Genomic DNA, 144,179 nt, shown 5'->3' with positions numbered 1-144,179 from the left:
AACCTGGTCAAAGGGCTTCATTCCTCCTGGACGGCCGCGACTTGGAGGGAATCCCAAACGACAGTGATTCAGAGTCAGGAGACAAAAGCGTGCTTCTCTCTCTCTCTCTCACTCTCTCTCTCTCTCTCACTCTCTCTCTCTCTCTCTCTCTCTCTCTCTCTCTCCATCCCTCCCTCCCTCCCTCCCTCTCTACCTGTCTGTCCTCCCGGCCCGGTGACAGGACACGTCGGCCGGCTCAGTCGGTGAAACAGAACGGAGCTTTATTCTCCCAGAGCCGTAAAAAAAAGGGAGAGAGATTGGAGTGTGTGTGTGTGTGTGTGTGTGTGTGTGCGTGTGTGCGTGTGTGTGTGTGTGCGTGTGTGTGTGCGTGCGTGCCTGCGTGTGTGTGTGTGTGTGTGTGTGTGTGTGTGTGTGTGCGTGTGTGTGTGTGTGTGTGTGCGTGTGTGTGTGTGTGCGTGTGTGTGTGTGTGTGTGCGTGTGTGTGTGCGTGTGTGTGTGTGTGTGTGTGCACTGACACGCACGCACGCACCTCCTTTTCCACGTTTACATGTCAACAGGTGTGGATACACGGACGCGTGTGCACCCTCAACACCATGTACTGTCCTGTATGTACATGTCTGCTGTGGGGTCTCAACGTGGGGTCCGGGGCCCCGGGGCCAATCCTGTTTGGATCCCGGTTTCACTGTAAACTACCCTGGCCAGACTCTAAATATTACACTACTTGACGTATAGAGAGATCCTCCCAGATTTGGTTCTCCCAGGGACTCAGTCGGATCGGAGTGAGGATCCTTGATTTGTAAATGTTTGAAATGTTGTCGAGAATCCTCCCAGAGCAGTTTTTTTTTAAATTTGTTTTTCTCACCAATTTTCAAATTCCGCTTCAAGAGTGGAAATTGGCTCGAGATCCGAATTTTGCAAAGCTGCTCTGAATCATCAGTTGCAGACGGAACAGCAGCTCCGTGTTCACCAGAACCGGTTTCAGTCCAGAAGCGACGGGCGGACTAGTGCTGGTGGACCTTCAGGCTCTTTTTTTTTTTTTTTTTTTTTTTGGGGGATCCGGTCCCTGACGAGTCACTCTTCCATTGCCTTCTTTCCGTTTTTGCCGCCTCTTGGTTGGTTTCGGTGGTGTAGGGGTACCGTGCAGTGAGCGGGGGACGACCTCCTGAACCATGAGCGAGAGGAGGAGGAGTCGGTTTTGGCTGCGAGTCGTGGACGGAATTCGCACCAGAATCATTTCATGGCACAACACCTCGGCTCTTTATTTCAATGGGCTTTAATTGATTCCTCAGTAATTATTTTCAGTTTGTAAGTTGAAGATTCACTCTTTTGTCTTTTGAGTGACTCGAGACTCCTGACTAGGGCTATAAGTCAGCCATCATAATAATAATAATAATAATAATAATAATAATAAGTAAAGTTCTATGTGTTTCTGACCTTTTTGGCATTTAATAGGATAGTGCTTTAGTGCCAAGGGAATTATTTAATGTGTAGTGGAAGCTTTTATTTTGAGAACCACTGCTCTAGTGTAGTCTGTGTGTGTGTGTGTGTGTGTGTGTGTGTGTGTGTGTGTGTGTGTGTGTGTGTGTGTGTGTGTGTGTGTGTGTGTGTGTGTGTGTCCGTGTGTGTGTTTCGCTCCCCACCTGCCGCCTCTCTCAGCGTCCTGGTAGGCTTGCCTGATGTCCCTCAGCGTTTCCATGGTGTTTTGGAAACAGACCGGGCTCTTATCTGCACCACACACACACACACACACACATCCACACACATCCTAGGCTCAGTTATATCGTATCGCTCCAGTGTTTCTTTCAGGTGCACCTTGGAGTCGTTCCCAGGCTTAACTTCTATTTGTCGTAATTTATAAATAATTCCGGGTTAGAAAGTCATTAGAATCAGAATCACACTCACAATTATTTTGCAGAGTGAATTTACATACAGATTGGTTTATCTACCGACAGCATTAAAAAAAAGGGAACAGACGCTGAAATCAAAAATAAAATAATATTAATAAAATTGAATAAAAAAGTAAATACAAATTGCCAAATATACACAAAAGATGGAAATCCCCCCAAGAAATAGTAAAATATATAAAAAATATACAGAGTACACAAGGTGTTATTCTATGCACAGGATACATTATTGGTACTGTATACAGGGTATTAATTAAAGTAGTTATAGAATTGGACAGTCATGCAATTTAAGCCTCAAGACTCGATGCTTTTTAAAATAATTATTCTCACTATTATTATGGTTATTTTCAACAGTCCCTGTGTTAAACCAACACATTTTGTCTATCCACCCGCAGCATCCAACCCATCCCAAATAGAGCGTCCGAGTGGCGCTTTCCGAGGGCGATGCCTTGCTCGAGGGCAGTGTCCTCAACACCAACAGCGGCCGTAAAGTTAAGATTTGCATTTAATAGGAAAACAATGGCGGTTACCTGCTGCGGGTCCTGTTCGCCTGGTCTACTCTCATTCTAGGACGCGCCTTCAACGGCAAGAGTCACACGTGGGCTTTTCCATGTCCCTCTCGCTCTCTTTCCTGTCTGTCTGTCTGTCTGTCTGTCTGTCTGTCTGTCTGTTCTGTCTCTTTTTCCCTCCTCTGTCTCTCCTTCCCTCTCTGACTGGTTGGATTCAGACTGACCTGCTGACGGTTTTTGGGTTTCTCAGCTGTATTGTGTGTGTGTGTGTGTGTGTGTGTGACCCCTCCCTGCCTGCATTCGTCCATCTTTTCTTTCTTCCTTTCTTTTCACCTCCCTCATCCCCCTCTTCCCGCCGCCCCCCCCTCTCTCTCTCTCTCACCCTCTTTTTCTTAAAATTCAATTAATCTTTGTGACAAATAAAATAAATAAAGTCTTAATTTAAGAAAAAATATATTTTGAATTATTTTTATATTCAATTATTTTAAATACATTTTTAAATGTTTTTTTTTTAATTAATTTGGACTTAGTCTTAATTTCCTTTGAAAAAAAAAAAAAAATTTAACCAATATGGTTTTTTTAAGCACAGATAAAGGTTCATAACAATTTGTTTTTGTCAAAATATTTAAGTATATAATTTTTTATTTATTAACTGATTAATACTTAATCAAATAATTATTTATTCCGTCACTCTTTTACACACACACCCCACGGACCCCACGTTGAGACCGAACAGCAGACATACAGACGTACATACAGGACAGTACATGGTGTTGAGGGTGCACACGCGTCCGTGTATCCACACCTGTTGACATGTAAACGTGGAAAAAGAGGTGCGTGCACTGACACGCACGCATGCACGCCCACACACACACACACACACACACACACACACACACACACACACACACACTAGGAGGTTGTGTTGTGTATTTAATGTACTAAATTTTCCCTATAAATTGATATGGGAACAACAAACCCATAACTGGTTTCCTGGTTGGTGATTGTTAAGTTTTTAAATGGTCTTATTATCTCCCACAATCCCGTCATTGAAATCATTTTTCTGACGAGTCGGGCTGGTACCTCGGCCGCTGGCTTCGCAGAGGAGAGAGAGGGGAGTGTTCTCCGAGGGACGCTGCACTTCCTGTCAACAACGCAAAACAAAACACACAGTGGCACGATGAGGAACGGCAGAATGACGTTATTACCCCTGACCCTTAACCTGATGCGGTTTTTACTATTATTCTTTTTTTTTGGACTAGTCCTCCTCCTCCTCCTCCCACAGGTTGGAGAGGGACGAGTGCGGGGAAAAATAATTCAAAGTACGACTCCTTAGAGCTTTAAGTGAATGTAGTAACAGCCGGGTACGGGTAGAGTCGGCTGCGCAACTTTTGCAAAACACAGGAGACAGGTGTCGCTCAGCAGGTCGTCAACAGCCTGCACCAGCTCCGCCCTGTGCAGGCTGCGTCTGCTCCGGGGGCAATTCACGTTGTACGGGAATAAACAGGGGAACTCTGATCCATTGCTTACGTGAGAGTAGAGTTTGTAAACAGGCCGTTGGAGGAGAGAACCTTCCTCGAAATGATGAACTGGATTTAAACACATTTCTTTTTTGTCAGTTGCTTGATTTTGTTACAACATTTTAATTTTGTATTTGAAGCGGCGGAGGCGGCATTGATTTCATAAAAAAAAAAAAATAGGATATTTGACATCGGTGCGCTCCCTGAGTACATGTAAATATTTACTTAATGCGATCGGTGTAAATCCTGAGAACTACTCGCTGTCGTACTGGAAATCACACAGGACTTATTTTGCGACGCGAGACTGAGACGCAGTTCATCCCAAGGCCACTAGGTGGAGGGTCCCGCCGTCCACTGCGTATACGGATTTGGTGTAAAGTTGGCAGGCTGACGACTCAGTCAAACATGGAACCCTCCTCCACACATGCAGTCTCACTCCTCCCCATGGTTTGGTTTGAGGCTGGCAAGTCTGTTTGCTTGTTTGTTTGTTTGTTTGTGTTTGTCTGTTTGTCTTCCTTTCATTGTTTCAGCCTGTTGTACCACTTTATAACGACCTCTCCTCCTTTCCTTTCCTTTCCTTCCTTTCTTTAAATATTTCTGTGTCCATCTGCTAGTCACACGTGACGTTACCTGGAAATCACAGTTTTACAGATTAATTTCCCATAAAATAATAATACGTCGACAGAACTACTCTCACATAAATGAATCCATTCAGACATTTTGGGAGCGTCCTCGCTCACCTCCACGTGGCTGCCGGTCAGAAGGTGCTGATGTTGGGTCAGCGACAGGCCGGGAAGCTGACCCGGCTCAAGGCTCTCCAGGTCCAACGCCGGTCCTGGATCCCCAGGCTCCAGCTCCAGGTCCTGGAAGAAATGTTTGTCCGGCGCCCGGGGCGGATACGGAGCAGCATCTGCATGAGATGAACCAAGACGGGGATATTGTATTATACCGGTCTCTGGCAACTCATCCCCCGTCAACACAACGGGACGAGAGGGGGAAGCTCCGGCAGAGCCACCCTGGGGAGCTCAGAGTCCAGGGTGTGGCTCTGGGAGAGGTGGTCGTCCCGTCCCTCCTTCTTCTTACCTGTTTTCTTCCGGAAATTCACCCGCTCTGAGGACCACGGGCGCCTCAGAGGGCTTTTGAAAGCACGGTTCTTCACAAACGCTCACAGAAAGCCCCTCTCTCTCTCTCTCTTTCTCTCTCTCTCTCCCCCCTCTCGCTCGCCCTCCACACGCCCTCCCTCGCTCACAAGTGCCAGCTTTGTGCGTTTCACTACGAGAAAAACAGGATTATGAATGAGCTGCATTTCCTTGTTTGGGGAGGGAGAGGTGGGTGTTTGGAGGTTTTGTCGACAAAAACACATTACATAAAGCAATTGCATTGAAAGGTGTGCGCTGAAAAGTGTGTATCTATGAGGAGGTGCCGTCAGGATGAAGTTAATGGAAACGAAAGAAAGGAAGAAAATCTGCTTGAGATGGATTTCGGTTTTTAATGGAATATTTTTCACAAAATTCATACAAAACTACCCATGCTACAGTTTGAGAAATTTGGTAAATGTTCAAGTATTCAAGGAAAACGTCAAAGGCCTTGTTGACCTGGCTACTCCAATGAGATTATGCTTATTTAGAAGGAACATGAGAATGTTTAAATCACCGGATTATCCCCTTATCTGATGCATTGTGCCGGGATTAAGATCAATATTTTCCCACAATTTTTAATGAGAAACAACAAAGAAATGTATTAATTTTGATTCAAGATTGAATGTCTTCTGTGGGAAAGTCTTTCTGGTGTGCATGCGCTGCTTCTTGCATGTGTACAATGTGTGTGTGGTCTTGTATTCACGCCGTTCTGTGTGTGTGTGTGTGTGTGTGTGTGTGCATGTGCATGCTTTTTACCTGTGTTTTTTAGGGCCTCCAGCATCATGTAGACAATCTCTTCTTTCAGAGGACTGTTGACGTTCACAGCGTAGTCGAAGGCGGAGCAGCCGCTCCGGTCGTGTGCACAGAGATCACTGGTTGTGGAGGCGGAGAAGTTGTACATTTTTGTTATGAATTCAAGTTAAAGTTTTTGTTGCAAGCGTGATTTGCACGCAAGAACGTTTTATAATGCGGAGGTAATGTTCCAATGTTCCAACACAAATGTAGGTTTTCTTATCAGTAGCAACCAGATTTTGCCGTATTGTTGGCCATCCTGAATAACGCATTTGACACATTATTGGCTATTGGAACTGCACCTTAAGAAACCAAGCTGCGTTTCACTATTTTACTAACCCAAAATGTAACCCTAATAACTTCACAATTTTACTAACTTTACCTAACCCTAACCCTAACCGTTTAACTTCACTAACCCTAACCCTATCCCTAACCCTTTACCAACCCGAAATCTAACACTAACCCTAAACCTACTAACGTCACTAATTAATTAACCCAAGACCTAACCATAACCCTAACCCTTACCCAAACCCCTCACCCAAACCATAACCCTAACCCTAACTCTATCCCTAATCTTAACCCTAACCCTAACCCAAAGATCACTATTTTACTAACCCAAAACCTAACCCTAACCCAAAATCTAACCCTAACCCTAACCTTAACCCTAACCCTAACCCTAACCCCTTACCCTAACCTTAACCCTAACCCTAACCTAACCCTAATCATAACCCTTACCCTAACCTTAACACTAACCCGCAACGCTAACCATAACACTAACTCTAACCCTAGCCTAACCCTAACCCTAACTATAACCATAACCCTAATCCTAATCCTACCCTAACCCTAACTTTACCTAAACCTAACCCTGCTAACATCACTATTTTACTAACCCAAACCCCTAACCCTAACCCTAACCCTAACCCTAACCTAACCCTAATCATAACCCTAACCCTAACCTTAACCCTAACCCTTACCCTAACTTTACATCACCCTAACCCTGCTAACATCACTATTTTACTAAACCAAACCCCTAACACTAACCCTAACCCTAACCCTAACCTAACCCTAATCATAACCCTAACCCTAACCTTAACACTAACCCGCAACGCTGACCATAACACTAACTCTAACCCTCACCTAACCCTAACCCTAACCATAACCATAACCCTAACCCTAATCCTACCCTAACCCTAACTTTACCTAAACCTAACCCTGCTAACATCACTATTTTACTAACCCAAAACCTTACCCTTACCCTAACCCTAACCCTGACCCTAACCCAAACCCTAGTCCTAACGGTAACCGTAACCTTAACCCTAACCCTGACCCTAACCCCTGACACTAACCCTATCCCTACCCTAACCCCAACCCTAACTCTAACCCTAAACCTAACCCTAACCCTAACATTACCTAACGCTAAACCTGCTAACATCACTATTTTACGAACCCAAAACCCTAACCCTAACCCTAACCCTTACCCACACCCAAACCCTAATCATAACCCTTACCCTCACCATAAACCCTAACCCTAACCCCAAACCCTAACCCTAACCCTTACGCTAACCCTAACCCTAACCTAACACTAACCCTAACCCTGACCATAAACTAACCCTCATCCTAACCCTAACCCTAACCCTAACTTTACCTAACCCTAAACCTGCTAATTTCACTATTTTACTAACCCAAACCCTAAACCTAACCCTAACTTTACCTGACCCTAATCCTGCTAACATCACTATTTTACTAATCCAAAAGCTTACCCTAACCCTAACCCTAACACTAACCCTAACCCTAACCCTTATCATAACCCTAACCCTGACCCTCACCCTAACCCTCACTCTAACCATGACGTTACCTAACCATAACCCTACTACGTCACTATTTTACTAACTTTACTTAACCCTAACAACATAACTATTTTACCAACCCAAAACCTAACCCTAACCCTACTAACTTCACTATTAAACTAACCCAAAACCTAACCCTAACACTACTAACTTCACTATTTTACGAACTTTCCCTAACCCTTTCTCTACTATCATCACTATGTTACTAACCCAAAACCTAACCCTAACCTTACCAACTTCACTATTTAACTAACTTTACCTAATCCCAACCCTACTTACGTCACTATTTTACTAACATTACCTAACCCTAACCACACTAACCTCACTATTTTACTAACTTTACATGACGCTAACCCTACTAACTTCACTATTTTACTAACCCAAAACCTAACACTAATCCTAACTATTCCAACTCAATTTCCTACAATAACAGTGTTGATATCCAGTGCAGTTCTAAACACTTTCTTACTATATTTTTTGTGGACGAACAACAAAATTAAACAAGAATGATTGTAAATGGACAATATTTTTGGACACTGTCCACCTGCTCAGACTGATAGAAACGCATGTGTGTGTGTAAAAGTGACAACATTCTATGTGTGTGAGTGTGTTCTTACATAGAGAGCGTCAGAAGCTCCTTCACCACCTCGACAGGTCTGTGTTCCCATGGTAAGGGCGTCAACAAGCCCTCAAACAGGTCGATGTCCCTGATGGCGAGCATCAGCGCAGTCACTCCCTCGCTATTTGTGGCGTTCACGTGCACTTTCACCACACCTGTCTGGGCCTGACACGTACACACACACACACACACACACACACACACACACACACACACACATACACACACACACACACACACACACACATACACACCCACGGAAACAGAAGAGCAGCAAACTTATTTGTTCAGCGTTAGATCCGTCATTACATAAATAGATCTGTCAGACAACTCGACGGCGCCACACGCTTCCACGCCCATATTTGGCGGGCTTACTCAAGCAGCCAGTCCCCCCTGTTTGACCTGCAATGGTGCTGCGATCCCTACACCTCCCCCGCATCCACCCCGGGCCGTAGGATAGAAGAGTACCTTCTATCCTACGGCCAGAAAAATCTAAGAGTTGTCTGTCTGAATAATAATTTAATGCAAGTTATCAACACTGTCTTCAACTTAGATTGTTGAAAGTAAAACTGAGGATATGAGGTGGAAAGCCCCCGCCCCCAGCACACACACACACACACACACACACACACACACACACACACACACACACACACACACACACACACACACATACACACACACACACACACACACTTTCAGACACAGACAGACACAGCATTCATACTCTGCTGCCGTTCAGCCTCAGCTCATTGTCAGTAAAGCACCTGACGTTCGTATCGCGTTCCCAGCTCCACAAAGTCACACAATGACACAGAGATGGCAGCGCCATTGTCCTTCTGTAACACGAAGGGCAGAGTTCCATGGAACGTCATGGCAACCATGCAGCGTTTGAGAATTTCATTTTTATGCCTATTTTGACATTGTTTTATATCTGTAATAAACCCTTGAATAGATCTCTTAAAGCAGCGCTTTTGTAAGATTCTCAACATGAAACAAACAACACAAACAAACATTGCCCTTGAATTCTAATGTATGAAATGTGTTACATACAGTACATACATTTTGATTGATTGGATGGTTGCTTGATTGATTTATTGATTTATGTGTTGATTGATTGGTTGATTGATTGATTGATTTATTTGTTGTTTGAGTGATTGAATGGTTGGTTGAATCGTTGGTCAACTGATTGATTGATTGATTGATTGATCGATCCATCCATCCATCCATCCAGTGTGTGTGTCCTCCTTACAAGCAGGTTCTGCAGGGCACGCAGGTCTCCCCGCCAGGCGGCCTGCAGCATCTGGGCCTGGGCAGAGAGCTGAGGCCTGGTCATCCACCCCAGCAGCGCCCCCTGCAGGTCTGGCGGGCAGGCGTGCAGCGCTGTCCGCTGCTCAGAGTCACACAGGGTCACGTCGGCGCCGCTCTCCAAGAGCTGTTGAATCACCTGGAGACGTGGGGAATACACACTGGGTGAGATCTGGTGAAATAATAACAATAATCAACAACATTTTGTTGTGTACTTTGGGGTTTTTGTGGTTGCCAAAACGTGAATGAACACATTAAAAAAGGAGAGGCAGCACAAGGCTTAGAGTAACTAGTTACTCTTTACAGTACTTTACAGTAAGTATGTTTTCACCTATAATGGTACTTTAGTGAGTAAACATTAATTTCAAAACAGTTCGTAAACTTTAACTTTATTTTATCATAATGTATTGGCCTTTGCTATTTTCAATGCTATAATTATAAATTATATACTCCCATTTGCTCTATATTTACTCATACTTACTCTTATTATATACTCTAAGGTAAGCGTACCCCCAGGGGTATCCGTTGTGATTTACATTTTCCAACAGTCCAGGGCTTGAGACCCGGGACACATTTTTGTAAAAAAAAATAAAATAAAAAAATGTAATTGAGATAAAACAATTTTCCCCTCATCTTGAAAATGACAAATTGACAAATGAGACTCCTGACGAGGTTGAGGTTCCTGACGATTCACTGACCCTGGTTCTAGAGGTTACGCATCTGGAGGGGTACCGGACTGTCAAAAGTTAAGGAACCACTGCTCTATACTGATAAATATATATCTTGTTTTATTATATATTATACTGTATAAATTGTATTTTATTCCCTTTTTATGTCGATTAAACAAGTCTTCCATTTACAGTATATGGAGTCGACCAATAGTCAAGTTTATATTTAATAAAATGTGAAAATGGCAGAGTACAATACTTCAAATAGCTCAAGTAAAAGTATAAATACCAAAATGTCTTTCATTTGTAATCAGGCTTGTTTTTTGGCCGTCCTCAGTTCCCCCAGCGATGACTCAGGTGTGAACTTCTCGTCATGGTGCGAGACAACACACAATAGGAATGACGGCGTCCCTGTTGTATTACACGACCCCAGAACCCCTCCCCCTGTGTCTCCCCGTGGAACCTCCCCAAAGCTGGAAGACACGTGTTGTTCGGAGAAGCGCTTCCCCCGGGACGTCGCGGGGCGGAGTTTCGGTGAAAAAACGCTTTGGTTTTTGGGGAAACAAGCGTCCTGCGAGACGCCGGGCGGCGACCTCATCCTGTTCATCACAAGCACGTGTCTTGCTGTTGTTGTCTCGTGATCAGCCGCACAGGAGCAGCGTGGAAATACACGTCTCCTGGATAATGGTCAACAAGGACAGTTTTTCCTCACCGAAGTTAATCTAAGAGGGAAAAAATTATCAATTTTATTGCAATTTAATGTTGTTTACTCACTGTGTGAACAGCTAGAGGCACAACACAATGTCAAATTATGCTCAGGCAATTAAATAATTCTCAAACACCGCAAGGTTGCCATGGCGTTCCGTGGCTTTACAGGCTTTGCATATCTCTCCCAGTGCCAGAACTCAAACTCAGTACATACACCACACAATAGGCCTAGGGTTGCAGGACGGGTGGAGTGCGAGCTATGTGGGTGGGGAGGTGGAGGATGGCTGTGATCTTGCCCTTCATGCTCCTGCCCTGGCGTGCTCCATGTCCGTCCTACAATTTTAATACCACTTATATGAGCTTAGAACACATACTGTTCACACCCACACAAATCTTAATCCAAGCAGCACTTCACCAGACCAGGCTCTGCGAGGCAGGAGGGGTGTGAGTGAATCGGGTTCGACTTGCTTGGAGGACTCGCACCACAACGCCCTGCAATTTTAACTGCATTCACCAACAGCACATATTGAGGGCTGGGGTTTCCAGTGTGGCGGGGTGCTGGTAGTGTGGTGTGGGAATGTGGTTGGTCGGGGCGGCGACTGGGCGGATCCCCTGCTGGCTGGGTTGGGTCCTGCCGGCTGGAGGCTTGCGCCTGGTGCCGGATGGTCTCTGGCCTACTGCAACTGCTTTGATCCCGCCGCGTGGCTTCTCTGCGGCAGATGCCCTGGGTGTCGGGGGAGTTGCAGGACTCACACATCTGTCTTTCGGGCCACATAGCCAAGTGCATTTGGCTATGTGGGTGGCCGCTCGGGGCTGAGTGGGGCAGCCGGTTTGGGTATGGTGGGCTTCACCTTTGTGCAGGTCATTGGTGGGCATGCCGGCCCAGCGGTTCTGACAGGGTTTCAGTCTGCTGGCACGGGACCTGGCTCAGGGCCTGCAGTCCGTGCATGGTGTCCGCGGTTGTGGAGTGTCTATACGGCTTTGGGACTGCTCCTAAGAAGTAATAGGGTTACAGCCACCCGCATCCTGGGCCCAATCACATAGACGAAAGACCAGTGAGGCTGCTTCCCCCCAGTCTTCAGCCGGACATCCTGGGTGCTGCTGCTGCCAGTCAAGAGAGGGTTGGTCCTGGGGCCGCTCCAGGCCATCTTTGGACGACCCTTCTGTGTCTCTTCCGCATTCCAGAGAGTTCCTGTTCAGGCACCACTGTGGCAGTTCTGCCTGCCACACACCACCCGAGTTGTGTTTTCAGGGCCCTCCGGCACAGAGACACAGGGGATGGAGTATAAGAATACCAGTTTATTGTCACGAGTGGGCCAGGAGGAACAAGCCCGGAGCAGATGGACAACATATCATGACAAGGGTTCAACTCCTGTGTGTGTGTGGGGATGGGGGCTTAACCTGTGGCTTGTTGAATACTCTAACGAGCAACAGGCGTACAGACACCCTGAGCCTGGGCCCAATTACCTAGACCACGACCAGTGTGGCGGCTTAAACCACACCACCCCCACACCACAGATATAATTCCGACCTCATACACCAGAATTAATTGGTCCTGTGCGCTCACCGGTGGATGAACACACACACACACACACACACACACACACACACACACACACACACACAGGCACAAACAGGCACAAACAGGCGGACGCTCGTGTTCCCTTGCTTTCCTTCTTCCTTTTGACACACAGTGATGATGATGCACATTGGTGAGATAGACAGACAGACAGACAGACAGATAGATAGATAGATAGATAGATTGTTGTTCCTTCCACGTCTCAAGGAGAAAGCATAAAAAAAAAAGAAACAACTTCAGACTTTTTACCCAAAGGGAACAGTTAACAGGAATAAATAAACTGCGAGGACGTTCACCCTGTTTAATGTGTTTATCTCATGATGCTTTTGGCAAAATGTGGTTTATTTTCCCGCTTTCGGTCGACTTTGATGTCTGCAGCTTCACGATCACACCCAGAACTTCAGCAGAAGTCCCACACGTTCACCTGTTTTTGTTATTTACCACCTGAAACCACCGTGTGCTGGGATCTAATCCACACACACACACTGTAGTGTGGAGGGCGTGGCAGGCAGTGTCACCGCCTGTCTGCTTGCACTCATATTATATCACATGTTACCAGTTCATTGTTATGAATGATGGATGGATGGATACTATTCTATCATCTTATCTTTTAACTATGCTTCAAAATTCTCCAGCATCAATTAAACAAACTTGACATAAGATAGGATAACACACACACACACACACACATATACACACACACACACACACACGCTTCCTTTACCTCCGTCCTGCCCCCCGTGCAGGCGGTGATGAGGGGGGGGCAGCCGTGCTCAGACCCGTCCAGATCCAGCTCCAGCTCCACCCAGTCCTCCATCTCCTCCATCTCTTCTGAACCCCTCCGCTCGCCCTGCATCTTCTTCCTTTCCTCCCTTCTCCTCTCTCCCTCTCTCTTTCATCCACGTCCTCTCTGTCAGATCTGGAAAACACTCTGAATTTACTGGTGTGTGTGTGAAATCCCTCTGTTGTTGTTGCTGATCGTCTCTAATGATGCTCTAGTCCCTGCGGGTCGAGGGTGTTAGTGTGTGTGTGTGTGTGTGTGTGTGTGTGTGTGTGTGTGTGTGTGTGTGTGTGTGTGTGTGTGTGTGTGTGTGTGTGTGTGTGTGTGTGTGTGACAGCGCTCATTAAGGAAATGATGTGTGTGTGTGCTTGTGTATCCCTCTCTCTCTCTTTCCCTCAATTCAATTCAAAAGGCTTTATTGATCGTTCACATTCCCGAAGCAAATGGAAAACCAAATCACACTTGTAGAGAACTTTATATGTTTCAGTCAAAAATATCTACAAATAAGTGAAGGTTACCAAAAAAATATTATATATATCTATTTAAAAAAAAAAAAATATATATATATATATATATATATATATGTACATATATATAATATATATAAAAAAATATATAAATATATAAAAATATATTGTTATATATGTATTTATATAAACTGTATATTTATCATATATAATATATGTATAATACAATATATATAAAATTATATATATATAATAAAATGAACATGTATAATATATATATATGAAAAATAAACTTTGCTGTTAAAAAAATATCTACAGTATACAGATAAGTGCCTTCTCTATCCCCTCCATTCCTAAACCCATTAGAGCCATTACTCCTCATTAAATCACAACCAGACTTTATTTCAATTTGACTTTCATGACTCTTATGTAAAAAGTAATGAAGCAATGTTTAAGACAGATACTTACATACACCACATACATACAATATATCAGTATTTTTCAAAAAGTCCAAGCAGTTGACGACTCACCATCATCCTGGTAAATCCATCATTCCATCACGCGTGTTTTCTCCCACTCCACACATTCCACACACTCCACACACTCCATACACTCCACACACTGCATACACTCCACACACACACTTGTCCTTCCTTGGGAAGCGTCTGGACTCCTTTCTTCTTGACAGGCTTTGTGTTGTGGATGGACGTTTACACCCGGTTGCCATGGAGACAGTCCAACAGAGCCACAGGTTTCCCTGCACAGTAAGGAGCCACACACACAACTCGTATTAAAACTGTTGCCATCAAACACTACCTGTGCGTGAAGCGGTCCTGTGTGCTTTTTTGTCTTTTAAAAAAAAATTTAAATCACTTTTACGTTTTCTAGTTTCGTCATCTTAAATTCAGTCTAACTTTTGACTTAAAACTGACTTTAAAACCCTGTTCATTGGATCCTATTGTTTTTATATTATATTAAGAATTTCTTTTTTGTATTTGTTATTGTGTTTCGACAAATCTACTCTCTGGCCTCTTGAGCTAATGACCTAATGTAGGCCCCAGTAAAATCCCAAATCATTCAAAATGTCAACAAATGCTTGTCGTCGTGTCGGATTCCCTGCAAAATCTGAAAGTGTATCAGCTATTGTCCAGAGCCACTGGAAAACACACTCAGCTCCTTGAGGCCAGAAGGAATGAATCCGAAACTCTGCAGCTTTTTGTCCACGCTGACCTTTAACATCATAAAAAAAAAAATCCTCTAAATCCAGTTTCTATTGAAAAAAGGCTTAATTTAGCACACACAGGGGAGCGGGAAGCGATCACATTTCTAATACTGAATGGTGTCATTTTACCCTTGAAGACTATTTGGGAGTTGACACAGAACGCTGGCCTGGAGCTGTAATTCTCCCTATGGACACTAGATGTCACTGACCAACAACTAAATCTGGGCAACTGGTTTTTACTGGGCATTTTATTCATTGCTATTTATTTATTTATCCGTTTTATATATAATTATTATTATTATTATTATTATTATTATTATTATTATTATTATTATTATTATTATTATTATTATATTCAAAATATTGGAAATATTCGAAATATTCGAAATATTATATGAATATATTATTTATTATATCTATTTATTTATTATTTAATTACATTTTTAACTTTTTTTTTTCATGTTTTGTATTTCATTTTTCTCTCCATCTTACTTCTTTTCCCTATCTTGACTTGCACTGTTTTTTGCTGCTGCAACACATGAATTTCCCCCTCGGGTTTAATAGTGTTTTATCTGAAATGATCTTCTATTCTATTCTATCTATCTATCTATTTGCGTGTTTATTTATCTATTATTAATTTAGTAATTTATCCATTCATTCATTATTTTATCATATGAGAGTTTAAATATCCTGCTTTGATGTCCATGTAAAGGCATTTTCAGAAATATCTTAAAAATCATATCAGGTTGGATATAATCGAAGAAATGTATGATATTTCTCATGAAACAGGTTGCATTAATTATGATTTCCAATTCATTGTATCGCCCAAACATCCTGTGACGCAACAGCGGCCCATCGCAGGGTCACGCACACCCGTGGGCAATTAAACGTTTTGATCAGGATGGTGTTGGAGGGGGAGGAAACCAGAGCAAACCCACAGGGATTGAGTCGACTTCTGGAATTAGGTTGAATTTTCACCTGGAGCTCTAGTTTGTGTTATTTGTTTGTGTCTTAGTATTGTACTCATTTGCGTTTTCACCATATGATGCGTGGCCGCACCATCTGCAGCCACGCTATGCCCCACGTGTTTACAATTTGATCATATGAACAGCAGGGGTGCATTTTAGCCTTGATTTTATTTTCTATTTTATTCAAACGGTTCAAATAAGGCCTGGTCTCGGTGTTGCACACCATTCTTTTCTTGGAACACAATAATAACCGCAACCTCCGCAATTTCAGTTATTGACAATAATGAAAGAAAATTGGTTGTCCGCCTCAGAACTGCAGAATCCAAAACTCAGCGCTTTAGCGAAGGATCAATCGGAGTCATGTCATTATTCAAATACTGCAGTGCGTGCCTGCGTGTGCGTGTGCGTGTCTGGATCAGTGTGAGACTCTCAATAATGCCTCTATCTCAGTGCACAGTATGCTAATGTGAGTGCTGTAGTTCATTGAATAATACAGCTGTAACAAATATAGAGACGTCATAACCACAAATAAACAAAACAAAAAACAAAATGTATGACTGTGTCATAGCAAGGGAGATTGTTTATGTAAAAATACACATTTAATGTATTTAAGTTTATATTTGTTGTATTTGCGATCTTTTTTAACATCTCCAAATGTGAATTTGAGTATTGCAGTATTCCACCACACGATGTGGAAAGTCTCTCTTTTCACTTTTCAAACTCCACCGTGTGAGTCACCGCCGACGTGACGCAACAAGGTGACTTTTGGTATTTTTCCGGCATTATCGCACGCATTGCTTTCTCTCTCGGCTCTCCCAAGGCCGGGAGAGAGGAGGTTGCATCGACGCTCTTCCTTTTCTCCTCCGTCGCAGCGAAGGAGAAAAGGTCCAATCGAGTTGCACCTTCTCCACAGAGAGATTGGAAAAGGGTTGTTGTTGTCGTCAGGTAAGAAAGGATAAGATACGATTTGTGACTGTGGTTTGTCACCCTGCCCTGGGTCTCGGTAATTGGGCCCAGGATCAGTGCGGCTGTACAACTGTTGCTCGTTAGAGCAATCAACGAGCAATGGGTAAAACCCCCATCCCCCCACACACACACAGGAGAGGAGCCCTTGTCATGACATGTGGTCCTTTTGCTCCGGGCTTGTTCCACCTAGCCCACTCTCTGCAATAAAACCGGTGTCTTTCTACACCATTGTCTGTGTCAGAGGGCCCTGAAGACGGCACTCGGATCTGTCACAGTCACATTCACCTTTAAAGCTTCCACACATGTGCATTTAGGTGGCAGCATGATAACACATCGGTATCTGAGCTTCAGAAAGTGGCTTCTGTCTCCGCGGCCGCCACACCAGGACCCGTTGCACCAAGCTCTCTGTATAATCTCATTTCCAATTCGAGAGGCGGTGTTTTAAGTCGGACTGCTGTGTCTGGGTGACGTTTTTTCCAGTACCACAGGGAGGGCCCCGGGGCGCGGGGGCGCGGCTGTCACAGCCCCAGCCTGGATGCGGCGTGACGGCCACATGTCACTCTGCGAGAACACTGGCTGGAGGTGGAGACCACGCTCCTCATTTAGAGGAAAACACTCTCTGCACAAGTCTGAGTAAAAACAAATACCACCACAAGAATATTATCGATGATACTAGTTCAGATGGATGGAAAGAGGAATGGATGGATGGATGGATGGATGGATACTAATAAAGACTAATAACAAACAATAGATTAAAAATAACTGAAAAGTGGCATCATATGGGGTAAGTGAAATATACAATAAACCTGGATAAAATATGGCAGGATAATGGAAAATAAACTTTAAACATTGAAGCAGTATAAACCTGAGGAATTTAAGCAGGAAAACAGAATAACAACAATGAACCTAAGAACTAAAACATTAACATTAAGCAGTGAACACACCCCTCTGTATGAACACATTCACACCTCTGATTGTTTTACGAATGTATATTTTTTCGTGTTTTGTTTTTTTAAATTACGATCAGAAATCAGATGGGGTTTTCATTCATAACAATGAACTGGTAACATATGATATAATATGAGTGCAAGCAGACAGGCGGTGACACTGCCTGCCACGCCCTCCACACTACAGTGTGTGTGTGTGGATTAGATCCCAGCACACGGTGGTTTCAGGTGGTAAATAACAAAAGCAGGTGAACGTGTGGGACTTCTGCTGAAGTTCTGGGTGTGATCGTGAAGCTGCAGACATCAAAGTCGACCGAAAGCGGGAAAATAAACCACATTTTGCCAAAAGCATCATGAGATAAACACATTAAACAGGGTGAACGTCCTCGCAGTTTATTTATTCCTGTTAACTGTTCCCTTTGGGTAAAAAGTCTGAAGTTGTTTTTTTTTTTTCATGCGTTCTCCTTGAGACGTAGAAGGAACAACAATATGTAACGGTTGAATTTCTTTATTTCTATCTATCTATCATCTATCTATCTGTCTATTTATCAACTATCTATCTGTCTATCTGTCTATCTGTCTGTCTATCTGTCTATCTATCAACTATCTATCTGTCTATCTGTCTATCTGTCTGTCTATCTGTCTATCTATCAACTATCTATCTGTCTATCTGTCTATCTGTCTGTCTATCTGTCTATCTATCTATCTATCTATCATCTATCGATCTGTCTATCTGTCTATCTGTCTGTCTATCTGTCTATCTGTCTGTTTGTCTGTCTGTCTGTCTGTCTGTCTATCTCAGCAATGTGCATAATCATCGCTGTGTGTCAAGAGGAAGAAAGAAGGAAAACAAGGGAACAAGAGAGTATGTGCCTCTGTGTGTGTGTGTGTGTGTGTGTGTGTGTGTGTGTGTGTGTGTGTGTGTGTGTGTGTGTGTGTGTGTGTGTGTGTGTTCATCCACCGGTGAGCGCACAGGACCAATTAATTCTGGTGTATGAGGTCGGAATTATATCTGTGGTGTGGGGGTGGTGTGGTTTAAGCCGCCACACTGGTCGTGGTCTAGGTAATTGGGCCCAGGCTCAGGGTGTCTGTACGCCTGTTGCTCGTTAGAGTATTCAACAAGCCACAGGTTAAGCCCCCATCCCCACACACACACAGGAGTTGAACCCTTGTCATGATATGTTGTCCATCTGCTCCGGGCTTGTTCCTCCTGGCCCACTCGTGACAATAAACTGGTATTCTTATACTCCATCCCCTGTGTCTCTGTGCCGGAGGGCCCTGAAAACACAACTCGGGTGGTGTGTGGCAGGCAGAACTGCCACAGTGGTGCCTGAACAGGAACTCTCTGGAATGCGGAAGAGACACAGAAGGGTCGTCCCATGATGGCCTGGAGCGGCCCCAGGACCAACCCTCTCTTGACTGGCAGCAGCAGCACCCAGGATGTCCGGCTGAAGACTGGGGGGAAGCAGCCTCACTGGTCTTTTGTCTATGTGATTGGGCCAACCACCACGGGTGGTGTACCTAGCTGCTCTGCCCAGCAGCCACACTTCCTTCCACTCACCTTGAGATGTGGAAGGAACAACAAAACGTTACGGTTTTCTATCTATCTATCTATCTATCTATCTATCTATCTATCTATCTATCTATCTATCTATCTATCTATCTATCTATCTATCTATCTATCTATCTATCTATCTATCTATCTATCCACCCATTCATCCATCCATCTATCTATAAAATGCCATAACATTTATAAAGGAGCCTCCATCCAGTGCATATGGAAGCATCTCAATGCAAAACAGGCTCAGCAAATGGTTTATTTAAATACAATGCATAGATTATAGATTTATTTCCATTGGGAATTGTCTGTGCAGTAGCCAAAGGGGACTGAAATGAATGAGACAGAACAGTGAATAAACATGCTGGACTGTTTGGAAGGCTGATCGTGCCTAAAGTTAAGTCTACATTTTTTTTTACTTTCACAAGTAAAAACGATTTGGACGATTGGAAATATAACTTTGGAGATTCACACCGGTGGACTATAGTCCTATTTATTTAAAATTGTAAGAAATTAATAAAAATTCAAACAAGGATAACAGCGGCCGTCATCATCTTTTTGTGAGTTTATTTATTGACAATGTCGGACTGCTCCAAATCTCTTGATGGCGCCCTCGTCCACATTCCGTCCTGCCTCCCCTGAGTAATGAAGGAAAACTCTCAGCTCCTTATTTTGCAATCATGCTGTATGAAAAGGAGAAGGAAGGCAGCTCGCTCGGAGGGGTGGTGTGTGAGCCCAACAAAGCCCAAAGCTGTCCAAACAGGAAAAAGAGGAAATTAACTTGGAAAACAGTGTCCAACTATAATGAAGATCCATCTTTCAAACCTTCATTTAACTTTGCAGGTTAATCAAAAAACAAACTCCTGTTTTCATTGATCGCCTCAGAGCAACTTGGCCCGTGGAGACAGGCTTAATGAAACATCACTTTGTCCAAAAACGACAAAATGAGCTGGGTTGAGTCCAAAAACTAAATGAACTGCCCAGCCGAGCAGCAGGACCTTCTCAGATTTAGATGAGTACACAGTGCTGCAGTGTGTGTGTGTGCGTGTGCGTGTGCGTGTGCGTGTGTGTGTGTGTGTGTGTGTGTATCATGCGTGTGTGCGTGCATGTGTGTGCTGTATACTCTATTCTATAGGGGCCATTGAGCTATTTCATAATGTGAACCTGAAATTAAGGTGGAATATCGATCGATTAGCGGCCATGCTTCTTTTATGGTGACTGTATTATTTTGATCTGGGTTTGGAAGAATTACATATAAATAATCGGAAGTGAATAAAGGGTTATTTTAATTTGTGAGAGTTGTTCGTTATCACACCTCCAATTATATGACTGCTGAACTGTGAAATTTTAATTTATTCAACATAAATTATTAGTAATTAATAATAAATTAATAATTAGATAACATAAGATAAGACCAGATAAGATCAGTTAAGATAAGATAGATAAGATGCTTTATTATTGCCCTGGGTAGGGATGGGGGGTTGAGGTGTTAAGGCAGCTCAGATATTATTATCAGGGGTCCAGCCCTGAAGAGGCTTGTTAATGAAAAACTGTCGTCAGTAGCCTATGGATGTCATGGATCTGCCACAATCACAGACAAGATGAATAATGTGTATCCGGCCAATATGGCGTCGTTTGGGTTTCATCCAGTTCGGTTCAGTATTGTGGAAGGAGTTTGTGATCAGCAATGCCCACCTCACCAAGATGGCGCCACGCACAGCGCGCATGTGCAAGGTGGCAGAGTACACAGATCACGTGACAGATATAGTTGCGATTGCACTTTATCTAAAGGACTCTAAGATACAAACTCTTAACCATACGACTTCACAAAGTGACATGTATTATTTTACCAGAAGACAATTGTACCAAAGCGCAGCCTATTAAACATCATAATTATATACGCTTCTGAGGACAACTGACACGCACAACACTAAGCTCTACTACATAAAAACCCAATAACATCACTGTCCGCATTTATAGACATTCCACAGATATCAATCTATACAAACTTCCTGAATTATAATTACTGGTAACAATAACCATAAAAAAGTACATAATAGGACGAACTTGTCTTAATTGTGTATGTGTTTTGAAATATTTATATTATTTTTGTGTTTTTACAGTAGGTTCCAGATGCCTCAAAGATGTGTTACAATTACAACAAAAATGTGTACACCCAATTCATTTCATTGTATATCCCCTACAATTAAAGTCAGTTAAACTGCTTAGTTTATTTATTTATAGTGTTATAAAATATATTTTTATTGTGAAGACAGTATTCTGTTGATTGACAAAGTGCAATAAAATAATTCTGTTCCCCAAAATTGATTAATAATCGTGATAAATAATCGTGATTATCATTTTAGCCATAATAGTGCAGCCCTACTTCAGAATGAAAACCGCCGTTAGTTGCGGCGTAGGAAACCCACCCCTGCCCGCAAACGCCATCCCATCATAGAATTACACTTTAACCAGGCCAGAATAAACAAACTTCTGCAGTCACGAAACACACCGCAACAGTGAGCCAAAGCACACCCGTCCATTGAACTTTAACGAAGGGCCGGCTACCCTAGACCCCTCGTATTGCTGCCTGCAGATATATTTGTTGTTATTATTATTATGATGATATTATTATTATTTATTTTAATTTTGTGCTATTATTTATGTGTGTATTTATTTATGTATTTATTTATTTACCAAATTATTTATTATTAATGTATTTATTTATTATTTATTTTACATTTTTTCTTTGTGTGTTTGGTTATATATATCTACTTATTATATAAATGTATATATTTATATATATATATATATATAAATACATATATGTATATATATATATATATATATATATATATACACATATATAGATATATATGTATATATATATATACATACATATATATATATACAGATATCAGATATATATATATGTATATATATATATTTATATATATATAAATATATACATTTATATATAAATATATAAATATATATATATGTATATATTTATATATATATAAATGTATATATTTATATATATATATATATAGACAGATATCAGATATATATATATATATATATACATGTATATATATAAATATATACATATATATATATATAAATGTATATATTTATATATATATATAAATGTATATATTTATATATATATAAATATAAATATACATATATATATATATACAGATATCAGATATATATGTATATATATATGTATATATGTATATATATATAAATATATATATATATATACGTATATATATATATATATATATATATATATATATATATATATATATATATATATATATATATATATATATATACATACATATATATACACAGATATCAGATATATATATATATTAAGTTCAAACGTCAATTTTCTTCCCTTCAATCGAATGAGAAAGCTGTAAACTAAAGCGTTAAAGCGTTAAAGCGTTAAAGCGTTAAAGCGTTAAAGCGTTAAAGCGTTAAAGCGTTAAAGCGGTCGTGCGGAACTAAAGTGCTCCCGTCCTCTGTATCTGCCCGGAAGACAAACGTGAATGGACCGAACTCTGGACTTCCGCCGTCTCTGACGCCGGACAGAAGTTGTGACAGCTGATCGCCCGGTGTGTCCGTCGTCTTACACCGAGAACCCCCGTATTTTTAATCCGTCTTCGGAGCGGGGTTTTTTCCCCCCGGCGCGCAGAGCCTCCCGGCGTCCCTGGAGCTTTCGCAAGCCGCTGAAAGAGACGGGTGGCGGGGGTTATGGAGTAGACCGGAGCTGGTTGTGACCGAGCAGGTAATGGAAAGCCCCCCCGAGCACAGGAGCCGCATGCGCCGACCGCACGGGGGTACAACACCCGTCGGACCCACGTCCCCGTAAACGAGCCGTGGCCGGAGACGGTGTATTCGTAGCGGTAGAGAATGTCCCGGCGCTCGCCCCGCAGCAGCACAGTGCCGGACACGTCTTGCTGGGGCTTGTTTTCAACCTCCAACATTCAAAATCCAACGTTCTCTATTCGTCACAGTTATCACGGTGCAGTGGGACGATCCAAGGGCAGACTCCGAAGGCTGTGGAGAATAAAGTTGGGATGAAAACATTAACATTAACAGAACAATCCCCCCCAAAGATGTTTATACTCACAAGAAAAACAAAAAATAGGCACAAATAATAGCCCTAATCAAAATGTATGTCTACAGTGCTGTACACTGATACAGATGAACGTAAACAAACCCAGTGATATTACAGATGTAGACAAATACAGTCGATATATCTAAGTCTATATTAAAACTGTATGTACAGATGGGTAACATGCGGGACCCCCGGTTTTTATACACATACACCTTTTAAATTTATACCTGAATTTCCTTTTAATATCAATAAAGTTTTATCTTCTCTTATATTTTATCTTAATCCTTATGGCCTGTGGAAATAATAATCCTTATCATGGGCTGGCAGGCGTTCCACCTGATGCCTCAGTCTTTTTCGATGTGGAAAGTGTCGCTCATTCCTTCGATGACTAACTTACAGTGACGTCAAAACGGCCACTAGTTGTTCCCTGGAACGGCGTCTTTCTCACTCGCGAGGCCGTCAGAGTTGTTTTATTGGCTGGATTTTACTTCCACATTTTCACTTATTTGAAGCAGCAGGTCCTCGAAATAGTTTCAAAATGACCGGTGAGAGTTTGAATTGATGAGCTATTAATTTCAATCCACACATTTTATGTGATTTCATTAATCCATATCTTTTTTGTCAAAATGAGTCCCTCTGCGTCACAGTCAGCATGCTGTCTTTGACATTATAAAACCCCCCGTCGTACTTCATACCACCCAACTCACTTTATTCCTTTATACCTTCATACTTGCCTGTAGAGAGAAATCCATGAAGATCCTACTGGTTACGCTTATTCCAGTTCCTAATCACATCTTACCACATCTTACCTGTCCTGAAGGAAACTGTTCCAATAACAATTCATAGAATCATCTAGTTCATAACCATAACCCTGTTTCTACCTAATGCAGAACTCTGCATTTTACCAAATATATTCTACTTACCTTTATACCTAACTTCAAAACTTCATTGATTAAGAGAGAGAGAGGGTTTGCCCAAAACCCAGTCTTAGATTTTGTTGAAATTTGTCTGAAAAAGGTCTAAAAGTTGAATCTCTGATACCATGACACCATGTGCACCCTGTTGTCCCTAAAATTATTTTGAAACGTCTCTTTTACATAGAGATTATATGGTATGTATTAGGGGTGTCACGATTCTCCAAATCCATGATTCGATCTGACTTTCGATTTTAAGGTTTCGGTTTGATTTTCGATTTAAACATAATCTTTTCAGCACTGACGGCTATGCCGTTGTTAGACTATCGAGTCTTGATTTGTAGAGAAAAACACTTGTTTCTCAATAACTATAATTGGAATATTAAAAACTATTAATCATAACAAATATATGAGAATATTTAAGACACCTGAACAGTTAAGAGCTTAAGCAAAACTAGACTTGAGAATAATAAACAATAAGTTACTTATTACTGCTTACTATGGTCACCATTACTACTTTTGAGTTTCTCACCAAAATTAGCGCAGAAAAATGGATGCTATTTTTGCCAGAGGGGAACCCTGACAGTAAAAGGCAAATTACTACCGGCAGCTCTGCAGTTCCGCAGCTCCGATCACAGCGATCTTTTCTCCAAACACAGCAAATATAAACTCTAGACGTATTTAATTTACTCAGTTTCCTGCTGCTGCTCTGCTGTGGAGCAGATCGCAGGTCGCTCCTTAAAAAAAATCCCGCCCGTTTTCTCACGGCCCGGCGGCAAAACACCCCCAGTGGTCGGGAACCTCTGCACTAGAGGACATTCCCTCGGTGATGGTCGGGTTTATTTCCCACTTTCATCGCCACTTCTGTTGAATTACTGGACATTCTGGTCAAATGCGCACTCTCCCTTGTACACAACGTGAAACACCGGAGGAGAGGGAGACGTGCCGGTGCATTGCGTCGTCTCCACCGACGCGGACTTGGCACATCGTTACAGGGAATATTTCCCTCTATTGTGCGTTCACTGTGCAACAAAGTGAATGAACGTATATTGAACGTTATTGTTTTTTTTTTTTGTAATATTCAAATCTAGCTGAATTTGGTCCCTGCAGGGCGGGTGCAGTCTGCGTCGAGGGATGCGGTGCAGTGGACCCCTCCGCGCAGCCGACCGCAGCTCTCCCAACTCAGAAACAAAACTTCGTGGAAGTCTGTTTGGAGCCGGGCGAGCCGCAGTCGACACCCGCCAGTGCACACTGCATTTGTTTACCCGCCCCGATATGGGTGGTGCTATGGTGGCGCATATTATATACACTGGAATCATGACGTCCTATTTTGAGGACCAACACAGCTGAATATACATATGTGCCGATACTGATTCCGATACCAGAGCTGTTTTTTTCTTATTATTATTATTCCTGAGGGCTGCAGGTATTTTTCTCTAATCTGTATATCTAATTTAAATAAGATATCCCAAATTTTATTTTGTGATGCAGTCCCACCCAAATATCACGATACACGACATTATCGTCATTTTCAACAGGGGGGGTGGGGACGGAGAAGTTTTCCCATTACACATGTTTTTGTTCAGTACACAGCTTTTTTGTTCCATACGGAGACGTAAAATAAAATAGCCCTACATCTCAAATAAAAACACACTGTTTTGGATCGCCGATCACAGGCAACCCATCGCAGGCGCGTGCGTCACTAGCGCGTGTGTCGTCGGTGCCTTCGGAGCTGCAACTAAATCACTATCCATGCCACCCCCGCCACCACGTCCGAATCCTCCACCTGCTTCCTCACTGTGGCGCTGCTGCGCGCATTCGTCCACGTACTGTACATCCTCTCTACGCGCGCGAGAGAATGAGCTCTGTCCGTCGCTCCAATCAGAGAGATCCTTTCTCCAAACAAGGCAATTAAATATTCTACATGTATTTAATTCACTCTGTTCCCTGCAGCTGCTCCGCTGCGGTCAGCAGGTCGCTCCTGAAAAAATCCCGCCCGCGTTCTCACAGCCCGGTGGCCTTTTTTTTTTTTAATATTCAAAGTCTGTTCTAATGTTGGTCTTGCAGCCCTACAACGCAGCGGAAGGGCTGCTGTGCAGTGAACTCCAACTGCCATTTCCTGTTCGTGCATTGCGTTCTACTTGTCATTATTTTCCGAGTTCAATTCTCAAGGAGGCAGACCATTAAATTAGCAAAATTAAACAGCTGGTTTGTGGTCCAGCGCAAGCTATGGAATGGAATTTGTATTTGTGCATGAACCGACAACGTCAGTCCAATATCCGATGAGTGAATGACGTTACTATCAGCACCTGATACCGATATTGGGTCGGATCGGCCCCATCTCTGCTGAATGGCTGCTTCAATTAGTGACGCTTTGCCCAACTCCAACTGCTGGTTCTTATTCGTGCACGCCTTGAATTGTGCTTTACAGGTTAATTATTTGCCGAGTTGAATTCTCGAGGAGGCAGACCGTGGAATAAAATTTTGGTCGGCGACGTCAGTGCGATATCTGTTGAGTGAATGACGTCAGTATCGGCACCGATATTGGATCGGATTGGTCCCTTCTCTAGATGGAACACATTTCTTGTGGGTGTAACGTACAGTATAAAGACTATCTGACTGTATTTTGAGCTTCAAATTTTCAAAAGAGAGATACATGGTTTTTTTTCCTGCTTAACTGTTCGCCCCAGTGGACTATTTTAAGCACAGTGAGAAGCTGAAAGGCTTTATGTTTGTGTATATTGTATTATTATACACCGATCAGCCACAACATTAAAACCACTGACAGGTGAAGTGAATTACATGGATTATCTCGTTCCAATGGCACCTGTCAAGAGGTGGGATATATGAGGCAGCAAGTGAACAGTCAGTTCTTGAAGTTGATGTGTTGGAAGCAGGAAAAATGGTCAAACGTAAGGATCTGAGCCACTTTGACAAGGAGCACATTGTGATGCTGGACGACTGGGTCAGAGCATCTGCAAAACCACAGGTCTTGTTGGTCAGGTTCCTGCTATGCAGTGGTTTCTACCTACAAAAAAGTGCTCAAAGGAAGGACAACCGGTGAACCGGTGACAGGGTCATGGACGCCCAAGGCTCATTGATGCACGTGGGGAGTGAAGTCTAGCCCGTCTGGTTCGACCCCACAGAAGAGCTACTGTAGCACAAACTGCTGAAAAAGTTAATGCTGCTCTGATAGAAAGGTGTAGAACACACAGTGCATCACAGCTTGATGTGTATGGAGCTGTGTAGCTGCAGACCGGTCAGAGTGTCCATGTTGACCCCTGTCCACCTCCCAAAGCTCCTACAATGGACACGTGAGCATCAGAACTGGACCATGGAGCAATGGAAGAAGGTGGCCTGGTCTGTATAATCACGTTTTCTTCTCCATCGTGTGGATGGGCGGGGTAAGGGTCCGATCTGATGTCGCATCTGTGGGTTGTTCTGGAACAACAAGCCTGATCCTTGGGGGCCCCACCTCACAACCTCCAGGACTTAAAGGATCTGCTGCTGACGTCTTGGTGCCAGATACCACAGGACACCTTCACAGGTCTTGTGGAGTCCATGCCTCCACGGGTCACAGCTGTTTTGTGGCACGAGGGGGAGCTACATAATGTTAGTGCTTATTAGGGGTGGTTTTAATGTTGTGGCTGATTGGTGTGTTATTCATCCATAACATATGGATGAGTTTTCTTCAATCTAGTGGTTTTTGTATTTTTAGAAATGTTTTGGTATCTATTTGATCTGCATTTGTGATTAACATAAATGGCTGGGAGTGCACTGCTTTACGAAAGGCTTCATCACCTGATGTCTGCAGTGACAGCTGGTATCCTCGAGCAGGTGGGGATCGGTCGGACTCGGTGACACACATTTTAGGAACGCACGGATATCTGAAACCCCCCCCCCCCCCCACTCCAGGCTGTCGCGGCCTACTGAGATTACCCCCCCCCCCCAAACAAAGAACAAGGAGGAAATAAGAACGACATTAGAACAGAATATGAGATTGAGAGTGGGATTGAAGCAAGGAGGTCTGGAGGGAGAGCGATGCCAGGAATCTGTGTTTTAATCTGGTTCCAGAATGTTCTGGTCGTTAAAGCTGGACACCTAAGAACTAAATGTTGCTTTGGTGAATTGACTCGGTCGGTGCCTGTTGATATTCGTGTGTGCTCTGCTAATCAGCAGTACGCGCGCCGATTGCCCCCCCCCCCCGCTCCCGAAAATACTGCAAACACGGGAGCTGCATATTAGGCTTTGCATCCATCCAATGCAATCAATGACATTATCACTGATTGCACCAACAGAAAGGCTGACTATTATTTTTTGGAGATGACTTAGTTACGTGCGGTTGACTTCTTTTTTTTTTTTTTTACTTTACTCACTTCTCATATCACAACTGGACATAGTGGTGAATAGTTCTCGTAAACAGTTTTATTTTTCAGGATGTTAATGTTTCATATATTTTTAGAGGCGCCCAGAACTTTATTCTGTTTGAATGAGAGCTTTTACTTTTAAAAATAAAATGTCCTATTTATGAAGTATGTATTATTTGATAGAAAGATTGTTCTCTTTTAAAATGCATTTACAGTAGTCACAATGGCCACAGTTTGAATACATAATTAATACTTTAATAATTCCTACCTTTTAGAAGAAAAAAATAGCGGATTCTCTGTCATATGACATTTATAGATTTAAACACCTTTTCGAGTCAGAATATCGAGTGTACTGTGAGGTTGAACACTGTCTGGTTGCAGATAATTCTATTTTGAACCCTTTTTAGTGCCCTTACATATATACGTATATTCTGTGAATCTATGGGAAGCTGCACTGACAGCCTGCCGGAGCCGCCGGGGCAGAGGCTCTGACTTCAACTTTCCTCTACACAGTCTCCTTTGAATACGTTTGAATGTGTTCAGTATCGCAGACACTTTTGATTGTTTTGGCTTTAAAAGGAGTGATCAGAGCAGTGTTGTTCATTCATCTGTGTTAGTGCAATTAGGCAGAGTTATTTGGTCTTATTTGGACACACACGCACACGCACACACACACCACATGCACAACACACACACACACACACACACACACACCACACGCACAACACACACACACAGGCAATTCATCCCAGTGCTCGCTGCCTGGTCAATGTCAAGCACTTTAGTAATTTTCTGCTGCCATGGCGATCAAGGTGCTGATCAAAGGAAGAGTTGGAGGAGGAGAATAATCAGACTCTAGTATCTCCTCCTAAACTGTGTTCATTCATCCACCTGCTGTGGGACTGATGCCAACATGGAGCGGAAAGGGGTTTAAAGTAGGACCCCCTCGATATGGATCTATCTATTTATTTATTTATTTATTGTCAATGATACCGATTTTAGGGGACAGAAAAGTTAGATAACCAATATTATCTGCCGATCTTTCTTTATTTTTATATTTTTAATTTTGGCAGAAAAGAAATGGTCATTGCTTTATTGAATGTATAAATTTAAAACGTAATAAACATTTTCAATAATAATTTGCTCAAATAAAATCTGTTTGAGCGGTTTATATGATTAACTCAAATTACGGTAACACAAATGATTATTATCATAAACAGCACCGGCACTCTGTCCAGTGTCCTTTATGGAATAGTACGAACATGTTTATTTAACAGATCTAAATTTAAAATAGTGTTGAATTAAAAAAAAAATGTCAAACTAATATTGACTTAATTTCAGATTTAGTTAAGGAAAGGAAAGGTATAAGAACTTTACTTTAACTTGTGGCTTCTAAATTGTTCATGCGTGATATTGGTAGGATATAAACTTTATCGGCACTTAATCGGTGAAAATTCAACCGATGCCGATAGTTCTCCTGAACCCAAATACCGATATTATCAGCCTGCCGATATATCTGTCGGGCGTTAGTTTAAAGCCATGACTGAAGCAACTATTTCACTTTTCGTGTTGTTTAAATACAGCGAAACAACAATTATTTCCATTTACACCCAAATAATTAATCTTACCCAGACATGAGAACAATTAACATGAAGCACTCAGGCTGGGTATCAACAGGATTGTATTTGATTTTGACATAAAGTGTGACGATTCAATTCAACTTCGATCAAATCTTTGAGATAGATCATGATACTATTTCATATCGATAAATTGACATTTTTTTTCATAATTATGTATAAATTGTCAATATATTGACGCACTCAAAGCAATGCTGCCAACTTTTGAGTTATACCATCTAACATATTTCACTGAACAAATTCAGTCCGATACAGAAATTAAATATTTAAATTCATTCCTGACTATAAAAAATATATATACGTATACTTGTTAAGTTACACGTTTTCCATTTTTATTAAATATCACCATAAATTGAAATGCTTATTTTCTGTAATTGGGCTGAATTTGTTCCGTGAAATATTTATGCAGTGTCTGTCACGTGGCACACGGAAAAATTGGTCGCAATTCTCATTATGTGTAAATGTCAATAATATTACGTCACGTATTATCATATCCTGAGCCATACCATCAATATCAAATCGAATTGAATCGTGATTGTTTGAATCACTCGAATAGAAATACTGAAATGATCAATACCTAACCCTACTGGATCGTCTAACTACTCAACAACAATATCAAATACAATAAATTCTCATTGTAACTTAGATAAATGTTAAATGTTATGATAAATGTTAGATATTCAATTGAAAATATTAAAATGTTGAATATTCAGTTGTAAATATTTAAATGTTACATTTTCAATTGAAAATATTAAAATGTTAAATATTCAATTGAAAATATTAAAATGTTGAAAATTCAGTTGTAAATATTTAAATGTTACATTTTCAATTGAAAATATTAAAATGTTAAATGTTTAATTGAAAATATTTAAAGGTTGAATATTTAATTGAAAATATTGAATGTGTATTTCAGGAACTTGAGCACGGGGCAGTGCAGGCAGAGCAGGCGGACCAGAGCAGCGGAGCCATGCTGACACTAGCCAGCAAACTGAAGAGGGACGACGGGGGGAAGGCCGGCCGCGCCCCCGGGGTGTCCGACTCCACCCACAGGGTCTCCATCAGGGACCGCCTCCTCACCAAAGGTACCTTCCTCCAGGCTTTGTATCGTGCTCCTCCCAAGTTACTTGGCTTTTCTAGTTTGACGTCTTGGCGCCTCTCACCCTGTACCAAGCCAAATCCTCCAAGTCTCACATGAAGTGTTTTCCATGGTGATATACTGGGAATTAGACTTGGGATTGGTGCATCAAGCCAAAATGAATGAAAATAAAATGATATAGGGAAAACCAAATAAAATCGATGTACCCAAAGAAAAGACCTTTACTTTGGTCCATGTAGAGCACTGTGCTCAATGTATGATTCATAAAGTAAATGCAAAGCTTCCCAAGTCCCAGCCTCTAAATGTACACACAAGTAACAACGCAAAGTCAACTCGTTTTACCACCGATTTGCTGTTGTCGAGAGTCACCCCTCACGCAATGCACAAAAATGAAAAAAATAAATAAATAATGCGTAGAAGAAGACATCTTAACACGACAGCTGTGCACCTTAGGTCTCGCTTCCTGCGGTTTTGTCTGACCTTGAAAGTGCTTGATAGTGCTGCGTTTGAAATCAAACCTACAACTCATTCAAACATTATCCATATCATTAAATTGGAACGCCCTAATATTATTTTGCGAAAAAAATTCTATATTTGATTCTTATTTTGGTGGCACTTTATAAATAATAACCCTTCATTGTATTTGCATGATGCATGTGCTCCTCCTCTAAATGCTCTTTCCATTGTTGGTGGCGGGGTCCGCCACCTTTCCTGGCCAAGAAAGCAAAGATCAGCTGCGGTGACGCATCAACAGAATAAAAGCCACAAATGAATGTGACGCTCGACCTGGTTTACTATAAACTACGTTAGTCTGCATGTGACACATTTTTTTATTTGTACTTTTTGGGACTGGGGGCGGGGGGGTCGGCCTCAGCAGAAACACTTTGAATACCACACTGCCTTACACTCTACAAAAAGCTGCATTAAACGTCCGGGGAAAGAGAAAATGGATCTCAGTTGAATCCTTCATCTCCCGCCGCTCCTGTGGATGTGGTGGTGCAGCTGGAGCAGTGACACGCCCGACACGTTCTTTATAATGTTTTTGTGGAAGACCAGGCGACACAGAGCCAGGAAGGTGTTTCTCCGGCTGCTCGCCGCGGCTTTGATTGAGTTTCTTTCCGCCCTCCCTTGCCCTTTGTCTCTCTCTCTCTCTCTCTCTTTTTTATGCATGTCCCTCTGTCTGTGTGCGTTTCTTTTTTTTTCGTGTCCTCCTCCCTGCCTCCATTTATTTATGGATCGCTCTCCTTGTCCCTGTCCTGTTTCTCGGCGCCCCGTCTCCTCAACTCATCAATTTTAAAGTCTTCTTCTCATTAAAAATCCCTCTGTTGCCCTTCTCCGTCTGTCTCTTTTTCTAGTGACCTTCAAGTCTGCCCGCTCCCCACAATGTAGCCCCCTGTCCCTTTAGTTCTTCCTTCTTAACCTGTCATCTTTGATTTTATTCTCCTTTTTTGGCCCGTGAAGAGCTGACTTACTCCGTCAGGACCCTCTATACTTCTTGGCCAAATCGCAGCTCATGTCGTGCTTCGTCTGTCTCTGCTCTTCCCGGTTTGGCATCCACAAAAAAACCCCAAAAACCCAAAATATCAATTGAGCCAAGCTTTTTTTGTGGGAGTAAACAAGAAAATTAGCCGGCTTGGGACCAGCGCTCCCGAAACATGGGCTCCACCGGAGGTTGACAGCGTCTGCAAAATTATCCCTTTTTTTGTTTGCGCTATTACGTTGGTGTGTGAATAAAAATCTGTTCCGTTTTCACGGCAACACCGTTTTACACGCCAAAACAACTTTGGCCTCAGAGCCGGGCCCCACTGTCACCCGCTCTCCCTCTGTTGTCACGTCCCCTGAGGTGTGGTTTTAGTTATTTACTTGTTTGTTTCCCTGCGTGGCCTGAGTCACCAAACACCTTGTGACTCTTCGCAGACGTCCACAGTTTATCTTTGGAGTTGGATTGGAACTTAAAGAAGCGGTGGAAATGAATCAAGGAAATAGAAGCTGAAATGGACTTGCTCATGGCTTAGTGTCCATGATGTTATGTTGGGGGCAATGACGCAATTGAAGAACTTGTATATCTAGAGTCATCATCAGGATGGGTTTATTCTGCCGGCTGCATTACCTGGATGAGGAGTTTGTCATGGTGAGGATCGGTACGCTTCTGTAGACGATTTAAGATTTAAAAAAAAAAAAAAAACAGTCCGAAAAAAAAAAATATAATAATAAAAAGAATGTATTAAAAAGTAAAGAAAAAATAAAATGGTCAAAATATACACAAAATAGCCGGAAAATATGCAAAACAGAAATTGTGAAATATATATATATATATATATATATATATATATATATATATATATATATATATATATATATATATATATATATATATATATATATATAAAAATGTACATTCTTTGATGCAACTTGAAAATACTGAAGTCATGAGAAGGAAAATGAACACATTACAGCGCCTAGCCCAACGGGTCAGATCCAAACCTGCGTAGGTTGTTGTTTTCTAAATCCAGAACCCTTGTAAATGCTTTACTCAGCTCTTTACATACAGGACATTTATATCTTCTTTGCTTGCGTCTTGTATTTGGCTGAGTTTGAGTTCCTCTTGTTTTATTGACAATGTTGTGTCTGTCTCTGTGCATGAGCATATCATCAGCAGCAACCTCTGCTGCTGTGTTGTGCGAGAGACAATAAAACCAATAAAACCTTGAATCCAGAATCTTGAATTGGACGGAGCAGACAGAAGTTTGAGTCTCCACTCACTTCCCCTTGACCTCCTTTGGGCGGAGAAGGAGAAGAAGACGACGACCACCGTTTTTGTCAGAAATGTGAAAATGGAAAGGGAGCAAAAAGAAAATGCAGTCATCAGCCTCACGCTGCTTTCATTTCTTTCTTTCTTTCTTTCTTTCTTTCTTTCTTTCTTTCTTTCTTTCTTTCTGCACTTCTTTGCCCTTCTTTTATCCTCTTTTTTTTTTTTTTCCCTCTTTATCGACTTTCACCGGCGCGCTGTATGTAATTGTTCAAGGGAGCCCTCAGTCCATTGATACTTTTGACTCTTATGCAACAGAACAACGCAGCGCAGGAGATAAAAGGAGCCAGGAGCGGTGTTTAGACTCACGACCGCGGAGGGGAACCTTTCATGGGCGGCTTTGGAACCCTCGCTTAGAAACAAAAACAATCCATGAGTTCACTCCCAAACCCAGTCGCCGTTCATAAAGATTTCATTGTATAAGAACTTGCGAGAAAAATCCACCACCGCCCATCTTCATCATCATCATCATCACCACCATCGTCATCATATGACTGGTGTTGAGTTTTTGGTTTCCAGGCCGTCTCTGTGAGGAAGCCCTGTGTTGCACTTCCTTAAATTGATCTTAATAATGTAAATGCAAGTTTCCATTGATATGAAGTGTGTGTGTGTGTGTGTGTGTGTGTGTGTGTGTGTGTGTGTGTGTGTGTGTGTGTGTGCGATTTTTCACTCAGTCTCAAAAACCTTTTTTTTTTTTCTTCTCTCCACCTTTTTCAGAAGTTGCAGAACTGGAAGTCAACCTGCCTAGTAAGTACAGCCATGGCCACGCCTTCTCTCCCAACGAGCCCGGCGGACTCTCTCTCTCTCTCTCTCTCAAGGTCCATCACACTCTGTCCGCCTCCACCCCGGAGACTCTTTCTGGATTTCATTCTACACTTTTTTTTTTACTTTCCTGCCGTTCCCTTGAATCCCAAATCCTCTCGTGGTACAGTGTATGTGCCTCGGGTTATTGCCAGCAGCTCATGTGTTTTTTTGGGGAATGTCGACTCAAGCAGCAGTCCGGTTATCGCAGTGCGGCCATCGTCTTTTCTGTCAGAATGAAAATCCTGTTTAATGATCCCCATGGGGTTCTCTGCCTCACACATGCACCAGATAAGTAGTAACTCAATATGTGACGGAAGAAAAGACAACCTGCGCAATTTGGACGCACATTTTCCCTAAAAGGTAGCATGTTTTCAAGCTGATTAAGTAGTAGAGGGATACTTTTAAAAAGTCCAGAACATGACTGTCCGTCGTCAAAGTTTGTTCACTTTTTCACGACGCTCGAACAAATGATCTGTGACGGGAGAATAAATCGGAGGGGGGGGGGGGGGGGATGCTCTTCAAATGATCACGAGTGAACTCAGCGAGGCGGTTTGGCGCGGACAGATCAGGCCTAATCTTAAAAACAAAATCACGCTTTTTAATCCGGACCAACTGAAACAGACTTTCTCAGTCACGGTGTAAAAGAGTCTCACACTCGGCCTCGATTCATTTGAAAAAGAGTCAGATTCCCAGAAGGAAGGTTGGTGCTGATCTAGGTCTAAGGCTGCGTTCACACTGCAGGCCAAAGAGCCAAATAGGGTTTTTGTTTTGCTATGTGATTTAGATGTGTTTTGTTTTTTTTCACGACCGTGTGAAAAGCACGAATCACATGGAATCTGATCTTTTACATTTGGATTTGGGCCACTTTCATATGTGGTCCCAAATCGGATACACGTCAGATTTTTTTGCAATGCGACCTCAGTCCGAACAGTCAAATTAGAATTTGCACGTCCCTCCAGAGCAGGGGTTCCCAACCCGTTTATTATCGAGAACCGCAACCGCAGCGCGCAAAATGTCCACGGACTGGGGACGCAAATCAAAACAAACAAAAGTAACCCTGTGTTCCGAGAGCAACCACAGAGCGAGGTGCACCACGGCCACGGCACCGTGACCACCCGCCAGCACTGAGCAGAGCGGGGAGGGAATAGCACCGGATCTAAAAGTGTGTGTGTGTGTGTGTGTGTGTGTGTGTGTGTGTGTGTGTGTGTGTGTGTGTGTGTGTGTGTGTGTGTGTGTGTGTGTGTGTGTGTGTGTGTGTGTGTGTGTGTTTTTTTTTTTTTTTCATGCCTTGTTTGCTCAATGAGGTAAACAACCCTAAAACTCAAGTGGACTTCGTAGTGGGGATTGGTTCTGTCAGTGCTTGTTAGAGTGTGTGTGTGTGCGCGCGCGTGCGTGTTTTCCTTATTGAGCAAAACAAAATAAAAGCACGGTGCCTCTGCCTGGATTAAAAGACTTTCATCCCCGGGCTCGAGCAGAGGTTCACGCACCGCCGTGCATTCACCTGCCGCGTTTACTTCCGTGTGACAGCGTTCTGCGTGTCACGTCCGTGTTGCTTCTGCGCCTGCGGGTCAGTTCAGGACAGTGACCCGTTCATGCTGGAATCTGATATCGGCCACATTTAAAAAAAAAAATAATAATAATAAATAATAATGTGAACAGCCAAACAAAACAAAAAAATGATCCGAGCAATTCATCCGAACGGGGGAACTAAGGCTTCCAGTGTGAACGTAACCGAGGCAAAGTCTTAAATTGAACCTTTGGATTAATGGCCGTGGCCTCCAGGTCGACCAGGTCGTTCTGGACTGAGGCCAGCACCAAGACCAGGCGGAGCTGACCTGTCCTTCATCACCTTAGTGCAGGACGTCCCCGTCTAGAACCAGCGCATCCGAACTTCTAGGTTCAGAGATCCTAGATGAATTTACTGAGGATTCTTCGTTAGGCTTAGTCCTGATTTAGATTCCACCCTGTATGCGAAACCGGCGCTCGTGTGTTTTCTTACGGTGGATGTCCAAAAGCTTGTATTGTATTTGAGCTGCAGCATGTGTAATTGACCAACAGAGGGGGGTGAAGTTCCATGCGTGCTTGTCCCACGTGGACTCTGTGAGCCGTGAGGATGACATGTAAACCCACCTCACATACCTTTTGACTCTGTTACGTCATCATATGATGCGTTATTGGTGCCTTAAAGGTGATTTAATTTTTATTTATTTTTGTATGACTTGCGCCGTCTGCGGGGACTGGGAAGGTTAGAACGCATTGTCAGCTGCACACAGTGCACTGCTCAAGGGCACTTCCAGTTGAGCCGAGATCCAAACCGACACAGGGGCTTACACTGTAGTCTGACTCCTCTGGCTGTTTTTATTTTTATTTTTTATTTATTGTTTTATTTATTTATTCTGATTTTCTTCCTCCCCGTTAGGTACATGTAAAGCCAGTTTCCCAGATGAGGACAAACTGCATCATTTTCAACTGGCAGTGTCTCCTGGTAAGAACAAAAAAATTATTTTATATTTTTTATTTATTTTACTTTTTTTCTCCCCCCCTTTGACTGATGAATTCTAGTTCCACCGCGTATAATATATTGTACTGGATTTATATGTGCTGTTCTACATTTACCGTGAGCTGTGTTAGTTAATGAAGTGGCCCCCGGATCACTGGTAATGTGTTGCCAGGCATAGTTTTGTATGGAATATTGTTTGACCTGTCTATTGTGAATATGTGGCTGCAATTATGTACATTTTCTCTCTCTTTTTTTTTTTTTTACATTTTTTAAGCCGTATATGAGCATGTAGACAGCGTCCAAAGGCAATGGTAAAACCGCTCACCACCTTCTTGGCGAAGTGAAAACGGCTGTTTCATGTGCCGTGGCTTAACTTAAGCCTACATTTTGGCCCCGTGACAAATGGGAAAATAGGATTTCAAACACTCAAGCCTTTGCAGAAAAGGAGGCCCCGTGGAAGGTGTTACATGAAATGACTTCTTTGCGCTTTCTCGCCCATTTAATTTGCTTGAAACAATACTTATTTCATGCTTGTCGAGGACCGACTCAAAGACATTTCTTCAGGATTGAGCCTGGTGTCGCTCAAGATGCCGTGGCCGCTCGCCTGTGCTCGGACGCCGTAAACATGCTGAGGCAAACGAAGCACGCACTTGGAATCGGCACTCTCATTATTCCTACTCTTCTAAAAAACAAACAAACAAAACTGTCCCACAAGTTTTACCCTGACATGGCTGCTGGGGGAGGAGGCGCCAGACGGCGTTCTGTCCCATTTTTTAGTTTGTTCTCAACCCCGCGTGAACTTCTCCCACCTCCCTCAGTCCACGGCCTCCGATTTCCCAGCAATTCCTCCACCAGTGTAAAGTTTGTTTGTGTGTGTGTTTCTGCATGTGTGCGTTTTTGTGTACATGTCTGTTTGTGTGCTGACATCCACAGCGTCCGTTCACATTGGAAGGGCTTTTTGGGCTTTTTGGAGGGTTTAATACAGGCAGCACAGACTGCAGAGGTGTGCGTTTTGTTGTGCGCGTGTGTGTGCGCGTGTGTGTTCCCTTGTCCCGGTGCTCTCTATATTAGCCGAGCCTCACAGCAAAGTCATTATTCCCCGGGTTCGGGCTGCTTGCTCAGCACTGCGCCGCAGCGGCCGCCGCCTCCTTTCCAAGCGGGCTAACCTGTCGGAACCCCCGAAGAAAGCAAACACAGCGCTGCATAATTACTCATGTCTCCAGGGGCTAATTTCTCGGTCCCCAGTCGATGCCAGAAATCGGGGGAGTCGCTGTACTAGTTTTTTCACTCTGATCAGCGTTACGGAGAACGTACCGCGCTGACATCCGGGCTGCAGCGCCCACCAACGTGGCAATCAGACATTTTCATTGTGTGCGTATCTAAGATCTCTTCCTGACTTGGGCTTTAATCCTTCTGGTTCACATCAGCCGTCCCTTAGCTGGAGGAGGAATCAGAGCGGCGACGGGAAGGAGCGGGTTTAAAGTGGAACACGCCGATTCCGTCGACGCCAGCGGACGGGCGGTTTTGATCTCGAGCGTGTGCGAAGCGGAGGCCTGAAGTAACTTCCTCCGTTTCGGCGAGATGGCAGGATGTCTGCCTTTCCAGGTGTTAGCTTTTATTTTAAATGATGTCACAGGCCTCACACACAGCGCCGTGTCTGAGCGCTCCCATCTCGCCTCGCCTCGCCTCAAATCAGACGAATTTCCACTGAGCCACCAGCCGGGAACACCTTTTGTTCGCAAAAATTTGCACTTGAAAGCCAAGCTCAGCAATTATAAAGAGGTCTGGTGTCGTGTTCTTTTGGGACATTAGATAGGGAGATTGTCTTCTGTGGGCAAGAATAACTCAATAATTCAAAACCTGGGACTCCCCAGAGAAAATGTAGACTCTCTCTCTCTCTCTCTCTCTCTCTCTCTCTCTATATCCCTCCATCTTTATGTTTTTCTGGGTGACTCCATCTCTCTCTGTCAATTCCTCTTTCTGTCTCTCTTCACAACTGTGTTGCCATCATGAGGCTTCCAAGTCACAAGAACGACTAAGCTTTTTATTGTATTTCTCTCCGGAGCTTTGACTAAAGGAAGTTTACGACGCGTGTAACGGAGCCTTGAAAGTGACTTAATTAAAACGGGTCTTAAATATTTGTAGAATAACATATTTGAGAGTGATAATGTGGCCCAGTCGTCGAAGCAACATGATCTGATAGTTCCTCAGATGAAAGCTTCCTCGAACGCTCATTTCATTCAAGGCGATGATTGCACAAGGAAAGCACTCTTCAAAGCTCAGACTCGGAAGGAGAGCTTGAGCGTTTTATTGTGGAGCGAACGTGCAAAAAACGATTTTGCCTCGGAAGACAATTCACCATAACGGAGCATTTCAACACCCGACGTCAGATTTTCGTATTATGCATTGACACGGACCTTTTTTTCGGAAAACCGCCTCGCACACCGGAGACGGAGCCGGCTTTGGTTCGCCTAGTCCTTCTTGTGTGGGAGGCCATTGTCTTTGTCCTGGTCTCCTCCCATTTTACGACGATCTAGATTTAGTGAAACAATGTCGTCTTGGATCGCCCAGGCGCCCAGGGATTTAAGAAGGAAATTGCGTCGCCGGGGGCTTGGTGGCGGCACGTCGCTCGGCTGGACGAACAGCGTAATTCAAAGGCGCGGAGACGTGGACGCGGAGCCGTCCCTCAAGGCCCCGGAGGTCGCAAGCCTCCGCCCGTGAACAATACCTCCCCCCGTCGTTCAGCGGCACGCCCACCGCGTACGCGTGAGGTAACAGGCCGCCTTCGTAGGGTTTCTTTTAGGTGAGACGGCTGTCACTCACATTATCTGGGAAGAATTATGGGTAATAACAAACAAGCAAGCATAATGCGATCAATAAACAAATACATTAGGGCTCTCTATTGGGCGGGGTCTCACGCTTCGATTTAGTATGATATAGATGGGATGGCGCAGGATACAAACCGACATCCATATATTGACATTTTCACTGTGCCATCTGATGAGCGTTGAGCTTTTTATTTTGTTTCGCTCATAAGTTACCGTAAACAGAACTGGAATATTAGAGTCCAGTAATACCTGTCTTGAAAACTAAAGCCGCGTTTTCCGCCCAAAGTCCCCGGAACTTTTAGTCCCCAGAACTTTTTTCAAAGCTAAACTAACCCTAACCCAACTAAATGGTGCCTTCAGCCTGTTGTTCCTAGATCCTGGGGAAAGTTCCTGCGGTGGAAAGGCGGCTTATTTGTATGGTTTAAGGAGCACGTTTTGTTCAAATTTCATGGTTAAACAAATTGATGACTCATGTGAAGTATTTCCTTCACACTTCTCAGTATCAGAATGGAAAGTTTAAAAGTGAGTTACAGCTAAATTGATGAATGCTTTTTGAATTGCATGGGACACCCATCCTTAGATTGTGTTAAAACATGGTAGTGTTCTGGTGCTGTGACAGGGAGGGCTCGGTCTGGTTGTGTCTGCGGTGTTATGTAGCCGCTGCCGAGATCCACACGTGCGTTCTCGTCTCCGTCGACTCAGAGCTACGAAGCGCAGTTCTCTGGCGTCGTCCCCATCGTGGCCCTGCATCGATGCGTAAAAAAAATAAAATCAATCAACGGAGGTTCCCGGGTTCAGCGAGACAACAATCAAATCCAACGGTTTAAGTATAAAAAAAAAAAAAAAAAAGGAAATAAACACCTCTGCCTCTCCACTGTGTCCCTGTGCGACTTAAAATAATCACCTCACCTTTTCCCGGGATCTTTCATTCCAGGGGTGTGGAGCAACAGGGAGCTTGTGTGGTCGAGCGGAAGTGTTTATGTTGAACCTGAAGAGTTGACGCTGTACCCTACAATCGGGCTTCAGCTGTGCACCAGTCAGGGGTTCAATTTTGAGGTGTAAACCGGAAGAAAGATATGGAAGGGGTTCCCCCTCGCCGATGTTGACGTTTTTCTCAATGCGGGTCTTCCGGAAGGGATCAAACTCACTGATAACTTTGAGGACTCCCATGAAATTCCCATCACCGGAGAGGCCAAAAGCTTCGCTGAACCGCGGTGAAGTGAGCCGTATTTTTCTAATGATTATAATGATAATTAACCTGGAATCTCGAAGCCCAACATGCATCACGATACATAGAGATTTTCCGGAGGTTTGACCTCCCATAAAATGAATTACTCAAATGGGTTTGACAACAATCTAAATGAGGGTCCAGTAACCAAATCCACTCACCCTGGTATAGGTGATCCCTGCACTCCTAAACTATAAAAGCCTTTTCATTCTCTCTGGTGTTATTATTCACATTATTTAGCCATAATCCGTTTCAACCGGGTTCTAATTGACTAACTCAGCCACCGCCTGTCATTTTTTTCATGCAAATATTGTCCTCTCTGACCGTGTGGCCCCGGACCCCTGTGTGTCCCAGAAGAATGGGGGCAACAGCAACGCTTTGGGGCTCACAAAAAAAAAAAAAAAAGAACAAAACAATGTGGAAACTGTTGTTTTTCCCGGGCTGAGATGCTGATGCAAGTTGATGAAGCCACAGACCAGCATACTTTTATGCAACATAAACCGTTTCAATCCACACGGGGATCCTCGTGGGGATCCCCGTTTTTTCAGGGTTAAATCAGAACATGCTGTATATACTGTATTGGCCTTGTTGCACCTTTTGGTCCACCTGAAGCCCCTGGAGGCGGACCTTCACCCCCTCACATTCCTCCCCTTATTTTGCTTCCGCATTCCTTTGCCCCTGTCCTCCTCCTTTCTCTGTCCAGTCCGCTTTCCTCGCCTCCTCCCTCGTGTCCTCTGTCTGCCCTCTTGAGAGAGCGCTGCCCTGTGTCGGCTGGACCAGACTTGCGCCCCCAGTCCTGATGGAATGAGGGTGCCAAGTCACGGGAGGGGGGGGTCACCACTACATTATTGTTGATGCCCTTTTTTTGAATTGGGACATTTTTTTTTAAATCTCCGCTTTGTTTATTGTTTGGGTGACGATGCTGCCACAATGAACGCTTGGCACAAATAGTGCATCCGAAGACCTGCGCTAGCTGCATTGGTGGTATTCGTGCAGAGGCTGTATGCCAGGCTCGGTGCCAGCCTCTGTGAACCCCATTAACACATTCAATCACTCTCATTGTGCATACACGTACTTCATGTTTTCGGAATTTTAAAAGATAACGCAACAACGATTTTTTTCGTGGTTACGAGTCGCAAGACTCGTAACCACGCAGAGAAGGCAACCTGGCTCATGGCCCCCGGGCAATTTGGGTTTGAGATCCCTGCTTAAAACTTGAATAAAGAAACACATTTTACCACCTTTTATTGAAGACTAAAGCTTTTAGATTTTTTTTCTGGGAAGACACAAGCTCCCTTGTGTAAGCTCTTTTTGTTCCGATTCCTTTTATTTATTTGTCGTTTCCCTGCCGGGGGCGTCTCCATCGGAGAGTCGTTATGCATTTATGCCACTGCTCTACACTTGCCTGTTTTATGAACTATCAGTCTTAAATAAATATAAAACTTTAAATAATTGTCGGACAGTAGTAGTAGTTATATTGATTTAAAGTGTTTCATGAAAATGTGAAATTGTAAGGAAGTCCTCGGAGGGGCTGCACCGGTGCTGTGCCAAATCCTGACAGGGGGATTACTTGGTATTTTTAGGTTTATGTGCAGTGACTATAAAACATTCAAATGGTATGTGTAAATCTATGATAAAACTTCCTCTTCCCACACAGTTCATTTATTGCATGAATAACATGTGTATATATATTACAATAATTTAATTCTAAGTTCTCACTGAATCCCAATATTATAATGCAGAAATGATGACGATTGATGTTATATATTTTGCTCTACAAAGTTCCAGCCCCTGCACAGGAAATGCCATGTCCTGCGGAACTGTCTACGGTCCTGCAGGTTCGATGCCGTCTGTGGTTCACTGCCAGTCTTGACCACTTTATCGCGTTATTTCCTATAACCTATAACCTTTTGCTATTTTTTTCGACATCTTTTGAGTTTAATGGGGATTATCGAACTGTTTTGTCAACATTTGTGACTCCTTATTTGTACAATAAATCCTTCAAAGTTTCAACAAGGTGCTTTTGGAGTGCATTTTGAAAAGCACCACACACTACTACCCTTTCCGCTACCTACGGATGCCGTGACAGTAATAATTATTATAATAATAATGTCAAAATATAATTTATAGCGCACTGGAAAGTCTGGGCGTGACCCTAATAAATGTGCTTCAGTTGCACCAGCTCTCTGAAGTTGGTCTCGCAGCGCCGGTGTTTGTCAATTTGACGCTGTTTGCAACGAGGCTCTATTTTTGTAGAAAGGGGCCAATTTTGCGCCAAATGTGTGAATAATACCTCATTCAAATACGTGCAAAAGGCACTGGGGCAGCGTAGTTAGCGGCGCATTTCACCGTTGGCGGGTGCTTTGTGAGTCAGTTGCTCGCTTTTTCTGTTATTTTGCCGGTTTAGCGGCCGCGAAAGCCACCACCAGGCCACCCTACTGCTGGAAGGGCACACGCTCCCACTGGGAATCAGGGTCAGATCCCAGCAGACTCCTCTCCCCTGGGTTTACCACACAACCTCCCCCCCACTGTCCGGATAGCGATCGTACACAGGGGAGCTGAGTGCCGAGGAAAGAAGAAAGACCCTTACAGCTTCCAGTTGGGCTGCCTTGATCTGAAATCTCCTGTTTCAGTCCCTTGTGGCTTGATGACTTCTTTCACACATCGGCCGTGACGCCCCATTGCACCTACAGTTATTGATGTGTGTCAGCGCCGCGTCACAAACAATTTTCCTTCAGCGGTGACCGGGATTGCAGGGGACGTTAGGACGAGACTGATTCGTCTTGGCAATGTTGCCTCTCACTCCCTCCAAGCAATTTGTTCCCTACAAAGACTTAATTTACACCTGGATTTCCTGGAAATTCTTGTACGAATACGAGCGTGTTTTTACTGTGGACGTGTGGCCACAGAGTCATAGTCAATACTTGAGGTACAATGAGGACAGAAGCCGGTGTTTGAGAAGTTGATGCGTCACATTTTGACAGTGGCATGAAAGATGGATAACTTTTTAGATACGGTTCTGTGTCCTCCTGCTGTGCGCTTGTGTAAAAGGTGTCCCATTTTTCTTTCTGCAGGAGGAATATTTGATTACCGCAACATTTGCATTCATCCCACAGGTTTCTGAATGTGCTGAATCCGATTTAAACCCAAAGTTGGATTTACTTTTCGAGTGCACTCCCTGATTAAAGATGTCTGACGTGGCAGGGAGCCAATCATAGTTTAATATAGGATAACTCTCAAATTCAGGAAAAGGAAGGCACAAGGATTGTTGGGTGGAACTCTCACCTGCGTGTTGGACTGCACTTGGCTGCACTATATAACTTGTTTGCGGTATTTTTGGAAAGGTGAATCATCTTCCCGTACGTCACCATTCTTCTGGCTCCTTCAGAATTCTCCTGCTCCTCTTGATACCGCAAACAATCACAGTATGGATGTTGATCTTGCCCTTTTTAATAATGTGTTGCTTGCAGGTGGCTCATGGAGTTAGAGACCTTTTTAATGTGTTAATGTATGTATGTAATGTATAATTAATTTGCACAAAACATTTGCATCAGGTGTGTGTGTGTGTGTGTGTGTGTGTGTGTGTGTGTGTGTGTGTGTGTGTGTGTGTGTGTGTGTGTGTGTGTGTGTGTGTGTGTGTGTGTGTGTGTGTGTGTGTGTGTGTGTGTGTGTGTGTGTGTGTGTGTCCACTGCTTTTGGGACTGACTGTTCCTGTGTACTGAAAGTCATGACTTATTCACAGCCTTGGAACTGGAACTATTAGCTGTGAGACGCCGCGTCAATCTCACTTGGCCGTCTCTCCCTCTCTCTTTCTGTCGCTTTATCGCTCTTTTCTATCTTTCTGTCTTTTCATACATAATTCAAAAGTGTCTGTTTGGCTGGTCTGATTACATTGTCACTCTGTCATTGTGAATGTTGTCAGGTAAGGGTTGAATTGCCGTTTATTTAAGGACAAACCTATCTTACAATACTCTCAGGCAATTTTGGGGAAAACTTAATGGACCATACCAGTGTGAAATTGAATTTTAGCCGTTTGAAAGTCAGCACTGGCATTTTACATTACCACTTAATTTTGTATTTGTTCCATTTGAAAAGGCGGGAATGCCCTTGCTTTCCAGAAATGAAGATTGCAGGATCAGGAGATATTGTTCAGGAAGTTTCTCAATATTCCATTCAAATTTTCCCAAACCAGAAAATAGAAAGGATAATAAAAAAATTAATAAAAAAAGTGAGCTATCATCAGGTAAACGGTTGAATTTCTCTTTGCATTTACAAAAGTCCGAATTATTATGCAACAGTCGGGGAAGGAGAATGCCTTGTCCGCTCCAAATACGGTGATGAAACACTTGCAAAAACTCCACAAAGTCCATGCTGGTATCCCTTTCTGTTTCCTTTCAGAACGGGCTCCGTGAAGTCATAACATGCTGTGAATAAAAACAAACAGGGAGAGAAGGAGAGGCTGTCCTCCAGTTAATCCATTGCAGATGGCATGTTTTTTTTTTGTTTTTTTGTTTTTCAGAGAGGTAGAAATTATTAGATTAGATTACTTTAAGTCAGGGGTCGGGAACCGATGACTCGCGAGCCAATTATGGCTCTTTCGATGACGCTATACGGCTCGCAGACAATTTTGAGCAAAAAATTTTCATCACAATTAACAAGTAATAAATTATTCTTCTGTGTCATTTAAAAGTAAAACAGGTAAGAGAAATCACAATTTTGAAAATAAAATTCAAAATATAAATGTGGCGGACAAAGGGCCGTCGTCAAGCACCGGCTGCGGACCACAGAAAGACTCCCGGGGGGGCTTTCACTCGGCGCCCTGCCCCTCCCGGGTCTCTGCTCAGGCGCCACCTGTGGGAGTCTCTGCCACATTGACCGCCGTATTGACCGTGCTTGGACTGATCACAAGTGGAAATAGCTTATTTTCACTTGTGATCGTGTGCCATTTGTGTACAGGGTGTCATTTTCTAGAGATTCATGAAAGGTTTTGAAAAGCATCTAATTATCCTCGCACACACAACAAACAGGACATGGCTCTCCATTTTCAGATTCTGCGTTTCAGCCCAGCGTGCCGATTTAAAAACGATTAGAGGGGCTGTCTTTTTCCCGTGACCTCGCGTTCAACTTCATTGTCCTATTTTTATTTATTTTTTATTTTTTTCCTGAGTGCAACAAGAGGTCCAAGGTGTCGGTCTTGTTGTTAAAGCCCGTCTGTGAGTTTTAGTGCACCCTATCATCAAACTGACAGGAGAAAATGATACCTTATTCTCCCTTTCAGTCTCGCTGTCTCTCATTCATCTATCTCTCTCCGTCCATCAAAGGACCCAAGTGCTGCTCCAGCTCTACTATAAATACGCAGTCTCCCGGCAGAGGGCTCAAATGCTATTAGACTCATTAAAAAGGCCAATTTAGAGGCCTCGTGTCCTGGATCAAGCCACTAATTGGCCGTAAAGGCTACATATGGAAAGGTGAGAGTGCGAGGGTGTGTGATTGCCTGACGGGCAGAAGTAGTAGATGGATGGAGAGCCACTGAAAAGGTCACGTCAATCGACTGAAAAGTGTGCGTGCGTGCGTGACGGAGAGAGGAAAAAGAGAGTGAGAAAGGTGAGCGTACATGCTTTCTGCATGCGTGCACACACACACACACACACACACACACACACACACACACACACACACACACACACACACACACACACACACACTGCTAGCCCTCTGTATATATGTTCCCGGTCCCAGGTGGATGTAGGGTCCGGGAAGGAAGAAAATTAGCTTGCGTGCTTGTGCATTCACATGTCCGGCATATTTGTCTCATAGGCCGCGTGCGATTGAGTGAAAAGATTAGGCAGCCTCTGTGTTTGCAGGTGGGTCACGGTAGGCCCCCCCCCCCGACGCGGCGCGGCTCCAAGACGGAATTTCAATGTGTCCGCTTGGTCGTCACCTTTGCGTCCGCCCCACAGACGGATGCAACCCGGCTCCGGTGGTCGATTTGGCCCGACTTGTGCAAGCCTTTTAGACTCCTAATTTCCTCCCTTAAACTCGGGTTCTTTGTGTTCCTGTGGTCGCTGGTGACACTAAATCCAGCGGCTCACAGGGGCCGGGTGGAGGCGTTGGAGCCGCCATGTGGGGATGATTGAATATCCAATTTGCTGTTAGGAGACCCTCTGCAGCCCATGGGAACTGTAGTTGTTAAGAGCAAGGCTGGATCGTAGTGTCGGTACTGGTACCCTTTTTTTTTTTTTTTTTTTTTTTTTTTTGATAGAACATAGAGTCACAAAAACATGTATCGATAGCAAGGTGATTGATTGTGTGCTGGAAGCTAGAGAGTCTGTATGGATGCAGCTTACGCGGAGCAATTTTGTCGATGAAGCACGAAAACACACGGGAACTGTGATGGCAGAAAACCAACACGTATGAACTCCGGCTCTTTTGATATTCCCTCCTTTCTGGCGACGCGAGCATTCGAAACATCTCTCTCTCTTCCAAACCCACGCTGCTCTGATACCACAATGTTTGATGGACATGGGAGGTAGAGCAAAAGGAAGAGGGCGAGTGTTGGATTTATTTTGAACCTGGAGGACATGCTGCGCGTCTTTCTTTAACCCTCGTCTCGGCCTGCCCTCGCCTGCTTTCTGAAGCAATCAAAATAATGGTAATTACCGGAGACAAACATCAAGTAAGTGCCGTAAAGCATAACGCACTTTACCCAAGGTTTCGTACCCGAACACCAAAGTGACATAGTGCAAGAACAGGCGTTCGGCTGAGTGGGTGAGAATGAAAGAGGCGCCATTCTCCACATTACAAGTCAGTGTACCATCAAAATGGTTATGAAGCTGTGATTTAAAGGTAAAAAAGTAAAGAGTCACTTTAAATTTCGGTCGCTATTGATATTTGTTATGAAACCATAGCCAATTTTTTTTATTTGCCTAGTCGGAGAGTTGGTGTACTTGATAATACACTTGTAGGGAGTTCTGCTTGCTGAAAGCATTAAAGACAAAAGGGAATATTAAAGTTCCGGTTTCAGATCCTCATGTGGTTATTGGTGCCAGATTCGAGCAATGGAAGGGATTTAGAGATCATGACACATGCTGAATTCCTTTTCTTGATGTCTTTGAAAACCGCACTTTATTAAAACAAGGCTCTGCCAAAGTACCGAGTTATCCCCTTCAGCCTAAATACGATGGATTATAGGAAACAAAAAGAATCAATATTTAATTTTATTTCCTTTCATTTATTTCGTATGTGACATCTGAAGAGTGTCCTCTTCTCAGACGGCTGCGGGAGCTTTATTCTGCCGCTCGCCATCAACGTAGGCCCTGTTTACTCCTGCCATTAACACGCCTCTTCCTGTGTTCCTGTGTCTCTGGCCAAAACAAATAAAAAAATAAAAAAGTTTGTATTTTTGATTTATTTATTTCCGTTAGTTTCCTACTTGTATGGAATTAAATTTTCAAACGTGACCGTCCTGTTCACCGCGTAATGGAATGAACGAAACAAAAAACCTGTGTGCCTGTTACTTTCTGTTGTTACGGGACTGTTTTTGTGTAAATACTTGTGAATAATGAATCCTGCACTTCTGTGACGGGCAGACTTTCCCGACCAGACTTCAATATGACGCCCTACGTACGATGTCAGTTGAGTAGGCGGCCATGTGGCCCAGGACACATTCTCATTTATAGTGCTAAAATAATTTCTTCTTCTGCCTCTTCCTCTCCAGACGAGGGGTATTACCAGAGCGGAAGGTTCCAGTTTGAGATAAACGTCCCTGAAGCCTACAACATGGTGGTGAGTGTCCCCTGTCACCAAATCTCTCTCTCTCTCTCTGACTGTGTGTGTGTGTGTGTGTGTGTGTGTGTGTGTGTGTGTGTGTGTGTGTGTGTGTGTGTGTGTGTGTGTGTGTGTGTGTGTGTGTGTGTGTGTGTGTGTGTGTGTGTGTGTGTGTGTGTGTGTGTGGCTGTTTTTTTTTTTTTGTTTTTTTTCTCTTGCCTTGTTTGCTCAATGAGGTAAACAACCCTAAAAACTCAAGTGGACTTCGTAGTGGTGACTGGTCCTGTCAGTGCTTGTTAGATTGCGTCTGTATGGCTGAACGATTTGGAAAAACAGTCCAATTGCGGGTTTTATTTTAATTTTTTTTTACACATCTTTTTTAGACCAATATTGGGATTGTGATTTAGTATGAGATTTCTTTTTGTGAAAGTTCCCTATCTTCTGTATTATTCACTAAACACAATTACTAAATCATTCTATAGTATGAGCAACACAACATTGGATACAGTCAACACATAAACTGCTCTTTCCTATAGACCAGGCCTACGTGTTGTGATGACATGAGATGAATTGATGCAGGAATTGTAACACTTTATTTATTATTGAATTGTAAAAAGAAAAACCTTCAATCGCAGCAGAATATTGACTGATTGATTTAACTTCAAGGCCTTGTAATTGTTGGAATCTAAAAATTAACATTCAAAAAATATGCAGCGTTTCAGCAGAAATGTGTTATTTTTTATAAAAAATGTTGCACGCATACGTCCACATACACAGAGCGCCGCCATTTGCTCAGGGACTGCTTTATGCTCATTAAATAAAAAAAAGGTAAAAAAATAAATATATACAGTGTGTGTATATATATATATCTATATATATATAGCTATATATATATAAATAATATACAATAACACTAGGATTATATTCTATCTAAATGAATAAAGATCACATTTAAAATTGATTACATTTGTTTTCTCGGAAGTCCTTGAAAATGAAAGAATTGTGCTTAACGGAAGTACTTGAAGGTCCTGGAATCTTTTCTTGTAATTTCACAATGAACCCCGTTCTCAGAATGTATCAATATATCGATTGATAAAGAATTGTATCGTGAGCCATCTCTTAAATATCCAATTGCAGATCCTTACTGTATTTAAATCGAATGGTGAGATCCTGCCCAACACCAAGTCCTAGTAGTGAGGAGTTTCGGCCATGACAGGGCTCCAGACTCAATTTTTCCACTAGTAGCACCGGTCCTCCCTACTTAAAATTTTAGGAGCACCACTCAAATCAATATGCAACGTGCACATTCATATTTTTTCCATCTTAACCGTATTACTCATAAATGAATTGGTGCCATAGCGGAAGCGGGTTTCGGTACCCAGCCCGATAAACATGCCGTGCATTATCATGTTTTGGGTCAGGGTGTGCAAAGAGAGGAGGGGCTGTTCACAGACGGGTCATGGGTGTGACACAGCTCTCCATCTCTTTGTCTCACTCGCACACCATTTTCCTCCTAGTGTTTCACATGATATACGATGATTAAAAAAGAAACAAAAAAACAGTGTCGGCATATTTGCAAGTCGGGCTTGTGCTCCTAGTTATGTTAAATTTAGTAGCACTGTCTCCAAAAATGGTCTCAAAATGTGACTAAATGGTCATACTATGGAGTTCTGCATAACTTTTGTATACTGTAATTTGCAAATACTCCACTTAATACTAAATACTTGTATAAAAAATATTACATGTGGACAAATTTGTTGGTACCCTTACAGCTCATTGAACCAATGCCTCATTGCTCCTTAAAAGTGATGAAATCAAAAGCAATTTTGTCATGTATACCTGCTTTGGTACGTCATAGAGTAACGCAAAGAAACTGTGGAAAAAAGATAAATTATTACTGAAGAGATCAATTATATTCTAAAATGGCCTGGACAGATTTGTTGGTACCCCTTAGAAAACATAAATTATTGGATTATAGTGATATTTAGAACTAACTGTTTTCTTTAATTGGTATCACACGTCTTCAATCTTATAATCAGTCATTCAGCCTATTTAAATAGAGAAAAGTAGTCACTCTGCCGTTTGGTGTCATCGTGTGCACCACACTGAACATGGACCAGAGAAAGGAAAATCGACCCCAGATTGAACAGAAGGATAGTGTGAATGGTAGGAAAAGAGCCAAGGACAACGTCCAAAGAGGCACAGGCTGAACTCCAAGGTCAAGGTACATCAGTGTGTGATCGCACCATCCGTCGCTTTTTGAGTGACAGCGGGCTCCATGGAAGATGACCCAGGAGGACTCCACTTTTGAAAGGAAAACATAAAACAACCAGACTGGAATTTGCTAAAATGCATATTGACGAGCCTCAATGCTTCTGGGAGAAAGTCCTTTGGACAGATGAGTCAAAACTGGAACCTTTTGGCAAGTCACATCAGCTCAAAGTTCACAGACGAAAAAATGAAGCTTTCAAAGAAATTAGCACCATACCTACTGTGAAACATGGAGGAGACACGGGGTGCCTTGAATCTGTGCAGGGCACAATGAATTCTCAAGACTATCAAGGCATTCTGGACTGAAACGTACTGCCCAGTGTCAGAAAGCTCTGTCTCAGTCGCAGGTCATGGGTCCTCCAACAGGATAATGACCCAAAACGCACAGCTAAAAGCACCAAGAGTGGATAAGAACAAAACTGTACTGTTCTGAGGTGGCCTTCTGTGAGCCCTGATCTGAATCCTACCGTACATCTGTGGAAAGAGCTGAAACATGTAGTCTGGAGAAGGCACCCTTCAAACCTTCAAACCTGAGACAGCTGGAGCAGTTTGCTCAGGGAGAGTGGGCCACACTACCCGGTGACAGGTGCAGAAGTCTCATCGAGAGCTCCAGAAATCGCTTGATTGCAGTGATGCCTCTAAATGTTGTGCAACAAAATATTAGGTTCAGGGTCCCATCATTTTTGTCGATTGCCATTTTCATTTGTTTAATTATGTAAAATATCAAAAATCAAAAGCAGATTTCTATTATATATGGAATAAATAATGATGGATGCCAGTTATTTTTGTGAAATTCAAGTTATTTCAGATAAAATTGTGGGTTCTTCTTTTTTCGTCGAAGGGTACCAACAAATCTGTCCAGGTCATTTTAGAATATAATTGATCTCTTTAGCAATAATTTATCTCTCTTCACAGTTTCTTTGCTTTACTCTGACATACCAAAGGCATGCAGGTAAACATGAGAAAATAGATTTTAATTTCATCACTTTACAGGAGGAATATTGTTTCAATGAGCTGTAAGGGTACCAACAAATTTGCCCACGTCTGTACATCTGAGCTCAGTGTGTCCGTGTTCTGTTTGTGATGTTCCTACCCTAATTATTTGTCAGTGTTCATGCACAACGGGAACGGATGTTGTCTTATCCGTGCAGGTCTCGTGTGCTGTCAGCACCGTCGGTGTTTGTGCACGTGGGTGTGATTGCGTCCGTGTGTGTCTCTGTGTATTGAGCCTTTTCTCCCACACAAAACGCCGAAGTACGCAAGCGCACAAAAAAACCCCAGTGCGTGCACACGCCGACACGCGGCAGCTGCTCTTCGACGGGGAGCGCCGTAAACACGGAGCTCGATGCCCTTTGCGAGCCATCGTCGGTGGCTCGTAAAAGCTGTCGCTGCAAATTATACCACAGCCTCAATGAACGGTTCTCTACGTGCCCTCGAATGATCACCACATTTAAATAATCAGCACAGGGATTTGAATGTCGACAAGTCTGGAGCGCCAAAAAAATCGACCATTTCCTACATCCGTACATGGCCATTTCGGGAAGAGTGAATGTAAACATTAAAAAAAAAGATATGCTGTTTTTGTGTTTCTGTGTATAGGGTATAGGTGTGTTAAGTCTTTACAATGTTACAGATACTTTACAATGTTTGTGATCGAATACCTCTATCTCCATCAATAATTTAGATGATATTTTGGGGATGCTCTCAGAAGATATTCACACACAAGAGGAACAAACAACTATAAGTAATGTGGATATTATGACCATTAGCTAGAGCAGTCTATGAAGTTCGGAAACTGTCGTCACTTTCCTCTAATGCAGATTTAAAGACTATATTTACCCGTTTCACCATATTCTGATAACCAAAATCCCAGACCATCTCTCGTTACATATCAAGATATCGATAATGTTGGTTCTCTTACTCTTTCTTATTCCCAACCGCCCCTCCTCACCCGCGTGTCCCTCATCTCGCTGTATCGTCTCCATCCCTCTCCAGCCTCCCAAAGTGAAATGCCTGACCAGAATATGGCATCCCAACATCGCGGAAACCGGAGAAATCTGTCTGAGGTAACGCAACCATGAACCACTTCATGAGATGGCATCAAGCAGCCTGCAGAAAACATCCTAAATGTTTATCTTAAGTTAAATACTTAATGGGATAAACTACCCAAACTAAGGTTTGTACTTAGGTGCATTGTGTTTATACTCTTAACAGCTCTTTTTAGTACGTTTTTATACTTGTTTTAAGTATTTTACAACCGTTTTTTCTCCACTGCTGCTCCCCTTAAATCAATCCCTGTGGACGTGCTATGACTGGTTACCATAGTGACGGAGTAGTGCTGGAATTGGGTATCTAATTTACTGCACAAGGAAAACCATAACCCTCATTACTGTTGTGCTAAATGACATTACCGCTGAAGGAATGAAAAAGTATGAGCAGGTCATGGGGGAAAAACAAATTATCTTTTTAAGACATAAACATGTTGAGTGGCTACATCAAGGGGACTCCATGTTCGTATCTTAAAGTGGTAATCAGTAATATTATTTAGTTAAAAAAAAAAAAATCCCGTATTGATACTTTTTGGCTGGTACTCCCATTCAATGTATTTGCGTTATGCATGTGCCCCTCTACATGCTGTTTCTGTTGTTGGTGGCGGGATCCGCCTTTTCCGGCCCATTATTAACATTAACTATTATAATTTTTCCCTGAATATGTTATTTGCAGCGGTCTAAAAATTAAGTGACAACACTCACGGTTAAGGTTTATTTTGCCGATATAATTTAATAAATTTTCCGAAAGCAATGTTTTGTCTGAGTGGATAAAAGAAAGGCTAAAACTCTCTTTAGATGTTTTATGCGAGTAGGCTCAGGCAGCCATGTTCTCTTTTTCTTGTTTTGGAGCCCACTTGTTTTTGTTTAGTTGTTGTCGCTGCTCACCTATCCTGTCACCCCACTCAGCGGCCCCACTTAATTCACATACTCACACCAGCGCCGGATGGGAAAATGTGACGCTGGTTGAATCATGACATTGTTTTATTTGCCAACAACAAAACACTTGGCTGAACTGTCTTGAATTATCTAACTTGGCTTAATGTGAAAGCTGAAAAAAATATCCCAAATCGTGGATAACGCCTAAAATCTCGCCCCAAAAACCCTCAATATTTGATGGAGTCCAATACTAGCTCATAGCTCTTATAGATCATAGCTACAGCTTTTCTCTGGGGTTGCGGAGTGTGTTTATTTCAATTGACTAGCTCACTATCATTAATGATGTTTTAGAAGCAGTGACTCACTGGCAAACGTCCATTTTGAATAAGAATAACAATACAACTGCGACCTTAAGATTGCAGCTCTATCCTTCACGTTGTGAGTGTTTTTAAACGTGATGTTTACCCTTCCACTCTGAAAGGCAAAACCTTTTTTCTTTTGCCAATTCACAGCAGGATATAACTCAAGACCTGAACAGAAGCCATTTAGACGGATGATCACATGTAGAATTTAAGTTTAATTCATTTATGAGAAACACTTTCTTTGCTTTCCAAGAAATAGATTTAGAAAGTGGCTGTTTTCTTCGAATAATTACATCCAAGAATATACAGTGAAGTATCTCAGAGAACATGAGGATGAATGAATAATGAAGTGTGCTTGTGTTTCTCTGCAGCTTGTTGCGGGAACACTCTATCGACGGCACAGGCTGGGCTCCCACCAGAGCACTCAAGGTAAATACTGGCGTCTATATTTTAAGAACAGCACATTCTACCTTTAGTCTCCTGCTGAGATGCTTAGTTGGCCCAAGGCTTTGCTGGAATAGATTTGGTTTAATCAATATGTTTGACTGTTTCTGCTCAGTACAGTTAAACCATAGTCAGCAGACCCACGATGGTGAGCATCCTAAATAAGTATATAAAATGTCACCCATCGCTCTGAATCAGCCGCAAACCTCTTCACAGTACGATGATCACGCTTAAGTTTTCGTGAAATATCTAATTTGTTCATGCCCTGTCCAAGGCATTGCACTGTTTGAGGCTTTTCGGCAGCAGAGAGATCCTTTTTCTTTCCCATGTTGCTTGAAACCTGTGGCTGCTTAATAATGTGGAACGTCCTTCTTAAGTAGTTTTCCTTGAATTGGGCTCACCTGGCAAACTGATTATCACAGGTGTTTCACTGATCCAAAGAAACCTGAGACACAATACCATCCATGAGTTTAATTGATAAACAAAAAATTAAATGTTTATGACACTTTATTCCAATTTGCATAATAATTTGGAACGCAGCGTAAAGTCCAGTTCACGCTGCTTACACTGACTTGGATCTATTGCACTGGTCAGATTAAGGTCCACGATATGATTTCGATCTTCCGCCACCCGCTTCTCGTAATCCATAACAACACAGAGATGAAAGTTTTCACAGACAAGTGAAACCGAAGGAGCCTCGACGTGTGTATGTTGTGATGTCAGCGTTTCTTCTTCGGTGGTACACATTGGTATACGCCCCCTCCACAACAATGTCTCCGTGTGGGTGTGAAAGTAGTACGATTTAAAGGTTGAACTCTATCAAAACGGTTTCACATTATGACTTCACATCACATGGAATATGGATGAATGATCTTCACCTGGATGCTCGCTTTAAAGGAAACGATCGATTGTTCAGCGCTGTTCAGCGTCTCGGTAAGTGGGGCGTGTCCTCTGAAGAGGCTGAACTCAGTGTTTCTAGTTGCTCACCTCAAAGCGCCGCTGCCTGGCTGCCTGACCCCCGCTCTCCGGTGTCACCTGCTGGCTCCTCCCCCGGACAGCTCGGGGCTCCGTGGCCGCTGCTAGCATGGGACTGTTCTTTGTTGGCACCGGGCGTCCGGCGGGTGGCATGAGTTCACGGTCTCCCTGAATAGACGCCTTTTACTCCGGGTGTTTATTCCCAAAACAGCGTTTTATCCCAAACTCCGGGCTTTTAGCTTAGCTTATTTCCCCACAGATTCTTTGTTTTCGACGGTCCGACCTGGTGTGTGTACAAAGTGTTCGGGAAGGGGCCGCTCCAAGTCATCGAGTCATGATTTAGGCCCGCCCAGACAATCCGGGCCGCAAATATGGTGAGAAACAATTTAACGGTCCAACTCCACAGTTCAGTACTACATCGTTCAGTCTTTCCCCATGTTTTCAGAGATAATTTTATTGTACACATAACATGTACAGTACGCTATAATGTATTTAGAAAAAAAGTCACTGAATTCACGTTACAGGGACTTTAAATGTTCAATAATTTTTTCGTTAAACTATTGGCTGCACGTGAGTAATTTACCTTTTATCAGAGTTCTATGGCTTGGTCGAGTATGAAAAGAACTATAACAGCGCCTCATTTCTGTTGCTTTGAGCAGCATGAAGTTTAAATAAGTTAAAGTATGTGGGTAAAGTAATGTGATCAAATTTTGGAGCGCTGAGCTCAATGCTTAGTTTAACTTCACCATTATCACATCAAATTGGAAGCGCCATATTTATTCCTTTTCTTAAAATGGGAGCCTGTTCTTCAGGGAGGAAAATAAAGATCAGAAAACCGATGAAAGCGCTTGAGTGGACTTTTGATGAAGAAATTATGCAAATATAATTTCATATAGAGGAGCCATGTCTTCAGAGGTGAAGGGTAATGCCTTCTCAAATAGATAGGTAGTTATGTGGCTACGGTCGGTGACTCGGTGACACTCATCAAAGTCTAAGCCTTTTCGGAATAGAGTTTCCATATTAAAATTCCCGTTAGGGTCCTTGTCAAATAAAATTGACAGTTTACTTAAATTTGCGATTCCTCTTAATCTTGCTCTTCACGTCCTCATCATACCAGCTTATGGAGAGCTGAGCTCGTAGCGACGTGGTTTCATCGCCTCACTGTTTTCTCTTTTTTTTTTTTTTGTCCCTTTCTTTCTTGTCTTTCCTTCCCCTCTTTCTTCTTTGCCTCCCTTCCTCTGAGTCCCTGATGAAAGGGACGAACCGGTTATCTCCAGTGCAGCTTTGCAGCTGTTTAATGATAAAAAGGGATCGGTTCACTGGTGTTTTTTGGTCAACTATATCATATTATTTTTGAGGGCTATAATGATTGATCGGAATGACACGACAATTATTTTTTCGTAAAATTAAAAAAAATATATATATATATTTGATTGGGGCTATTTTAGATATGAGATTTGAGATAGATATGATGAGATATGAGATTTTTTTCACATACTTTTCACATGTTAACAAATAACTGACAGTTTGTATGAACCGGACATTATCGATAGAGAAGACTTTTAGGACTCGCCTCTTTTATCTGAGTTGCTAAGCGACCATTTATTGGCAGTGTGTTATACATTTGAATACAGAGGATTTCAAGCCCTGCACTCCAAACTGTAATGTTTAGTGAAGGCACGTGTAGCAGCTTCGGAGAACCAGAGGACGAATATTTCAATTGGCAGCTCAGGAAAGCACCAAAAGCTGCGTTGCGATTCGGTCCGGTAGATCGATCGTATAGGGATCGGTGGCATAGTGGCACCGGGTTTCGGTGCCCAATCAAACGGGATGTTTAACCCTGAAACACCGCCTCTTTAAGATGTCTACAACTGATGTGCTAGGAGCCAACAGGCCTGTTATAATTTCTGATGGAAGACACCACTCACTGCTGCTGAAGAGCATTTGAATTACCTCCTATCCTCCCTCATATGTCAGCCGTTGTCCCTCATCACACCTTGTTTCTGGTGTGGAAGAGAATAACGGCAAGGCCTGTCAGAGTAGAATGTTGTCAAAATGTCCTATATAGCTGTTGAAGGCTGACAATGATGTGAGGCTATCCATGCTGTGAGCAGGCCATCCCTTCCGCACATCTGTGCAAAAAAATAGAAACAGCAGTAAAAGATCTCAAATTGTGAACAATCAACAGGATAAAGATCGGGGCGATTGCAAAAGGTGTGTGGTGAGTAGTAAAGGGGCTAAAACTCTATTGGACCCCAGTACGGTCCTTTAAGGCAAGCTTGCCTTTATCTACGCAATCTGGGAAATGTGAGCTAAAATTCATATGACACCCAGCACTTGAAACCGGTGATCTCTGGCCCATGTACTCGAGTTATCTCTGCATTCTTTCATTTTGACATCCACCTGATTTGGCAATGCAATTGTCCCTCCTGCCCATTTAATAATTGTCGACACTGAACAAGACTTCCTCCCATGACCCAAATCGCTTAATTAAGAGAGCAGATTCAGATGATGGGCGGACAGGGACTGCGAGAGGAAGAAAGCAGCAGCGGTTGAAAGAAATAAAAAAATAAAAAGATAAAGGGAGAACAAAAACGGCGGATTAGAGTAAGTCAGTGGCTCATAGCAGGCTCACGGGTGAAAGATATTAAAGATAAGCCTTGAACTGAGGAAAGAGATGGAGTAGCTGTCAAGAGAAGAAAGCTATTTCTCAGTTAGGTTGTGCATTTTATCTGTGTTTATTCTGTAGAAAATAGGAATGCGTGTGATTAGTCAACTAATCGATTAAACATTGCTACCCTCACTAGTCGCCACCAGAAATCCTAGTCGGTTAATCTCATTAATCACATTTAAATTACATATAGACATCATTTGCACTGAAATGTGCCGTACGGAAGATCGTTTTCCCGGTGTCAGCGTCCCCTCGCGGAGCCCCTGCTCTCATTTCCCGGGGCCGTGGACTCGGTTACTCGCTGCGCCTTCCCCATCCGGGATCCCAGGGCCCCGAAAGATGGTGAACTATGCCTGGGCAGCGGCATTTAAAATGCGATTTGGTTATTGAAGAGTGTGATTAAAGGTTTTAAATGGCCTTTATAATATATGCCACATTTTTTTTCACACCTTTAAACTTGTCAACTAGTCTATGTTTAAACTCCCGTTTAAACGTCAGGGAAATTAGTCGTTTGGAACTTCCCGAGTAGCTGCTTAGTTCCGGCTCAATGGGAACAATGCTGCAGTGAAGGGTTGAAGCTCTCAGGGGCTTTTCCAGAAACCCTGGTCAACGTACTGTTCTTTATTTTATTTATTTTGAATATCGACATAACAAAGTTCTTGATAAAAATGTACAAGACATCACTAAAACAGTCCACAGTGGAACAGTGGGTGGGTCACCAGACTGTGATCTTAATACATGATGGTTCATTGCACATTGTGGTATATGGAGTGGTGGGGATTGAGATGGGATCTTTACCCGTAGGGTATTACATAGTTATGGAACATTATAAGAGGCCTATATGGAGAGGAATCTGCACTCTCGTGGTATTTCAGGAATGGAAACCCTGAGCCTTGATAGGATTGTTATTCTGGTGTCTGGTGTTAATAGATTGAGCCAGTGAGCTATGGATAGTTTTGTTCTATCTTTTCAGTCAACTATTTTTGTTGATTGCTGTTGCTATTGAAATCGATATGAAGGTCCTGGAGGAGAAGTCTCCCAGACGCAGTGTGGACGGGCGTCGGGAGATACTTGGGCGCAAAATCTCTGCCAGTGGGCTCACGACTTCAACTTAACATCCCGGCTAATTTTGGAAAGCGGTGCATCCAAAATTGTAAGTGCCTCTTCAGCACAATTCATTCTCCGAGATGAATGACGATGTGTTCTCCCAACACATGGGGCACAACTCCAAGAAGGATGAGATAATGTTTTATTTGATTGGGCCCTTTGTTGTAGGTCTGTGTTGTTCCAGCGCTTTATTAGATCCACACTTGGTTATTTTTGTGCTGATTAGGTTGTGGTCCCAAAATGAAGAAGATGGGGCACGACACAAACGATGGCTTCGCATGTTAAATGTTTAGAAATAGGGGTGTTGCTTTCCTCCTACTAGGGCTGAGTATTGGTACTCAATACCTTTAAGGTATCAAAAACCTTTAAAGTATCGACAGCGTATGAACCCAAATAACAGAGTAGTATCGAAACTTCTCCTCTCAAACGATACCTCAAACGAATCCTTTTTGTACCCAGATCGAGAAAAAAATGACTTTTTATGGTTTTGCTCGCAGCCAGTCAGCGTTCTTGGATGTTACGCGACGTGTGATTGGCTCACTACCGCAGCAGCAGCTACAACAGTCTGTTAAAGGACATGTTCATAATTTATCAAGTCGCCTTTAAACAACAGTCAAGTGTCTTCAACAGTGAAAGAGGTTTTTCCTCGCTGTCATCATTCTTCCTTTACTGGCTATTTGTTTAAAATGACACTGCCCAAATAATACATTGTACAGTTTTTTTGTACAGTTATTTAATATTTTATGTAGATAATATATTTAATATTTACATTTAATAAATATTTCAATCATTTGAACACTTTCAAAATGTATTAGTGTAAAAATAATTTGGATGGGGCGGGGTGGTGGCATTTTACGAGTGGTGGCATATGCTTCCATTCACATGATGTTATAGTAGAAAAAATAGGTATTGAATGAAGTACTGTGTTAGAATCGGTATCATTTTAAGGTATTGGTACTGGTATCGTCATTTTTCTAAACAATACCCAGCCCTACCCCTTACCCATACTGCTTCGACTGTACACCTCTTTACATCCCCCCCCTCTCTCTTGCCTTCTCTCTTTCTCTCGTTCTTCTCTGTGTTTCTCTCTCTCCCTCCCTCCCTCCTTCGCTGCAGCTATGCAGTGGCCGTCAATGTGCCTTTTCATATTTTCTGCAATTTCTCTAGTTTTCTTACCTACCTAGAGCTTTAGTCACTACATTAAAGGAACATACTGTTGTCAAGTAGCGTTTTACATCTTCAGTATTGTGTTGGGTGGTAAAAAACCTGAAAATCATCTCCTGGTCCTGCTGACAACTACGGTAACAAGGTTTTATCGCTATGTTATTAAAGTTACTTATCTTTACCCTATTTTGTATACGTTAATTACGTTTGAAATGGCAGGAGCGTCATTGCTTTAACATGGACATAACAACATAACAAATACAAAATATGGCTAAATGAAGTACCTGACAAAAAACTGTCATTACGCACACAAAAGGAAGCCCATGTTTTGTTCTCCAATCTTCCATTTACCCAAGTGCATGCTGTATCTCTGAGTAACATATTCTCTGCAGAATCTAGAACACCAGCAGTCCCCTCCCATCACAAACGTGACCTTTGAGCATGCGGCTGAGTGTGTCACGCTGCATCACATGGGACTGTATACAATGCACCGACACGCTGTATATACGGAGCATCTACAAAGCCGACTGCGGCGCTCTTCTGAAGGTCCCTAATCCCACTAATGTATTCTAGCCGAGAGTATATATCCACTACTTTCCAAGGAGGCCCCTCAAAGAAAACCTGCTTCCATTTAATATACGTACGACAGGTATAATGTATTTATTATATCCACAATACCCACGCTGCTTCACTGCGGTTTTGTGTGTAGTGTTAATGCGGTAGTTATAATTGGCAACAGTGGCATACCCACACTTACAGTAAAGAAAACAGTACCGGCCCCTTTAGCTTTTATGTGCTGTCACGTTTGCTGATTTGTGTATACAGAACATAATTCCTCTCGTGAAGAGAACACACATACATTAAACATGTAAGAAAACATGTTAAGTGAGAAAAGGTAACCACCACTTACATCGTCCAACACTTGTATTGCTCAGATTGAATTCATAGCTGTAGAAATGATCCCGGGTGATGGTAGGTGTCTGTGTTTAATTCACATAGAGCCTAGCTGTAGAGTGAGCACATTGTACTGGCCCTCTTCACAGGAGGCTGGGACTGGAACTGTGTTGTTTTTTTGTGCTGTAACTCCTTGCTGACTCCCTGGTCGGCTCTCTTCGCTGCTGCAACCCACACAGCGTACGCGCCACACCACACGCACACTGTTCACACTCACAATTAGACACTAAGTCCTGAGCATGCGTCAACAGGTAAACATTGGCTGACACGGCTTGATTCATTCCCTCACACGCATACACTTAGACCAACATGCAACATGGAGATGCACAAACATTGACTCATCTCATTAAGCCGCACTGAACAGAAGTGGAGTACATCCCCAGTAACTTTTACAGCTAACTATATACAGTTTATCTGTAGGAATAGGCTGGAAGAAATATCCAGCAGGTAAGAATCAAATACAACGTGCTGCGGAGTCGCAAAGGTAAGTATGTTGTACAGCACATTCCATTCACGAGGGAAATTCAAAGGGCTTTACATAAGGCAAAAAATACATTAGAAATAAAGCAAAGAAGAATAAAAGCATGGAAATAAATGGTTAAAACCAGACAAATACATTGAAGTACAATTCAAAACAGATAAGACATATGTTGAAGGTTAAAGTGGTAATTATTCACTGAAAGCAGTTACAAATGTAAACATTTTGAACCTGGATTTAATGGTATTGAGCGTTAAAGCAAGTCTGAGATCTTCTGGAAGTGTATTCCAACAATTTGTGCCTAAATAACTAAAATATGTATATTGTTTATAATGTGAAATACATTTTAAGCCAATTCTGTATTTTCCATAATTGAACACCCATTAGGGTACTGTGGCATACATAAAATATCATATTTTGTCCATGAATTTATATGTAATATCTCATTACGAAGTTTAATAAATGTGAATATCAGAAGTTCAAGTCATTGAACTACATAACGTTTTCGAGAGGGGGAGAATCCCCACGGGTGAGACAAATAAACCTAGAATTCCACAAAAACACGTACATGGAAAAACATGAACAGAGAAATGTCAGATGACAACGTGAATCGACAAAACAAAGTTCATTCAGTCCAGGAAAACTGGAACAGCAATTGGGCACGTGGCCTCTTCCTGTCATAGTTCTGGCAGTAAATGCGGGAGGAAAGGAGAGGGATGCAACCAGGAGGGTGTTGAGGGTGGGTTCAAAGCAGGTGGTGGTGGTGGTGGTGGTGGTGGAGGAAAGCCCCAAGCACCCTGCCCCTCAACCACAGAAGACTCCCCCAGCCCCCAGAGAAGCCGGAAGCCTGTGGACCCACGCACGGCCCCAAAGAGCATATACCAGTCCCCGGGAGCGCGAGGAAACCCTGCACCCCTGGGCGCACACATATAACCCACCCCCACGAAGGCGCAAGGGGCAGCCACAGGCACAGGACCTGGACGTGTGACAGTTTCCTAGTTGTATGCCAATGATATATTTCGACAGATGGCCGTCGCAAGGGGATCAATAAAGACGTGGAAATACTTGTCTTTCCCCCGTTGTGAGATGCTTCACAGAGGTTTTTGGTTCCGTGTTATGGTTTTGCATCTCGCCGACTGTTGCGGTGCAGGAAATCAAAGCTGGCTTTAATCTCCGTAATGTCTTGGAGAAGCGGACCAAGCGTGTCCAGCGTACCCCGCTTCCTGTTAATCTCACGACAAGACACTGACTTCTACAGCGGGGATGATTTGATCGGCTGTGTCGGTGGCTGAGTCTGCCTTCTTCCTCGCTGGGTTGTTACGGTCCCGGATCTCCCTCATCACCTACTCGTTATAATAATAATAATAATAATAATAATCATCAATATAATCCTTGAGGTCCTCCACTTTGGATTTGCATCGTGTGTTTTTTCTTCTTTTCCTTTCTTTTTTTTGCAATTCGCTTTGTTATTGGTCTGAGTTGGAGCAGATTGCCGGTGTTTAGTTTGTGCAGCTGGGCGCCACCGTGTTAGAGCTGTACTCACTTCCGTGTTCTCACGAGATCACAGCATGCTCCTCCCCTAAAAACGAATCGACCGACTGTCAACGGGATCTCCGTATCGACAGTAAAAAGTTTAATTTGGTTACTTAGTTTATTAATTGTATTACTTTTTTTTTTTACGTTCTAAAAACGTTTATGTTTATAGCCTATTCAAAATATTCCAAATAAAATAATAACAATAATAATAATAATAATAATAATAGTGGTACAGTATTATTGTTTTGGAACACTTGGCTGCCCAAAGGAAGGGGTGCAGAGAGGTGCAGTGGAAGGCATATACTGTAGGTGGTCTGGGAAGAGCAGGCACTGGGCTTCGCTGTTCCTCTCTGTTCGTGGTGGATCCTGAGCCGACCTTTCCAGCCTGTTTTCAGGGGATTTAGACAAATATTTTAACAGTCACCTTCGCGAAAAACTCAAACAAGTTTGAAAAGTTTAACTTTGGTCAACGTGATCACAGAACGCACAGCTTGCGTGGGTTGTCCGAGTGTCGGACGTACACATATATTCAGGTGTTTTTTTTTTTTTTAATCTCGTCATCTGTGTAACATTGTTGTGCAGAAGCTGGAACAGGGGGAGCAACGTGCCGTCCAGGTTTAGTATCCTGTTGATCTATAACCTTTTGTTCTTTCACTTCTCTTGGCGGGCACCGTCCTTTTTTCTGCCGTTTCATAATGATGATTATAAAACACTCATGTGAAGAGAGACAGATTATTAAGTAACAAAGAGAGGTCTTCCGTCTCAATGGGAATCGAAGCCGTTGCCTAGGCCGCCGCGTGACACTCCCTTCGCATTAGAGCCCAATAAAAGCACCGCATCCCTTTCTGCTCTTCGGGGCGGCTCCTCGTCTCCCCATTTATTCCCTCGCCCTGTCGCTATCTCCAGCTCTGAAATTGGATTTCATTGCGTTGCTCCTAGCGGGGATAATTAATTAAGGAAGCTGCAATGATAAAGGCAATTATTTATCTTCCATTGTTTTCACCCGTGTGTGTGTGGGTTCTCTGTGCACATGCCTCCTGCAACCTCAGCCCTGAGTGTTGCTCTGTAATTGCTTCATGAGTAACGCTGGCACATTAACAAGACCCTGCAGGCCTTGTTAGAGACTGATTGGAGATTCATGGATGCCGTACGTACGTACGTATGTCCGGATCTAGCTTAAAAAAATCCATCGTTTAAACCTAGAGCACCAACAACAACAACGTCATTGAGGGCGGGAGCGTCGCGGCCCGAAGGGTTCCTCTTTGAATTTGGGCTTTTTCCAAATGTAACTTCACTAAGTTGTTGGTTTAAATATTTGCTGGTCCGAGAAGCGCAACGTGAGCGAGAAACGCGAGCAATACAAGAGGATCAGAAGATGGAGGGAGAGGGGATTTTTATTGTTTTTTTTTTTTTTTTTTAAATCTAACTTTTGAAAGCAGAGAACGACATGATGACTTCTGAGCTACGGAGCTGAGAGTTGATAATGGAAAAGGTTCATTTTAGAAAACGCACGCACAACACATCTTCCTTTTGGGTTCCTTTTGCCAAGCCCCATCGAGAGTTTAACATTTTCTTCTAATGTGCTATTTATGCCAAATTCTCAGCTCCCTTTTCAGTCTCAGGTGTTCTCTGAGATCCATTCACAGTCCCCTTAAACGATAAGCCATGACTTTGTATGAAAGCCTGGTTTCCTCCGCCAAAATGTTGTGGGATTTTTCTCCTCCTTGGAGTGTTGTGTAAGCAGCTCAGCCAGGTAGGCTGTGGGAACCATGGACGCATTTAAAACGTCCAATCATTTCTCGAAACCACGTGTACTCGACACATTATTTGGAGAATTTGGGGTCGTGTCATTTTCAGGAGTGAGTCAACATTTCTTATTATTCTTTTTTTGTTCCCCATCCCCTCCTCTCCTCGGCAGTGATGATCAAATCGGAGCTTTAATCCCCAGTCATGGGATCTCATGGGATCTCATCTTAATTATCCCTGTGTGGTTCTGAGCGTGACGGGAACGCCGTCGTTTCCTATTTTCATTGAAACCTTACAACAACAACTTGTCCTTGTTCCTCACACCGGTGGATAGAATCGCTGGAACAAGTGTTTTTATACGTCGGCATGAATCTCTTTTTTTCCTACCACATTTTTTTCACAGTTTAGAGTTTAAATCTGAAATCTTGTTGCTGTAAAAGAGCATGCCTGCTAAGCCAACCTTACCCTGTATATATAAGGTTGGAATAAAATAAAATAAAAACTGTATTGAATGTGACTATTTTGTTTGTATATTTTCCTCACCCCTGCCTCACTCTTTGTTTTCCAGGACGTGGTCTGGGGTCTGAACTCCTTATTTACCGTAAGTTTAACATTTTTCAACTGTGGAGTGAAACCTTTTGCTTGATTTACCTGAGATTATATTTTGAATGTAATGGACTTCGTGGAATAAATTATTTATCTTTAAATGTATTGATTTTTTTTTTTCCCTTTTTGCGTCTACGTTCAATGCTTGCATGACCAGCATTAGTTCTGTTATGTAATGTCATAAAATGAAAAAATAGAAAAAAAATATATATATATATATTTCAAATTTACAACCAGCGTCCTCTAAACATGATCAACTCTTGACTGCTCACAGTTTTTAAAAACTAAACAGGACACAAGGCGAAACGTCAAGGTCATATGTGTAATTATGTAAATCGAGATCCGGGGTTTTTAAATCTATTACAAGGCACCATTAGTTCCGTTGTTTATTTCCATTAAAAAGGTATACTGTATCTCTAATCTACACCCAGCATCATCTAAAAATAATAATCTTTGGCGGCTCGGTGTCTTGAGAAATATAACATGACACAGGGCAATATGTCGAAGTAAAATGTGTGATTAAGAAAAATGAGATACAGGCTCAGGATGCTATCGCAAGGCGTCGTGTTTAACTTTATATAAAGCCCCGTCCAGCGGCATCAGTCCTAACTCAGATCAGGGCAGCGGAGGCCATTGTTTATCTCTGGTTTACAGCTGTAATGAAGCTGTAATTCTTTCCAGAGGGGAAATTATCCCCCTTTCTCATTATGAAGAACACGTCCCATACCCTCATATAATAAGAGAGAATGAGATTACACCTCGCGGCCGCTGCTTCCCTTCAGCTCGCTGTGCGCCGCTGTCGTCGTGATTCATGCTTGTGGCGAGGGGAGCCACGGCCGGGAAGGGAGGGATGCCCTGAAGTGGGGACCGTGTTATCTGATCGCAAACGCCGCCGGTAATGTTTTATTGACTGAAAGGGAGAGGCACCCTCGTTCACATTTACAGCGGCCTCGGTTTGCCGAGCGCCGCGAATTTAATGCGGCCAAACGACATCGGATCCACACGGAAGCCGTGTCTCTGAGGCGCAAGGGGTGATTAGTCTCATTTACGCTGACCAGGAGACCCGTCAGAAGACACCGTGTAAGTCGTCTCGCTTAACACGGAATGGGACCGACGGCCGACTCAAATGGCCCGTCAAATGGTCTTCATCTTTTGTTCATATTTGGTGCAAAGACTGCCTTGGGAAATAGAGACTGGATTTCAGTGGAACTTACCCTGGTGAAACGAAGGTGAAATAGGAATAAAGACTTCAAATTAAACGCATTAAGCTCGTTGGCGACCTCACGCCTAACCATAACATCAAAGGAGAATTCTTCTTGGGCCCCCGGTCATTACTGGCCGCTGGTTCCGTACTTAAAAACTAAAAAAACAAAAACTAAAAAAACAAAACACACTAGAGGTTAATGACATAAGAGCCATAGTCAGAATAACTATTTGATGGGCAGCGAAAAGGACAAGGTGGCCAACACTCCATGCAGAGCTTCATCCTACAATTTTACACAGTTTTCTTTCGGATCAGGGGAGCTCACTTTAGCTTACGTGGCCCGAATACCTTCTTGTCCGTTTAGAAGACATCTGACTGATTGCACCTTTAAGTCAGGGACAAATGTATTTGTTCCTGACAAACAAACTCGGCGGCTTAAAAGTAAGCAAATGGCTTCACTGACTCCCAGCTAATTGGATGAATGCATACCATTCCCGGGTGCATTTCCAACGTAAGCTTCCTTCCCTTGAAGACAGCGCCGTATCTATGACGATAATGGGGATAATAATGAGCCTCGGTGCCCGGTCGTGCTCTGAAGCCTAACCCTTAATCAGGAAACAAGCTTGTGGGCCATCCATTTTTATCCACTTTAATAACAATTCACGTCCCGCCTCACTTGGCCTGCACGTGGCATCTCTCAGGCAACGGGGCAATTACGCAGTTGTGGTTGGGATGGGAACAAAAACCTAGGGTGACGCCGCCGACGGCCAGATGCCCCAGAGTCCGCGTTTGAGACGAGGAAATGAATCGTTGTGCACAGCATTAACCTCAGGTGCTTTCCACCCGGTGGGGATGTCATTTATCTTATAATGAAACACCCTTTCCTCTTCTACCAATGCTACCTCCCTTGTTCTTCCCTCTCTCTCTCTCTCTCTCTCTCTCTCGTTCTCTCTCTCTTGTTAGTACAACTTGATAAAGTATTTTTCTGAAGTGTCACTGTGCTTCACAAGAACAGAGTGAAATATAACAACAAAGTCTTGCAAAGAGTGAGCCGTAAACCAGGGAAAGTGACTCAGAATGGAACTGACAAATAAGAGTGTTTTTTTGACGCTTTTTTGTTGTTGTAAATTCATAGTGATGACCTCTGTTAATTGGATACATATTTAAAAAATACAATAAGAAAATATAAAGAAATGCAATTCTATAAATTATGGAAAAAATTCAATTATAAAGATTTAATACAAACTACAATCAGAATTTTTCTTTTATACAATTTATACAACTAAATATATGTGATTGATAAATATATTTATGATTAATAAAAAAAGAATTATAAAAAATGTTGTGTAATTAAAATATATATTTTTTTTTTTATTCTACAACTACTAAACTTAATGATTCCTACAGAAGCTTTAACAGGCGCTGACTGTTGATTTGACTACTACTGACAAAATGTACTTATTGTAAGTCACGTTTGTTTGTCAATGACATAATGGACCAAAGTGTCAATGGGGACAGAAGACGAGAAGTGCGCTCACCTTTTGTTTCGGGTCTGGAAGGTGGAGTCGCGAGTTAACCTCAGCGAGCGGCGTCTTTTCTCCAACCCTCCGTCTGTTCTTACCTTCCTCTCTCTCCGTCTCTCATCCAGGACCTTCTAAACTTTGATGACCCACTGAACATTGACGCTGCAGAACATCACCTGAGAGACAAGGTACAGTACAAGTGAGCCGTGCTTTCTCCAGTCCCGCACAGAAGGTGTGAGATCATTTCCTTCAAGGAAATTCCTCTTTCCCTGATTCTGGCGAAAAAGTCCAAACCAGTTTCATCCCTGTGTGTCCAGAACTGAGAACGGTGACGGGCTGCATGCTAACCGTGTTGGCTTAATGCAAGGCTTCATTAAGGGGATCAACTAGTCTGTGAGAAAGGGGAGTCTCGCTTTAATCCTGTTTTTTGGGGGTTTTGTTTTTTTCTCTCTCAATCGAAATTAATATCATTGAAAGCTGTTTTTTGGACATTTACAAGGATTACTTTCTTATTTGATTTTTTTAAGTCACATCCTGGTAAATAGGTACCCGGTCCTAATCTACGCTCAGTGTCCACACTGGTTGCCATTCCCCTCTGAAGGGAACCTGGGAATCATACAAGATCACCAGGTTGTGTATTCTCTGCAGCAGGGCTTGCACTGACCCCCCATGAATTACTCCTTTTTTGGGGGAGAAAAAAAGGATTCCTCTTGGGTTTTGGTGAGGCGTGGTACTATCTACCAAAAGAGAGGATGTCAGGTAGCGATGCTGGGCGGTTTTAGAGAACGGAATGTAAAATGATTATGGGCTCTCAAAACACAAATCGGCGGGATATGCATGCAGGCTGCTGCACAATGCGTGTGCGTGAGTGTCAACTCTTCCTCGGGCAGGAACCGTTATGCCGCGTCCTCGTCCTTAAATGTCTTTAAATAGTCTTGGATTTCAATTGACAAGGTCTTAATTTCAACATTTAATCTCATTGCATTCATCCCACTGATGATATTATCCTGATTCAGGAAATTCGAGGAACCCTAATCACTGAAACGAATACCGCCCTTCATATTAACCTGCGCCTGCAGTGTTCTCCTTTAAATGTAATTACTTGCCTTGCTATTAAATCGAACGGAAAACGGTTCATAGAATCATCTAGTTCAGGACCGTAACCCGGTTTCTACCTAATACTCAGCTGTGTGCTGCTGCTGTGAACCACATATAAAGCACTCAACCTATGCACTTAGCTGAAATACTTGAAATGACTAAGAGATTTTTATTCATCTGAGAAAGCAAAAAAATAATAAAATAAAATCAAAAAGAAAGTACTCTGCCACCTGCAGACACTCTGTTTAGATGTTTTACTTTTTCCTTTTTGAGATCCCTATTATCATCTTCTGCTTTGTTTCGCTCTTTTATTCGGTCTAAGAGCCAAGCAGAACGTCTCGTTATAAAAGGTTCAGTCGAGGGGTAAGTCGCCCCTTTTGGTCTGAATCAAAATGTCTCCGGCGTTCAATTCCGGATGGGTACCATGCAGCCTATTCCAGATTTCCCCCACAGTTATGACTGACGATACACAACTTTCCTCTTCGGTGCGGCTGCAAACCAGCAGGAGGTTTTCTCATTTGGAAGTCAAATCGACTGTTCTAAAACCAACCCTTGAATTTACAAAGTCTCCTTGCCGGAGTGTTTGTTTCTCATGCATGCATGTGTGGGCTAGGTTCAGATAGTAAGTATATGCGTATCTTTTGAACTTTTGGCAGTCTGCTGTTTTTTGTGTTTTTCTTTCTTTCCTTGGTGGATAGTGCCATTTGTTTCATGTTAATTATTCTTTTTCAAACTCAATGCAAAAGTAAAATATGTAAATGCTTCTAGCCTCGTCAACCCGGCAATCTGTCTGGGCAATCACTAAGAAATATCCCAACAGGCGGTTTGTGTTACTGTGCAGGGATGGCTTATCACTGGAAAAGTAGCCTAATCAAATTATCATCAAATTGAGGCTGTTGACTTGGTTTTCTGTCCTCCGTTCAATGAAGGGACGGGGAAAAAAACAAAAACGTCATCTGTACACTTTCTCTCCCGGGGTTACATTGGTGGTGGACGCCCTCCAATTAATAAATAGGAAAGAAATTGAAGGGGTTTCCTTGACGACGTTGTCATGTTTTTCTGTTTGGTCCTTCCGACCATCAATCGAACTCCTCGTGAGGCTTCACTGCACTGCGGTCAAGTGAGCCATCGTCAGCCATCATTTTTGTGCGTGACTATTAGTGTAATTATGGTGCTATCGATATCACTAATTAGATAGAGAGGTAGACTCCTCCAAGCCCAACATGCATCATCCATGCATCCATATCTTTGACCTTTCATCCACCACCCGGCTCCCAAATCCCAGTTGAACGCCCGTTTCTATCGCACATCAGGATTTACTGCTAACCATCGCCAATAGGCAATAACCGCAGATGGCGGGAGCGCCCGGCGCCTTCCAAGCCCTCGTTCTCAGTCCATGATGATTTTTACGTTTAGTATTCCGGAGAAAGACTCCTCCGCAGTCGTCAAGGAACGAGGTATTTGCTTTCCCTCCCTTAGAGTTCTCGTTAACAGCTCAAATTTGAGTGTGGGCGGCAGCATTGAACGGACGGCCGACGCCCAGGTTGTTTGAGGCGTGGTCAGCACAGTTCGGTTCAACTACAGGTTGAAAAGTGAAAAGAGGAGCCGCTCGCTGCGCTGCACGCTCCCCATGTTGGTCTACCGGTGTTTGACGTCACCTTTTATGACACGTTGTCGCCCCCAACCGGCCTGGCGTGCTCTTGTGGGCGTTTTTGAATCGTTTTTGCCTTCTCGCGTGGACAGGGAATACCTTTTTCAGAAATATCCATACAGGTGTGGCGATGACGATGGCTGAGGCCGGCAGCACTGTGGTTTAGTAGCAAGTCTCAATAGGTGACACACTCATGGCCGTTCACCTCTCCTTTTTCGTCTGTTCTCTACGGCTCTTTCCCTTTCTTCTTTCTCTCTCTCCTCCCTCTCTCTCTTCGCCCATGTCTTCATGGCACTTGTCTGCACCTTTCCTTTTACCCCCCCGCATCTGTTTGCTAGCGTGCCAGATGGTTTTTCAGAGTGTTGTTCTCTTGCTTCTTGCTTCTGTTTGACTTTTCGTGGCGCTCCAACTGGACAAACCGGACTCTGCCGGGGGCCTCGTGACCGGAGCAGCCATTAAGAGCTCAAACTGAGTCGAGCAGAATGTTCTCGTGGTGGTTTCTTTATCTTCTGAGCGTATTGTTTGATCTTTAATACTAGCCAGACCCTGCTTCCCAGCATGCCTCGTTATGCATGGGGGCTGTGGCCTGCAGTTGGCAGTATTGGTAACTGTTTGGTGCCTTTTTTTGTGATTGGTGCATCTTTTTGTGTGTGTGTGTGTGTGTGTGTGTGTGTGTGTGTGTGTGTGTGTGTGTGTGTGTGTGTGTGTGTGTGTGTGTGTGTGTGTGTGTGTGTGTGTGTGTGTGTGTGTGTGTGTGTGTGTGTGTGTGTGTGTGTGTGTTACTATACCATTGCAAGGATCGGTTTCTCCAAAATTACTTTTGTTTTTGTGTAGAAGAACACGGACCTCCCTTACCAGTTGTATTTATTCGGACCTCACTTTGGGGTGTGTGTGTGTGTGTGTGTGTGTGTGTGTGTGTGTGTGTGTGTGTGTGTGTGTGTGTGTGTGTGTGTGTGTGTGCCTGACAAGGAAACAGTTAATAATAAAGTCAATGGACATTTTTCATCTTCACAAACCCTTAAACACCCACGCACACACAAACTGACAAAGCAGGAAGACTAATTTACATTTCTGTTATTTAAGTAACCTTTTCTAGTTCTACCTTTCAACAGCAGCAGCTATAGGGCTTCACAATAACCAGCCACAAGGTGTTTTTTTTCTTTTGTTTAGTTTCTTTTGGCTGCTTGTGAATGCCTCATGCTGGCATTTTAAGCATAAATGATTGTGTTGACGTTCATTTTGAGAGCCTTGATACACAGGGCACCTCTTCAACAAGTTTCTCTTGTTTTCTTCTTTGACTTTGCTTCACTGTAACCCGCTCATCTGAGCAGCGTCATTCTCAGTGATGGACTGGACTACTGAAAAATGAGTAGGAATGAGTTAAAAACTATTTTTACAAACCTTTATATTGTGACAAAGGGTCACACAATAGTTGTTGTATTGTTAAAATATTGCACGAGAATCATGATTATAAATACTGTGATGTCACACGTGCTGCTCAATCCTTTGTAATTCTGTATAAAGTATTTCCTTGGAAGATTTTGCAAACAGATTGCATAATAATGAATAAAAGGGAGCAGCATCAACAACATGACCGGTAAATAACTTCCTGTGAAAAGCCACCACTCCTCTCTCTCTCCCCTCCCTCTCTCCCTCCATCCCTTTCCCTCGCTGGAGTGATGATGATTCCCTGCTGTACATATGGACTCGTCTCACTCTGACCTTCTCCCACTGAGTTACAGCCGCAGCAGTCGACTTCCACAACTAGCACTCGTGTGTGCGCATGCATTCATATACACGTGTGTGTGTGTGTGTGTGTGTGTGTGTGTGTGTGTGTGTGTGTGTGTGTGTGTGTGTGTGTGTGTGTGTGTGTGTGTGTGTGTGTGTGTGTGTGTGTGTGTGTGTGTGTGTGTGTGTGGGCTTTTCAAGTGGAGCCTCTCTAGCAGTATATATTTATTTGGGGCTAGAGTGGATGATTGGAGGCATCCTCATGGGCGGTGGAGTGTGTGCGCGCTCGTGTGCATGTGTGTTTGTAGTTAATTGGGCTCGTGGAGAGCGCTGCTGCTGCTTTTGTTAGTTTTGAGTGGGTTTTTTGTGTTTGTTTATGTCCACTAGTATAATAAGGAGAGAGAACCCAGAGAATTGAACAGGCTTAGTGGGAAGAGCTTCCAGCATAATAATTAATTTTTTTTTTTTTTATTCTTTTTTTTTAATTGTATTTCCCTTACAATGAAGGTCCATGGTATATAGGCTTGAATTCCACTGTGGCTACAGTGCCATACACGCTAAACTTTTCTCAACAGTCAAAGCCTCAGGTTTTGGGTAATGTATTTCATAACATTTTATAATAAAGCGAAAAGCAGGAGGCGGGTATTTTAGCAGCTCATCCGGCCGACTGTAATTTTCCAACTATAACGTCCAGTACAGCACAGAGAGGTTCTGACATCAGTTCTGAGTAGGCCAGAATGGGAGATATTATGTTAGTTTCCTATCACAGAGGTCCCCAATGTTCCTTGTACCTTAAAATCTGAAATGGTGTTGAGACACGAGTTCTGAGGAGGCGAGCCGTTATCCACACTGACTGGTAGAGTCAGACTCTTCAAGATTCAAGATTCAAGAGGTTTATTCGTCACATACATATACATACTTTCATACATATATGCAGTGACATGTCAATGTCAACTCTGTGTGGCTTCCGGTCATTTGTGTCACACATGCAGTTTTTAAGTTTATGAAAATGCAACAGCTGAACTAATTGATATGTATTTTTTGGAGTGGTAGTGGTAGAGCGCAGCAGTGAGGAGGTGATCATTTTCCTCTTTGACTGATTTACTAAACTGGGCTGTGTCCGTTCAAACTGAAATGTGTGTTCACTGTTGTTGGGAGTTTTTTGACCTCATCAATTAAAGCGCAAATCCATCGGTTCTCTGTGTTGGGTGGATTACACTACAAGTCCCAGCATTACATCTGAAACTGCAATGGTAATTTTCAACGCCCAGGTTGACCCCTGTCAGATAATCTTACCAACTGCCAAATTTAGAAGCACACTCACACAATTGCAAAGAACACACCACAATCGATGTATAGATGAATTTTTCGGGTTTCGGCCGAAAACATAAAAAATGGAAGATACATTGACTATTCACCAATGGAGCCCACGCAGATTAAAACCATAAGTCGATAGGACTACGGTCAAAAACACAAGAGGAGGCGTCATTGACCATGGTGCAGTTTCCAAACAGGGCAAGATGACAATTGGCGGGTATAAACACACAATCCGTTAATTTCACCAACTGAGGCAAAACCCAAATATTTGCATCTCCTTGAGGATAATCCGGACTGTTTAACGTTGTCCAACAAATATGCCACTATCCACAATGTCTCTGAGGCCTTTGTCATGATTTGGAGCTCATGCTCTGGTCAGCCCCAGCCTCCTTTACATCGTAATGAATGTCCGTAGATCAGCATCGATCCGATCCCAGTCCAATGCGAGACACCCATCTGCTGCCACTGTCTCTTTATCTCTCTCCATCTCTCGCTCTGGATTCTTTCTCCCTCGGTCCCCTCAGAGAAGGATCAGCTTGTCCAATCAATAGTCAATCACCTACTGTATACACACACACGTTAACCTTTTCTGCTCTGTGGCCATAAGCGCAGCAATCTTCCTCGGGCCTGAGCGTTGTTCTCAGGGTCCCACGCGACAAACCGACACATTGACTGTTTGTGATCAATCGCTGCTCTGCCTGCTCATCAGCTATTTTAAACCGAGGCAGCTTAAACTTCTGTTCAAACAAAAGCATGAGCAGAACCTACCTCCTACACTTCCGACACGACAGCCTAGTGCTCGCCGTTTGTACGGCAGCAACGGACCTGCGTGCAATCTAACTTTTTTATGGGTTGTACCTTGTGCCACAGATTCCTGATGTTCCTCTTACCATAGACCCCCTCAAATTGTCACTTTGCCGGGGACCCCCACTCGCAAAACCTGTAACATAACACGTCATAGCATACATTATCATCAAATCAAATCAATTTTATGTATAGCACTTGTATAGAAAAAAAATAGTTTAATTTAGTAAGTTGCCCCAAGGTGCTTTGCACAAAACAGGATTAAAACAAAACAAATTGAAAGTACTAAGATGGCAGGAATCAAATTAACTATTATATTACTTATTATTATATTCAAGTTTTTAACCTGTGCTGTCAGCAGGCTGGACATACAACACAGGGTATTTGTGCCATTGCATCCAAGACAATCTGCAAGCAGAGTTAAAATTCTCAACCTGCAAAGCAACTCTTTATTAATCATTAAGCACTGCTTACAATAACTCAATAACCTGTCCGTGTCATGTTCCGTGTCATGTGTCCTCCAGCGAGCGTACGGGATTGGTCCCCAATTAGTTCTGGTGAATGAGGTCAGAATTAAGTAGTGGAAATGGCCTGGCAGCCTCCCATGGGCCCCGCAGCCGTATAGACACCCCCACCCCGACCGCAAGAACACTCCGAGCACAATGCACTGCAACCACAGAAGACCCTCAACCCACAGAGAACTCACAGAGCAACACCCACAAACAACCCCGAGGTGCACCAACCAGTCCCAGAAAGCACAAAATGCCACATACATACAAACACATAAAACCCACCCCCATGCGCAGGCATAAGATGCAACCGCAAGTGCAGAACCCAGGCGGCCGGAAATATTCGAAATAGAAAACGAAAAGGAACTAATTGAAAATAGAAAACATACAAGATATGTGTTCTTCAAAGGGTGCATACACATAGATACACCGATCAGCCGCAACATTAAAGCCATTGACAGGCTACGTGAATAATATTGCTCATCTCATTACAATGGCACTTGTCAAGGGGTGGGATATATTTGGCAGCAAGTGAAGTGAAGTGAGGTCTTGTGGAGTCCATGCCTCCACGGGTCAGAGCTGTTTTGGCGGCACAAGGGGGAGCTACAAAATATTAGGCAGGTGGTTTTACTGTTGTGGCTGATCGGTATATATTACAAACAGAACATATAAAATGTGCCTGTAGATAAGAGATGGGTACACAAAAGATAAGTGATAAAACAAGAGTGGGATAATTACTCACATGCGCAAAAGACTAAAAGTGTGTTTTAAGTCGACTTTTAAAAGATTCAACGGATTCGGCTGATCTGACATATTGAGGAAAGTCGTTTATAACCCAAATCTCATCACTTCCCTTAAACGTTGCGAGCTAGAGTTATGGATCAAGGCGTTTCCAATCGCTGAGGGATCTGCAATGATGACGGTACGCAGTCCTTTATTTGTAACAGTCACTAGCGACATAGCGATGCGTTGTGTTTATTTAATAAATCAATTTATCATTTTTCTTCAATACCTCTCCCAGACTCCCAGATCCTCTCACAGCTCCCAATCTGAGCTACGTATGACCAGCGAATGAGGGTGCTCGGAATTTTGGTCGAGGCCAATAAACATCACCAGACCTGTCGGATTTAGTAACAATAGCATCAACATATAAATAATCTGACCAAATATAGCTGTGGTCACCTCATTACAGGCACAGGCCGACGAGGACGCTGACTGAGCCGCGTCATGGTGACCTTACCAGAGCCGAGCAGTCAGGGGCCTAACGATCCCTGGATAACGACCGGGGATTCCGTCGTGTCTTCCCTCGTGTGTCCCAAGCTTTGAGTCTGACTTTAATAATGATGATAGAAAAAATAGCCTCAGTTTTATTTTTTTCTTAATCTTTCTTAGTCTTAATATATTTATTTATGCAATTATTTATTGCTTTTTCTTCTAAGGCTTACCACTGATTTAGATTTGTTGTTTTGTTAACAGCTGCCACAAAGGGGAAAAAATGACAGCAAATAAATTAGATGAATGAACAATCAACACAACCTTTACGTTGACATTGTCAAATTGGAGCCACTGAGTCGCACGCTACATTTTAAATTAATCTACAGAGAAGCACTTTGCAGAGTGAGAATGAACAGAGGACACGTTGAACCAAAAACCCAAACCCAGAACAGCACAGCCCTCAATTGCTTCTCTACTCAGGAGTGGCTTCACAAATGGACCCGATGTATAACTGTATGCAACCCCTTTAAAGTTGGGAAAAGTGAAGAGAAATGATTAAAGAGACAAAGAGCAAGAAACTGCCTTGGTCAAGTGTCCTATTCCAGTGTCAACTAAATCCATTACACATGTACTTGACCCAGTTTTTACCTTTTAATGTATCCTCAACAGTTCAATGTTCTATTATTGTTTGCTTAATTAACTTATATTATGATTTTTTTTAGTTTTGGTCTCCCTAATTAGCAGTTGTCCTTCCTTCTAATGGACTTCGTTGACACTGACTTGTACCATCGATCCGGCCAAACATGTACTCCATCCTCAATGGCATACTACATGCTGTGTGTGTGCACTTTCCTTCAGTGTACTTGGGTATGCGAGTAAATATAATTGACACAGCAGAACAACTTTTACTGGCGTCTTGCCCTCACAGTGCATTGTGGGATGTCATCCTGGTGCTTTTCACACATTATTTGGGCATGCTATGGTTTCGGACATTCTAAGCATTTACCTGCCGCGCTAAATATTATGGTACTGTACCATCTTGAATGCGGCAATGGTGTCAGCCTCCCTGTCAGTCTTATTTAGTTTCATCATACACCCCCCTCCATTTGCCATTGCAGCCTAAGGAGGTGTATCAAGAGGCTATTAGCTGAAAGCAGAGTCAGCTCGGCCGCAACGAAAAAACAAATGGCTTGTGTTTCTCTTATTTTATCATGGGGAGCTTAATAAGCAAAGCTGCGGGGGCTGTTTAAAAACCCTTGTTCTGTTCTTTTCTCTCTCTCCCCCCCATTGGCATATTGTCATATTTAGTGCGACTGAAGAGGTTTTGCCAGAGGAGCGTTTTTACCGGACCTGCCGGAGTATTTGTGAGGGAGTGCACATGCATGAACGTGCTTGTGTACATGCTTATGCCTGTGGTCTGTTTCTGCCGTTAACTGCAACAGTAAATGATGGGAGCCTAGTTTTGAAACGTGCTTCCCTCCACGTGTCTTTCTCCTGCCTCCCCTTGCCCTCCCTGTTCCCCCTTTTCACCCTGGTCTCTAGCTCCCGTCCCTCTGCCCTCTCTCCTCTCCGCTTGTTGCCTGCCCGCTCTTTACCTGCACGGTCTTTCACCCTCGTGGGATTATAAAGTAGATGCTTCCGCCCACAGGGTTTTAATTTGCATTGCCATCCCCTGCCTGTACACATGACTGGGTGAGGGTGGAGGTAATTGCCTTGCATGGATGGAAAAGAGCAGTTACGGAGTCAAGAGAGTGTTTGCTACGGTCTTAAAAAGAGAAAAAAACAAAAAGTATTTTTTGACAAACTGCAAAGTTTGCTGACTCTTCAAACAAATTAAGTACCAAAGTGCAAGACTGCAGCCTCAGACATTTTTTAAGTGGTGTGAGTTTTGTCGAGTTTTGTTTTGCCCTTTTTTTGAAAAAAGTACAAGGTGATCGTTTTTAATTATATCTTGTGAATTTGTGTGAGGCTAATGCATTACAGAAATGAGCTTAATAGAAAGTATTTTTTTGTTTTTATGGGGGAGTAGGGGTGGAGGGGTTATTCCATCCTTCATTATTGCTTTCTAATGTGGGTGGAAAACCTTGTATAGCTTGTCCAATCAATTCAAATGAAATAGCGCTGCCATATTCCATCTTTTAATTGGACTTTTTGTGATTCGCAAAGTTTCCATGGGACACCTTCATTGAGTCCTCATATTGCATTTCAGCCAACATTTTACTGTCAACTGTTTCTGCCCTTGCTTTTGTTTGTGTGAGGCGTTCTAATTGGGTCGCGTTTAAAGTGGGCCTATTATGCTCCTCTTCACCAAGTTAATACACTGATCAGCCACAACATTAAAACCATTGTATAATTAATATATATATAAATATTGTGTAGCTCCCCCTTGTGCCGCCAAAACAGCTGTGACATGTCAAAAAGGTTGACACCGTGATCAACAGCTGTCTCTGGACAATAACCGGCTGCCTGAAGCCTACCCCTGTGTCCTACCTGCCAGTCCTTTCAGAAATTGCCCCGGCCGGACTTCGACGAGAGGCCCAGACACACAGCTGGCATATCCTGCATGACACAACCGTTAAATCAGCGCCTCCACACAGACTCAAGTCCCGCCACCCCTACAACAAGGCGGCACAACAGATGCTCCGTTCCATCCCGGAGGACTTGTCAACTAGTGCATGGCTGGTGGCATCATGGTATGCATTCAGGACCCAGGAGATGGTGTTGAAGGAGAACATCTACCACGCCGGCAATGGACCCTGCTGAACCGCATGCGAACCGGAGTTGGCCGCTTCAAGACATCTTTGAAGAAATGGGACTTGGCAGACAGCACAGCATGTGAATGTGGCCAGCCAGAGCAGACTGCCGAACACATAATTACCACCTGTCCTCTGCACAAACCACCATCAGAGATCGGCCTCTTCCAAGTGGGACCAGAGATGAGGGCGTGGCCGCAAGACACTGAGTTGGACATCTGAGGATGATACACGAGAACAAGAAGAGTTGTGACCCGTGGAGGCATGGGCTCCACAAGACCTGTGAAGGTGTCCTGTGGTATCTGGCACCAAGACGTCAGCAGCAGATCCTTTAAGTCCTGGAGGTTGTGAGGTGGGGCCCCCATGGATCAGACTTGTTGCTCCAAAACATCCCACAGATGATCCATCAGATTGAGATCTGGGGAATTTAGAAGCCAAGTCAACACCTTGAACTCTATGTCATGTTCCTCAAACCATTCCTGAACATTTTTTGCAGTGTGGCAGGGTGCATTATCCTGCTGAAAGAGGCCCACTTTTAGTAGGTACTAACCAACACCCCACAAGACCTGTGGTTTTGGAGATGCTCTGACCCAGTCGACGAGCATCACAATGTGTCACCTTGTCAAAGTGGCACAGATCCTTACGCTGCTTCAACACATCAACTTCAACAACTGACTCTTCACTTGCTGCCTAATATATCCCACCCCTTGACAGGTGCCATTGGAACCAGATGATCAATGTTATTCACGTCACCTGTCACTGGTTTCAATGCTGTGGCTGTTGGTGTATATGGTCTCCGAGGTCCCAAAAAGAGGAGCCACCCTTCCAAGGCCACTAGTTCTGTGAGCCAAAGGCTTTTGAGCATGGCTTACAGGTTTTTGTTTTATTTACTGGGTAAACTTTCACTAATTTGACCTTATCAGTTCACTAAAATCTGTTTCTGAACAAATTTGGCGCAATAAATAAGCAATCAAGTTACTGAATCTTCGCTGATATCAAACCAACAAGGCCGACAGTAATTTAAAATTTTCATGCTCCGGTCATGCTCCAGTCGCTGAGGTGGAGTTACTCAGATGGAGGGCAGTTCTAATTCCATTGCAGTGACATACATTGCTGCGATGAAGTACATTATGACAGCAAAGCTGAACGGCTCGTTTTAGGACATTCTGAAACAGATAGATCGCAAAAAACTGACTAGGTTGTCTTATTTCACAGTTTGCATGTTAGTAGGCCCATCGGAGACCCAAATGTATGTGCAAAAGCGCTGAAAACGTGAGTTTTGCATAATATAGTGATGGGTGCTGTTCTCTTCCATGCGCTGCACCCGATACACTACTGTACATACACTCTGCCTCTGCCCTTCTGTTAAATGCATGGAGTGTCTCGTTTGTTTGTAATGGAAATGCTTTCCATTTTTTGCAGTTGCATGGAACAGAAAGCCAACAAGGCTTCTAACAGAACAGATGTGTGGACAGACACGATTACAGGAAGATGAATTTACATAGCAACAGCCAAGCCAAATTGTCCTAGCTGTTTATCAAAAACACTGACTTTGCTTTCTAAAAAAAACAATCCTTGGTGAAGGAAACGGTAGCTGAACAAAATTGTTGACCACTATAATCAACTACTTCTGCACCGCTGCAGGCATTAAAGCATTATGCAAAACTCACTTTTCAGTGCTTGTGCACATATGTTTGTGTCTCTGATGGTTCTACTAACACACACACACACTGTGAAATAAGACAACCCAGTCATTTTTTTGTGTGCTGTCATATTTCAGAAAACACACACACACCCACACACTGACACTGTCATTATAATGGGCACACTACACACCTACACACTTTCTTTGGATGTACTGACTCGACTTTTGACTTTTACCTATTTTTGCACAGAATATTTTTTCTTTTTTGTTTGTACAGGCCACATTTCTATGATATTTATATTTTTACACTCTTTATTTTATACATAATTATATTGGGATTTTTTATTGCTGCTAAAAATGTGCACAATCTCTGCAGGCACTGCCACTTGCATTTCACTGCTTACCTGTATGCGTGTGACAAATAAAAATCTTGAATCTTGAAATATCTCACGAAACAAGCCGTTCAGCTTTGTCGCTGGGTCCTACTTTCTGTAGCACTGAGAGGCATTCTTAATTTAATCGCCCTCCATCTGAGTAACTCCACCCACGGATGGAGCACGACCGGACCAGCTAGCATCGAAGCTAAGAGATAATCATGGGAAGTTCCCTGCTGGCTGCAGAGACCAGCAATGTAAATATTTAAAAATAATAATTCTGTGTTTTTCTTTCTCTCTCTCTCTCTCTCTCTCTCTCTCTCTCTCTCTCTCTCTCTCTGTGTGTGTGTGTGTGTGTGTGTGTGTGTGTGTGTGTGTGTGTGTGTGTGTGTGTGTGTGTGTGTGTGTGTGTGTGTGTGTGTGTGTGTGTGTGTGTGTGTGTGTGTGTGTGTGTGTGTGTGTGTGTGTTCTCCAAACAAAACAGTAGATGTAGTTGTTTTATTTTTTGTTTCCATAATTGAATGAAACAAAAAAGCTCCAAGCCCCCACCGCATCCAACGGTGCTCCAAGCTCGCCGCTGCTCCAGACACCGCGCTGAAAGTCGGAACAAACTTTTGAATGAGGCCTGGTAGATCTAATATGAGTTGGATACGGAGCTGGAGCTGGATTGATTATTCCTCGTCTCAAATGTGTTCAGATGTTGGTGGACTGATGAGGTGAAATCAGTGGAAGTTGCGGAGTAAATACCACGGAAGCCGGAAGCCATGCTCAAACCCCATTGGCTAACAGAACTAGGAGCCTTGGGAGGGTGGCTCCTCCCACGGAAACAGCCCGTTTTCAGACAGGGCGGATTGGACCCATGTTAGAATGGTTCGAATGCATAATTAGAGTGGTATTCTGGTTTTCAGCTAAACAACTTTCGAACATGTTTTCGGGATCCCAGAGACCATTAACTTGCTGAAAATGGAGGCCCACTTTAATAGTAGCAGCATATGGAGCGTAGAACCTTGACATGGACTTCACCATACATATAATTACCATATATATAATCTCAAAGGAGGCGACATTACTCCCCCGAAATAATTTGACCTGAACGTGAAACCTACATCATCCTGGCAGGCTGACAGACGGCTCCCTTAAAAGCTTCACTTGAAAGGACCCGTAACAGCTTTTTGTGAACGTGATGTTCTTCCCCTCTACCTGTCCTCTCTCCCTCAGGCTAATTATCACTGATGTCTTTCCCTCCGAGCAGGGTGCTTATCCAAGGCTGCCTACGGCCCTAGAATTACAGCCTTTGAGGCTCCTCAGGTGACGAGATTCCAGATGCAGTGGAAACCACCTGAGAATGAAAGTCGGGCTCTGAGAAGAAAAACCTCCCTGTTCTGCAAAGGTGGTTAAATATCATTAAAAAAAAAAAAAAAAAAAGGATGGGGGGGGGGATGCCTATTTTGATTACTATACAATTTTATATTAGAAAGATTATTGTCAAGGACAGAAAAGACAGAATTGTAAACACTGAACATGGCGCCACCAACTTAAGTTTGTGATGTCTCTGTATACAAAGTTAAAGGAGACTCTCTGCCACGTTACTGAGATGGCGTCCAAGTGTATACACTTCTCTGGAAGCGCTTTGGAAAAACTCCACCTCAACGTTTAAACCAAAACTACTGTGTTGTCCTTCATCAGGGCAACCAAAGGTGCCACAGCCGATAGTAGCATAAATACAGTACATCCATGAATGCATACATCGCTTTCAAGGCACTGCAAATCAAAAAAGTATAAATGATAGTACTTGAAATGTATTTTTGTTGACACAAACCGCGTCTGCAGAGCCACGCTTTATTATTAAATTATCTTTTATGAATAAAAATCAGTTGCATACAAATATATTGCTTTTATCTTGACAAACACCCTCTACATTCTATCTTGTGACCATGGAGTAAGGAGTATGACTGTTATGCTTAGTTTTCATTTTTAGTTTTTTTGAAGTAAAGCAGATAATTCAGCCTTTACCTCCTGTGTACAGTTGGGCTGAAGGGGTGTGTGTGTGTGTGTGTGTGTGTGTGTGTGTGTGTGTGTGTGTGTGTGTGTGTGTGTGTGTGTGTGTGTGTGTGTGTGTGTGTGTGTGTGTGTGTGTGTGTGTGTGGGTTAGTCAATTTGCTTATTTGCCTGTTTACGTGCTTATGTGCATGGTTAATGTGTTGTAACCTCCCCAAGGCTAAAAGTAATGAGAGGAAAAGTCCCCAAGCTACACAAACTGGAACCCATTGGCCCTCTGTGTGCAGTTATTACAGCTGTTGTCATCACCAGTAAAGTCACTGTTTGTTGATTTTTTTGTTGAGTTGTGTGTGTTGGCAACCTTTTAGAGTGCTTCCATTTCCAAATCCTCCCTCTCTCTCTCTCTCTCTCTCTCTCTCGCTCGTTATACTTCATGCCCTAGTGACTACACATGAACCCCCAGGAATTTAGTGCGTGACAGACGGACTGGAGCTCTGGTATAAATAAAAGCCCTGATGTCAGTGGGAGTCTCGGATGTGAAAGTTCATGTTGCATAGCATGACATGTGGAGTAGGATTAGATTTATTGGCCTGGGCCCCCAAGGGAGAGCAGAGGAAAGGGAATGGGAGGGAGAGGAGGAGAGGAAGAAGAGGGTGTATGAAGAGGCAGGGTGACTAGGGAGAAGGTTTTGAAGGTAATGGCGAACAATGGAGGACGGAAGCAGCGAAACCAGGGGAAAGAGGATTTAGTAGCTAACGCTGAGGACAACGTTTGATATAAGGGTGAATGCTGGATGTATTCCAAGAGCATACTGGATGCTGTAAGGTGAATTCCAACAATAGACTGGACGGTGTAAGGTATATTCCATTAGCAGATTGAATGGTGTAAGATGTATTCCAAGAGCATACTGGATGCTGTAAGGTGTGCTCTGTTCACAGACTGGGTGATATAAGGTGTATTCAAACGGCATACTTGATGGTGTAAGGTGTATTCCTTTAGCAGACTGGGTGGTGTAAGGCAGGCCTATTCAGCTACCTGCCCGCGGGTCGGATACGGCCCATTTGAAAAATTTTATGGCTCGCAAGAGGTTGCCACGCCAGAGTTAGTTTTCCGAGATCCCATTGAACGCTGCATCAGTTCGCTCACATCCGAGTTACACTTTTCCGAGTTCCCTCTGAACGCAGCATCAGATCGCTCAGTCAGTTTGTCAGTCAAAACAATCAATTGTTTTTGATAGTGAACAGGCCCATTTATTGTTAGTCTGATGGCTAATGTTTTTACTATGGTAATCTTGCATTTAGCATTTAATTTTATGGATATGTACCTGTTTTTAAAGCACTTATGTATGCTATGATATTATAAATGGGCCTTCTTACTGTTGGTGTTATGGATACTGTTTGACTATATTCCTTTTTGTTTTCTACATTTGTGGAAATGGACCTGTCAGAAAAAACCTCATCACGACAAAGAAAAGTATAAATGGGTTATAAGGAGCCATTTATAAATGGGTTATGAGCGGGTCATCGAAGGAGCCACTTTTTGTTTTCCTAATGGCACAGAAACCAAAACGACATTTGAGCCACTGGAGTCCCCAGAGCAGCTCCCGCCTCCCACAGGGAGGCAGATATAAATACTGTCTGCAAGACCAACAGGAGGAGCGGAGACCAGAAGGACCTCGAGTGACACTGGGACGTGACGTGACCTTTGCAAGTCGGCCTCGTCAGCCTCCCCTCAGCCCTCCACAGGGGAGACGAGGCCAGACGGCTTCTCTCCGCTGAGCTCCTTGACCTGTGGGAGAGCCGGAACGTGAAGGCGCCGGGAAGAAACGAGCTCCTGTGATGGACGGAGATGACGGCAAGGGGGGAGGGAGGGATGAGACGAAGTGAGGACTGAAAGAGCAGCCCCCCGGGGGGAGGTGGGGCGGAGGGAAGAGAGATGCGAGGGCTCGAGGGACAGTAGGTAAGAGACAAAGAGGAGGAGGTGGAGAAACGACGGCGAGAAGTGGATCTTGACGGATCAGAACAAGGGGAGGGAAGAAATGTATGGAGAGGGATCAGCGTTGACGGGTGATGGACAGGAGATGAAGAGTTGAAAGGGTTGAGGGAGGGAGGGAGGACGTCTGGGAGCTCATGAGGAGCTGGGGTCAGAGCCCAGGGGGACATTGTAGAAGAACGGGATGGAGGGGGACAAAGGAAGTATGGAACTGGGGTGACACATCCGATGCACCTCGCTGCGCCTGAAAACAAAACACCCGAGTTTTTACCTTGCAATGAGTCGAGCCCGACCAGATTCACGGCCGCGTATCTAGCTTCACGGAGCGTGGAATCCGCTGGTGGAGCCGGCTACGATGGTGGAGCGGGGCGCTTTGTGACATCATCATTCAATTTGTTATATACTCATACAGGTCCTTTCAAAATGTAAGACTAACAAAGACATTTTAATGGCACAGTTTAACAAAATGTCAATGATTTAGTCCAGTGTTCCACCATGGCCAATGAAACTGCCGGTTAAAGTCCCACACCGGGAAAGACAGTCTTTGTGACTCAGTCACAGAGCCCTGAAGCCACGCCCCCTCCTGGCTCGCTGTTCACTGTTTATTGAAAGTGTATTAATATTACACTTGTCACGTGTCTCTTGACGCAGGATCTGCGTCAAGACGAGAAGGAGCCCATACTGCGTTCCATGGAAACTCTGAAAATTGTAACTTGTGTTGGTAGGAAGTAATGCTGATTTCCATGGGAACTCTGAAAATTGTAACTTGTGTTGGTAGGAAGTAATGCTGCGTTCCATGGGAACTCTGAAGATTGTAACTCGTGTTGGTACGAACTAATGCTGCGTTCCATGGGAACTCTGAAAATTGTAACTCGTGTTGATACGAATTAATGCTGCGTTCCATGGGAACTCGGAAATTGTAGCTTGTGTTGGTAGAAAGTAATACTGCGTTCTATGGGAACTCAACTGTAATTCATAACTAACGCAACTAACCTAGACCCAACAATGCAGCAATAACAATATTTATTATTATTATTATTATTTTATTATTTTATAAGTTCCTCCACACATCCACATTAAATCTCCTATTTCACACCATGTACAGCTGCTTTATATTCAGATTGAACATTTTCTTTCAGTATTTTAGGCTCGCTGGATGTATAAATGAGTGTGAATCCATCTTATATCAAGTCTTTGAAATGATCATCTGCGGATGCTCTTGCTGGAACCAGGATTTGTGAAACTGTTTTTTCTGCGTCTCGCGGTGTTGGCACCGTCCTGCTCCCACATCACTCCCGAAAATCAATTAACCTTAAATTTATAGCACACCTTCACGACCCGGGAGCAGTTTGACGGAGAAAAGATATTGATTAATCCTGGAAATTAGACAGTAGAGAACCTCCCTCAGGCGACACCTGGTGACTAATGGAGAGTTTTATCGTTTGCCTTGACAGAAATGTCTGGAAAACCTATGAATATGAAACGGTATGATGTCATGCTGTATTTTTTACACCTTACATTTTTATTACTTTTTAATTTTATGGATTAAAAATATAATAAAAATAGATAGATAGATAGATCGGTGGGTACTCAATTCATCCCCAGAAAGAAAATCCAGTGTCGTCGCACCTCACATCACAATAGGAAATGATAATAATCAAGAAATAGAGTAAAAATAGAGAAAAGAAAATGGCGATACACAATAAACCTGGAAGTTCACTAGAGACCGAAAATGTGTGATAAATATACAATGAACAGTAAAGTCAAATAAGATTACGGCAGTATACAAAAAACTGATGATAAACAATAAATATAAACAAAACAACTTATGTAAAAGTAACACAAAACAAGGAAAAGAACCTAAAAAAAAACGAGAAAAATAGTCAATGTACATGAACCCGAACACTAAACTAGAAGAGGGATACATTTGCAGTGTACAATAAAATCAAGAAGTAAACAATAAAATAAACAAAACAATAAGACAGAAAATGAAAAAAAAATGATGACTTCACTTCCAATTAACATGCAGCGGTAAAATCCCCAAATCCCTGTTGGATCAGAACCGTATGTGTATGTATGTGACAAATAATCTCTTGAACTTGAACTTGAACACGAAACTCTGAGAAAAACCGACTAAAGGCTCAAAAGCTCTAAAAGCGGTGACATCACATCGTACTTTCCACATTAAGGTTGTAATCCATCACATCGTCTGTGTTTGGTGGATTTCACTTCAAGCCCCAGAGTTCCATTGGAAACCTCAACGTTTTGTTTTTTTGTTGTTTCTTTTCCCCAACATCAGGGTTGACCCTCGTCTTCACTCCACGATGTCACTTTCTTTCTTTTTTCCGTTGTTTTTGTTTTACCCTTGGTCACTCGGGGTGGCGGTGGATATTTTTGGGTTATTATTTTGTGAATGTTCATCCATATCAACGGTTTTCCTAACAACAACCATCTGCAGTGTGGCTGCCTTTCACTTTTTGTGGATTTCCGATCTGCATTCTTGGTGGGAATTGCAGACCCCACCACCAACATTGTAACAGCAATACATTAAGAGTGGGTTGAACCAGCAATGGTTAAATGAACGGGACAACCCCCCCCCCCTAATGCCCGCCAGCTAAAAAGAAATACATCAAGTACCTGATTTTTTTTAACAAAATAATCTTATGGATTACCACTTTAATTGTAGTCTCAGAGAATCACATTTGTATATTCTGTATGTTTTTATATATTTCACTATCTCTGGGGGTTTTTCAACTATTTGGCAATTTTCTTTTTTATCATATTTAAACTTCACTTTTTATTCTATTTTATTTTTTATTATTATTTCTTTTCTCGGACAGTTAAGCTTTTTTTTTTTTTTTGCTTTAATTGTCCGTATTTTCCTCGTACATGTAAATGCACGCGGTGGAAGAAACTCTGCCCTTGAAAGTGACAAACTAAATCTCCTCTTTTTCCCTCATCACATCTGTTTTCTTTTCTCTCCCTCCCTCCCTCCCTCCAGGAGGATTTCCGGAACAAGGTTCAGGATTACATCAAGCACTACGCCAGATGATAGAAGGATGGAGGCGTCGCGCTCCCTTCCTCGGCCTGCACCAACCGACCGATCCATCAGCTCTGCCTTGCCTCTGACCCCGCCCCCTTCCCTGTCTCCTGGACCAGTCCTGCCCCTGGCCCCTGGCCCCTGGCCCCTGGCCCCCTCGACCTGGCTGCATTAAATGTACCTGCCGCCGGAAAACAAACGTGGATAGAAGAGAGGGCGTTAAAAAAAAAAAAAAAAAACTATGTGTGAAACAGAAGAAGAGGAAGAAATTTATGCTTTAATTGTCCTGATTGGATGAGTCGTGGTCACCATGGTAACTACGTGCAGCGACGACGAGGCTCCCCCACAGCGACGAGGGAGGGATCTGAACCCAAAATATATATTAAAAAAAAAAAAAAAAAAAAAAAAAAAGTCCGAAAGGCATCGGGAAAGACTGAATCTGTCTGTTCGTGTTTCTTCACTTTCCAGTGCCTGCCAAGTACGTGTTGCTCAAGATGCAGAATCCGTGGAACACACACACACACACACACACACACACACACACACACACACACACACACACACACACACACACACACACACACACACACACACACACTCCGTCGTTGCCCTGCACCCCGCCCGACCCCATGAGACAGCACTTGAATGACCAATGACCTGGGTCCGTTACACACACACACACACACACACACAGAGACACGCACACATTCAATCATTCACACACACACACACACACACACACACACACACACACGCTGTAAGGTGATGTTTTTACCATTTAAATGCAAAACCAGCTCAGTGGTTATTTCCTTTCCTTTTTCATTTTAACATTACAAACTAAAAAAGGTCGACAAAAAAAAAATCACTTTTTTGATCGGCGAGAAAGAGAGACAGAGAAGAGGAGGGGGGAGGAGGAGAGGTGGGGAGAGACAGACAGAGAGGGAGGAGAGAAGTGAGAGAGAAAGCAACTTATTTACAGCCAAAATGTTAGTAACCACTCTTTCAAGGCTCTCGCTCTCTCTCTCTCTCTGGCTCGCCCTCCTTCACTGTCATCCCACAAACACACACACACACACACTGAATCGGGCCCTGTGAATGTGAATGTGTATGTGTGCATGAACACAAATCAAAATGTCTAATGTGAAGCTTTTTTATTATTATTATTATTATTATTATTATTCCATGTGTAAATCAGAATTGCAAAAAAATCTGTCTACTTACATATCTCGATGTCATGGCGAAGAAATCTGCTTTCTGAGCAAAATACTGTGTGTGTGTGTGTAAGCTCACGGTCTGCGTGTAATCAATTTTTATTTGCTCACATGTTTATTGTCCATTTGATGATTTATTGGGATAGGTGTGTGTGTGTGTGTGTGTGTGTGTGTGTGTGTGTGTGTGTGTGTGTGTGTGTGTGTGTGTGTGTGTGTGTGTGTGTGTGTGTGTGTGTGTGTGTGTGTGTGTGTGTGTGTGTGTGTGTGTGCAGGTCTGAAGGCAAATTATCTAGCATGTGCACACATCTGTCCTCTGTAGCGGAAGTGTTTGGGAACGTTAACATATTTTATTTTTATTTTTTGACCCGTATGCGTCATGGTGTGATAATATTAATAAACACAAAATCGAACAAAAACAACTCACAATTTTAACGTGGCTTTCCTGAGGGGGAACAAAAGAAAACGCAAGAAGACGCTCACATCGCCCAAATTAAAGTAGCTTTGGACTTTGTGCCGTGTGTGTGTGTGTGTGTCCGCATGCTCTGTGTCTCGCCAACAACTCGATGTGAAGATCAGCTTCGTTACAGTGAAAAGAAATTAGATAAAAAAACACAAAATACAGGAAACTGCTGAAGGACAGGAAGTATAACTGAGTAGCTTTCTGTGCGGCGTGTGTGTGTGTGATTATTTGTTTACTTTAGGGATCACTGCAAACACCGATCGACGCAAAGCCGTCCATGTTGAGTAATTGCCGCTTTTGTCGCCGAGATGTTATTCCGTCGCTTAACGTTATAAAGTGATTTCTGTGCGCGAGCGCTGATGGAGACACGGCAACGAAAACAACTCGTGGAATCTGTCTTTGGTCATTTCGGGTTTTATCCGTGATCTAGTCTACGTCCATTGCTTTTGCAGTTACCTGTGTTTTTATTTTTTGTTTTTTTTGGGGGGAGGGGGGCGGTCTCGGTCTCTGAACTAGCTGTGTCTTCGGGCGGCGGGAGCGGCTTTAATGCTAATTTCTTCTTTTCTTCAACCTTTTCTTTCTAAGATTGTATATCCTTTTTTTTTTTTTTTTTAAGATATATTAAAGAATATGTTAAAAAAAATAAAGAGGAAACGTGTGTGTTCAATGGTTTCTGGTGCAAATGCAGAAGACATGAAGACAAAAGGCTGAGAAAGACTTCTAGGTCGCAGTTAAAGTTATAACGCTCACACCGCTTTGCCTCCGAGAAACGTACCACTCTGCTGCAGCTTCTGGCTGTGCCTCAACGCCGCCCGACGGGGCAATCGTTTAAACCTCGTTCAATGATTTGAGGCTGAGACGGTCAAATGGGAGATTGTTAATGCATTTCACACTCTCCCGTAGCACGGCTTGACTGGAGGGGTGCCTAACAATTTATAACCACCAACCATAGCAAGGGGAGACACGAGTGCATTTTGTGCATGCAAATTAAGTGCAGCACTAATTGACCCAAACAAATTAGGCAAAATGTACGTCACGAAGACGGGAAAGAATTGCAATAAAATAATGGAACGAAAAAGATATTGTGCGGTGTTTTGAGAGCTCGGCGCGCGGGGCTGCGGGTTGTTATGTGAAACAGACCAAATCTCCCCCGACAGCCGTCATCCACTCGCATGCTGTGCCATCTGATTGTTTGGAATGACACGCATTAACCAGCAGCTGTCAGCCGTCCTTGTCTCCCGTCATCCTCCCGGCTGTCAGGAAACACCGCTGCCCTGCGGCTACGCTGCTGCACCGGCGACCCGTGGGCGGGCGCTGAGGGCCAATTAGCGGCCGAGCGGGAGGAAAGGCCCGGGCCCAGCACCACACACCTTCCCCGAGCCAACTCAGCACTCTTTAATTCGGAGCCAGGAGCAGATGACGGGGCTCCTCTTCTGAGAGCGAGTGTGGGGATGGGGGTTTTAACCTGCTGTTGTTAGACCAACCAACGAGCAACAGGTATGCAGCCACCCTGACCCGATCACCTAGATCCAGGTCAGGTGTGGCTGCTCTAACCATCCCGTCCCTGCACCACAACCTTCCTCTCCACTTTTATTTCACCCCCAGTATTTATTTTCAGGTCAACGAGTTGCAAACAAAACCAACGAACGACTCTTTTTCCTATTTTTCCGGTTCTGGCCCCGCTCACAGCCCTTTCCGCCGTTTTGCTCTAACATACTGTACATTTAAAGGGCCCGTTTTTGGGGGAAATTGGCTTCTTGTCTTTCTTGCCCAGATTCACCAACAATTCGAGCCCTTCCCGTTTTGATTCAGCGTTGTTCGGTCGACGGGGTCGTCGAAGGAACAAATCGTCTCGTCCTTCATTTCCTTTTTCAGAGCAGAAATACGCGTCGGCTTTACTGTGAAGAAGCAGCGACTAATAAAAGGAGAGAAGGACGCGTAGATGGAGATTTTTTTATGATTTACTGGAACCTCAAGCAGGTTATGACTCATTGAGGGGGAATAGACTCATTGATGGAAATGAACTGAAAAGGAAGAAACAGGAGTTCTCAGGAAGCCACATCAGCTGGATCCTTTTTTTTGTGTTGTTTGAGCTGTGGTGGCGCCTTCCTTTTCCATCGAATGCATTCCCAGTAAAACCATCACGAGCTGCAAGGCTGACACGCGCCCACTTTGCAGGGTGGGACGCCCGACCAATGGACTAATACAGGTTATTGATCGACGATTACAAACATAAATCAATTTTTTCGGGCTTTGTTCTGACTGGCAACCCAGTGCAGTGGCATTAAGCAGAATGGGTTTTATTTTCACCAGCGACATTGCGTGCGAGACCTGGTGGGTGTTTTGGTTCCAGTCAGTCGGATGGAGAGATGGATTTCCACACCTCCTCCTCCTCCTCCGCAGTAGAGGGGTGGGGGCAACATTTAACCATTTAATTCCGTGCTCCAGATTCGTGACACGATGTTTATGTTCGTCACGAGACGGTGACCGGCGGCGTCCAGTCTGTGGCTCGGCAGGAAGAAGGACCGGAGACATTTTGGCCCGAAATCGTTTTACCTTCTGAAGCCACGTGGGTCATGTTGTAATCATTCCCTCAACATGCCAGCCAGTCAGTGAATGTATCAGGCAACGGTCAAAGGTCAAACATTCAAGGGAGATAGAGATCAGGATGATCCTGCAGCCATCCATCCCTCCCGGACCCCGCGCACCTCCAGGACCAGGATGCGGGCGGGATTCTCACCCAGGGCACCCACCGCCTTTGTGAGACTCAGTTTCTACCGTTTGGCACTGGGGGCTCACCAACGGGTCCTCTGCCCTCCCGTCTCTCTCTCTCTGTCTCTCTCTCTCTCTCTCTCTGTCTCTCTCTCTCACACACACACACACACCCCACTGACTCTCTCTCACTTAACCACGCAAACACATCTTGTGCAATAACGCATAATGCAATTACATACTGTAATAAGACAGTAAGCCCATAGTAATAATTTATTTTATAATTTAACCTATAACATAACTATTATATATATATATTATATATTATATATTATTATATTATATATTATTATATATTATTATGTATATTATATATACTATATATTATACGAACAATTAATCCTGTGCATGGTATCGCATCTGTTTATGTGAATGTCTTTAATATCTCACATTCTGTTTTCTAATTTGTAGATATTTGTATATATTTGACATTTTTTATTTTGATCCTGAATATCTGATGAGATGAGATGAGATATCAGACACTGGAGATGTTTCTGGGATCGTGAAAGTTTGAGCAAAATCCGAATGTACAGTTTAGATTCAAACTTTTTTTCATTTATTTATTTTATTTATTTTGTTAAATGAAAAGTCAGTCAGTCGAAGCCGTGGGATGGGATGGCTTGAAAGGCCAATCACAGCTAGGGAAAAAGCTGAAGTGCTGCTGAGTTTCTGACACTGTGGTGAAACCTGATGGATTCTGGAAAATCAGTGGTACCCACCGCTGCTTTAAAAGTGCTTTGGCAGAATACAGCAAATGCAGCTTAAGGCCGGCTTTACACCGAATCCGACCAACGACAAAGTAAAAGTCCATTAATTCCTGTGGAGAGCAGGATTCAAAGGATGCAAAAAGCTGTGATGCTCTGTGATAAGCCCCGCCTCTCTGCAATAAGCGTTTAAAGGGGACCTATTATGCTCCTTTTAACACAAGTTGATAAACAGTAGGTCTTTGAGCTCCCCAAAACATGTCCTTAAGTTTGTTGTTAAAAAATACCACTCCGATTATGCATTCTAGCCATTCTAAGATGCCTCTATAAGCCTCCTGTTCTAAAACTGGTTGTTTAAGTGGGAGGAGCCACCCTCCCGAGGCCCGAGGTCCGTGAGCCAATGGGGTTTGTGCATGGCTTCTGGGCCTCATTGTATTTATTCCATAACGTTCACTGATTTCACCTCGTCAGTCCACCAAAGTCTGTTACTTCATCAATTTGAGGCGAGAAATAATCAATCCAGTTGCTGAATCTTCACTCATATTAGATCTACGAGGCCTCATTTACAAGCTTGTTCCCACTTTCGTTGCCGTGCTTCAAGCCTGTGGGAGACACAGATTTTTTGTTTCATGTAAACGTCGGAAATACAACAAAATAAAATAAGTTCATCTACAATAAAAACACTATTTCTAGTGGTTTTGTTTGGAGAAACCCACGGCGGATGGGATGGAGCAGATGACCATCTCAAGAAATCGTCGCGCAAAGTAGAAAAAACCTTTGGAAACGGAGCGTTCAGAGCGGTCGGAAACCTGAGCGTTTTGTTCACAGCGATGACTTTGTCTTTCGTCTACCTCGTTATTTGACACTTCGGCCACGTCTAATATGAACACCCCACTGTGTAACATTATACTGTATATGTGACGGAAAATGTGGAAAAGCACAACAGGTCCCCTATAAATCTAAGTGAATGAAATAATGACTCAGTTAGAATCAAAGTAAATAAAATAACCTTAATAACGTGACCATTGGATGTCACGCTATTTACTATCTACGGATTTAACTCCTTCATGGAACACGGTACATGTCCAGCGGAACCACTGTTACTGTGAAAAAACAGCTCTCCCATTTTCTCCGACATGTTGGCTGTCCGATGCGTTTTTGGATTCGGGTTAGGGTTAGGGTTAGGGTTATAGTTTGGATATAGTTTGAATAAGTTCCCCGGGAGAAACACTTTTTATCCCTTTATATTACTTTCACCACCAGTGTGAGTTCCGTCGAATCTGACACATTTCTAACCTTGACTGAAAGCGCTCCTGGGCACGTGCGGTGCCGCTCACATTCCTGCGGAATAAAGAGCTGCAAAAGTACGACAGAGAGAGGGATGCTTCAGCCGCCGAGGGTCTAAAAGCTTCGATTGATAAGAGCCAACGACTGCACACGAGGAGGGAAAGTGAGAGTGTGTGTGTGTGTGTGCGTGTGCGTGCATGTATGTGCGTGCATGTATGTGCGTGCGTGTGTGTGTGTGTGTGTGTGCACGTGCTTCCGAGCACTGCCCACTCGGCCGCTCTGCCTGTGGGAAGCTCGTTCTGTCAGATTAGCCCGGCGGGTGGTGAACGCCGAAGCTTTTAGCTGCAGAGCTTAAAACAAAGACACAAAGGATCGGGAAACAATGGACCCATCTCTGCTCACGGAGCCTCGTTCACTCAGGATTCAACCACAAAATACATCTTCATCAATTGAACAGTTCATAATTCACACTTGTTTTATTGCGTTTTAATAAACTATTGTTCTCTCATTATAAGATAAATGATATATACTGTGTATAGATATATTATCATTGTGCTGCCCAAGAACAATGATGTCAAGTCGGGTTTCACACACGGACACACAAAATGTCCTCAATCAAAGGGTTAAAAACTCGACTCAACCGCTGAACTGTCTGTCTGTCTGTCTGTCTGTCTGTCTGTCTGTCTGTCTGTCTGTCTGCGTGTGTGCGTGCGTGTTGCTGTCACAAATAATGGGAACAGCATCTTGTTTCGTTTTTATTTTACTTTCTGTGAACCACTTTGAGTCACCTGTATGAATTGTGCTATACAAATATAGTTTATTATTATTATTATAATTATTATTAGGGGTCCAGCCTGTAGTTATTTTGGCTCTTGAATTGTTGTTATTGTTCGGGCAAATATTCTCATAATTTTAAAGTATAAAACTATGTGGAACGCCAACTTGGACAGGACACACAAACACAGGTCACGTCTTGTTTGAACGGCGCCGTCACAAACACCTCGTGGTTGAAGCTTCATCCAAATCGATCCACGTACGGAGCAGATATCGGCAAAGAAACGACCAAATTTTGATCAATATTACAGACGGGCCAGTACATCTGACATCTGATGATTATTGTTATTATTATTATTATTATTACTACTACTACCTTGTTTAATTTTGATTTCAAACATTGAGCATTTAGGAGATGATGCATATTCTATGAACACGAAGGCCGCTGCTTGACCAGAACCCAGAGTTTAAAAACCAGTCGTGCCATCTCCGTGTCTGGTGGGACGAGCTGGATCTCCACTGCTCACGCCCACTGGGGCCGGAATGTCAGATCCAAAAATGTTCTGCCCCCCGAGCCCAACCTTCCCCCGTCTGAGTTCCTGCGGCAAAGTCTGGGAATCTTCTCCAATTGCTGGAGTTTGGGGCGAGTGGGGCGTTCAAACGGATTCAAACCAGAGGGGCCGCGCCTTTAAAGGCAAATCATTCCGGGATTTCTCCTCCACTTAATCCTGCTTGTTTTATCCATCCCCATTCCACCATCTCCCCCTTGCATCTCTCTCTCCCATCTCTCTCTCTCTCTCTCTCTCCCTCTCTCTCTCTCTCCTGCCCTCTCTCCCTCCATTGCTCTCTCTCTCTCTCTCTCTCTCTCGCTCTCTCTCCCTCCCTCCTTCCCTCCATCTCTCTCTCTCTCGCTCTCTCTTTCTCTCTCGCTCCCATCTCCCCCCCCCCTCTTTTGCTCTCATCTCTCGCTCTCTGGAGGAGGCTCATTTGAGGCTTTTGGCCAAAGAGTAAGGGACCGGATTGATGGAAAACACTTAAAGGATTTGGGGAAGGTTTGCGTCTCATCCCGGGGCCTCATTAAAACGTGGGTTCACTCGGGGCTTTGCGGTTGAGAAGCGTGGGGCTCTGCTGCAGCTCCTCCCTGTGCCTCAGTGCAGCCCGGTGGGGCAAACGCTTCAGCCTTGAACTCAGGCTGGATCTCCTTTTTCGGGGAAAAAAAAAAAAACAGAAACTTGAATTCCGTGTTCTTTGAACATTCTTTAAGTAACAGCAATATCACATTTTGTTCCAAGCGACTTCTCGCAAATGCCACAGCACATCCGGAGCGTAACGTTGGCTACAGCAGGTTGTCAGTAGGAAGCGCCACAACTTCCCGTTTCTAGTGTCTTACATTAAACATAATGGAAAACTCGCATTATAAACGCACGATTGAATAACAGTAAAATTATATTAAATTTTTAATTATTTTATGTAATTGATCCAGTACATCCAGAGCATAACATTGGCGACAGCATGTTGTCAGTAGGAAGCGACGCAACTTCCTGTTACTAGTCTCTTAAGCTAACGCAAAATCACCAAAAAAGAGTCAATGAAAGCCTGGAAAAACATGATCAAATGCAAAGTTGAGGACAATTTATTTTCCAGTACAACTTACAAAAACTGTGTCTATTGCGACGCCTCTTGATTCGACTTCTTTCTTAAAGGCTTAAACGTTTGCCCCATTGGACTGCAGTGAAGCACAGTGAGGAGCTGCAGCCGGGTGGTAGGTGTGTTCACTCGTAAAAGCGTTGTTGCTATGAACAGTAAAATAAAGATTTGAGCAGATTTAAAAAAACAAAACAATCAGAACGTGCGGCCAACACAAGCACCCGGTCCAATAAATCGACTTTAGTCATTTACGTCCTGGTCTCCCGGGCAGAACGCTCGTCTGATCCTCCACTGGGAAATACTAATAACCAGGCAGCCATACCCGAGAACCACTTGGGAACCGAGGCAAAAAGTAAATTTGGACGCACGGATTGAAGACTAAAATGAATTAAAAAATGTTTCCACGTCAACGGAAGACATCTGTCACGGGCATTAAGGAGTCGGATTGGCGGGTTCCCCAGAGAATCCCTCTTCCAACTTGGGGAGAAGGGTGGGACGGTCCCCGGTTCTTCCCAGTCGCCGTCAGTTAGAACGACGGTGACCGATCACACTGACAGCTCCACTGATTGGTGAAATGATGTCTGTTATACTTTTACTGTTGAGGTGAGGGTCAGATGGTCAGTGGAAATTGATCATAATGCTGATATGTCCTTTTAAATGTTAAACATGCTGTAAACGTGTGCCATAACTCCCACTGTGGTACAGTACTCACTTTCAGACTTCTAAGAAACGTTCATGATGTAAATTTCCCTCACATTGTTTTTTTAGTTCCATATTTTCCCGTCCAGGGAATGTAAAGCTCTCTGGACATTCTGACCGACAATAATAATCAGTTGTTATAAAGACCGGAACTAAAAGTGTTTAAATATGAATTTCACACATGCTCTTTTGTATGAAAAGCACAATAATGTATTATTATTATTATTATTATTATTATTATTATTATTATTATACCTACCAACAATCCCCCTCGAGCAACTATAACTACTGACTATTCCGTCCAAGGCTCCGCTGACATGCAGAAATGCCAGCCTAAACTTGATAATGTTCATTCTGATAGATTTCCTTATTAAATCCAGCCTGGGATCCAAAGGAATCTGCAGCGCATGCTTCATTCGTTCTGGCAGACACGTCTACCCCCTCCACCCTCCCATTCAAAAGGATTTCCACCCGACCTTGACACGGTCACAACCCTTTATCAAGTTCACGTTCAAGAGGTTATTTGTCACATACATATACATAAGGTTATCTATTATGGGGCGGGTGTGATACCATGACACTGCACAGGAGAGCTTGACATGACAGTATTAAACCAACTGGACGGTTTATTTATAAAAAGATTTGGTTGATAAGAAACATGTGTTTGCTTCTGACATTATTTGGTAAAAGTTGGTTGTAGGTCTATCCCACGCTCTGATCGGTTGTAGGCCTATCCCACGCTCTGATCGGTTGTAGGTCTATCCAACGCTCTGATCGGTTGTAGGTCTATCCCACGCTCTGATCGGTTGTAGGTCTATCCAATGCTCTGATCGGTTGTAGGTCTCTCCAATGCTCTGATCGGTTGTAGGTCTCTCCAATGCTCTGATTGGTTGTAGGTCTATCCCACGCTCTGATCGGTTGTAGGCCTATCCCACGCTCTGATCGGTTGTAGGCCTATCCCACGCTCTGATCGGTTGTAGGTCTATCCAACGCTCTGATCGGTTGTAGGTCTATCCCACGCTCTGATCGGTTGTAGGTCTCTCCAATGCTCTGATCGGTTGTAGGTCTATCCCACGCTCTGATCGGTTGTAGGTCTATCCAATGCTCTGATTGGTTATTATTACATTACATTATTACATTTACCAGACGCTTTTATCCAAAGCGACTTACAATTGTTCAATCACCGACGGACGCAGCCATCAGGAGCAATTAGGGGTTAAGTGTCTTGCTCAAGGACACTACAGCATGCTAGCAGGAGGAGCCTGGGATCCAACCAGCAACCTTTAGATCACTAGACCACCAGCTCTACCTCCTGAGATACCATCCCCACATTGGTTGTAGGTCTATCCAATGCTCTGATTGGTTGTAGGTCTCTCCAATGCTCTGATTGGTTGTAGGTCTCTCCAATGCTCTGATCGGTTATAGGTCTATCCAACGCTCTGATCGGTTGTAGGTCTATCCAACGCTCTGATTGGTTATAGGTCTATCCAACGCTCTGATCGGTTGTAGGTCTATCCAACGCTCTGATTGGTTGTAGGTCTCTCCAATGCTCTGATCGGTTGTAGGTCTTTCCAACACTCTGATTGGTTGTAGGCCTCCAGAGACATTTTAGTCTGTGCCTCTTGGAAACTGAAAATGAACAGAGAGATTCCAGACTAATACACATTTTTAAATTGGTCTGGTCATGCAGGGGATATTAAATCCTTAAAACATATCAACAACAAAAATAATTAGGAATTATTGGATAACAAATGAAAATATGTTGACTCCCCTAAATCGAGAAGTATTTTTATGAATATATTTATAAAATCTATTTATTTATTCATGTTTGTTTGTTTTAATTATTATTTTTTCAAACCGTTTGTTTTTGACTTTCTATTGTTAATATGGTAAATTATATTTTTTTTATTTTGCAGTGTTATGGGCATCATGTTACTTTATATGCCATGTTTATGTTCAATAAAGCTTAAATAATATTACCAGAAAAGTTTGGTGATGTGATGAAGTGATGAAATGCAGCTGCTTCAGTTTTCGAGTGGAATCTTGATCTGGACACAGTTTGTTCACCTGCTGCGACGTTTTGGTTTATTAATACACTTTATTATTATTATTATTATTATTATTATTATTTAATCTGTTCACGTGTTCATAGTATTTACACTTTTTACATCGTCTGTTGACCTGTTCTACATTCTGCATCCAGCCCAGACGAGGTACAACCCGGTGAGTCAAATGTTTGTTTTTTTATTCTGTAACCATAGACCAGGGGTTCCCAAACTGTGGTCCGTGGCTCCATAAGTGTCCCAGCACTAATTGCAGGGAGTCTGCAGCAAAATAAAATTCTTGAAATAATTTCCACATAAATTGTACAACCCCACCTCACTAATGATGGTGAGGCTGAAGAATTGCACTTTTCCTCCGCAAGGTTTAAGTTGAATATTAAACCACAAGGTCGTATATGAGCTGCAGGTGAAGTGTGACGTCACGGCAACATGGCGGACTTCCCTTTTCATGGGTTATTTATTTTAACACGTGTAGCGTGGTTTTCAACTACTCTGCAGATTCGATATGATGTCAACACGGGGACTACCAGCACAAATGACAGATTTCTCAACTCCCGTGGAGCGCAGCATCACTTCCTGCTGTCCTGCAGGCAGCAGCCTTTACCGACCGTATAACACAACTGGTGGAAGAGATCATGACGTACAGTTTGGTCAAAGAGGTCATGGCAGCCACGACTAATAAAAAAATCGATGAAAAATGCTGACCCAATAAAATATGATATATTTTACATAAAAATTGTAAAATTTCACAATAATATTGTAAAATATATCACATTTTATTGAGTCGGTGCTGCCATGGACATATATCCACCGGACATTAGTTCCACTTGATTTGTCCACTTGAGAGGCAGAACAGAGAAAGAAAAAGCTCAAGAAAAAGTCGGGCTGAGTACCGACCCACTTCAGTACAATGGTATTTGTATGTAGTATAATGTATAATAATGCAGAATTATTGTCCAAAAGGTATTATAAATGTGCATGGGCAAAAAATATATGTAGTGTCAAGTATTATAATGTCAATAGAATAATCCAGAATTCCGGTGATAATTTTTTTTTTGCTGTCTGCTTCCTTGTTTTTTGGAAACCATCTGCCGCCGTTTCTACTTTTTTCCCTTTTCTCTCACCGCTGGCCACGCCCGCTTTTCTTCGTGTTCTGACACCGCAGACCACTGTGCCTACTTTTCTTCTACTTTGACCGCATGCCTGAACCTCGCCTTTGGGCGTTGTGATAGCTGGCGGCGTTTGAACGACGCCGCGTTCCGTGCAACCAGCACAAGCTGAAAGAAAACAACATTTTTTGCGACGAGTTTGCTCGCGTTCGTCCGCCGGCGGTGGAGGAGCGGGAAATGCGAAGCGTGGGTGTGCGATTAAATTTAAAGCTTTCTAAATTGCTCCTGTTTGGTTTCACTTTCACAGGCTTGTGTGACTACGTGACGGGAATGGACAGCATCTTAAATGTCGTATTGGTTTATATAAACGACTTTAATTCACATGCCACTTTAAATGCACATATCTGTATATACATAGGCATATTCCTTCTATCTATTCCATCTTATTTCAATTCATTTTTATTGTATTTTATTCTATATATTTTTATCTTATTCTATACGTATTCCACTTACTGTATTACGTTTTAGGAGTCAGTTAGTCGGTCTATTAGAAAGGAATTTTCTACTTTTTATTTTATTTTATTTTTTTATTTTTTCCTAGGACATATTGTGTGCTATCACCGGGTGCGTTGCATTACATTTCACTGCATATATGTATGGAAGTATGTATATGTATGTGACAAGTAAAAATCTTGAATCTTGAATCTTGAATCTTACAGTCACGTGTTGCTGGACGGGCTCTGGAGTTGACGGCTCGCTCTCCGGTCCTTGATCATCATTCATCGCCTTGATCAGGCTCGGTTGTTATGAGCAGCTTGCCCATTCGCCCGGAAACCGACTGAAAAGATTTGTTGTAAATATTTAGTCTGACGCTACTGTAATAGATTCTCATCAAGAGGAGACGTTTCGAGTTGGCGTAACCCCTGCATGCCTCCAAAAACCCATTACCACTTGAGGAATTCAGCACACAAAAAAAAATCCTTGAATGCCACTATAATTGTGTAAATGTTCATTAAAAAAAACCCCCAAAAAAAACACTTTATCGTGACGTTTAATCTCATTCACGGATGAGTCCCTTTAATGAGGCTCTGATTCACCTGTTCAACTTTTTAATTTCCCACAAATCAAATGGCAACCACATTAAAACAAGGTCCTGAACACATGCAGGCACGGTCAGGACAAACGTGGAGTTGTCTCTCAAGAGGGGTACGCACCACAAGAGAATGGCTTTTCAATTTTTTTATTTTTATTATTATTATTTTTTTGGACGGTTTTAAGGATTATCGTGCCAGATTATCCTGTGGTGTGATGGATATTACCAGCGGGTTTCGTTTTTTTTCATCTTATTTTATTTATTACTTCCCATCCGCTCGCAAGTCCGTCCTGGACCTATCGCAAAAATGTACGTATGGATATAAATAAATAAAGTAAATCAAATAAATAGTCTAATATTCAATGTTTGGTATCCCATATCAGGTGGTGCAGGGGGGGGGATGCAGGCTATGGATTGCCCCATGGGAAAGACCGGGAGCCGATTTGGGAGCCAAGCCGACGGAGATGGAAGAAGTTAGAAATACAACAGAAACCGTGACGGTGACTCAGTCACTTCATCCATTGTTTTTGTTGTTTTTTCCTTTGTATTTTCCGTAAAAGCATCGTGCGTGCGATGGCATCGCTGCTTCTGGCCAGTCACTGTCTGCCATGTTTTACTCAGTCATGTTTGTTGGCGAGATTTAGTTTTGAGGTCCTTTCCATAAATGTGTATTTTTCTGAAAATGCATTTCTCCCTCCTCTGTTAAAAAAAATAAAAATCGTACACGTGAGAAGACAAAAACAAATTAAAACCCAACATAAGCACCCCAGGACAGCTGGGGGGGATAACATCCCATAATACTTGACATCAGACGCCACAGAAGAACATCAGGAGCAGGCAGCGTACTGAGACTCTCCCCCAACGCCGCAATGTTAGTGTTCGCAAACAAGCAAGCAAGTCCACATCCGGGCATTTGGACTGGACTTGGCTTGATGCGGACTTTGAATTGGAACGGTACATGGGCTGCGACTGATGACTTTCACAAGTACAGACAAGAACACAAGTACACAAGTACCGACAAGAACACAAGTACAGACAAGTACACAAGTACCGACAAGAACACAAGTACCGACAAGAACACAAGTACAGACAAGAACACAAGTAAAGACAAGTACACAAGTACAGACAAGAACACAAGTAGTAGAGACAAGAACACAAGTAGTACAGACAAGAACACAAGTACAGACAAGAACACAAGTGCAGAAAAGAACACAAGTACAGACAAGTACACAAGTACAGACAAGAACACAAGTACCGACAAGAACACAAGTACAGACAAGTACACAAGTACCGACAAGAACACAAGTACAGACAAGAACACAAGTAGTACAGACAAGAACACAAGTACAGACAAGAACACAAGTGCAGACAAGAACACAAGTACAGACAAGAACACAAGTAGTACAGACAAGAACACAAGTACAGACAAGTACACAAGTACCGACAAGAACACAAGTACAGACAAGAACACAAGTAGTACAGACAAGAACACAAGTACAGACAAGAACACAAGTACAGACAAGAACACAAGTAGTACAGACAAGAACACAAGTACAGACAAGAACACAAGTGCAGACGAGAACGCAGATTGATAAAGGGCCACTGGGTATTCAACATTAACTTCTTAATGATAAGTTACGGCAAAAACGTGTCTGTTGCCCCTGGTAACACCACGGACACGACACAACGGGCGTCCGCGTCGCTTGTAGGTTCCTGACGCGTATAAGTTGTGGTCGTGGCGCCAGCATTTTCAAGAAGCTCCAATTAAATAAATTAAATAATAATAATAATAAATTCCCCACCCTCGACGTGATGCGGAGCGGACGGCGAAGCGCGGCCCTCAGACGCCGCGAGGGAGGGGAAACACGGCCGGAGCCGTGGCGTGAAGGGTTTGTGCAGCTGCCGCCAAATCAAATCGTCCCGTGGGAACGGTCTCACCTGCGGCGCGGCTGATTGCAATCATGTCCCGTTTTAAGGAGAAAAGCGAGATTCAAGAGCGAGCGAGCGAGCGAGCGCCGGTCGGGGGCGGGGGAGGAGGCTCCTCCAATTAGCCGGCGACGGGCGCCGAAAAAAGAAGTGTCTGTCTTGTGAGGGAGTGGGTAGAGAGGCGCTGCTCGCAAGCCAAGTGTGTAGGAAGTGTCTCGTTCGTCCTCTTTTTTAAAACGTTTACAGACGATTGCAATGACAAACACAGCCCAGAGGTGTCACCGCTATCAGCAGGGCTGCGTGTCTGTGTGTGTGTGTGTGTGTGTCTGTGTGTGTGTGTGTGTGTGTGTGTGTGTGCGTGGTAGTGCCATCTCATCCTCCAAGCCACAGTAAACATTTTCATCAGGCCAGTCTCACGCTCCGCGGCTGGATCTCCCACAGTTGTCTGTCTCCAGAGAGAGATCAGGAGAGAGAGAGAGAGGGAGGTAGGACGAGGGAGGACGAGGGAGGACGAGGGAGGACGAGGGAGGGAGCTAGAAACTCCCCTGGCTACAGCACTAACAAAGGAAAGGCCAAGAACATGCCACCGGCAGAAACATCAACCTACTTAATCACACACACACACACACACACACACACACAATGGTTTCTCCATTTTCTCTGGATCGTCATCGGAGGCCTTTAGGAGCTCAGACCTTGGTGGGTGCAGCTCTCTGCCCCCACTCACCTCGGAGGAGTCTCTCCGTCAGGTCTCCGTCCTCTTTGATGCAGGCTGTGGGAGAGGATTTATTTCCCAGAACATCCTTTGTTTTATGTTGTTTACAGAATTGAGCCTCGCTCCCCCTCACCTTGCTCTTCCTCACCTCCCTCTTCCTCACCTCGCTCCCTCTCACCTCACTCTTCCTCACCCCTCTCTTCCTCACCTCGCTCTTCCTCACCTCGCTCTTCCTCACCCCACTCTTCCTCACCTCGCTCTTCCTCACCCCTCTCTTCCTCACCTCACTCTTCCTCACCCCTCTTTTTTTCACCTTGCTCTTCCTCACTTCACTCTTCCTCACCTCGCTCTTCCTCACCCCACTCTTCCTCACCCCACTCTTCCTCACCCCTCTCTTCCTCACTTCACTCTTCCTCACCCCTCTCTTCCTCACCTCGCTCCCTCTCACCTCACCCCTCTCTTCCTCACCCCACTCTTCCTCACCCCTCTCTTCCTCACCTCGCTCTTCCTCACCCCTCTCTTCCTCACCTCGCTCCCTCTCACCTCACCCCTCTCTTCCTCACCTCGCTCTTCCTCACCCCTCTCTTCCTCACCTTGCCCCCTCTCACCCCACTCTTCCTCACCCCTCTCTTCCTCACCTCGCTCTTCCTCACCCCTCTCTTCCTCACCTCGCTCTTCCTCACCCCACTCTTCCTCACCCCTCTCTTCCTCACCTCGCTCTTCCTCACCCCTCTCTTCCTCACCTTGCCCCCTCCCACCTCACCCCTCTCTTCCTCACCTCGCTCTTCCTCACCCCCCTCTTCTTCACCCCGCTCTTCCTCACCTCGCTCCGTCTCACCCCTCTTTTCCTCACCCCTCTCTTCCTCACCTCACTCTTCCTCACCTCGCTCTTCCTCACCTCACTCTTCCTCACCTCGCTCTTCCTCACCTCGCTCTGCCCCATCCCTTGGTCTTCACCTGCTGTGTGTCATGTAACATCAGATGGTAATTCTATGTTCATTGTTACCATGTGATATAAACGGCATATCCCTTTTGGCATTTCACTTCTAGACACATTTCCTTTCAAAATATAATGATAATTATAATAATTAATAATAATAGTAATAGTAATAATTTAAAAAAATCATTAATAATAAAGATATATATTATTAATAACAACATAAGTCTGATGAAATGAATAATTTTATACACAAAACATGTGTTATTATGGAAATAACTGAACAGCTGGTTTGTTGCAAAGTGTTATGTTGTCAAGTGTAATGTTGTAAAGTATCACAATGTAAAGTGTCATGTTGTCATGTTGTGACGTTGTCAAGTGTTGTGTTGTCAAGCGCCATGTTGTCAAGTGTCGTGTTGTAAAGTGATATGTTGTAAAGTGTCATGTTGTAACATGTTTTATTGTAAATTGCCACACTGTAACATGATGTGTTGTAAATGTTCGTGTTGTGCTGTCAAGTGCCGTGTTGTCAAGTGTCATGTTGTAAAGTAGCAGGTTGTAAAGTGACATGCTGTGAAGTGCCATGTTTTAAACTGACAAGCTGTAAAGTGTCATGCCGTAAAGTGTCATGTTGTGAAGTACCATGTTGTGAAGTGGCATGTTGTAAAGTGTCATGTTTCAAAGTGTCATGTTGTAGTGTCATGTTTCAAAGTGTCATGTTGTAAAGTGGCATGCTGTGAAGTGGCGTGTTGTGAAGTGTCATGTTGTAATGTTGTGTGTTGTAAAGTGTCATGTTGTAAAGTATCATGCTGTAAAGTGTCATGTTGTAATGGCTGCTCCACAGGATCCACATCAACATGTTCAACCCTGTTGATGCCTCCAGCGAGCACCATAAGCAGCTTCCACACTGTCCACTCCTCCTCTCCTCCCTCCCCTCTCCTCCTCTCTCCTCTCCTTCTCTCTTCTCTCCTCTCCTCTCCTCCTCACTTCTCTTCTCCACTCCTCTCTTTCCTTCTCTCTTTCCTTCTCTTCTCCCTTCCTCTCTCCTCCTCTCCTCTCCTCTCCTCTTCTCTCTTCTCTCCTCTCTTCTCTCTCCTCTTCCTCTCTTCTCTCTTCTCTCTCCTCTTCCTCTCTTCTCTCTTCTCTCTCCTCTTCCTCTCTCCTCCTCTTTCTCATTTTGATTCCCGCTTTCGTCAAACAGACAGAAAAACACCAACAAACCCAAACCTGTGTTTTTTACCTGTCTGTCTGTCTGTCTGTCTGTCTCTTCGGGAGACGGCAATGAAACTCGGATCAAAACATTCGTTATTGTACGTTCTCTAAAGTTGTGAATAAACATATTTTAAGTTAAATAACGGTGTAAGTTTAATATTTTAATATTTATGCCGAGGACCCCCTTTAACCTCTCGAGAGACCCCCTGGGGGACCCCGGACCCCACTTTGAGACACCACCCCGCTCTAAAGAGGCTTTTTACAGCCGAGCTGACATCGAAACCGAGGTGAAAGATGTCGACGTACCAACGTTGTGTTTACTGATCATTTAAAATCATGACTGAATGCGCTTGAATCATCTCATCTTCCAAATCAAACCAACGTGACTGGTCCTTGTGCTCCGTGCTCCGTGGGTGAGCGTCACTTCCACAGGACCAGTGGGTGTTTGTTTTAGTTTTTTTGGGTTTTTTTTGTGTGTTTTAAATGTCAACGAGGAAAAAACGTTTAAAATGGCGCACTCCACTGCAGTGGAAGTGAAAAAAAAAATCGATGGAGACACAAGAGACTTCGCTTTTTTCGGGCGATGGAGACGGAACCAGGGCGACTTCACAACGGAGTTTGGTCCGACGATGGACGACGTCACGGACAGAAAAAGAGAAAATTCATCAGGCATTGTCATGGCTCAGCCACGTGAAGGATTGAAGGTCAGGTTGTCAGGGAGAAATATCTCGTCAATAACAGGGGGAATGGATCACACCTCCCAGATCCTTCCAAATCTCACGTAAATGCCAAGATATTCCAACTTTTGAGCGGTGAGATGGGAAAACCACGCAGCAGTGGCGGCGGATAAAATGTCAAATAAAAAAAATTTAAAATAAAAAATAACGCTGAAAAGGGTGTAACGCTACAACACGGGCGACGTCACCGACACTTTTCAAAGGATGAAGTGTTCACGACTTGGGTTTCCCAACTTTTTTTTTTTTGTTCATTAGTGACCTCGAGGAACCCAAAATACAACAATACGCATGCGTTTCTGACCCAAAGAAAATATATTTTTTTTAATATAATTAACAATTTAACATACATGCAGAACTATAGCTTTGATTTGATGACACATTTTAATTAAAATACCGAAAACAAAAACCAGGGGGGTTGCCGATCCAAAACATAGGTTGTGGGTCAATTTGGATTGGACTGCGGGTTTATAAATCAAAATGGAATATAGTACAAACATTTTTATTTTTGGCCCAAATTTCCAATGCCGCGCTTTCATTTTGCAACACTGTGCTTTTATGTTGAAACACCGTGCTTTTATTTTGAGACACCGTGCTTTTACTTTGAGACACCGTGCTTTTATTGTGAAAGAGTCTCATCACATTGTCCCGCGCTACAATCAACCTCTTCCACATGGAAGATCACGCCACTGTGGATTAACGTCCGTGTCCCATACTCACCGTCCTGACCCGTAGAATGGAAACCGGGGGGGGTTCGTCGTCGGGGCGGCGCCTCGCGGCACCGGGGGCGTGAGCGCAGGGTTTGACGCCGGGACACGTCTCTGGTCCCAGGATGTAAATATTCATATTAATATTCCCGCTACGGTCTGAAGCCGGCGCTGCTTCACCTGTGAGGTGTGACGATGATAACCGGCTGGAATGAACCCACGGACTGGATTCAGAATTCCATTTTATCATTTCTGCCACGGCCCTGGTTCCCGTGGTACCTCCACCAGCCTCTCCCTGGGTTTTTATTTGTATAATTGTTATTATTTTTTTTTTGTTCAATGTTTTATTTGATTTTTATTTATTATTATTATTATTATTATTTTTTTTTTTTTGTGTTTCCCTGGTGATAGAAATCAGAAGACGTTATCATCACGATGAAAAAAAACAAAAAGACTTGACACAGTCACAGGTTAGCGAGACACTTTACGTTTGCACCACCGGCTCCACCCGTCTGTGACCACGTCATCTTCCACGACTCTCCTCCTCCTCCGCTGGCTTAGTGTTTATTATGGGATGGGTATTTATTTTCTAGATGGGATGCAGCCGCTGTACCTGCCGTGTTATGATCTGTGGGCAAGCTGTAAAATAATAGACCACGTAGATCAAAATGAGCAGAGTAGACATAGCTGCATTGGAAAAGACACATTCTACGTTGTGCACCCTACATCCGACATTATACATCCAACATCCGACATTCTACATCGGACATTCTGCATCCTACTTCCTACATCCTACATACTACAGCCTACATCCTACTGTCAACATCATACATCCAACATTCTACCTCCTACATCCAACATCACACACTCCCCATTCAACATCCTACATCTAGCATCCTACATCCTAAATTCTACATCTTACTTCCAACATCCGACATCCAACACTCAACATCAGACATTCTGCATCCAAGCTCTATATTCTACATCCTACTTCCAACATTCGACATCCAACACTCAACATCCGACATTCTACATCCAACCTCTATATTCTACATCCTAAATTCTACATCTACATCCTAAATTCCACATCCTTCATCATACATTCTACATCATACATTCGCCATTCTTTATTCTACATTCTAAATTCTACATCATACATTCTACATCCTACATCCTACATTCTACGTCCTACATCCTACATTCTACATGATACATCCGAAATCCTACATATTACGTCCTACATTCTACATTCTACATCCTACATTCTAAATTCTACATCAAACATTTAACATCCTACATCTTACATCATACATTCTACATCATTCATTTTACATCCTAAATCTGACATTCTAAATCTGACATTCTAAATTTTACATTCTGCATACTACATCATACATTCTACATCCTACATTCTGCATACTACATCATACATTCTACATCTTACATTCTGCATACTACATCATACATTCTACATCCTACATTCCAGCCTTGACTCCAAGTCTAATGTGATTTAACGAAACAATATAATGAAACACGATCTTTTAACTGAGCTGTAGTTTCTGCACATCAGTGTTTTTCAACCGCCGTACACACTAGTGCACAGTGAACATTTTTACATTTCCATTTAAACATTTTTTTTTTAATTAATTTATATTAAGAATGAAAAGGGAAAATTAGCTCTTGTGTTGCAAGATCCAAATTGCAATTCATTCATCTAATGCAGTGGTTCTCAAACTTGTGTTAGTAGCGTGCCCCCTCTAATGTCTTCCATCGGCTGAGTGCCCCCTTCACTGGCATTGGGAGAAAAAATATTAAATGAACATAAATGATGCACTGTATTATATTATTTAATATATTATTTTGTGTGTATTATTTAACACTTTTTCTTACTCTCGGCGTACCCGCTGCAGTACCCCTAGGGATACGAGCACATCCCATCTGAGAAAAACTGCTCTAATGCATCAGTTCCAAACAATTTCACTCTGCAAGTGACGACTGTGAGTAGTGATGAAAGGTTCGATTCCATCTTGGGATTCGGTTCTCGACGAGTCACTCGGTTAAAGAAAAGATTCGTTGAATTTTGGGAATCTCTGTTGATTATGTTCAGCCGGCGTAACGGGGGGGCGCCTGCCGAGCGATGAACGACAGAAGAGCCGTCCCTGAGTCGTGAAGGGGATTCTCTCGGGATTCATTTGACGCTGTCGAAGTCATTATTTTGGTGGAAAGTGTAATTTAGTCACACCCAAGAACTGTGCCGAGGCCTCGCGTTCGCCTTCTTTGCCTGGGACGGTAATTGAGGCGTCTGAGTTATCATTTTCAACTTGCGAGTCGAAGATTCACTCTTCGGACCGCTGAGTCATTTAGCGGATTTGTTCGCTGCGACCAAATTGTTTGCGAGTCTCGAATCACTAGTAATAATAATAATAATAATAATAATAATTATAATAATAATAATAAGCACAGTTCTGCTTGTTTCTGACATTTTTAGTGGTTAAAATAATGTGGTTTAGTGCCGTGGGATTATTCAACAGTAAAGCGTGCCGTGGGGAGAAAAAACAAAAACAAAACGGGTTGAAAAGGCTTGTTCTCATTTAAGTGACGGGGTATGAGAGAAACACCGGTGCTGTGTGGTTTAAACGCGGTGGTATGTGCTCACAGAACGACAAACTCGAAAACCCAAGGGTCACACAGACGAGTCCATAGACAGATCCCGACGGGCGTCCCCGGGCCCCTGCCAAGCCACAGCAGGAGAGCACCGCACCAGCCTCGGCCAAAGCGGTTAAAAAATAAATAAAAAAGAATTTTTTTGACCAAAAGGACAATTTTCTGACCTTTTTTCCCCGCTTACATCATTTTCCTGTTTCGAACTCATAGGAAAGCAACGATCTGAAGACACTCACTTCTTCCAAAAAAAAGACACGTTTTATTTTTAAACAAGAGACGCGATTGACGTAGGTGCACCGGAGCGAACGACGGCGGGCAGCCACTGTTTCATCGAGTTAAGTTCTGAGCCCACTTTTCCGCGTCGTGCGCCGGCCACCGGATCCGACGCCCTTTTCTTTCCCGTGGAGTACAAAACAGGTTTGCTTCGCTCCGTGGTTTCTGCGTGCCCACGGTGCTCCTGCAGCAACGTGAAAAGTCGTTCTTTTCGCGAGACGGAACCCGCCCGCGTCCCGGGCCCCTGCCGGGGAGCGGAGTGAAGCGCCGGCGCCTGACGCTCCTGGCGGGGGGAGCGGAAGGGAACCCCAAAAACGTGGCTGTCCGCTCTGGTTTTCAAAGCGTCAGGGACGACCGGCCGACGGAGAGGTTCGGGCTCCGGGCTCCGGGCCCCTGTCGGGCCTGTCGGGCCTGTCGGGCTCGGCCCCGGTCCAGTGGCGGCGCCGGATTCCCTGTAGCCACCCTGGCGTCAGTCGCGAGGAGGCCGCGCGGAGGCAGGGGACACGCTGAGGCGGAGAACAACCGTACACGCTCAGCATGGCAGAGTATGTTTACATTCATGCGTGAGATGGAGGATGCGAAGAGACGAACGACCCGTGAGAGTGGACCGTGCGACGAGTGAGCGAGTTTTTTCCCTTTTTTTTTTAAATTTTTTTTTGGGGGGCTTCTCACTCCGGGCACTTCCACTCAGGAAAGGGGGATTGGAGGTGAAAAGCTGGAGAAGAAGGACAATGCTTTCGTTTGACTGTATGAGGCTGTGGCATGGCTATACACGTGCCAGAGACCCGTCGCCTCTGTGAGAAGGTTCCCCACCGCTTGGGATCTCCATCGATTCCATTTTGCACTTCCCCGCCCCCGCCTCCTGCGCCGCCTCACTCCCGGAACCCCTCCCCTTTGGTCCACCTCCGCCCGCGGCCCCGCGACCCCCGCCGCCCACGCCCTCCGGTCTAGACGATGCCCTCGCTGCGCTTGCTCCTCCACACCACCAGGGCGGTCATGAGCAGCGTGACCAGGATGGGGACCACGATGAAGGGGCCCAGGATGCGGTTGGGCGGGTCCTGGAGCAGGCGTCCCGACAGCGAGCAGTCCTGGAAGTAGTGCCGGTGGACCTGGATAAAGAACTCGTCCACCAGGCGGTTCGGCCAGTAGCAGTCCATCTTGTTCGCCACCAGGAAGGTGCAGTTGGTCAGCTCGCCGTAAGATCTGTGGGGAACAAACATAATTATCTAATAATAATATAATTAAAATTGTATTTGGTTTTGATAGCGTGTGACGCTGACTGAATGTGAATCGAAACAGAGGTTTGTTGTTTTTTTTTTTTGTTGTGTATTTTTGTAGTTTTATTCTTTATTACCAAAGTTTCCTTGTTTATTTTTAGGTTTGATTTTATTGGTCGGTTCTTACTTTTTTGGGTTTGTTTTTATTGGTTAATTTTTAGGTGTATTGTATATTTTTCTTGTTTAATTTCTGTCTTGTTGTTGCCTTGTTTGGGTGTTTTGTCAAACGCTGATTCTGAGACTCGATGTGTTTTTCATCTAAAAAATATGTTGAGATATATATATATCAAATATTTTATAGACGAAAAACCCAGACAAGGCGAGTCAGTAAATCAGACGGACATGGTGAGAGACAGATCAGTCCGTCAGATATTATCCAAAAATATGTCATTCCTAAGAAGCCTAATCTTCCGCTTCCCTTACTTAACATTCATTTCGCTTTATTTAGGTCAGACCGGAAAAAAAAAAAAAAAAAAGGTCCCAAAAAATATTCTGAAGCTCATCCCTGAAGGAAAAAGAAACGTTATCATCCTCTGACATATTTTCCTTTTTTTTAAAATAACTGGTGAATTTATCTGAGACGAGGGGGGAGTTGTCACTATAAGCTGCTGCGTCGCCTTTCCCAGAGGTTCAATGGTGTGGAGTCAATAACCTTCATTTGTACAGCACGCGGGCGCTCTTGCCCCATTAAATTCCTCCACCCCATCCTAAATGAAGCCGTATGATCTGCATGGAGGCAGCAGGGCTCAGGGTGAGGTTAACCTCCCACGGCGATCACTGTGGATCGACACAAACATAACCCTGAACCCTGCACACACGCCAACCACCACATTGGCGTGCGGCTGAAAATGGATCCATAATAACACCCTGCCATGTTTACGGCTATAAATTACCCAGCGTCCTCCCCGCTGACCCGTTCCAGAGCCTGTCAAGCGTTAAATACCCTTCTGTGGCGTTTAAGAAAGCTGTTGATGATGTGGGATGAGGCTTTTTTTTATTTTATTTTTTTTTATGAAAGCCAAGGGTTCTCCAACCCTTTACCCGCTCGTGTTAACGTATTATTGAAAATGTCCTCAAAGGTTCAACGTCCATCAAAGGTTTAACGATTTGACTCCCGAGACCTTTGCTGTGCTATTGCCGCCTCTTTCTCCACCGTTTTATACAAGGGCAGCAACAACCTTCATTTGAATTATCATCAGGATCTGTTTATTTGGCCGACTGCATTTTCACAAATAAGGAATTTTTTGGGGGTTGGGTTGGTGCAACAAGTATGGTATCATACGCCCCCCTAGCCAGATTACTGTGGATGGAAAGGATCGATTTGAGTCCTATCAGTTGTTGAATTGGAATTATTTAATGAATGTAAAGTGACATTTATTTAAAAAAAAACGACCATCACCATCCATAACAGCAACCGCTCCAACGCCCGCGCTTTCTTTCAGAGTTTGATCCTCCCAGCGTCCACCCCCTGCAATCTCACAACTGCCTCGAGGGGGCGACGTCGTCCCCGTTGAGAAACCCCGTCGGAGGGCGTCGGGGCTGGAGGAGGGAGGGATGACGGAGGCCGGCGGCGACTGTTCCCTCCGACACGGAACAATTAGCTGCTGTCTAAATATTTAGGAGACGGGCGTGCGATGACTCAGAGCGCCGCTGGCCTAAAGTCGTGACGAGGGAATGTCTGAGTGAAGTTCGGGAGACGGGGAGCGAGCGACGCTTCGCCACTTTATCACACTGCGGTAAAGGGTTGTCACCCTTGAGCAAGGCAGATAATCCTTTAATGTGCCGGCGGAGGCGGGTGAGTGGCTGGAGTTGTGAAGCTGCAGAGTGTGTATTACACCCAATGACCCTAGAACTACAAGTAAGTTTGTTTAAAGACAGATACTTTACTCTCATCCCTGCTGGGAAATTAAGCCGTTACAGCGGCGCACGTCCACAATCGGCGATGATAATAAAAGTAATAGAAAAAAAAAATAATAAACCTCAATTTTAACAATTATGTGTAAAACCATTACATAGATGGATAGATACTGTATTCATCCCCGGAGGGAAATTGCATTGTCTTAACAGCCCAAATCAAAACAGTAGCAAAATAATAAAGCAGTGCAACGAAAATATGAAAAAGAAAATGGCAAAATATGGAGAAATTGGAAAATATACAATAAAGCTAACCACAATTAAAATGGAAATAAACAGTATACCTAATGATAAACAACAAATATAATCTATAAATAACAATAGATTAGAACATTAGACAGATTACATTAGACTGTCTGGGATATTGTGCATATACTGTATATATACACACTATACTGTATATGTGTTTCTCTTTTCTGATATTTTAGGTTAAACAGAACATATATAGTTAGTTCATAAATATAGTGTCTAGTAGACAGTGTGCAAAAGGCCGAGATACATTCATTGTGTGTGTGTGTGTGTGTGTGTCCTATGATCAGTACGTTTCTTCAAACAACCTTCCAACTTTCAGTGATTCAAGATGTTTATTTGTCACATACATAAACATACGTTCAAACATATATACAGAATGTCATTGCAACGCACCCAGAGATTATGAACAATAAGTACTAACGGACTAACTAACTAAACTAACAGATTCCTAAAACGTATTTCAGTTAGTAAATATAATAAAAAAAGTAAAAATTGATAAACTCAGTGGGAATACAAAATATAAATAAAAGGAATAGACTATTATGTATTTACAGATATGTGCAGTAAAGTGGCATGTGAATAAAGTGAGGTAGCGTGTGTTGAGATATATAGTACAGTTATAAAACAATATGGCACAGCAGTACAGTAACGGTACAATATGCAGTACAGTATGCTACACACAGTACAGTAAGGCCTGTGTGAGTGTCTCAGTGAGGCCCCCTGGTGAGTTCATCGTTGACAGTCCTTATGGCTTAAGGGGAGAAACTCCGTCTCAGTCTCACTGTGACTGCGGAGTGCAAATAAACCCTAATCTCATCCTCATTTTAAAGCAATTTCTGCTTTGTTTAGGACCTCTGCTATGACGGGACACTATTTGGTTATTTTCATTATGATGACAGAGCGCTGTCTGCTGGCGTCTACAACCAATATTAAATGTTAGTTTTTTTTATCTCCAAATAATAGAAAAATGAGATCTATCGAGCGTGGAAAGCATTGTGACCGGGACACGCTGCTGCCGGGAGGAGATTTAGATTTAAATGACTCAGGCTTTATCTTACTACCCAACGGGCTGAGAGCGCTCACTGCACACACGAAGATGTATAGATAGATATATGTTTGGATAGATAGAGTGGTCAGTAATTCCCCAGAGATCACAACGGCGGAGGCTGTGAGGCTTTGGATTATTCAAGGCGACAAATATTGGTGTAAAAATCCAAATATTGAGAGTGATGAGAAATATATCGTTGTGGCAGTTTCGCCTACTACTCGCCACCAAAGTGGCGAGTTCAGGGACCTCCTGCACAGACGACGGGGTTCTAGACACAGTTTATTGTAGAGAGAGGGCCAGCTGGAATTAACCCAGGAGCAGATAGAGATGTGTCATGACAGGGCTCCCCCTGAGTGAGTGTGGGGATGGGGGTTTCACCTCCTGCTTGTTACACCAACCAACAGGTATGAGGCCACTCTGATCGTGGACCCCCAATTACCGAGATCCAGGTCAGGTGTGGCTGCTCAAACCACACCATCCCCACTCCACATAGCCCCCAACAACAAACTGAGGCCAGGGAGAATACCTGGCTGAAGCCTACTCCAATGGCACCAATGGCACCTGTCAAGGGGTGAGATATATGAGGCAGCAAGTGAACAGTCAGTTCTTGAAGTTGATGGTGAATGTGTCAGAACGCACAGTGCATCACGGCTTGCTGCGTATGGGAGCGGTCAGAGTGTCCCTGCTGACCCCTGTCCACCGCCGAAAACACCTACAATGGACACGTGAGCGTCAGAGCTGGACCATGGAGCAATGGAAGAAGGTGGCCTGGTCTGATGAATCAGGTTTTCTTCTACACCATGTGGATGACCGGGTGCGTGTGCATTGTTTACCTGAGGAAGAGATGGCACCAGGATGCACTATGGCAAGAAGGCAAGCCGGAGGCAGTGTGATGCTCTGGGCAATGTTCTGCTGGGAAACCTTGGGTCCTGGTATTCATGTGGATGTTACTTTGACACGTAGCACCTACCTAAACATTGTTACAGACCAGATTCACCACTTCATGGCAACGGTATTCGCTGATGGCAGTGGCCTCTTTCAGCAGGACAAACAAGCCCGATCCATGGGGGCCCCACCTCACAACCTCCAGGACTTAAAGGATCTGCTGCTAACGTCTTGGTGCCAGATACCACAGAACACCTTCACAGGTCTTGTGGAGTCAGAGCTGTTTTGGCGGCAAGAGTGGGAGCTTCACAATATTAGGCAGGTGGTTTTAATGTTGGGGCTGATCGATTTATATAGATATAGTGTGTATAAATAGTATAAAAAATATATAGTATATCTTTTGAATAGGGTGCGATTGAACCATGCCCCCTAGGGGGCATACATTTCTTTATTTTTTATGTAAGATTTACCCATGAGCAAGGTTTAAAATGGATCTTGTATTTGTGTAGACAAATTTTGCACACCACACCATTAGAATAAAAACAAAAGTTTCTTATCGGCAATCATTTATCCTGGGCCTGGTCTGGCTCGGGTGCTCTCCATAAAACATCTTGGGAACCCCTCAGTTAATTGGTTGACCAAAAAATATAGTAAATTCTAACAAACACAAACAGAAAAAGAAAATAATTGGGAAGTGAAGCCGCTTTACAGCTCTAATATTTAATAACTGCCAAACAGACTCTGGAGGAGGGTCCCATTTCTCTTCTCTATTTAGTGTCGTTATACAAATTTAATGTTGGCGATCAGTAACTTCCCATCCAGAGCTCCACTCACTGTTACGCACAATGTGAATAAATGAAATGTGGATTTATTAATAAATAAAACGTCGCATGGGGCCACATCCAGTTTTCTCTCTGAGTCGCTGATGAGGACAGACTCTCATCCCCCTCTCCTTCAGATGAGCGGGAAGATGGGACCTTGAGCGGCGGATGAAAGCACTTTGATGATAAATGAACGAATTAGTGAATGAAGTAATGAATGACAAATTAATTCTCTGTTCGATCGCTTATAAGGAAAGCAGGAAGGAAGGGAGGGTTGCTGTCAATGTGAAGGAATAAAGTTGAAAGTAATAAAATAAAGTTATATTGTGGTAGATTTATTTTAATATGAATCATTATATTTAAATAAATATCAACAAACTTTATATAAAAACTTCATTTAAATTTTTCTTTATTTTAAAATTAAATATAACTATTCTTGGATATTGTCACACTTTTATAAAACTTGGGACCAATATATCATATTGTTAAAAATTGCATACCAATGAAAGAACAAAGTCTCATGTTTTGATCTTATTCCTTTTCCTTATAGTTTGAGGCATTTAATAGTCATTTTTTGGTCATTTTTTCTTACTTCAAATTCAAAATTAAATCCAGCTACAGAAAAATATATTTATAAGTCGCCGAACTTGAATCAATGCCAGAACTTGGCCCTTAAATCCGTCCCAGCTACAATAACTGGAGAACCATTTCAAACAAACGCTCAAACAAAACATGTCAAGAATTCAAACAAGTGTCAAACCCCGCTGAGTCAGACTCGTCGTCAGAATTGCAGTTCTGGCACACACCCATTGCCAGTGGTACACGCTTCATCAGCCCGCTGTTTGCATTTCACACGCTGGACTGTTTATTCTCTTGGACGGCTGTTCAAAAATGGCTCCACACAAACAAGGCGCTCATCCTCATCCGATGAACACTCATCGTCTCTTTTCGTACCTGCTTTCTTTTTCTTTGGCGTTATTAGATTTGGTTACCGCACATTTCTTTTCGAATAGATTGTTTTAACCTTGTGTCTGCCTTTCAGCCGCAAGTGCCTCCTTCACTGGTGTGTCAGTGAGAGTCACCGTTACAAATATTGGTTGGCGGGCTAGTTCTCTTAGACCGGCTTTTGGGTAAGGCCAAATGTCCTCTGGAGTCAACTTGTGGGTGGAGCTGGCATTACTAGGCAGGGGTGAGGTGGTGCTAATGGGTAGGGCTGGGTTCGTGGCGGGGCCTGGCAAGATTGGGTTGGCCTGGAAGTGCTGTTGGTGCGGGGGGCCTGGAAAGGCAGCCTTGACATTCTCCTTGTTTAGGCACTTGCCCTGGCCAGGCTAGTTGCCTCTGGCCTTCTGAGAGAGAGTGTGTGTAGGGCGCGGCTTTAAGAAGCGTGTAAACCACTCGCTGCTGGCTCCTCCTTTGCACAGCCCGGGCTGGTGGAAGCTGCAGCTCCCGTGCCAGGGAATATTCCTGCACGGGCTTTCTCACCTTAGTTGGTGGCAAACGAAAATAGATGTCAGCCGATCTCGTAAGGTACTGCTCGAGCCACAGATCCAAGTCCGGGCTGAGAACCTGTCGTGGAGATTGATACCCGACGAGCCAGCGCACGATAGTTTGTAATGTTCTAATCCCTCGCTGTATTCCTGATTGATTTGTTTGCCAAGTCCGACCCCCTCACTGCCCTTGGCATCACGTCCGCTGGTGTGCCGCCATTCTCTGGTTTTCTTTCATAATTCCTGACCATCTCTTCTTCCTTTCCTCTTTCATGCCTTCCTTTACCTGTCCACAAAATTCTAAATGACAGATGACAGTTGACAAGCAGACGATCTGTGTCTGTGCACTGGCAACCTGTCTCACGGAGACAAGTTTCCCCAAACTGCCGTGTTTGTTAAAGTTTGACATCTAAAAGTTATTGGCGAAAGTATAACAAGACACTTTAAAGTCTTCTATACCAAGTGCAAGATTTGTACCTCGAACATGATTACAAAAAATGTCAAGGTAATTTTTCTTTACTTTAGAATGTGAAAAATGGTGAATCGGTGCTCTTCTATTTTGGGATTTAGCAGCAGCTGGCATCTGAAATGTTCTTCTGGAGTTAGTTAACTCCTATAGTGTCCAGTATGTCAGATTTTCCTCATCAGTCCTGTCCTCATTAGGAAGCTGACCGAGCATCTTCAGCATTGCTCTGACGGCCCATTATTCAAAACCCGAAAAAGAGATGGCTAAGTTTAAGTATAAGGTTAGAGATGGTTAAATGTAAATATCAGGTTAGAGATGGTTAAATGTAAGTATAAGGTTAGAAATGATTAAATGTAAGTATAAGGTTAGAGATGGTTAAATGTAAGTATAAGGTTAGACATGGTTAAATGTAAGTATAAGGTTAGAGATGGTTAAATGTAAGTATAAGGTTAGAAATGATTAAATGTAAGTATAAGGTTAGAGATGGTTAAATGTAAGTATAAGGTTAGACATGGTTAAATGTAAGTATAAGGTTAGAGATGGTTAAATGTAAGTATAAGGTTTGAAATGGTTAAATGAAAGTATAAGGTTAGACATCGTTGGGGTTTCGTCCATATCCAATGGGACATTTTCAGACTATGGGGTTATTGGAATAATGGGCCATCGGAATGGCATGGCGTCTTCTGCCTTGCCCACTTCCACCACACTCCAGGATCCTCCTCCTGCTAACCCTAATATTTTCATTTACCACGTCCTTTCTCTCTGCTACACACCTGCAACTACTGTAACAAGCACATGCTCTACAGTTTCAGCTTCCTGACAATGACCACTAAAACCAGTTGGATGCTTCCCTATAATGTGATGTGTGCTGTTCAGATTACTGTCCTGTTCTTAACCTAGTCATGGATGTCTCCTCTTTCCTACTTCCTCCCCTCCTGATGGGAATTTTATTAATTTCTTTGCTGTTATGTAACAATGACCATATAAAGCTGTCTGTGTAACAATATATCTAAATTGATGTAATCACATGTCAGCACACAGTGTTAATTCCCACAGACAGTATGCACTGTGAACTATCCAAAGAGATAAACTGTACATTCATTCATTCCTTCGACCGCCACAGAGTTTTGCCTCATCTTGAACACGTACAAATCTGTGACCCCAAACTGACCATATATGACTGACTCTGACTCCCCAAAATGAACCGTTGATCCCAGAGAGCTGCTCTTAAGCACACCTCTGGTTCACCCTTGTACAACCGGCTCTTGTACAAGATAATAAATTCACCAAAAACACTTTTCTCTTCACTGTTAATTGGAACACAGGGCATTATGCAAAATTATTTTTTTTAACAACTTGGCGCCCAACGTGGGGCTCCAACGTTCCTTGATTTTCCTCCAGGAAGACCAAAAAGTGCAAAAAAACCTCCACTCCTTTTTCTCAAAACCATAATACCAACTCTATTTTGAATTGTAAATGTCTTCATCTTATCCCCTGATCGCACCTGCCACTCTATTGATTTCCTGCTGTACAATGCCCTTTCCTTCAGATTTCGACAGACTAATAGGTGTCTGTTTTCTTTTTTTACATCTTGCTTGACTAGTTTGTCCACTCTTTCATTACCCACAATACCTATATGAGCAGGAACCCAAATGAATATGACCTCAGCGCCTTGTTTCCTTCCTCTCCATGTATTGATGTTATTCCGGGTAAGTAAATCCTGACGGACTGGACGAACGTGACATGAGACTGTACAAAGCAGAGACCTGCGTCACTATAAACCAGGACTTTGTTCTGTTTGTTTTGTTCAACCAATTCTAAAGCCATCAAGATGGCATACAGCTCAACAGTATACAGTATATACTTAGGTGATTTGAGGTCTGTCTGTGTATCTCACCTCTATGGGTAGGAACTACAACTGCAACACCTGCTTTTGCTGTAATTGGATCCTTCGATCCATTTGTAAAAACCTGCACATAGTCCTTATACTTAACTTCCTCATAACCATAAAACTCACTCACCAGATCTGCACATTTATTTCTTGCTGTGGCAGTTCCACTGGCACATGCCACCCAAGTAGCTTTTCCCTGGCTCCCCGACACAGAGGCGGCAGGTGTCGAGACGAGGGCTCCCCTTCCATGTGTTCGTGGGATGGGTGATTCAGCCCATGCTCATCGATTGCTCTAATGGGCAACAGGTGTACAGCCACCCATGATCCTGGGCCAAATTAACTAGACCGGTGCGGCTGCTTAAATCACACCACCCCGACACCACACTGCCCTTGATTTGAAGTAATTTCAAATCAACCGCCAGAGTTTGTAGTATCCACTCAGGGATTTGAGGCCATACGGTTGGACAAAACTCCTTTTCATGCACTCCCAAGTCCCTTGCGGCTGCATCTCCTGTCCAGCCAAAACGTATCTTTTGTGCTTCTCCCTCTCCCAGCTGGCCTGTAATACTCTTTAGGTTGGATGACTATCTCCATGGCCCCTCCGATTTATCCAGTAGTTTACAAGCAGCTGTTTCAGAAGGAGACACAGTGGCATTTCTCCTGCTCCAACTTGAAGTGCGCACACAAACAATGTTCTCACTGCCCCTCAACACACTCTCAAAGCCTCAACCTCTGTTACATCCAGCCCCGCAAGCACAGATTTTGCGGCTGATCCATACACCACACTCCCATAGTCTAGCCTTCCTCTTATTAGAGCTTCATATGTACTGTATATTTCAGTGATGCAGTATCAGCTCCCCGTTCCACTCCAGCCAGAAATCTCATAACATTTATCACTTTAATAAAGGCACCCTCCACATTTCTAATATGCTCTCTCCATGTTAATCTCCAGTCAAAATACACTCCCAAAAAACAAAACAATTCTCTCCAAGTTACTTCAATATCATTTCCCTGAGTTTCTTTCCTGTGAGGAGCATAACACATGCTTGGCTTTTCCCCGACAGGATATGACATCAGATCAAGTAGATGCGCAAAACTAGTATTCGACTTTAAAGTAGTACCCTTTGATGCTGAAGATACTAACGATGTGACAAGAAGCCCCGGTCTCCCTTGAGCTAACGATGTGTCCACATGCACCAAAAAGCACCAATTAAAATGTGAAATAAATGAGATATATTCACACTTTTAACCCAAGAATCACACTCAACCGAAGGTGTTGGTGTGGGTTTTAGAGTGATAGGCATGGAATCAGGCCCGTGACTCTGGATGTAAGGTCCTAAAATTCTTGCGACAACAGTAATTAAGTTTTCTTTTTCCTTTTAGTATGATTTTGGAAGGCAGCAACACCAATTTAACGTATTATAACTCACATTTAAGCCAATGAGCAACAGACTGGGGCTGATTAAAAATCTCTCACTGTACCTTCAAAACTGACATTACTGGTCAAAGTGCCTTGCCTTGCTCCAAATGGATTATATTTAAATTGTGACCTAGTTCATAGATATATGAATATAGATATATGGTATGACATTTCCCTACATTTTATTAAAAATATATTAATCAAATGTAAATACATCAGCCGTAGAAACATCCCGCATCATAGTTGGTCATTATCCCACACCTTCTGTCACGCCCTAATATTTACATTTCTCATCTTCAACATCCTAGCTGTGAATATTAATAACAGGTCGATGGATGTGGCACAATTAGACGTTCTGAACCTTTCCGTTTAGTTATTTGTTGTAAGTGTTTCACACCAGCGCTGAAGGGAGCCCAAAACCTGACTGTGTTTACAAAAAGCCTCCCTCTTCTAGCCGTTTGATTTGTTTTTTTCTTCATTATTTTAATTCCGAAATGTCACAAACTGTTGCATTCGGTGGGCGACTTGAAATGAAAAGTAATTTCATTCAAGTAAAAACATTTCTATTAAGGTCGACTTCACGGGCAAATACTTATATTTTTGTTTAACAATTATAATATAATAGCGATAAAAAATAATGAAACACATTTGGTTCATTGGTAACAGGTAGGTTTTAAAGGGATTAGTCTAACTAACCCAGATTATTTTGGTTTTCTTACGACAAACCACTTGAAGCAGTGACTCAGTGGATGGATGAATAACTTGACATCAAAAATAGTTAGAAATATAGCTTCATTTAAAACAATCTTGTTTGTATGTTATTTTTTACTCATCTTAAAGGCGCTAAATGTATCACTGATAATATATATATATATATATATATAAAAAGATATATATATGTATATGTATATATATATATATATATATAAAAAGATATATATATGTATATGTATATATGTATATATATGTATGTATGTATGTATATGTATATTTATGTATGTATATGTATATATACATATGTATATGTAAATATACATATGTATATATGTGTGTATATATACATATATATGTGTGTGTGTGTGTATATATATATATATATATATATATATATATGATGAAATTACAATATAATTACTCAACTTTTGAGATGCTGGAAGGTATTTGCCCTAGTTTCACAGGAGCTAGGCTAGTCGCTTCCCTCTGCTATCATGCATTGAGCTAACACGGTTAGCATGCCCCCCGTTGCCATCTCCGTACTGCACACACAGGGATGAAGCTGGACTCCACCTTCTCGCCTGAATCTGGGGAAGATGGACCCAAAGGCCAAATTTCCCCCCAAAAAACGGAGTGTCCCGTAAAACTCAAAGCAACCCAATATGTCTGCCGTCTGTCGGTCAGTCAGTCAGCCGCACACTTGGTTTTTACACACAAGTTTAAACCAGAGCCGCTGCAGGGAGGCTCAGCACCACCGAACATCAAACTCTCCTGCATATAGTGCGCTCCGGACGGAATAGACTCGTGACTCAGTCGCACAAATATTTTCCAACAGTTGCAGAGCGCCACAAATACAAACGTGCTGAAGAGGCTCCGAGAGTTGAGAGAGCCTCCGTCCAGGGGACCCGCTTGGGGGAAGCCACAGGCTGCGTTTTAATCCCTGACTCATCGTTGTGTTTTTTGCGTTTTGGAAAACAAATGCAGTCGGGATTCGAAACATGCGCTCATCGCTGGATCAAAAAGTGAATCCCTCACGTCAAAGTGCCGGTCAACAGAACTTCTGCGTCACTTTGTTCCCATTATAGTAGTAATCTGACTGTGTCTGAATCTTCCTAGTTAGTGAATTAAATTTGAACAAGGTGCGTTTCTTAGAATTGCAAAATGGTTTATAAATAGTGTGATATGAAGACTTCAGAAAAACGACAAACACCCGTAAAACAACACGGAAACGATCGGACGTCCGAGTTAAAAATAAAAAGAGAAATGTTCTCCGACCGCCGAGCGTCGCGCCCGCCTTTGGGGCAGACGTCGGGGGCCCTGCCTGCCCCGCTCAAAACCCCTCTCTGACTTTGGGTTTTTTCCCCGCGGAGGCCAAACGGCTCCTCTGACGTCGACCGAAAGCCTGAGTCTGGACCTCCTGGCATCAAGACCCGCCGCGGGGGTCCGTGAAGGCCAGGGGGAGCCGGACGGCAGACGGCGCAACCGGCTGCTTCCGTCCTCCCTCCCGGCCCCTCAGAGTCTCGGAGGCGGCGTGAGGATCCCGATCTGCCGCAATGAAACTCCCCGTTTGGAACCGGGTCAATCCCAGGCTTAGGAATGGAGAATATATTGGAGACGGTGACAGACGTACGGCTCAACTCTCGGCGGGTCCCCCGACAACGGGGCCTCGGGGCGTCCTCGGAGGGTCTCCCGAGGGCCCCCCGAGGTGTGGCACGCCGAGGGTTATCACGCTCCAGACACCCTTCCATGGCGCTCTGTCTCTCTTCAGTGTGCTGTGCTCATCCTCTGTTCATATCCATGTTCAGTGTTTCCTCTAGATTTCAGTTTCAACGACACCAAAATGTTGTTGAATGCTCAGACACAAAGAACATAATATAATAATAATAATAATAATAATAATATCTGTATTTAGACATGTGACGCCTTTGTCTAATGGTTGTGTGCTTTACACAAATTGCCATTGGCTCCCAAAAAGCTTTCTTTGTGACCTCAGTCCATCCGTTCAGCGCATTCCGTCGTTTTTAAAGAAGTCCGACAAGCAATTTAATGATAAATTGGTGAATAATTTGGAAATGGGAGAGAAACATTATATGTTGGGTGGGGAGAGTCACTGTTTAAAAAGGGCTGCATGAGCAAATGGAAATCTGCAGGAGAGGTGAAGAGGAGGGTCATGTTTTCCAAAAAAATGTACCAAAAACAACAATCCCCAATCACAAGCTTAAACGGGTGGTTGGTCACTGTTTAGATAATATGATTTATGGATCGATTCACGTTACAAAAAAATGTAATTTCCCATAACACCCACGTACGCGCTTGTCCTACACAGCTACACACATATAGTGACATTTGTTAGCACTTGTCAAACCGAGTGTGCCTTAGGCCAAACTTAAGCTGTGCGTCTGACCGACCGACACGCACGCACGCACACACACACACACACACACACACACACACACACACACACTCCAGCTGAAGCCCACTGGGAATGCAGCCAGTCACTGAGGTGAATGTTCGCTGTCGATCCACTGAGCCAGAATAAAACCTGATAAACACCAAGACACAGCGATACTGGAACTCCATAAATGAAGTAACAGTGCAGATCTACTCCACAACAGATGGATGTAGAGATAGATGGATGGATGGATGTAAGGAAAAAAACAGATGGATGTAGAGATAGATGGATGGATGTAGAGATAGATGGATGGATGGATGTAGAGAAAGATGGATGGATGGATGTAGAGATAGATAGATGGATGTAGAGGTAGATGGATGTAGAGGTAGATGGATGGCTGTAGAGATAGATGGATGTAGAGATAAATTGATGGATGTAGAGATAGATGGATGGATGTCGAGATAGATGGATGGCTGTAGAGATAGATGGATGGATGTAGAGATAGATGGATGGATGTAGAGATAGATGGATGGCTGTAGAGATAGATGGATGGCTGTAGAGATAGATGGATGGATGTAGAGATAGATGGATGGCTGTAGAGATAGATGGATGGCTGTAGAGATAGATGGATGGATGTAGAGATAGATGGATGGCTGTAGAGATAGATAGATGGATGTAGAGATAGATAGATGGCTGTAGAGATAGATAGATGGATGAAGAGATAGATAGATGGATGTAGAGATAGATGGATGGATGTAGAGATAGATGGATGGCTGTAGAGATAGATAGATGGATGTAGAGATAGATAGATGGATGCAGAGATAGATAGATGGGTGGATGTAGAGATAGATGGATGGATGTAGAGGTAGATGGATGGATGTAGAGGTAGATGGATGTAGAGATAGATGGATGGATGTAGAGATAGATGGATGTAGAGATAAATTGATGGATGTAGAGATAGATGGATGGATGTAGAGATAGATGGATGTAGATGGATGGATGTAGAGATGGATGGATGGATGGATGTAGAGATAGATGGATGGGTGGATATAGATGGATGGATGTAGAGATAGATGGATGGATGTAGAGATAGATGGATGTAATTGATGGATGTAGAGATAGATGGATGGATGGATGTAGAGATAGATGGATGGGTGGATATAGATGGATGGATGTAGAGATAGATGGATGGGTGGACATAGATGGATGGATGTAGAGATAGACGGATGGATGGATATAGATGGATGGATGTAGAGATAGATGGATGGGTGGATGTAGATGGATGATGTAGAGCTAGATGGATGGACGGATGTAGAGATGAATAAAGGAAGAAATTGCAGTGCACAGCTCACATCCAAACAATAGGCAATAATAATTATTATTATTGTAATAAAATATTAATGACAAAGTAATATAAACAGAAAAAAATACTAAATTTTTATGCAATAAAACCAAAAATTCACAAGAAATAAAAACATTTACAAAATTAGCAAAAAATGGAAAATTAATATCAAACAGGGAAACTGGCAATATACAATAAACCTCAAAAGTTAGTTAGAAATAACGAAGAATAAATATACAGTCAATAAAAAACAAACATCTGTGGTGACAATGATGAATACAGAAACAAAACATTACATTTTCATCGATTAATAGTGAGAAGCAAGCTTGACAAACGCACCGGCCGATGTACTGTTATATTTCCTAATCTTATGTGTGATGCTTCCAACATTCATCATATAAATCAATAACTAATACATGTACTGTATGACGATATGGAACTCATTATATATTATAGGCCTCATACTGTATATCCTTAGAGCAGAGGAATTTAATCACCTCCTACCAATCCACCTCAACAAATGACTCATTCTCCTCTTCTCCCCTGAAAACAGGTTGCGTAACAGCGATGGCCCGCGGACGATCACAGTCCCGACCGAGCCCTCTTCACTTTTCTTTTTCTTTTTGATGTTTTCCGATATTTAACAGCCGCCCCGAGAACCCGGCCGTCCCCAAACCGATTCCCAAACGCGGCGCGCGGCAAAGTCCATTTCTAATCACTAAAACCGATCATCCGTTTTAGCCGCTGGGGTCCCGGAGAAGGGACCGGGGGGCCGGCGGCGGCGGCGGCAGGGGGGTGGTGGGGGGCGTTCCAATTAACTTTCCACACTATTGCGCTCGTTTGTATCCGTGCGGCCCGGGCTCCCATCTAACCCCGCCGGCCGCCTCACGGGCACAATGCAATCTCCGAATTACGATTAGCGCACGGATGGCCGAGGGGACTGTCGCCGAGCGGAGGAGCTGTGGGAGACGCCGGGAGCGGCAGCTATTTTTGGCGCTAAACGGGGGAGAGCGCGGCGTGATCGTTATCTGGGCCCGGTGAGGGGAGAGCTGCTCGAGGGACGGAAGCCGGAAAAGCGGCGTCTTTGATGCCGAAACCAAGGTGACGGAGGAAAACCTGTCAAAAAACAACACCACGTGGGAGGGGTTTCCTCGTTTTTTTGTTTTTTTTTTGTTTTGTTTTTAACTTTTCATCCGTCGCTATTTTGGGAGCTGGAGGCCACGGGTCGGGTCCCGGCGTTCACGGTACAGATGGCGTTCAGGCTCCCGGCGATGCCATTTGCATTTTATTTGACCTTTGACCTTGTTTTCACCTGGTTTCACTCTCGTGGTTTCGGGGAAGGTGTTCGCTCCCCGTCGAAAAGTTGGGATTCGTGTTTATTTTGTGCGGCTGGAACAAAAAAGGGAGCGGAGGCCGAATGCTGAAAACACTGACATCTCATTCTAACACGTTAAAGTGAGAGTGATGCAGTAATAGTCATAATAATAATAAAGCTGAACTTGGTTTATACAGCACTGTTCAACGCAAAGCTCCAAAGCGCTTCACAAGACCAACAAACACTTTGGATTTGCGACGGTACATCGACTTGTAATATGGGAATTATTCCCACCCGCCCCCCTGAACGCCTGTTTTTGTGCTATGTAACTCCTGTGTTCGGGTACGAAACCGCAGAGAAAAACATGAATTATAAACTTGCCGGCAGCCGTTCCACCTCCCCGCTCCCCGGCCCCCCGCCGGGCCGGGATCCCGCCTAGGCTCGCCGCCATTGCCCCCGCGGGGTTTGTCAGATAGCCCCGCCCTGGTAGCAGAGGGGCCCCCTCTCTCCCCGGCGGGGCTACCGGGCGGGGAGCACTCGGTCCACGGGCCCCGGGAAGCGGCGAGGTCCCCGCGAGGGCCCGCCGTAACCCAGGCGTACATTACATTCGCGTTTTTAACATCGACTGTTATTGAGACGTGACCGATAAGGTTCAAATCTTTGGTGACGAAAAAAGTCGGGCTCTTTTTGCGAGTTCTGCTCCTCACAAGTGACTCTGACTTGTTGGATTTCGCGGTGCAGTTGTGCCGCAGCTCTTCAGCCGACACCGGCCCCACCAATCAATACTCGTTTGGACTCGACCGATGAGGACGCGTTCACGTCATGAATATTCATATCTTACCGAGAAAATAAATCCGCTCCCGCAGGAACTTCCAAGCTCGTCTCCTTTTTCCTGTCGGCTAAATAAAGTCATTTACTCTGGAATATGCGACTTATTAAAACCCTATCGTTGCCATGTTATTCCCCTGCCGCGATTATATTAAATAATGTCGGGAGAAAAGTCATTTTTGGGGGGGATTTCTTTTATGTTTAGGTTTATTTTATTTTTTGGGTTTTTTGGTAACTAGCTCTAGTTTGTTAAGTTTTATTTTTATTTTCTATCTATTGTTTCATTTAGGAGGATTTCGATGTATATTTAATACAACACAGACAATTAATCCTATTATATAATTATAGAACCCAGAATCGTGATTGTGGCGCCTCCCCTCGCGGCCGCCTGCGCGAGCGCCTCGTGTCGATTACGCACATTTTTCGTATTTTTCGAGCTTATAGAGCTTGTGCGTAATCACCGGGTGTCATGACATTTCACTGCATATATCTACGACCGTATGTGTAGGTATGTGACAAATAATCTCTTGAACTTGAACTTGAACTTGAAAGGAGTTAAAGTCTCTATTTTTCCCCTACAAAAACCACACAGTGGCGTTGCTAAAATATATATTTGTGCTAAAATTATTCTATTCTATCCAAAGTTGGCAATTGTTATTCCGATTAAAAAAAATATATATTAAAAAAATTAATTACGCCCCGCTCTGCCTTTGCCATCAGCCCCGCCCCTTCCAACCGACGCCTCTTTTCGTCCATGTACCGTGTAATACGGCCATTTCCAATTAAATCTCGATGCCCATTCACGCTTTATTGAGTAAAAAAATGCCTGCATGTGCCTGCACCACTATGGTGCCGCCCGCAGGATGAAAGAAATGCAGAAACAGGCACCGCACCGGAGGATAACCTGCTCCTACTCTATGAAAGGATTTGCCCCCGCGCCATCTTTAACTGCCCCCACAGTCACTTCATCCCGACGCCGCAGAGCGGGAAGAGGAGTCGCTTCAGCTCTGAGTTGTGAACGGGAGAATCATTTAATTCGCTCGAAATAATTCATTTTGGTGGAATGCAAAGTGTAAATCAGTCAAATTCAATATGAATTGTACCAAATAGCCTTCAGCTCCTTTTCTCCACATTTACAATTCAACCCTCAGACTGTCTTGCTGCAGTGACTCACGACTCCTGAGTCACTTAAAAAAGATTTATTTTCGCTGTAAAGAAATCATTCCCGAGTCGTGCATCACTACCACCATCCATCAGGACGTTCATTTTGGTGGAGGTGGTCCAGTAAACTGGGCGTAGTAAGCTCTTACTACTAAGTGTGTGTGTGTGTGTATGTGTGTGTGTGTGTGAGTGTGTGGCACAGAGCTGCCAACTCTCACGCTTTGACCCTGAGACTCAGACCTATCAACCAGTTCACATGCCACGCCTCATTTTTCTCACACTGAGAATTCCAAAATGAGTAAAATTGTTTGTTTTTTTTCATTTAAATTCTACGTATGTATTTCCTCACTCGCGCTTGCTTGGTTCACGTGGTGAACGTGAGATCCTTTCCCTGTAACGCAGCGCTGGGCAAATATTTTGGCTCACGGGCCACATTTAGTTTTGAAAACTGACCGGCGGCCAGACCATTAGTAGATGAGGTGAAAAATGAGCAAGCACAGAGTGCAAAATAAATGTGAATTCTATTTCCTCTTGTCCCATTTTTTAATTAATAAATTGATTTTTCAATAAAAAACACAACAACTCATTGATGGATTGAATGAGAACAGTGTGGCTGATAAAATTTGATAGGGGGGCGCTCAGGTGTTGATCAGTGAGCTGGGCTCCGTGGCGGTTTTGTTAATGTTCAGCTCCACCTTCCCTACGCACTCCCAACTACGCACACTGCCTCGTCAAGTTGACTTTTCAGACTTTGGAGGCGAGGATGGAATGGACAGTTGCTGAGAAACAAGCGGAGCTTCTGGAAAACACAAATATAAACTTTGGATCGGGTGGGACTCGCAAGGGGAGGGCCCCAGCGATTGCATCAGGGTGGCCGTCCTTGGGGCCCCTCTGGCACAAACACTCCATGCGGTTGAATAGGGCCACAAGCACTATGGGAGGGGCACACAGGGATAAAAGCGATCCACTGCACGTTCCTGTTCAACTTTTCTCCAAAGAAAACAAATAAAAACAGTGTTTTTATTGATGTATTTAATTCCTAACTGAACAAAAGAAAGAACGTCCAGGGCTTCCTGTGCCGCGTCGCGCACGGCAACTTGTGTGTGTGTGCTCGCGAGTTTTGCAGATGGGTTGATTGAAGCGAAGTGGTACTTAATACCCACTGTGTGTATTGAAAAGCACTTCGTTATTTAAATAAAAAATGATATTCTGGCATTGAATGTCAGGGGAAGGGTGTGGATTTTCAGCTTTTTAATCTCTAATGGAAAAAAAAAAACAACGACTTAATGGATCAAATAATAATTGAATAATTCCTTCTCTCTGCTTGTCTGCCCACTTAAACAGTCCACGCTGACTCTCCCCATCGTCGTTATCCTTCTTTCCGAGCGTTTTCTGTTAGATAATGGCTTTATGGTCCCAGTGCTATTAGACTTCTACAGCTGGGATGGAGTCTCTCCACTCTAATGGCAGCTTGCAGCACTGGCTGTGTAAAATGGATCCTGTATACAGTATGTAGCACTAGTTTGTTACACTAAATTATCCATTTTAATCCCAAATAGGCATTATTTTTAAATATAACAACCATCTTGTGTAGACCATGTTTGTAATATCTGATCACCATCAAGATTGGTCATATTGGTGGCATGTATACACCTTGATTGTATTGCAAACAGTAGCTGGCACTCAGAGTGACGACTTCTAGAGTGACGACTTATAGGGTGATGACTTTTAGGGTGATGACTTCTAGAGTGACGACTTCTAGAGTGACGACTTCTAGAGTGACGACTTCTGGAGTGATGACTTCTAGGGTGATGACTTCTAGAGTGACGACTTCTGGAGTGATGACTTCTAGAGTGACGACTTTTAGGGTGATGACTTCTAGAGTGACGACTTCTAGAGTGACGACTTCTAGAGTGACGACTTTTAGGGTGATGACTTCTAGAGTGATGACTTCTGGAGTGATGACTTCTAGGGTGATGACTTCTAGAGTGACGACTTCTAGAGTGACGACTTCTAGAGTGACGACTACTAGGGTGATGACTTCTAGAGTGACGACTTCTGGAGTGATGACTTCTAGGGTGATGACTTCTAGAGTGACGACTTCTGGAGTGACGACTTCTAGGGTGATGACTTCTAGAGTGAGGACCTCTGGAGTGATGACTTCTAGAGTGACGACTTCTGGAGTGACGACTTCTAGAGTGACGACTTCTGGAGTGATGACTTCTAGAGTGACGACTTCGAGAGTGACCACATCTGGAGTGATGACTTCTGGAGTGATGACTTCTGGAGTGACGACTTCTAGAGTGACGACTTCTGGAGTGATGACTTCTAGAGTGACGACTTCGAGAGTGACCACTTCTGGAGTGATGACTTCTAGAGTGACTATTTCTGGAGTGACGACTTCTAGAGTGACCACTTCTAGAGTGACCACTTCAGGAGTGACCACTTCTGGAGTGACCACTTCTAGAGTGACCACTTCTGGAGTGACCACTTCTGGAGTGACTATTTCTGGAGTGACCACTTCTGGAGTGACCACTTCTATAGTGACCACTTCTGGAGTGATGACTTCTAGGGTGATGACTTCTAGAGTGACGACATCTTGGGTGACGACTTCTAGGGTGATGACTTCTAGAGTGAGGACCTCTGGAGTGATGACTTCTAGAGTGACGACTTAGAGAGTGACCACTTCTGGAATGACTATTTCTAGAGTGACGACTTCTGGAGTGTTGACTTCTAGAGTGACGACTTCTAGAGTGACCACATCTGGAGTGATGACTTCTGGAGTGATGACTTCTGGAGTGACGACTTCTAGAGTGACGACTTCTAGAGTGACGACTTCTGGAGTGATGACTTCTAGAGTGACGACTTCGAGAGTGACCACATCTGGAGTGATGACTTCTGGAGTGATGACTTCTGGAGTGACGACTTCTAGAGTGACGACTTCTGGAGTGATGACTTCTAGAGTGACGACTTCGAGAGTGACCACTTCTGGAGTGATGACTTCTAGAGTGACTATTTCTGGAGTGACGACTTCTAGAGTGACCACTTCTAGAGTGACCACTTCTGGAGTGACCACTTCTGGAGTGACCACTTCTGGAGTGACCACTTCTATAGTGACCACTTCTGGAGTGATGACTTCTAGAGTGACTATTTCTGGAGTGACAGCTTCTAGAGTGACCACTTCTAGAGTGACCACTTCTGGAGTGACCACTTCTAGAGAGACCACTTCTGGAGTGACCACTTCTGGAGTGACCACTTTTGGAGTGACCACTTCTAGAGTGACCACTTCTGGAGTGACTATTTCTGGAGTGACCACTTCTGGAGTGACCACTTCTATAGTGACCACTTCTGGAGTGACCACTTCTGGAGGGACGACTTCACAAGGTACGATTTACAGTATAAAGGGATGATTTGACTTTTGTGAATTCTAGAGTGATAGACTTCTAGAGTGATGACTTCTAGAGTGCGTTGTAGCATTCTAGAGTGATGATTTGACTTTTGGGACTTTTGGAGTGATGACTTTTGGTTTGATTTTATAACAAAGAAAAGCTTCTCAGTTTTGCTTTCTGACCAGTCCATTTGATTGGTAAACAGCCAATGAGTCTGCTTCTATGTTAAATTACAATGAAAGTCGGATGATAGGTAGATAAAACCTAGAAAAATGAAAACCCCCTTTAGAACTTGTAAACACTCCTTCCTGTAGCTTTCCTGTTGGCGGGCAGCCATTGGAAACCAGAATAAAATCTACAGCAAAATAATTTAGCAGTCCTACTTGGTCCCACTTGGTCCTTCTTGGTACCAACTTGGACCTTCCCTGACCTTACCTGGACCACGTCTGATCCATACCTGGTCTTACCCCTACCGATCCGAAGTTATATTTGTCATATTTTAAATAGTTTATTCCATTTGGAAATGCAGAATTGTTTTAACAAATACAAAATACTGGCCGAAACTTAATTATCGTCAAGCTATCGTCAGTGGTGGGCGAGCAGACAGTGTTACGTTACTGCCACGGACCAAAAACGCTGCCACAAAAAAATTTTTTTCAAAAAGCTTTCAGTGTTCAGATCAGTGGCGTAGGCAGAAATTGTATTTTGGGTAGGTCCTCTTTTCCCGGACAAAAAGGACTTCTAAAAACTTAGAAGAAGAAAAATTAACAAACATAGACAAACTGAAAAAACAGCGGCAATTTTACTTTGCAACATTCTGCATTACAAAGGCCATCAGAGCAGAACTGAATATACAACATGCTCAACCAACAGAGCTCCATCTATAAAGGCTGTAACAGTATAGAGGGGGACTGGGGGTTCAGTGGGGCACTGGGGGTTCAGTGGGGGACTGGGGGCTCAGTTGAGGACTGGGGGTTTCGGAGGACTGGGGGTTCAGGGGGACTGGGGGTTTAGGAGGTGTGGGCTCAGGAATGTCCTGCTGACTTTCCCCTTCTGATCAAATTAACCTCTTCAACGCTTCAATGCTTCAACGCATGCCGGCGAGTGAGCTCCGCCGCCCCCGGCACTACCACAACAAAAGAAGAGAAAGTTAAACTACCTCAGGCTGTGAAGGTGGTTCAGCAATTGCAGATAAACAGGCGGGTCAAAGCGACTGACCGCCCGAGAGCACTGGCGCCGGGGAGAAGGAGACTTCCTTCAACTTGTTTCAACAGTTCCGTTTAAATCAGAAGACGAATTAAACACACACCGCAGGTCACCGATGAATCAAGTTTACATTCATTTATTGTCTCTTGTCACTGTCAATATTTTTTTAAATATTTTTTTTGGCACAAAATGTATTTCGATGGAGCTTGGCTGAGCGGCCACCCACAGCTACCTGCGTGGTTCGGATACCCTCCCTCCTTCATGTGCCTGCTTCATCCTGCACCTGAACCAAGATTGGTTTGGACGGGCACACCGATAAACACCTTTATCTGGCAGAATGTGTCACATCGATTCCCCTCACCTGTTTCATTTGGCCCAAAAAAGGACTTATAATAACAGCCCTTAGATGTAGCCGGCAAAACATCTATTATAAAGAACGACCCTTTGCTTCCCTTCCTTTTCATTTTCGGTATTTTGAAAGAGGCAATTTGCATACTGTGCTTATTTTCTATAACCACTGAGGCATGAGGATAAAGGTCTTTCAATATTTTTTAATTTTTCCCTCCCAGGGAACGCGCTTCATCTTGCCACATATTTCTAAAGCGATGAGGGTGGAAGTCTTTTCAACGTCCTGTTTTGCATTTTGCCCGACGCTCAACGTTCACGGAACGCAAGGTCCACTGGAGGTCAAACCGAATGAAATGACGGAGATGTTCGTCAACACCTCCAGCGATCTCAGCGGCCGATCACCACGCGAGAGGTGAAAAAAAACAAAAAACCCAAAGAAAAACCAGAGCGTCCAGAAAATGAAAACTTTTCATCTCTCTGCCGATTACGGTCACAAGCCCCCCCTACCCCCCCTCACCGTCCACGTCCACCCCGTCCATCGGTGTCCTCTCACCTCGGCCGTGGATTTCCGAAGACTATTCGAAGCCTTGGGTCCGGCTTTCGCGCGGGCTACAGTCTTCTCGGGATGGAGCCAGAGCTTTATTGTTTTTGGGCGGAGTGTGGGCGGAGCCTTGAGCCACCGGGAGAGACACGCCCGCCTCGCTTCTGCACGATAACGGAGGACCTGTCCATCCAGGCACCTCTGTTAAATATTCACGTCTTTAGGCCTCATCACACCCCAGACACCCGGCGGAAGAAGTAAACCCGGATGTTGAGACGCGAGAGGCCTGCGGAAGCTTTGTAACTGACTATTGTGTTTCGCGCGAGAAGGTTCTTCTTCTTCTTCTTCTTCTTCTGTCGACTTCCACTGAGCCAAAGGTTTTTGCGGCCCCACTGCCATCGGCTGAACCGCAGTGTGCAACGCCTCGCACGCGCCTCACCTGCCGCCGTCCGTTGGCGGGAGGAAAGCAGAGCAAGTGTTCCCCGCATGACCGGGCGGGGAAAACCGCTCGAACGCCTCGCGGGGCGGGCTTCTCGCGACCTGCGGCACCGCCGCGCCACTTCTTTGTTAGCCCCTTGCTGGACGTGGACATGTACACAGAAGCACACACTGCCACCACGTGACACAAGCCAGCGGCTGCTGTTTTGGCTGCTCCCCAGCGTCGCTAAATGACCAACATTAATCATTCCCTTCCACAATGGCCGGTTTTATTTTTTCCTCGGTTTCATATTTTCCTAATTTGAGTCCCACCTGATCTTTGCTGCCAAAGAAGGCAGAAATTAAAGTCAGATGCGCACGCACACGCAGGCTTGTAGCAGCACGCACACGCTGTTGTAAGGGTTAGAGGTCTACATCCATCATTTGACGTCTTAGTCATCCTGATGCTGAGGAAAGGAGGAAATGAGTCACTGCCCAGAAGAATGGAGGAACAGACACACACACACACATAAACACATGCACGCACACACACACACACACACAAACACACACACACACACACACACACACACACACACACAAAGGAAAGGCTTCTTGATATGTCTTGATAATGTCTCTTGAGATTTAATTCAATGTTTCTCAGGGGAAAAGGATTTGAGGGTTTTTTTTACTTTTGTATGCAGATTTTTTGTGTGATTATATATTGTTATAATATAGTTAGGGGTTTTTTTTACACAACACCCCCATTTTGAATATTTAGTTGTTTTTTATTTTACGATGTCAACTGTTGGTGACAAGATAAAACAGACCAGGCTGGCACCTGACCAGGGAGACACCGAGGTCGACTTGTAATTGTGGATGTATAATTCATGCTCCTCACAGCGGAAGGCAAACAGCGCTGCAGAGTGGTTGGGGCAGGCGGGATCAGAGGAGGGCGCTGGCGGCGCTGGAGGAGCACTCACGCACGTCTAATTACCGTATGTCCACAGCGGCGACGCGCGTCCCGATCGCCCCGCAAGTTCCAACAGTCTAACGCCCCGTGTGGGAAGGAGGCCTCTGTGGAGCTGAAGAAGTCCTGCATCTCTGGAACCTCTTTTTTTTTTTTTTTTTTCCTTATACACACCGCCATGAATCACTTTTCGGAACTGGACGAGATATGAACAGCGGCTGCTTTATCCTCATGCTATGTTCTCCGTGTGCTGCTGCATGGGAGAACCTCATTTGGTCGGATCAGATGAGCGTCAAAGCACACACGTGCGCACGCACACACACACACACACACACACACGGACATGAATTACTCTGGCGTCAGTAGTTCATGGGGAAGGGCACGAGGCCATCGGTGTTTGGCGGAGTGAGTCTTGTTATAAGCGGGCGCAACATGACCGAGGGATGGCGAGGAGGCTCGAAGACGCTAAAGGGGAAAAAAAACAAAGAAACCACGAGTGAAGCGCTGACCATTTGAGTTAAAAGGCATTTCTGTTCCAGACGTGTATGTCTGTCTCAGCGCTGTGGTCGTTTCTCCTTCGCGGACGACACAACGCGACCACGGAGCCGCTAGAAGCTGTTTTCCTCTGGAACATGCCACTTCAATGGTTTAAATAAAAACCGTGGATTGATATAAAAGTTGTTTTTTCTATTTATAAATTGCATGGAAGAAGCAGATGGAGGATTTGGACGCACGTGTCTCACGTGGTGCGGCTGGTATTACCTGTATAAATTCTTATATATGAAACTCAATTATTATATATATATATATATTATAACAAAATAATTTAGTTTAAAATATTATATTGCAGACAAATCGTTGCATCTGCTGTGGCTCACTTCTGTAATGTGGCCTTTGCATTTGTGTTTTCCCTGAATGTGTTTTTGTTTTATTTTCTTTTATTTCCAAAGCGTTTTGGGATGCAGTTCATTCAACATGTCTGGATTTGCAGGACGTTTTCTAAATGCTTCGCCTGTCTTGTCAAATTGGTGAGGATGTTTTCATGATTTTCTTGTCTTTTGTCTATTCGAATTTGTTTCCTTACCTTGCAGTGCGTGCAGGGCCACCCTACACGTTGGTCAAAATCTGCATCACAATTAATTCTATTATATAATTATAGAACCCAGATTCGCGATTGTGGTGCTGCCCCTTGTGGCCGCCTATGTGAGCACCGTGTGTCAATTACGCATATTCGAGTATTTTTCGTATTTTTAGAGCTTATAGAGCTTATTGTGCGTAATCACCGGGTGTCATGACATTTCACTGCATATATGTACGACCGTATGTGTATGTATGTGACAAATAATCTCTTGAACTTGAACTTGAACCAAGAAGAAATGTACATTGATTTCATCTTTCTGCAGTGATAGCGGCACCTACAGTATATTGGCATGTTCCAGTAGGCGTGGACATCAGTACCAACTGACCTAATGACCTTATTTGTTAAATATTAAACGTTCAGATTTTTTCTTGGCCTTGCAGGTACTGAAAGGTGTATTGGGGTTGAGAGGTGACCATATCTGTTGATATCACTTGTTGCATCATGAAAACTACAATGATGCCTTGTATGACCGACCTACTGTGGCGTTAGTAATTAGAATAACACCAGGAAACCCTGCTGAAAAATGAGGCTCCATCTCCTTTTCACATACTGTACATCTAAAAAGAAAAAAAAGAAAAATAATCATATATATATATATATATATATATATATATATATATATATATATATATTACACCTTTTTGAACTAGGGTAGTAGTTACAATAACTTATTACAAATTATTCTTATTATTGAAAATAAAAGTGTGACCACATATTTGCAATACCTTACGTGTTTACTAGATATGCTGCAGTGGCACCTTTCCCCCAAAGAAAGTCAATTGCAAATCATATCAAATAAATAAATTGCATATAACAAATGAATTAATGAATTTGATTTATATTTGACTATAACTTATGGGTTTAAATGTCGTCGAACAAACGAGGAAAGGCTGTCGTTTGACTTTCTGGGTTTCACACACAAAAACACACTTCGTCGTTGCCCTGCGCTTGAATGACCAATGACCTGGGTCCGTAACACACACACACACACACACACACACACACACACACACACACACAGACAGACAGACAGACAGACAGAGACACGCACACATTCATACATTCACACACACACACACACACGCTGTAAGGCGATGTTTTTACCATTTAAATGCAAAACCAGTTCAGTGTTTATTTTCTTTCCTTTTTCATTTTAACATTACAAACTAAAAAAGGTGAACGAGTGCTCATGCCCAAATAACAAAAAAATCACTGTTTGATCGGAGAGAGAGAGAGAGAGAGAGGAGGGGGGAGGAGGAGAGGTGGGGAGAGACAGACAGAGAGGGAGGAGGAGAGAAGTGAGAGAGAAAGCAACTTATTTACAGCCAAAATGTTAGTAACCACTCTTTCAAGGCTCTCGTTCTCTCTCTCTCTCTGGCTCGCCCTCCTTCACTGTCATCCCACAAACACACACACACACTCATTCAAAATGTCTAATGTGAAGTTTTTATTATTATTATTATTATTATTATTATTATTATTATTATTATTATTATTATTATTATTATTATTATTCCATGTGTGAATCAGAATTGCAAAAAAATCTGTCTACTTACATATCTCGATGATGTCATGGCGAAGAAATCTGCTTTCTGAGCAAAATATAAAATATAATACTGTGTGTGTGTGTGTGTGTGTGTGTGTGCGCGCGCATGCACGCGTGCATATACTGTATGTGTATATATAGTTTGACTTATTGACGTACACTGAGCAACAGAGCTGAGCCAGGAGAGCAACTAAAGCTCAAAACAACGCAGGAATGTAATTTACTGAAAGCAGTGCTCACAATGCAGTTATGAGGCAGGAAGATATTACCACAGGACAGTTACAACGCAAACCAAATTACGCTCTAGGAATAGAAACACACACACACACTCATACAAGCACACAAACACACACACACACACACTCATACAAACACACAAACACACACACACGCACGCACGCACGCACGCACGCACGCACGCACGCACACACACACACACTCTGGCGTCAGAGCACATTTATATGATCTTGCTTTGTCTTTCTTTCTTCTCACCATCTTTGATTCGGGGCAATTGAAATGAATTATTATAATTGTAATTATTGATTTAATAACTATTATAATCGGAAGCTTGGAGAATATGTAAACAATGAACTGCTTGTGACTCATGTTTTATACTGGCCGGTGCTTTTTAGATGATTCGAGTTTTGGCCACCTTCCAATAGTAGAGAGAGAGAGAGAGAGAGAGAGAGAGAGAGAGAGGGAGAGAGAGAGAGAGAGAGAGAGAGAGCGAGAGAGAGAGAGAGAGTGCGCTGCGGCATAAAAAGATTTGTTGTGTGTGAACAAGTATTATCTGAGAGATGTAGGATGTGGAGATTTAGGAGAGATGGAGGAGAGACGTAGGAGGGACGGAGGAGGCGCGAAGGAGGAGATGCGTAGGCCGCTACAGGTTCTGAGATGGGAGTGAGATAAGAGGGATGGAGGACGGAAAGAAAGAAAGGAAGAAAGAAAGAAAGAAAGAAAGAACATTGTTCCTAACCAAACATTGAGGTAAAAAGTACGGAGAAGCAAGTTTCCACAGCATGTCTGTCTGTTCCTTCCTCCTCTCTCCCTTCTTTTTTCCTCCTTTCTTTCTATTTTTTGAGGAAAAACAGAAGGGATGAGTAAATGGATGAAACGTCAATGAAAGAGTGAAATGACCTGGAAGTGGTGTGTTCCAGGTCAGCTCATCCCTCAATCAGTGCCGGCTTTCACGTCCAGTCGAAAAATGTTGTGTTGGACAATTTTTTGGAAATGATGCAATGACGTGTGTGTGTGCGTGTGTGTGCGCGTGCATGTGTGTGCGTGTGCGTGTGACTCACTCCATGGTGTCCTCCCAGCTGCACCACTTGGCCTGGTCCAGCTCCTCCATGTCCAGCTTGAACTTGGCCAAACAGAAATCCTCGATGGCCGACTCATAGGGGGGCCCACAGCCCCCCAACACACACACACACTGCCACGCCCCTGCTGGGGAGAGGGAGAGAGAGAGAGAGAGCGGGGGAGGGAGGGAGGGAGAGAGAAGACGGATAAGGAGATGGCAAAAACAAGCGGGTAAAGAGGAGAAAATAAGACATGGATGGAGGGACGGGTGGATGGATTGATAGAGGGAGGGGTAGATGGATGGAGGGACGGGTGGATGGATTGATGGAGGGAGGGGTAGATGGATGGAGGGACGGGTGGATGGATTGATAGAGGGAGGGGTAGATGGATGGAGGGACGGGTGGATGGATTGATAGAGGGAGGGGTAGATGGATGGAGGGACGGGTGGATGGATTGATGGAGGGAGGGGTAGATGGATGGAGGGACGGGTGGATGGATTGATAGAGGGAGGGGTAGATGGATGGAGGGACGGGTGGATGGATTGATAGAGGGAGGGGTAGATGGATGGAGGGACGGGTGGATAGACAAAATGGGGGAGGGTTTGGACAGGCAAGGCGATGTCAAGGAAAAGGGGGTGGAAAGGAGGGATGAAAGGAGGAAGATGAAGGGGGATGGGAGAAGGAGAGGGACGGGGAGAGAGCGGGAGAGAGACAAGAAGGGAGAGAGAGGGAGAGAGAGAGAGGGCAGCTGGTCAGATGGGAGTGAAGCGTCCGTTGTGCGGCACGTTTTCCGCGTGAAGTTGAGCAGGAACAAGGTGCAAGACTGAGGCCGCGCCCACGCTCTCCGTCTGGGCGGGAACCCAGTCGATACAAAACGCTGACGTAAGCACGGCAGGCCAGCAGGGGGCGACGTCACGTCCGCTCTCGGAGCGGACGCCGTCCCTAAAAGGGGCCTTTAACGCCCGAGTGGAACCACGGAGAACTACACCACGTTGCTCGCGGCTGAGCTCCTGCGGCCGGGCGCTTCACTTCCTCCACCAAAACACGGAGAAACGGAGTTGTGAAAAAAAACACTCCACCCTGGAAGGACGAGGAAAATGCTGCGTTTTCCAAAATATCCGCACACGCGGCGTCGGGGCCTCGGAGGAAAACTCTGGTGTTGTTTTACCTTTGAACCTTACTTCCGGATCACGGGGAGTCGCTCCGAGCGATTCCAATCAGAGCATTTTGAATTAATACAGCTTTGAGAGAATATCCTCAGCCCACAGTGGAGCAGCAGTAGTAGAGGCAGTAGTAGTCGTAGTAGTAGTAGTGGTGGTAGTAGTGGTAACATGTGGTTGTGATGCTGACTTAACAATGTTTGAGCTTTGTGTAAATCCCCACCAGCAACGTGTTTGAGAAGATCCTCTGAAACGGAGATCGAACCTGACATGAGGTTCCCTTCGGA

General features: G+C 43.5%; 2 protein-coding genes across 2 annotated transcripts; one reads left to right on the top strand and one right to left on the bottom strand.

The window, feature by feature from the left end:
• The first annotated feature begins 23,098 nt into the window (after nucleotides 1-23,098).
• Nucleotides 23,099-92,177, top strand: ube2f (ubiquitin-conjugating enzyme E2F (putative)). The gene is made up of 10 exons (XM_080019701.1): nucleotides 23,099-23,304; nucleotides 31,469-31,637; nucleotides 35,178-35,207; nucleotides 37,684-37,749; nucleotides 49,538-49,605; nucleotides 53,854-53,924; nucleotides 55,519-55,576; nucleotides 66,791-66,823; nucleotides 69,681-69,743; nucleotides 89,641-92,177. The coding sequence occupies exons 2-10, from the start codon at nucleotides 31,523-31,525 to the stop codon at nucleotides 89,689-89,691; spliced, it is 555 nt and encodes a 184-aa protein (XP_079875827.1). The 5' UTR covers nucleotides 23,099-23,304; nucleotides 31,469-31,522; the 3' UTR covers nucleotides 89,692-92,177.
• Nucleotides 92,178-113,613: 21,436 nt separating this feature from the next.
• Nucleotides 113,614-142,865, bottom strand: ramp1 (receptor activity modifying protein 1; the record flags this gene model as incomplete). Its single annotated transcript, XM_080019392.1, has 2 exons — nucleotides 142,736-142,865; nucleotides 113,614-113,869 (listed from the first exon to the last, which is right to left on the bottom strand). Exons 1-2 carry the CDS (start codon nucleotides 142,783-142,785, stop codon nucleotides 113,614-113,616), a joined length of 306 nt encoding a protein of 101 aa, XP_079875518.1. The 5' UTR covers nucleotides 142,786-142,865.
• Between the last annotated feature and the right edge of the window lie 1,314 nt (nucleotides 142,866-144,179).

Source organism: Zeus faber (genome assembly GCF_960531495.2).
Source record: "Zeus faber genome assembly, chromosome: 18".
Taxonomy (NCBI): Eukaryota; Metazoa; Chordata; class Actinopteri; order Zeiformes; family Zeidae; genus Zeus; species Zeus faber.
Note: the sequence above shows the minus strand (reverse complement) of the source record. Positions and strands in the feature narration are given on the sequence as shown.

Excerpts from the sequence above, each read along its gene's own strand:
- ube2f (XM_080019701.1), top strand. The coding sequence starts at position 31,523 with ATGCTGACACTAGCCAGCAAACTGAAGAGGGACGACGGGGGGAAGGCC. Across the intron at positions 37,750-49,537 it reads TCAACTGGCAGTGTCTCCTG|ACGAGGGGTATTACCAGAGC; the intron begins GTAAGAACAAAA and ends CTTCCTCTCCAG. Across the intron at positions 49,606-53,853 it reads CTGAAGCCTACAACATGGTG|CCTCCCAAAGTGAAATGCCT; the intron begins GTGAGTGTCCCC and ends ATCCCTCTCCAG.